General features: G+C 51.8%; 2 protein-coding genes across 21 annotated transcripts; one reads left to right on the top strand and one right to left on the bottom strand.

The window, feature by feature from the left end:
- The first annotated feature begins 22,431 nt into the window (after window positions 1–22,431).
- On the top strand, window positions 22,432–72,821 carry ATP6V1C2 (ATPase H+ transporting V1 subunit C2). 19 transcript variants are annotated; one of them, XM_085019970.1, is made up of 15 exons: window positions 22,444–22,517; window positions 23,207–23,304; window positions 24,125–24,279; window positions 27,087–27,154; window positions 50,799–50,884; window positions 57,018–57,112; window positions 61,516–61,607; window positions 62,932–63,030; window positions 63,890–63,958; window positions 66,186–66,278; window positions 66,390–66,483; window positions 68,818–68,955; window positions 69,762–69,859; window positions 72,177–72,309; window positions 72,549–72,821. In XM_085019970.1, exons 3-15 carry the CDS (start codon window positions 24,151–24,153, stop codon window positions 72,636–72,638), a joined length of 1,284 nt encoding a protein of 427 aa, XP_084876096.1. In that variant the 5' UTR covers window positions 22,444–22,517; window positions 23,207–23,304; window positions 24,125–24,150; the 3' UTR covers window positions 72,639–72,821. The 19 variants fall into 19 exon arrangements, with proteins under 19 accessions (XP_084876097.1, XP_084876096.1, XP_020943504.1 ...); XM_021087845.2 differs by lacking the exon at window positions 23,207–23,304 and adding an exon at window positions 52,112–52,141 and having other exon boundaries at window positions 22,450–22,517; XM_085019968.1 differs by having other exon boundaries at window positions 22,464–22,517; window positions 23,169–23,304.
- A 472-nt stretch (window positions 72,822–73,293) lies between these two features.
- PDIA6 (protein disulfide isomerase family A member 6) lies at window positions 73,294–95,872 on the bottom strand. Of its 2 annotated transcripts, none has more exons than XM_085015461.1 (13): window positions 95,789–95,872; window positions 90,986–91,127; window positions 87,236–87,293; window positions 86,670–86,796; window positions 83,719–83,965; window positions 81,029–81,746; window positions 80,519–80,633; window positions 79,995–80,135; window positions 78,819–78,903; window positions 78,619–78,691; window positions 77,590–77,748; window positions 74,443–74,539; window positions 73,294–73,763 (listed from the first exon to the last, which is right to left on the bottom strand). In XM_085015461.1, the coding sequence occupies exons 6-13, from the start codon at window positions 81,067–81,069 to the stop codon at window positions 73,695–73,697; spliced, it is 780 nt and encodes a 259-aa protein (XP_084871587.1). In that variant the 5' UTR covers window positions 81,070–81,746; window positions 83,719–83,965; window positions 86,670–86,796; window positions 87,236–87,293; window positions 90,986–91,127; window positions 95,789–95,872; the 3' UTR covers window positions 73,294–73,694.
- Window positions 95,873–121,896: the final 26,024 nt, after the last annotated feature.

The following is a 121,896-nucleotide window of genomic DNA, read 5'->3' as shown; positions in this document are numbered from 1 at the left end:
CAGCGGGTTAAGAACATGATTAGTATCCATGAGGAGATGGGTTCAATCCCCGGCCTTGCTCAGTGGGTTAAGGATCCGGCATTGCTGTGAGCCGTTGTGCAGGTCACAAATGTGGCTCAGATCTGGCGTTGCTGTGGCTGTGGTGTATCCTGGCAGGTGCAGCTCCAATTCAACCCCTAGCCTAAGAACTTCCATATGCAGCAGATATAGTCCTAAAAAGCAAAAAAAAAAAAAAAAAAAAATTAAAGCTATTTGTATGTTATTAAGAAAATAGCATTGCATCACTGTTACTGTGTTATTGATAGAAATTTATTATTGTTTTCATTAGTATTATTAATACGGGCATTTAACTGTTTTAAACAAACCAGAATGAGTTATCTATATTAGGGACAAAGTTAAGCTGAACTCCAGAAGAAGTAAGACTGGTTTGGTTTGCTTGCCTGTTCTAGGCTGCGGGGGGCGGGAGATGATATGAGTTATCTTAATTCCACAAAATAATATCATCCAACCCGGAAATTTCCCTTTGTTTCCCTCCCTCTTTTTTTCTCCCTTTGTCTTCCGTTCATCAGCCAAACATTTATAGGACCTATCGCCAGACCTTGCCCATCTCAGGAATAAGGGCTACGGGGGAAGAATCCACACCACCCAAGGGCTCCGGGGGCAGCGATCAAGCCAGGAGAGCTGACGGGAAGGCAGACTGCAAGGCTTCTTAGGCTTGACCGTGAAGGTCCCCAGCAGACCTGGGTCCCAAGCCAGATCACATTCAAGACCCCACACCTTCTCCAGGCAGTGCGACCCTGCACTATTCCCCCTGTAATCACATACCTACGTACACACCGTATAAATAACACCGAAGACACCTGGGCATGCATTTCTGGTCTATTCGAAGGAGCTATTCTGGAGCGTTTAATGCGTGGAATCATTTGAATAAGAACAGCAGTTCACCGAGAATGACCACAGGCTAATTATACCCCCCAGAAACTGGGGACTCCCTTGCTGGGAAGCTTATCACCACCTCCATCTTTGCGATGGGATTGCGGGCTGACCTGCGCACCCCAAGCAAGTTCATTCCATCAGAGCTTGTCACACTCTGATCACCGTGAGCCTCCCTGAATGTCAGCGTTTAGTGACTCCGTTTTCAGAACTGAGCAGCTGGACTGTAGCAGGAGTCAATGTGCTACCTTCTAAGAGCTTTCAGAAGGATCAGGTTATAACAAAAGACAAAAGCCATCGATTTTGGAAGAAAGCAACTCACTTCATGGATGACTGGCGTGGGCCCTTCAAAACGCCGGGGCTTCCTGCTCCGTGGAAACAGGGACAGTGACAAGTGCGGGGTGTGCAAAGGCAGCCACACAGGGTCTTGTGCACAGAAGACCCACACACCTGCTTCACGAATCTGCGGGTACCACCCTGACATTCTTTTTTTTGTGGGGGGGCAGCTGGACCTGAGGCAGGTGGAAGTTCCCAGGCCAGGGATCCAACCTGTGCCACAGGAGCGACCAGAGCCACAGCAGGGACAAGGCTGGACCCTTAACCTGCTGGGCCACAAGGGAGCTCCACTAGCTTGACATTCTTAATCATTTTTGAGCAAAGGCCCCTGCGTTAGGTACCCAGTCCTGTGTACAGGGCCTGATGGGTGCGTCTAGGTGGGGCTTCAACTCATGGAGGAAGGAGGGAGGCTTTCAGAAAGAAGAAGGGATAGCAAATGACAGGAAGCCCAGCTGAAAAGGCGAGAAGGACAGATCATGCACTGGCGCATTTCAGGTTCAGGCCTCTGGACTTCATCCTGGAGCTCACAGGGTTCAAGCCAGGGTGGCAGAGTCAGATTTGCAAAAGCGTTCTTTCTTAGGCTGATCTATATTTTCAGGGTCCAGCTGGTGAAGTAGCAATGGCCATTTTCCAGGTGATGGCTGAGGACGGCCTGCACTAGCATGGTAGGACTAGAGACAAGGAGGAGAAAATTCAGCAGGCCTTAATGATTGCTCTGAGGGCTAAGGGAGAGGGCAGAGGGAAGGGCGCCCCCCAGCTTCGGGGTCGGGCATGACAGCAGATAGCCTAGGAGCAGGTCTTGGAGGGGAAGGGGGAGGGGAAGAATGGGGCGATAAAGACATAATGCAACGAGTTCCCGTTGTGGCTCAGGGGAAACGCAGCTGACTAGGATCCATGAGGACGCAGGTCCATCCCTGGCCTCGCTCAGTGGGTTAAGGATCTGGTGTTGCCGTGAGCTGTGGTGTAGGTCACAGATGTGGCTTGGATCCGTGTTGCCGTGGCTGTGGCGTAGGCCGGCTGCTGTAGCTCTGATTGGACCCCTAGCCTGGGAACCTGCATATGCTGCAGGTGCAGCCCTAAAAAGACAAAAAAAAAAAAAGAAAAGAAAACCCCCAAAACCAAAAAACAAAGCACCATGAGCTGTCCTTACGCAAATCTACGTGGCAAAACTTAAAAATTCTGACAACAGCAAGTGTTGAGGAGGATGGGGAAAGGCAGGAACGTTGGCACATTGCTGGTGGGGGTGTGACTCATGCCACCTCTTTGGAAAACTACAATTATCTACATAAGGTAAATATATGAAAGTCCCAGGCCCCAGCAATTTCCCTCCTAGATACAGAGTCAACAGCAGTGTGTACCACAGGTTCACCCAAAGACACATGCCAGGATGTTCGCAGCAGCGTTATCCCTAAAAACGCCCAAATTGAAACCGAAGTCCACCAAACTACCCTAGGGTATGCACACCCATTAGAATGAACGAATCATCGCTACGGCCCAGAATCTGGACGCTCACGAGCATAATGCAGGACCTGAGACGCCAGACCTGAAGCGTAGGTAGCGTGATTCTATTTACAACAGGAAAAGCTAGTCACTGGTGCTGGAGGCGAGGCTGGTAGTTTCATTTGGGAAGGGGAGGGATCCCGAATGGAGAGGGCAAAGGGGGCTTCTGGTACAGTTCTTTCCTTTCCTTTCCTTTTTTCTTTTTCTTTCTTTTTTTAGGGCCGCACCTGCGGCATGTGGAGGTTCCCAGACTAGGGGTCGAATCAGAGCTACAGCTGCCGGCCTCCACCAAAGCCACAGCATCGCAGGATCCGAGCCACGTCTGCGACCTACAGCACAGCTCACAGCAACTCCAGATCCCCAACCCAGGGATCAAACCTGCATCCTCATGGATACTCGTCGGATTCGTTTCTGCTGCGCCACAACAGGAACTCCCGTTTGGCACCTTCTAATAATCCCTTGGAATCACCCAGCGTCTTTCTCCAACGGCCCAAAGTACTTTGACCATAAGGACAGTGTCCTGATAATGGTCATTTTTTGCTTTTTTTGTTTGTTTGTTTGTTTGTTTTTTGAGAAAATAAGGCCAGGGAATTCTCAAAATTCATTCGCTCAAGTTTACAGAGATGAGAAGTCTTCTCTGTTCATTTCATGTAACAAGTTCGTGTGTGAGGGGGGTGAGTTCCCAGGTGGTCTAATGGTTAGGACTTCGCACTTTCACCACTGAGGCCTGGGGTCAATCCCTGGTCTGGGAACTGACATTCCATGTCACAGATCAGAAAAAAAAAAAAAAAGCTGGTGTTTGTTTTTTTGTTTTTTTCCAGTATCTGCAAGCCACTATGAGGTTTGCAAAAATAAATCAGTTTTCAGACCCGTGGTAGAGCCAAGCAAGCACTGTAAACAGAATTTTGAGAAGGCCTAATGCCCTAAGGTACCAATACAAAACAATGAGCAGGAAGTGATTCCTGCATAAAAATGAGCTATGAACATTCAAGAAATGCCATGATCCTCATTTCACAGATGAGGAAACAGGCCCGAGGAGATTAAGGGAGCTGATCAAGAGCAAAGTGAATGGTAGGCCTGGGGTTTGAACTTTATTCTTCTGCATATTGCACAACAATATCTAACCCACTCTTCTGCCACCAGGTCCAAAGAACCAGCTACCAGCCCATGATCTGCTGAAATTCCTGGCTCTTCCACCCATTAGCAGAACTCACCCAGTTACTTCTTGAGTTCAGCAGGTTTTAACATGGGGAAGATAACAGTTCCTGTCTTAGAAGGTTTTTCTGGACATTTAATGATATGACCCGGCGACTGGTCCCTGTAAGTCATCAGTCAAGGTCTGCTCTGAGTATCAGCACCTTAGAAACGCTCCATTCCTCTCTTGTTTTTCTCCTTTGGTCCCTCATGTCCAAGTTCATTTCCCCTCCCAGGATTCTTCTGGAAGATACTGATTCTGCCCTGTTATAAAACATGACCTGTCCGTCACTCATGCGTTCAGTCTCTTCAAACTTGTCTTCGACGTAGCTCACCTGGGAGGAAGGAGAGGGCAATGACACTTGGAGGAGAGTCTTTGGGCTCCAGCAAGACCCCCACAGGGAGGTCCCATCGTGGCTCAGCACTAAGAAACCCGACTAGGATCCATGAGGATGCAGGTTCAATTTCTGGCCTCGCTCAGTGGGTTAAGGATCCAGCCTTGCCCTGAGCTGTGCTGTAGGTCACAGATGTGCCTCAGATCCCATGTTGCTGTGGCTGTGGTGTAGACCCGTTGTGGCTCAGCTCTGATTTCACCCCTCGCCTGGGAACCTCCCTGGACTCTGGATGTGACCCTAAAAAGCAAAAAAAAAAAAAAAAAAAAAAAACAAAACCCACAAAAATTTAGATATTGAGTTAAGCAAATATTTGCTGCAATCAAAAAGGGCTCTCGTAGCTTTATCACACTCCGTCAAGAGCGTGGAGTAGAAGGTTCCCTGTGTCCCTCCTGTTCTTCAGTCCTTCGTCGCAGTAGCTTCCTGGTAGCCCATCCGGAGTATATGCCCCACAGATTCTTCCCACAGAGGGTATTTTGAACCTGCCCCCTCTTCCTTTTTTTGTTTTATGACCACCTTGCTACCAGTGATTAGATCCGGGCTGCAGTTGCCGAGTGCTGGATCCTTGAACCCACGGAGCCAGGCCCGGGGCTGGAGTCTGTGAACCGACCCTGCAGAGATGCTGCGCAGCCCCTCGCGCCACAGCAGGGACTCCGCTTCTTTCTTTTGACTCTTCTAAGCTATTATCTTCGTTCCTCTCATCTCCTGTGGTGAATGGAATAGTATTTTCCTGGGGTCGATCCAGGACCCCAGAACAGACCTTATTTGGAAGAAGGGTCTTTGCAGCTATAGTTAGCTAAGGGTGCTGAGGTCTTGTCACACTGGATTTATCAGGAGAGGAGAAGTGACAGAGACACACGTGACGATCAGGTGGAGACAGGCAGAGACGGAGCCATGCAGCTGCAAGACGAGACACGTGGAGGATGCTGGGAGCCATGGCAAGCGAGGAGGAGGCCAGGAAGGATTCCTTGCTAGAACTTTCTGGGGCACGTGGCCCCGCTGATACCTTGCTTTTGAACTTCTAGGTTCCAGAGCTGTGAGAGAGCAGACCCAGGTGGAAGCCTCCCAGTCTGTGCAGCTGACGAACGCAGCCCTTGATGTAACACGGAGGTCGCTGCTCCACCTCAGATCCTGCAGGCCCTTCCCACTGCTCTTAACAGAAGCCCCAAAGCCCACATCCTGGCCTGCAGATGGCTGCGACGGGTCCTAACTTCAGTCAGCTCAGGCACACCCCCCACTGCCCTGCTCTTTAGAGTGACCTACAGACCCCGAGCCACACCCTCTCATTCCTCAAAGGGGTTTTTTGGTGTGTTTTTGTTTGTTTCAGAGCTGCCCCTGTGGCATACGGAAGTTCCCAGGTTAGGGGTTAAATCAGAGCCATGGCTGCCAGCCAGAGCCACAGCCACAGCAGTGCCAGATCCCTAACCCAATGAAGCGGGGCTAGGGATTGAACCCACATCCTCATGGGTCCTAGTCGGGTTCATCACCACCGAGCCACAACGGGAGCTCGATCGCAGAGGTTTTAGTTCCTCACTCACTCACTGTCACTCTCTCCATCCCTACTCACGACTTTTTTCTTGTTTTGGCTGCACCTGCAGCATATGGAAGTTCTGAAGCCAGGGACTGAACCCGAGCTACAGCTGATACCCAAGACGATGCAGTGACAACATCAGATCTTTAACCCACAGCACTGCAAGACAACTCCCTATTCGTGTCCTAATGCTTGGCGACACTGCCATCTACCAAAATGATTCTGGCCACCCACTGGGCTCTCGTTTCCTGGAACCCTTCTTCTCTGGTGATGGTGTCCATCTGCCCTTTACTCCCCGGTCTCACCTGGACCCTGTCGTGACCACTGACTGTGACCTCTCGCTGGTCCCAACGCCCTGCAGCCCACCCTTGGACCACTGTAAGGGTAAATGATAAAAAGATTTGGAGTTCCCGTTGTGGCTTGGAGTTATGAATGCAACTGGTATCCATGTGGACACAGGTTCAGTCCCTGGCCTTGCTCAGTGTGGGTTAAGGATCCGGTGTTGCCGTGAGCTGTGGTGTAGGTTGCAGATGCAGCTCAGATCCTGCATTGCTGTGGCTGGGGGGTAGGCCAGCACTGCAGCTCCAAATCAACCCCTAGCCTGGGAACTTCCATATGCCACAGGTGTGGCCCTAAAAAGACAAATAATAATAAAAAGATTGAACTTTCCCTGTTGCCCAAAGAGAAAGAGACCTTTCTCTCCTTCCTTTTCTTTTGTATTTTTGTTTGTTTGTTTGTTTTCATTTGGAGGTTCTCAGGCTAGGGGGCTAATTGAAGCTACAGCTGCCGGCCTACACCACAGCCATAGCCACTCGGGATCTGAGCTGCATCTGCAGGCTACATCACAGCTTGTGGCAACGCCAGATCCTTAAGCCACTGAGCGAGGCCAGGGATCAAACCCGCGTTCTCATGGATACTAGTCGGTTCATTAAGCACTGAGCCATGGCGGGAACTCTGCTCCCTTCCCTTTTATTAGAGCATTTGCTAGAGAGAAGAATACGTGTAAACCCTGCTTCTGTCCCTCTGATATGCAAGTAAATCTTTTAAAGAGCTCTGGCCAACATTACAAGCTGGAAATGTTTTTCTTAAAGGCCTAGGAGCCTTTGAAATGTAAACTTCGAGGAAGGTGCCTTCCTGTTACTACTCGTCATAGATATTTGAGCGGTTTTCTTTTTTCCTCTCGATAAAGGCAGGTTACCAACACAGGAGGCTACCCCAATGTCTAGGTGAATTATTTTTCCCCAACATGGCCACTCCCATTTTTCCATCTTATTTCCCTGGTCCCCACCTGTCTACACCACCAGGACCAAAATCCACTGATCCTGCCAGTGTCTGTCTGGCCGTCACCCTGCCGTGCCCTCACTTCTCTCCTTAAACACCATGGCCCGTCATTCTGTCCACTTCTTTGCCCGGTTTGGACTGCTGGTCCTTTCCTTGCTTCCTTTCATTTATTTTTTATTTTATTTTTTATTTTTTGTCTTTTTGCCATTTCTAGGGCCGCTCCCGCAGCATATGGAGGTTCCCAGGCTAGAGGTTCAATTGGAGCTGTAGCCACCAGCCTATGCCAGAGCCACAGCAACTCGGGATCCGAGCCGCGTCTGCAACCTACACCACAGCTCACGGCAACGCCGGATCCTTCACCCACTGAGCAAGGGCAGGGACCGAACCCGCAACCTCATGGTTCCTAGTCGGATTCATTAACCACTGTGCCACGACGGGAACTCCTATACTGATTATTTTGGGCTTGTTTTCATTTTTTAAAATCTGATGGAAGGATAGCTGACTTACAGTATCGTGATCACTGCTGCTGTGCAACAGAGGGATGCAGTGATACGTGTGCACACATCCGTCCTCTTTCAGATGCTTTGCCCACATAGGTTTATCAGAGAACTTTGGGCAGAGTCCCCTGTGCTCTACAGCAGGTCCCCGTGGACCATCCATTCCGTGTACAAGAGTGTGCCTTTGCAATCCCCAACCCCCAATCCATCTCTCCCTGCCAGCTTTGTTGTTTGCTTGGGGTTTTTATGTCTTTGCCTTTTTTTTTTTTTTTTTAAGGGCCACACCCACGGCATATGGAGGTTCCCAGGCTTGGGTTCAAATTGGAGCCATAGCCGCCGGCCTACATACACCACAGCCACTGCAACTCAGGATCCAAGTCGCCTCTGCAACCTACATGGCGGCTCAGCAATGCTGGATCCTTAACCCACTGAGTGGGGCCAGGGATGGAACCTGAATCCTCATGGATACTAGTCAGGTTCATTACCACCAAGCCACAACGGGAACTCCCACCAGTATCATTTTTTCGGATTCCACCTATAAGAGATATCACATGATGTTTGTCTTTATCTGACTTCCTTCACCTAGTATGAGGCTCTCCAGGCCCATGCATGCCGCGGCAGAAGGCATTCATTCATCCTTCTTTAAGGCTGAGGGACATGGGTTATTTGAATGACAGACACTCAAGGAAGATCAGCAGCAAAAAGGACACTGACTCCGTTTTCCTTCCTGAAAGCAGATGAAGCTGCCCTGTGAAAGCCGCCCTCCCTGTACCGGGAGGAAGGAAGACCCTTCCTCACCAGCGATTGGGGCAGGGGGCTGAGAAATCTGAACCCACAGCCTCATTAAACTAACCCCTGTCTTCCCAGTTATTTTGTCACCATTTACTACCCTTCTTCCAAACCCCTTTGTCTTGTCAATTTATCACACATTTACTGTGCATCTTTATCTGGAAGATATAAAGCCTTCCTTCTCTGGTCAAAAAACCATATGCTTTTCTCCTGTCCTTTGTCACTTTATTATCTTTTTTCTTTTTAGGGCCACACCTGCGTCATATGGAGGTTCCCAGGCTAGGGGATGAATTGGAGCTGCAGCTGCCGGCCTCCACCACAGCCACAGCAACATGGGATCCGAGCCACAACTTTGACCTACACCATAGGTCATGGCAGTACTGGATCCTTGACCCACTGAGAGAGGCCAGGGATGGAACCTGTATCCTCATGGATACTAGACGGGTTTGTTACCACTGAGCCACCACAGGAACTCCTGTCGGTTTAACTCTTAAGCCCAGCTAGACACAGAAATAGCGTGGGACTTCCCGTCGAGGGTGTGGCTCAGTGGTTAACGAATCCGACTAGAAACCATGAGGCTGCAGGTTCTGTCCCTGGCCTTGCTCAGTGAGTTAAGGATCCAGTGTTGCCGTGAGCTGTGGTGTAGGTCACAAACTCGGCTCGGACCCTGTGTTGCTGTGACTGTGGTGTAGGCCGGCGGCTACAGCTCCGATTAGACCCCTAGCCTGGGAACCTCCATAGGCTTCGGGTGCTGCCCTAGAAAAGGCAAAAAGACAAAAAAAGAAAAAAGAAAAAGAAATAGTGCGAAGGAGAGCAGTTCCTCTGTTATGATTTCACTTTAAATTTATGACCAGGAACCTAAGCCGAGCCCCGATACAATACAGTAATTTACTCTCTTTCCCGAATCCGTTCTCTGTTCTGCTCTCCCAGACAATGGTTTCAAATGCTCGGCTCTCCTTGAATGTCTCTTTCTTCTTGTTCCATCTCCATCCTCAGCAAAAGACTTACTAATTGTCTGAGAAAATTAAAACAAACGAAACCCACTCTAAGCCCCCATCATCATATACAAAAAATAACTTAAAATGGATTATAGACTTCAATAAAAGAGGCCCAACTATAAAATCCTTAGAAGAAAACAGGAGTTCCCATTGTGGTGCAGTGGAAACGAATCCGGCTAGTACCATGAGGACGTGGGTTCAATCCCTGGCCCTGCTCAGTGGGTTAAAGACACAGCGTTATCTTAAGCTGTAGCATAGGTCACAGATTCGGCTTGGATCCTGAGTTGCTATTGCTGTGGCTGGGTAGGCTGGCAGCTGCAGCTCCGATTCAACCCCTAGCCTGGGAACTTCCACATGCTGCAAGTGCAGCTGCGAAAAAGCAAAAATAAATAAATAAATAAATTTTTAGAAAGAGTCCATGGGTTACTATGGAGGCACAGGTTTGATCCCCTGATCCTCACGGTGGGTTAAAGGATCTGGCATTACTGCAGCTGCAGCTCAGATTCGATCCCTGGCCTGGGAATTAGTGCAAGTGCCGCCATTAGGCCATTAAAAAAAAAAAAAAAAAAAAGAGCTATTGATACATACAATGTTGATGAATCTCAAGAAAGAAAGAGATAAATACCATATGATATCACTTATATGTGGACTCCAAAATATGGCACAGGAGTTCCCTTGTGGCTCAGTAGGTTAAGGATCTGGGATTATCACTGCTACGGCTCAGGTCGATGCTGGGCCAGGAACTTCGTTCTGCTAAATAAATAAATAAAATATGGCACAAATGAACATGTATCTACAAAACAGAAACAGACTCACAGACAGACAGAGAACTGGCTTGTGGTTGCCGAGGGGCAGTGGGGTGTGGGGTTTGGGGTGGACGGGGAGTTTGGGGTTAGCAGATGCAAATGATTGTACTTAGAATGGACTCGCCGTGAGCTCCTCCTGTACAGCACAGGGGCCCATATCCAGCCCCTCAGGATAGACCATGAGGGAAGATAATATAAGAAAAAGAAAGTAAATGTATGTATGACTGAGTCACTTTGCTGGACAGCTGAAATTGACACAATATTGTAAATCAACTAGACTAATTAAAAAATGAAAAAAAAGTCATAAAAAGTCACGTTGTCAAGAAAGGAAGGAAGAAAGGGAGGGAGGAAGAAAAAAGGAAGGAAGAACAAAAATATACGCTACCTTAGAAACAGACCACGTTACTACCAAGCTTGTCACTCTAGGGGAATCAGCTGAACAAGCCTCCGATTTTTTGGTATGTGTTGGCAGCCACTTGGACTTTGTATCAAAGTGCCATAAGAGTCATGAGATAAAGTTAAGAAATGGTTCATTTGCAAACAGAGATGAAAGGAAATACAGCTCTAATAATGGAGAGTCTTGCTGCCCTTGACCTGTCCTTTCATGGATTAAAATGCCATTAATTTGGGACTCTACAGGGTTGGAAAAGTCACCTGCTGCTATTCCACAAAGAGCATGAGATAGAATTTTCATCAGAGCCAGCCAACGGGAAAAGATTGGTTTCAGCCTATTAGCTTCGCAATCAACTTGCCAAGACCCTGGTTTCAGATGCCGTCAGCGTGGCTGACAGTAAGCGGGGCAGAGCTGAGAGAGCGGCGGAGACAGCAAATTAAAGAGAAGTATCTACAGGCTCTACGCAACTTGGTCCAAGAGGTGTCTTTGGGTGTGGCTGTTCCACCTGGAACTGCCTAGAAACAAACAGACAAAAACCCTGCTAACGTTTCTGGGTTTTTGGTTCCAGTTTTCTTGAGATACGACTGACATACATGACTGTATAAGTTTAAGGTGCACAGCTGCATGGGTTCACTGACAGATACTGGGAAATCTTTACTGCAGTGCTTAGCACCCATCACCTCATGTAGTTTCAATAAAAAGAGAGAGCAGGTGTTCCCATTGTGGTGCAGCGGTAGAGAACCCGACTTAGTATCCATGAGGGTGAGGGTTCGATCCCTGGCCTCGCTCAGTGGGTTAAGGGTCTGGCATTGCCCTGAGCTGTGGTGTAGGTTGCAGATGTGACTGGGATCCCCAGTTGCTGTGGCTGTGGTGTAGACTGGCAGCTGTAGCTCTGATTCGACGCCTAGCCTGGGAACCTCCATATGCCTTGGGTGTGACCCTCAAAAACCAAAATCAAAAACAAAACAGAGCGAGAGCAAGAGAGAGAGAGAGAGCGCGCAAAAAGAAGAAAGAAAGAAAGAAAAGAAAAGCCCTCCATCACAGCTCTCAGTGGGAGGCTGCGGTCGGCCTGTCCTCACACAGGTCCGGGAGCCACGAGAGGGCAAGAGTCCTACCTCACTCCTCCCTGCACTGCCAGCGCCCAGCACGCACCTGGCACAAAGTAGGCTGCCAGTAAATGTTGGTTTAATAAGTAAATTATTGTAATTACCTTGACGAACATGGTGACATTTAATAAACATATCAATCAGACATGGAATTATTCAATAAGTAAATACTGTTCATGGCCACAAACCCTTGATTCATCAACATCTGATACGACAGCCGAAACTAAGATTCTGAGAACCACGCTGTGCTCAGTAACCTCAGCGGTATTAAGTTAGAATCTGACATCAAGAATGCCAGCTTCTCCGAATGCTTGACCTCCATTCTGATCCCAGCACTGCGCAGCCAGCATTTTGGGGACCAGGCCCCTCTGTGGGTGGCTGGAGTGGCCAGGCTTTACCCTGAACCCCCCAGCTCAGGTGCGCACCCACCCCACACCAGCTAAGCCTGCAGTCGGCTCTGGAGATGATCCGGGTCCCTAGAACCTGTGCCTTTTCTTTTTCTTTTTTCTTTTTCTTTTTTTTTTAAGGGCCGCACCTGTGGCATACAGAAGTACCCAGGCTAGGGGCCGAATGGGAGCTGGAGCTGCCGGCCTACACCACAGCCACAGGAACCCCAGATCCGAGCTGCACCTGTGACCTACGCCACAGCTCATGGCAACGCCGGATCCTGAACCCACTGAAGCTGCATCCTCATGGATGCTAGTCAGATTCATTATGGAGCCGCAACGGGAACTCCCTCGAGACCTTGTTTCTGAGCCATCTCTGTGGGTCCGCAGGCAAGCGTGTGCTCTGGAATGTTCCTTCCTCAGCCTGATCCTGAGGGCCTGCAAATAGCTGGCAGCCCTAGGGGAGACATTTGCAGGCAGAGGCAGAAAAGCGCAGGTGACAGTGTGGAGGAAGTGGCTGGTCATGTCATCCTGTCCTTTCACTCCACTGAGAGCCTGCAGCCAGCGGAGGGAGCATCCACGCCCCTTGGCCACTGCACACAGCGGGAGGGACAGAGGTGTCTCCCTACACTGCAAATGAGGCTCCTGCACAGCATTTTCTTAAGGAGGTTTTTAAGGTCCTTTTTGTTTTATTTTATTTTATTTTATTTTATTTTATTTTATTTTAATTTTGGCTGCTCCTGTGGCATGCGAAGTTTCCTGGGCCAGGGATCGAACCTACGCCACCAGCAGCCACCCCAGCCGCTGGATGGACCATGCTGGATCCTTAACCCACTACACCTCAAGGGGACTCCTAAAGGTCCCTTTTAGAAGGGCAGGTAGGTAGCACGGTAGCAAATGGACTGATCTGTTCAAGCTGCTTCTCTCTCTCGGTGGATTCCTTTGGCAAGAGGGACGCAGTGATGGTGCCCACGTGGAGGCTGGGCATGCCATCCGAGATCCTAGGGAATTTCAAGGAATGTTATAGGAGTGCCCGTGGTGGCTCAGGGCTTACAAACCCAACTAGTATCCATGAGGATTCGGGTTCCATCCCTGGCCCCGCTCAGTGAGTTAAGGAGCTGGTGTGGCTGTGGCTGTGGCTGTGGTGTAGGCCAGCAGCTGCAGCTCGGATTCAACCCCTAGCCTGGGAACCTCCGTGTGCCGCAGGTGTGGCCCTAAAAAGACAAAAACGAACAAGCAAACAAAAAAACAAAGTGGGGCTTTCCAGCCAGCACAGCCCAGCCCAGCCCACACGGCGCTCTCCCTCCTCTTCTGGGCCCCGGTCTCCCTCACGCCTCTTCTTCCAGGGAGCTCTGGTTCTCCCCACCCCCGACCCCAGAGCCTCAGGGCTCCCTGGAGCCAACATCGAGGGCAAACTTGCTCCCTGGGGTCACCTTCCTTCTTCCTGCCCAGCCCTCCACTGAGAACATCCGAGGGGAACCCTGGGTACCAGACCAGATGCTTCCATGTAGTGGTGAAGCCCCTGCCCCCGAGGCTCCAGCAGACCCCTGCCCAAGCCCCTCCTGGGCAGAGACACCGGAAAGCAGAGACCGACAGGCGTGGTGACAGGTCCTTAGGGGTGTCAGAGCCCCTCAGGGAAAGACCCCCATGGCCAGTTCACGGGGAAGGCGGAGCAAATCAGTGATAGGTATTCCCGGGATGAATGGAGATGCGAGAGGGAAATTCCTCATCTGGTCCCTCCCCTTCCTGCTGAGGACTCCGGCGTCCGGCTTCACTGCAGTGTTTCTCCCCAGCCCGAACGGGGTGGCCCGAGTGTCCCCATGGGCAGCGTCCATCCCTGGCCACAAGGCTCCTCCGCTCCAAGGACCTTCCCTTCTGTCCTTGCAGCCGCCCACTCCTGTGGCCGCACCCTGCACCTTGTCATCACCTGAAACCGCCCCACCTCTGACAGCTTAACTGCCAGTATCCCATGCCCAACTCCCACGGCACAGCACGCGTGGACACACACACACACACACACACACACACACACACACACACACACCCTCTGCTTTCCCAGCTATTGCCTCCCCCCACCTGGCCTCTTCACCTGCAGGCCCGACTGCCTGAACTTCTGTCCGTCAGCACCTTGGCTTCTCCTGCCCGACTCTTTCCTTAAATTGTCCCCGCCTCGTTCCTGCGCAGCCCTGGCTGCCCCGAGCTTGATGCTGAGTCGTCCCCACCTACCTCTGGTTCTCGGCAGGGCTGAGAGGGCCCCGCAGTGCCGCCCACTGGCTGCCCCCTTCCCTCCTGCCCCTCACCCGCTCGGGCGCGTGCTTTCAACACCCATGCACTGAGCCCCAAGCCTGGGCCAGGACTGCTCCCAGCACTGGGGACAGAGGGGTCGAAGCCAGCCCCGGTCCCTGCTCTCAGAGGCCTTCCTCGCTAGCGGGGGATGCAGTACATACGGATAAACAGTCACCGCGGTGGGTTTGCACCTGCTCTTCTGTTGGAGCTTCCTCCTGGGCCTGGCAGTCTTCAGTCTGAACATGCATGACCTTGCCTCCGACCTCAAGGAAAGCTACCTTCGGATGTCATGTGGCTTCTAATTCTGCCAGTCGGTGAATTGACCCCCCTACGCACCCCTCACCCCTCTACCTCCTTGTTCTTCTTGGTCGGAGGAGAAGGAGGTGAAGTGTCCTGTTTGAGGCCAGCCCACCCCCTGTGCTCACCCGAGACCTCCCTATGTCCCCCACGCGTTATCTCCAGGCTTTTTGTCTTGGTAAAAATTTTTAAAATAATAATAAAATTAAACTTTAAAAAATTTTAAGAAGACATATATATATACATATATATATATATGTATATATATATGTATATATATATGCTGGAATTTGTGTGTGCTCGCATCAAGAAGCCCCAGAAATTTATCCAAGCAACTCTTACAAGTAGCTTCCTAAGTGGGGTTGGGGAGGGGGTTGGCTGGGGGAGCAAAAGGGGAGACTTCTCCATGTACAGCCTTTGATGTTGTTTTTATCTGTGATGCATGGGAATATATTACCTGCCCAGGAAAAAAAAAAAAATTTGTTATACGCTTTTTTTTTATCAGATCCGAACCTGCGGCATATGGGAGTTTCCAGGCTAGCAGTTGAATCAGAGCTACAGCTGGCAGCGTACGCCATGGCCACAGCAACACCAGATCAGAGCTGCACCTGTGACCTAAGCCACAGCTCACGGCAACGCCGGATCCTTAACCCACTGAGGGATGGAACCCATGTCCTCTTGAACGCTAGTAGGATTCTTTTTGTTGTTGTTGTTCTTTTATCTTTATTTGCAAAACGAAATAAGCAGTCTTCTCAGCCATCTTAAAGGAATATAGAAATTCACAGTACAAGTATTATAAGCCAATGACAGGCACAAATGCTATTCTATGGTGTTCTTTGGTGTGCGTCTCCCAAGAACAGAGCTGATAGACACAATCTTTGTACTACATTTGCTTTTTTTATTTTATAATGATTTTTATTTTTTCCATCATAGCTGGTTTACAGTGTTCTGTCAGTTTTGTACTGTACAGCCAGGTGACCCAGTCACACATGCATATATGCCTTCTTTTTCTCACATGATCAGGCTCCATCATAGGTGACTAGACATAGCTCCCAAGGCTACACAGCAGGATCTCTTTGCTTACCCACTCCAAAGACAATAGTTGGCATTTATTAGCCCCAAATCCCCAGTCCATCCCACTCCCTCCCCGCCCCTTGGCAATCACACGTCTGCTCTCCATGTCCATGAGTTTCTGTTCTGTGGAAAAGTTCCTCCGTGCTGTATGTTAGATTCCAGATCGAAGTGAAATCATATGGTATTTGTCTTTCTCTTTCTGACATTTATTTTTTACTTTTTTGTCTTTTTGCCTTTTTCTAGGGCCACAACTGTGGCATATGGACATTCCCAGGCTAGGGGTCGAATCGGAGCTGTAGCCGCCAGCCTACACCACAGCCACAGCAATGGGGGATCCGAGCCACGTCTGTGACCCACACCACAGCTCATGGCAATGCCAGATCCTTAACCCACTGAACGAGGCCAGGGATGGAACCCGCAACCTCGTGGTTCCTAGTCGGATTCGTTAATACTGAGCCACAACAGGAACTCCTCTTTCTGACTTATGTAACCCACAGAGCCACAAGGGGAATGCCTCTTCAGGCTTTTCCTTATCTTCGCACTGGCGCTCTGGGTCCTTCTCCTCAGCAGGCCAACAAGCCCCCATCACCTTCTATCCTTGCTTCTGAACCCAGCTCCGCCCCCCACCTCCCCGCCCCTCCCCTTCCTTCCAAACCCCCTGCGCTGTGTTCCCATCCTGACCGGGTACACACGAGCTCCCCTGACCGTGGGGCACCCACCGTGTGCTTGAGCCTTGCTCATCTCAGGGGGTCACCACGGGGACACAACAGGCAAGGCCCCGGCCTCAGGCAGCTCTCCTTCTGGTGGGGAGGGCAGGTCATAGGCAAGGAAGTTGGTAAATAAAAATGAGAAATCCACTTTTTTTTTTTTTTTTTGTCTTTTTGCCTTTTCTAGGGCTGCTCCCCCAGCGTATGGAGATTCCCAGGCTAGGGGTTCAATCAGAGCTGTAGCCGCTGGCCTACACCACAGCCGCAGCAACATGGGATACGAGCCGCGTCTGCAACCTACACCACAGTTCACGGCAACGCCGGATCCTTAACCCACTGAGCAAGGCCAGGGATCGAACGCGCAACGTCATGGTTCCTAGTCAGATTCATTTCCACTGAGCCACCACAGGAACTCTGAAATTCACATATGTTTAAAGTTCCATGAAGAAGGTAAGAAGGGGTCATGAGATTGAGAGTAACTGGGAAAACCCACTACAAATAGGGTTCTCCCAGAGAAATGAGGGGCCTGAAATTTTAGCATCGCCCAGATTCCAGAGGACAGGAGAGAAGAGCTGGGGCGGGGGGGGGGGACTCCGGCTTCGTCGGGCCCCGTGTGTGCAGGTGGGAGCAGTTGCTGCCTGAACCCACGGCCACCCGGCTGGTCCCTCACCTCTTCCTCCCAAATGGTCCCCCCCCCCATAAGCCCAGGGGCTGCCTGCCCCAGGTAACCTCCCTCAACGCTCTCCTCTGGAATCACCCCTTCTCGGGGCTTGCAGGACCCTCAATTCCTGGCTCCTTCCACGGGTCCTTTCTCAGACCTCCCTTCTTTTTTGTTGTCTGCAAGACTCCATTCTGGGCCCGATCCTTCCTCGCCCTACACCGGAGGTTTATGACCTGGGACGGGGCTGGGGGAGCTGTCACAGGTCCCTTGGTTCTCTGTTGATTTCTCCTCCCAGAAAAAATACATGCACCTTACACGTAGGCAGGATTCTTTCTTTGCAAATAATACTATCAAGGGGCTTCTGAGTCCCCCCTGCTGCCAGAGACTCCAGATTAAGAAGCCTCATCTGGGAGTTCCCCTCGTGGCTCAGCAGAATCGAATCCGACCACCATCCATGAGGACATGGATTCGATCCCTGGCCTTGCTCGGTGGGTTAAGAATCCAGTGATACCGTGAGCTGTGGTGTAGGTTGAAGACACACCTCGGATGGGGTGTTGCTGTGGTGTTGGCTGGTAGCTGCAGCTCCGATTCTTTCAACCCCTAGCCTGGGAACCTCCATATGCCCCAGGCCCTAAAAAGGGCAAGAAAAGAAAAAAAAAAAAAAGAAGGCTCATCTTTTTCTTTCTTTCCTTTTCTTTTTTTCTTTTCTTTTCTTTTTTTTTCTCGCAGCTGCGCCCATGGCATATGGAAGTACCCAGGCCAGGGACCCAACAACCCACACCGCACCAGTGATCCGAGCCACAGTCAGTGACAGTGCAGATTGGTAACCTGCTGAGCCACAAAGGAATTCAGGAATCGGTATAACACAATTATAATAATAGATACACATCAGTATATATTTCATCCATCCCTGTACTTAGGATACGCAATACCAAGGATGAGCCCCTAATGTAAACTGCGACCTCGGGTGACAATGATGTGTCAGTGCAGGTTCAGGGACAGTAACAAATACGGCCTCCTGGTGGGGGATGGGGATAATGGGGGGGCATGCACATGTGGAGGCAGGAGATATATGGGAATCCTGCACTTTCCTTTCAGTTTCGTTGTGAATCTAAAACTGCTCTAGGGAGTTCCCGTTGCGGCACAGTAGAAACAAATCCGACTAGGAACCATGAGGTTGCGGGTTCCATCCCTGGCCTCGCTCTGTGGGTTAAGGATCCACCGTGTCAGTGAGCTGTGGTATAGGTCACAGATGCGACTCAGATTCTGCGTTGCTGGGGCTGTGGTGTAGGCTGGCAACCGTAGCTCCAATTAGACCCCTAGCCTGGGAACCTCCACATGCTGCGGGTGTGGCCCTAAAAAGCAAATAAATAAATAAATGAAATAAAATGCAAAAAAAAAAAAAAAAAAAGAGGTGCAGAACATAACACATGAAACCCCAAAGACCAGCTAAGAAAGGGGGGTGGGGGCTGAAAGGAAGGCTGGCTGAGCAGTTCCTGGGTGTCTTTGGTGCCTCAGCTGCTATTCTCTCATCCTCAGAACACGCCTGAAAGGCACACAATTGCCCTCTTTTCTCCGGTGGGAACCCTGCAGCTCAGCGAGGCTAAGCAGCTTACCTGATTAATCGGATTCCAGAGCCTAATCCGTTTCTACAACACCACACTGACACTCAAGGGGCAATTCGGTTTACATTTTTCTCCGCCTGAGAGCTGTCCCTCTCACAAAACTTCCCTGGGTGTTTCTCAGCCGCGCCTAGAAAAATCCACCTGAGCCAACTGGAGGCGGAATTATGCGTCTTCTGGAAAGAGCATCTTTGGAAAGAGCTGTCTCCATGCAGGAAGAAAGAGACCCCAAAAGGGCACCGTCTGGGAGAGGCGGGGAGACAACAGACCAAAGAGGCCAGCCTTACCCTTCTGGTTCCCGAACCTGACGGGACTGTTCCGTTTTGCACAGACTTTGGCCCTGTGTATAACCAGTGCCGCTGCAGAAATATTTCTGGAATACTTAGCCAAAGCCAAATTCATAATCAGCTAGAGATGATTCAAGCCTGATGGCATTTCCTCCCCTGCCTCGATTCCCAGGAAGAGATTTGCATTATTCAGGCGCTAGGTTCTTTCAGGATTGTAGCTCTGAGCCCTTTTTCATTACCTGGGGGTATTTTAAAAGTGGTGGTGGTCAAGGCACTTAAACTTTCGGTCCTTCAGCTGCAGCTTTCAGAGAATTTGCAAATGGGGTGGGGGGTGGGGGGGGCGGGGGTGGAGAAATGGAATATGGGTGTTAAATGCTTTTTCAGGTTGATGATTGGTTTTCCTCTGAGATAGAGCAGGAATGCTGTTCTACATTCTCCTAGTACCCCAAGGATCGGGCTCCACAACTTTTAAAAAGTCTATATTTTCTTTTGCATTATTTTATTTTTGGCCACGCCTGGGCAGGCGGAAGTTCCCAGGCCAGGGCTTCAACGGCTCTACTGCAGGAACCCAAGACACAGCAGTGACAACGCTGGGTCCTTAACCCGCTGAGCCACCAGGGAACTCCATCCACAACTTTTGGTTGATGTTGCCCTGTTTCTCTGTGTTAAGAACTGATCTCCCTTTACAGGGAAACTTAGGAAATGACACGCGTTCATTCAAAACTGACAAGTATGCTCTCTTTGAAAACTGCAAATTAAAAAGCCCTTGGGCAAGACAGTGTTGTTTTTGCCTCTCCCTCCCTCCCTCTCTTTTTTTTTCAAGATGTAAGTTGTCCAACAAGATCTCTTTATTTGCCTTTGAAATCAAATGCAAAATCTGACTCAAGTTCTGAGCTGCAGTAAACTGGTAATGACATTTGGTTATCCTTTACTGGTAAGACAGAATGATCTTTTTTTTTTTAATCTTTAAAAAAACAATCTATGGAGTTCCCGTCGTGGCGCAGTGGGTAACGAATCCGACTAGGAACCATGAGGTTGCGGGTTTGATCCCTGCCCTTGCTCAGTGGGTTAACGATCTGGCGTGGCCGTGAGCTGTGGTGTAGCTTGCAGACGCAGCTCAGATCCCGCGTTGCTGTGGCTCTGGCGTAGGGCGTTGGCCACAGCTCCGATTCCACCCCTAGCCTGGGAACCTCCATATGCCACGGGAGCGGCCCAAGAAATAGCAAAAAGACAAAATAAATAAATAAATAAATAAATAAAAATAAAAAAACAATCCATGGAAGGATGCCAGACTTTAGGCATAACACGAAGTCTCAATCATGCCTTAGAGTCCAGATTTGTGTATATGAATATACATTTAGAAAAGGCAAAGAGAATTTGAATATTAACAGTGGTTATTTTCAGATCATGGAAATGCATGTGATTTTTTTTTACTTTTCTTTATACTTTTATCTGTTCCCCAAATTCTTTTTTTTTTTTTTCTTTTTCTTTTTATGGCCGCACCCACGGCATATGGAGGTTCCCAGGCTAGGGGTCTAATCGGAGCTGTAGCTGCCGGCCTACACCACAGCCATAGCAACGTCAGATCCAAGCCGTGTCTGCGATCTACACCACAGCTCACCACAACGCCAGATCGTTAACCCACTGAGTGAGGCCAGGGATTGAACCCACAACCTCATGGTTCCTAGTTGGGTTCGTTTCCACGGCGCCACGATGGGAACACCCCCAAATTCTTTATAAAAAATATAGTATTGCCTTTATAAGTGGGGAAAAAAATTTCTTTGAAAAAAAAGTCAAGCAACCCCTGAAGCAGTAGATACCAACTATTGTAAATTCCAGTCCTTAACGAGAAACTTAAGATGTGAAAAACCAGAAAGATTGTAGATTTCAAGTCAGACAAGGAACACGGAGTCCTCGTTCTTTTCTTCATCAGATGTTCAGGAGTTTTTTGGTGTTGGACTCTTATTTCATGAAATAAGCTTATCAGAGGAAACTAAAGAAAGAGGAAGGTCATAAGAGAAGTTGGGGGCATTCCCGTTGTGGCTCAAGGGAAATAATTCGACTAGGAACCTTGAGGTTATGGGTTCGTCCCTGGCCTTGCTCAGTGGGTTAAGGATCCAGCATTACCGTGAGCTGTGGTGTAGGTCGCAGACACGGCTTGGATCTGGTGTGGCTGTGGCTGTGGCTGTGATGTTGGCCGGCAGCTTTAGCTCCAATTTACTCGCCCCCAAGCCTGGGAACCTCCATATACCATGGGTGCAGCCCTAAAAAAGGCAAAAAAAAAAAAAAAAAAAAAAAAAAAAAAAAAGGAAGAAAAAGAAATGAAAAGCCAATCTCTGAAAAGCCAGGTCACCACATGTGAATTCAGGTTCTGAATGTGGAAGGCTGGAAAAATGCGCACTGAAGCAGAAAGCATGGGCTCTCTCTCTAGAGGTAGGACCCAGGCCTGCAGGCTTGCTGGGAGCGGTGGGAAGGACATGGGGCTGGGATCAGAGGCCTGAGTTCCAAACATAGCTCTGCCTTTTATCACTTGCGTGTCGCCTGGCAATTCAGCCACATCCGAGGTCACGGCCATGCTGGTGCCTACGTGAGGTCCACTCCCAGCTCTAGGAGTCTATTTTTCCTGGCTGGGCAGAATGGCATTCCCAAGTAAAGTCCAACATCGGAGACCCTGCGTCAATGCCTGACCAGGCCACTCCTTCCCTGGAATTGCCACTTCATCTTCCTGGACACACCGGGTTTCCTCATGCCTGGGTTTCAGGTGTCCTCCCCCAGGAAGATGTTGCAAGGACTGACTAATGCACCCGAGTGTCCCAATCTCCATGATGTGCAGCGCAGGTGCGGGAAGTTCCAATCTGCCAACCCCAAATCCACAACTGGATTGCAGCGCCATCCTGCCGAGACCTTAAAAGTCACCTTTCCGGCCTGCATCTGGGGCTTTCCATCCCAGCACCTCACTCCTCTTCCGGAGGATTCTAAAGCCTTTCTCAACAGCAGGTGGCCAGTCTCGTTGGTTTCATAAAGGGGGAGACCAACTTCTTCTTCAATAACCCCCCCCCCAAGAATAATTCTGAGAGTTTGATCTTTCCAGATAGTGCTGAAGCTATGTCCACGGAGAAGGCTGCATGGCAGTTTCCTCTTTGACTCCAGAGAGAAGGAATTTTTAGAGCTATCATTTTTAAAAAACACTCACACATCCGTGTCTGGGGTTTCCCTCTCTCTTTCAAACAGCAAGAATCCTGACCTCCCAGTGGTGCTGCTTAAATCCCTCCTGTACACAGGGCGTTTCGGCCCGGGGGTGGGAGGGGAGATGGGCGTGTCGGGCAGTGGGGCGTTTCCTTGGCAACCAAGGGCAAGCTCACGCCCACGTCGAAGATTTGTTCCTTTGCCCAGGTGTGTGTTCCAAAACATACGTGAACCTGTAGCGTCGCTTGCCAAAGGTTAGTTCTGTCGCTCGCTGATTCTCTGCGAGACCCTGTCCCCTGTCACTCTCTGGGATGGGGTGGGGGTGGAGAGACACGGGACGGCAGCCGCGGAGGGCGGATGCCCCAGTCCCCAGTGCTTCGCCGCACCTACGCCGGCACCTCTCTGATGTCCGCTCTGCTACCCGGTGAGGTTGGGGACCCCAGTCCGATGCTCCCCAGAACCCTGCCGGTACCCAGCCCGGCGGGTCGGGGCTCGGGGATCTTGGCGAGGACCCGAAGCGCTGGATCCGCCGCCCGCTCGCGCCGCGCGGTGGCCGCAGCGGCCCCGGGTCCCCGGCCCGGGGGCAGCAGGAGGCGGGGGGCCGGGCATGCAAATGTCCCGCGGGGCGGGGACGCCTCTCGCCGGGATAAAAGCTCGGAGCGGGGCGCCCCGCCGAAGCCGCTGCCTCCCGGGAGCCGGCCTGTGCGCTCCGGCCCCGAGCCCGCCCGCTCCTCGCGGGCTCCCGGTAAGGACGCGCGGCGGGTCGGGGACCCGAGGAGGCGGGGGGAGAGGGCGCGCGTCGCGATTCCGGGGCCAGTGCGAGCCGCCCGCGTCCCCTTGGTCCCCGCGTCGCCTCGGCCCACGGACGCCGTCCAGAGCCCACCACCTTTCTCCGTGGGAACCAGGGAACCAGAGCACCAGAGCCTCTGCTGTGCCCTCCCAGGGACCGGGCAGGTGGCATCTCCCCAGGTTGTGCCAGTTTGTCCCCAGGCCATCAGCCGACCAGAGCGAAAGGAAGTGCGTTCGTTCGGTGTGCCGGAGGTTAGGAGGGACTTAGATTGTCTTGGGGGTGGGGTCGACGGGGGTTAACAAGAAACGCTTGCACGAGGGTCTCTGGCTGTTATCCTAGTTTTTTCATAGCCTTCTGGAGACGCTTTGGGAGGGGGTGAAAGGGAGAAACAGGCCGAGGGGGAAAGGTGTGGGTGTGTACACGTTTGGATGAGCAGAACTAATCGATTTTAGAGGCGCAGGCGCTGGGCAGAAACTCCCAGCCAGACCCAGCGAGGGACCCACCTCTGCAGAGTAGACACTTAGTCGCCTGGAAAGACGACTTTACCAGCCTCCCTCTGCCCCACCCCCGCCTCCGACCTCCTCTCCTCTGAAGTCCTTTTTAAAGCTAGCACCAACCTCAGGGATGGCCCCTTAAGGTCTGGGTTTGCCAAGGACGCCTCGTATGGACGTGCCTGGTTCTGCCCTCCCTTCCTGCATCCCAGCAGGTGCAGCAGGGAAGACGATCCAGAAGACTCCCAGGTCCAGCTTACCGTCCCCCCGTTTTATGGTGTCCTCGGTGGGGTTTGTGCTGGTGGAGAATAGGTCCTCCGCTGTGCAAAACCCGGCAGAACCGCCCCAGGGAAGGAGGATCCCTTGGGAATCACTTTGAAGACCCGAGGGCTTTCCAAGTGGAGATAAGGCAGATTGCCGTCCTTGGACCTACAGATCCTGAGCTGGACGGTGGAATGAGAAATGGGAAAAAAGGAGAGGATTCCTTCTGAGGGAAGGGAGTGGTGAAGAGATAAGAGACATTTGACACTTGTCTCCTCCTGTTTCTGTTGGGGTGTGTTGCTGGGGCTCTTCTGGTCAGTAACAGGATAAAAGAAGACTGGAAACATGTCGGAGTTTTGGTTAATTTCTGCCCCTGGCGATAAGGAAAATTTACAAGCGCTGGAGAGGATGCACACGGTCACCTCCAAGTCCAACCTGTCTTATAACACCAAATTCACCATTCCCGAATTCAAGGTAAAATTCCCGGGAAGGAGAAAGGAGGGGATGAGCTGGGGTGGGGCCAGTGTCATCTGGGAGGCCAAGGGGAAGAGCAGGTAGAGCTGCCGAGCATCAGCCCGGGAGTAAGCCTTCACCCATAGCCTCGCATTAACTGGGGTGCCTGTGACCTAGAGCCACAGGACAGAATGAGTGGGAGAGGAGGGTCTATCTGGCTAGCATTGTCTTCCAAAGGTGGAGGATTGGAGTGCCCGCTGTGGCTCAGTGGGTTAAGAACCAGACTAGTATCCATAAGGATGCTGTTCAGATCCCTGGCCTCGCTCAGTGGGTTAAGGATCCAGCATTACCGTGCGCTGTGGTGTAGGTCGCAGAGGCGGCTCGGATCTGGTGTGGCTGTGGCTGTGGCAGAGGCCAGCAGCTGCAGCTCTGATTTGACTCCTAGCCTGGCAACTTCCATTCGCAGCAGGTGCAGCCCTAAAAAGACCAGGAAAAAAAAAAAAAAAAAAGTAGGATCATCACACTTGGATCCTCGTAAATTGTTCTCCCAGATCCTCAGATTCTTCCTGTTTTGTCTTCAACATCTAAGAAGACTACAGCAATGGTTTGAATGTGTAGGCTTGGCGTTTCAAGCAGAGTGGAGAATTCAGCTGTAGCGGCGGGGGTCACTGTGGAGGCTCAGGTTCAATCCCCGTCCCAGGGCAGTGGGTTAAAGGATCCAGCGTTGCCTCAACTGCTCGGATTCAGTCTCTGACTGGAGAATTTCCATATGCTGCAGGTGTGGCCATAATATATATATATATATATATATATATATATATAAAGAAAAATGAAGAAGTAAATGTTCAGGCGTGGAGAGGTACAGACTTGATCGTGCTCTCGAGTGAGGAGCAGGGCAGGAAATCTGGCATCCCCCTGGTTCTGATAGAAAGGGGGGGGAGTGATAACTGGGCAGATGGCAGAGAGATTTTAAAATGAAACAAACATGAAAGAGGAGCAAGAGACCTACAGTCTTCTTATGTCAAAAAGAGTGGACTTTTTGCCGCGCTTCCCAGGGGAGGAAGCCTAAGGCAGTCTTTGTGCCCTACGGATACCCCATGGGTTCTGGAGGGTGCTGCTAGCTGCCCAGAGGTGGCTCTTGTCGTAAATGTATGTATAATAGAATCCTCTTTCAAACCCGTCTGGCAAACTGTCACTGCAAACTGCACCTGTCACTATCATAACTGTTGATTGAAGCGTCTACGATTGCTAGCATTTATGGAGCCCTATGCAGGGCCAGGCCCTTTAAGTGTGTTTTCTCGAATCTTCACAACTCCCACTCATAGATCAGGACAGACCGAGAAAGGAGACCAGGGTGGTAGAGCTGCTAAGTGGCCGTGCGGGGTTCTGAAGCCATATCTTGCTGGCTTTTCAAACGGCCGCTATTTTTCCAGGGTCAGATAATGTGGAGCTCAGTAAATTAAGCATCCATTTCTTACTTAGTATGTTTGAGGCGCTGTGCTGGATCCTCAGGTACAAAGATTAAAGTAAGACAGGACTCCTGCCAAAAGTCGCTTAAAATCAGGAGTTCCTGCTGTGGCGCAGTGGGATCAGAGTCTTCTTGGAAGTGCTGGGATGCAGATTCACTTCCTGGCCCAGCACAGTGGGTTAAGGATCCGATGTTGCCACAGCTATGGCTTAGGTTGCACCTGCAGCTTGGATCTGATCCCTGGCCTGGGAACTGCATATGCCGCCGGGTGGCCGAGAAGGGGGCAAAAAAGAAAGTTGCTTAAAATCAAGTTGCTCGAGAAAAAGAAACTACTTCACTTCCTAGAGATATCCAGTCTTCATAGTTTCCTAATTACTTTTCAACATCTGATGGGTGGTTGATCACGTGGTAACAAAACTTTCCCCTTCTGACTCTGCGAGGAGATCTTAAATACAGTTTTGCACACCAAGTAACTCGCACACCAAGAAACAGATTGTGATAGTAATTTGAAAAGAAAAAGACTTCCATGAATGGGAAGCGGAGGAAAAGCCCTACCAAGGTCATTGTTAATGACGGCGAAAGGTATCAGAGCAAGAATTGGTCGGCCCTTCTTGGAGAAGAAAGGCTTTCAGGAATGATCATTCCTTTAACTTGCTTTGTCACATCCTTCCTTGGTTGTGGAATGAATCCCCTGAAGAACAGACGGTCCTTTATTTTTTTCCTTCTTTTTAAGGCCTTACCTATTGCGTATGGACATTCCCAGTCTAGGGGTCGAATTGGAGCTGCCTCTGAGGCCTACACCACAGCCACGGCAACACGGGATCTGAGCTGCACATGTGACCTACACCACAGCTCATGGCAACACCGGATCCTTAACCCACTGAGCGAGGCCAGGGATCGAACCCATGTCCTCACAGGACACTATGTTGGGTTCTTAACCCATGGAGCCACAGATCCGAGCTATGCATGTGACCTACACCACAGCTCATGGCAACACCAAATCCTTAACCCACTGAGCGAGGCCGGGGATCGAACCCATGTCCTCACAGGACACTGTGGAGCCACAGTGGGAACTGCCATTTTTAGAGGAGGATGCACTGAGGGCAGACGGCAACACGTAGCCACACCTTCCTCTGGCAGAAATGACAGTGTGTCCTGTTCGCCAAAATAATAATAAGTAACAGTAATCCGACATCCACTGATTTCCCTTGAGAGCTCTTCCCAGTTTCCAGTGTGACCACTGAGCAGAGACCACGAAGTCAAGGTGAAAGTTACAGAATCCCCTGCACCGTCTTTGAAGTCCCCCGCCCCCTTCTCTGCTGCAAAGCACGAGCTTCTAACTTCTCTCTGATCTTTCTAGGTGGGGACCTTGGATTCCCTTGTTGGTCTCTCTGATGAGTTGGGGAAACTCGATGCCTTTGCTGAAAGGTAAAATATTCCTTATTTACTACACACAAGGGAGAATGTGACATTGTCGTCAGAGGACACAGGGCCCTGGCTTTGGCTGAGGCCATACTTGACTAAACGCAGTCCTCATGGGTCCCAGGATTCGCAGAAGAGCCAGGGCAGGTGTGCGCAAGGGTGCGGGGTCCACGGCAGCACCGGAGGTCCCTCGCCAGGTTTTGTTTGCTGAGCAGCCTTTGTTTAGGGGGTGCCTTCCAGGTGAAGACGACGAGGGCATAAGGTACTAAACACTTAGAAAAATAGTTGGTACAGCTTCTCCCCCGAGGCTTTTTCAGTGTTTTTTGTTTTGTTTTGTTTGTTTTGGTTTGGTTTGGTTTTTGTAATAACATATGCATGTAGTGAAAAATTCAGAGTACAAAGGAAGCCTGTCCAGTGGAAACTGTTTGCTTCTCACCTGTTTTCCAATTTCCTGTTCCCTCATGTCTCCTCTTTTAAGGCCATGCTATTATACTTTTTAGGAGAACCTTCCAGAGACAGCCTATGCATGTACGTACCCATAAGTATGAACACATTCTTAAGAATAATTTCATGCAAATGATAGCGTGTATTCTGCACCTTGCTTTTTTCACTTAATCACATTTCCTAGAGATACTTTCATGTCAGTCCATAATTGCATTTTAAAAAAACATACTGGCTGCATTACCTTGAATAAATATAACCTAATTCATTTGACTTTCCCTCCTGGGGGACATTTAAGCTTTCTAGTGGTTCACTGTCACAAACAAAACTGTACTTCTTTGTGTCCTTATAAGAGTGGGATAATTAAAAGTTGAAATGCTGGCTCAAGTTATACAGCTTGGCCCCTATCACCCCGCCAGGAAGTTGTTCCTACGCATACTCCCACCAAAGTGTATGAAGATATTTTAGAATATTAAAATCATTATTATTATTATTATTTTGGTCTTTTTGCCTTTTCTAGGGCCTCTCCCACGGCATATGGAGGTTCCCAGGCTAGGGGTCTAATTGGAGCTGTAGCCGCTGGCCTACGCCAGAGCCACAGCCACACGGGATCTTAGCCGCGTCTGCAACCTACACCACAGCTCATGGCAACGCCGGATCCTTCACCCACTGAGCAAGGCCAGGGATCGAACCTGCAACCTCATGGTTCCTAGTCGGATTCGTTAACCACTGAGCCATGACGGGAACTCTGTAAAATCATTAATTTTTTAAAAAAATTATTACGAACCTGGTACATAATCACTGGAAAAATATTTACACATCATAGAAAAGCATAAAAAAGGAATATATGGGGGTTCCCTGGCGGCTTAGCAGTTAAGAATTCAGCGTTGTCACTTCTGTGGCTCAGGTTCGATCCTTGGCAGAGGAGCTTCTGCATGCCATGGGCATGGCCAAAAAACCTCAAAACTGCAGAGCACTTATAAATATGCCAGAGATAAGCACTGTTATATTTGCATATGTACATCCAATTTTTTCTACATGTAAGTATTATTTATGCATGCATATATTAATACAGATAAACATATTACATATTTTGTAATTTGCTTTTTCCTTCATATCTTGTTCTTTTGTTCTCATCATTAACTAGTCCACTGTAATGTTATGTCATATGGATTTGCCGTAATTTACCTTTTACGTAGGCTTTCTTTTCTTTTCTTTTTTGCATTTACTTTTTGGCTGTGGTGTGCAGCAGCTTGATGTGGGAGCTCAGTTCCCCGACCAGGGATTGAACCCGGCTACAGCAGTGAAAGCACCAAATCCTAATTACTAGACCACCAGGGAGCTCCCCTGGGTAGATTTTATTTATTTATTTATTTTTTTTTGTCTTTTTGCCTTTTCTAGGGCCACCCCCGAGGCATATGGAGGTTCCCAGGCTAGGGGTCGAATCGGAGCTGTAGCCACCGGCCTACACAACGCGGGATCCAACATACACCAGCTCACAGCAACGCCGGATCTTTAACACACTGAGCAAGGCCAGGGGTCGAACCCGCAACCTCATGGTTCCTAGTCAGATTCGTTAACCACTGAGCCACGATGGGAACTCCCATCCCCGAGGTAGATTTTAAATAATAATCATTCCTTGTCATGGTGAAGATGAAAGGCTATTGTTTAACAAGTGTTTTCACTTGGTTTTAAGAAACGTATAGATGAGCTAGATGAGGAAAGAGTCTTTCAGGGCCAGGGCATACATGGCCAGGAGAGACCAGGGTTTGATCCTCTGGAGAGGGTTTCAGATTTTCAGGGCTGTGGACAAGTGCTTTTGACCATCTCAGTGGAATGGTGCCCTTTCTGGAGTTCCCTTCGTGGTGTAGTAGAAACGAACCTGACTAGGAACCGTGAGGTTGTGGGTTTGATCCCTGGCCTCACTCAGTGGGTTAAGGATCCGGCGTTGCCGTGAGCTGCAGTGTAAGTTGCAGCCGTGACTTGGATCCTGAGTTGCTGTGGCTGTGGTGTAGGCCGGCAGCTGTAGCTCTGATTCGACTCCTAGCCCAGGAACCTCCATGTGCCATGGATGCGGCCCTAAAAATCAAAAAAAAAAAAAAAAAAAGAATGATCAAATGCCAGGACATTGTCTGCGATAACCTAACATGCAAGAAAAAGTGGGTTGATTCCTAAATATCAGCTTCTTTCTTAGGCTGTACTGCCCCATGGGAAGGTGGGTCAGACAGGTGCAATGGAGGTCAGCCTACTGCCCTGGGCAGGCAATTGCCTTGTTTTCTTAGCAGCCCTGACAAACCACAGCACGAGGCTGGGCAGTGAGGTGCAGCAATGTTGGCTTAAGAAGTGTGACTTGTTTAAAAAAAGAGAGTGCGAATTGTTCTCAGGCCTGCTGTAGAAATGACAGCTAGTCAATATTTTTAACTTTCTAGAACTTTCTTTGCTATCGGTTCTTTCCTAGTGCAAGTCCTTAACCTCTTTCTTAGTTACCAAAGCCCCCTCTAGCTCTCAAATTCTGTGACTCTGAATTATTGCTTCAATTTAACTTGTTTGTTTGTTTGTTTCAGTAAGCATTAGTGTTTTGTCCTGCTCTTATTGGTTGTACGAGGTGCTTGTTTTTAAGAAATAACGTGAAAATGCGTGAGCAAGCTCAGGCTGTCACTCTGACACAGATACCCCCTGTATGAATTGAAGAGCTGTGTTTGTTTTGTTTTGTTTTTTAAGCAGGGCGCGGCGTGGTAAGAATGAAAACCACTGTGCATTGTTTTATTTTGTTCCTTGTGGATTTATATTCTCAAGAGCCTCCCAGTGGTGGGGAGGGGGGGGCGCAGGGGAAGAAAAGTGATGCGGTCTGAATATGCTCTGGAATTCTTTTTTCTAGCATTTATCTAGCTCAGCGGTCAGATAGCTTTTGTCTGTGGGTTAATACGGGAGCTTGCGATAAACTGGTGGGATATACTCATAAAATAGGGAGATCGGCTTTGGTCAAAAGTTCGCAAGTGTTATTAGATAAATAAATGCTAGCTGGGTACATCACCCAGGCAGCCTGAACCTGTCGGCTCTGCTTCTGGCCAGGAGAACAGAGACGGCACAGGAGTTTTCAAGGTGTATTGTTTCCACATCCTTTTATTATTTATTTACCCGGGGCACCAGAGTGTTTTTCCATGTAACTGGAAGGCAGCTTTTGCTCACTGGAGCCTCCTCTTTATTTTTGATTTCTTTTCCGCATGCTGCCTTGTTAGTTTACTCCTTCTTGGCACCATAATTCATGAACATTTGAGAAACCCAATGATTTTATCTTTAGAAGACTCCCCTCCTTCCTTTTTTCCACCAGCGTTCATGTGCCCTTTGCAGGAGCTGAGCCTGTCTTGCGGTGCTGGTAGAAATACTGCGTTTCACTGGCGTTTGGGCCTTCAGAGGCGCCTCCAGGGTTTCTCTGATGCTTGGGTGACTGCCACCTGCCCCTCTCCCCGCACCCCCCCTCCCCAGGACATTACCTGGCTTGTGGACTAGCTGGTGGCTTTTCTTCATCCACGTGGCTCGGTGAGGTTGACTGCGGCTTGGCTGATCAAAGGTTCCATATCCGAGTGTGGCTGTCTGCTTAGGGATGCAGATCTCAGGTGCCTCTAAGGGCTTTCTAAAGAGAAACGAGCTATAATTGTAGAAAAATTAGCCGAGCTTCTCTTCTCTTTGAGAAAATTGGGTTGGGGTGATCTGCAGGACACGGCTTGGATTCCCTGGATGTTTAGGCTGTGCGCTTTCTAGAGTCCTCAGACCTGCGTGGCCGTCCTACTGTGTGGATTCGAGCTCCTGCTCTCTGCAGCGACTGTTTCAGTGTCTGCTTCCCCACACCCACTCTCCCCCGTTATCACCTGCTCATTCTTGCATTTATTCATTTTTTGTATTTTTTTTTTTTTTGGAGCCACACCTGTGGCATATGGAAGTTCCCAGGCTAGGGTTCGAGTCAGACCTGCAGCTGCCAGCCCACGCTACAGCCAGAGCAGCACCGGAGCCCAGATGCATCTGTGACCTACGTCGCAGCTTGTGGCAACGCCGGATCCTTAACCCACTGAGTGAGGCTAGGGATTGAACCTGTGTCTGCACCGATGCTAGTCAGGTTTGTTACTGCTGAATGGGTTCCTGTTCAGCAGCGGGCACTCCCTCGCCTGCTCCTGCTGTTCAGCTCCCCCAGACTCTCCTCCCTCGCCCCTGCCTTCAGATTTGCTGATTGACCCTCTCCCAGTACACACCCCGCTCCGCTCCGCCCTCATAGCATCCTTCAAAGTGGCCTTGTACCGTTTCTTGTGGGATCCTTGGCTGACTGTCTTCTCACCTGGACCATAAGCTCCAGAAGACCCGCAGAATGAATGAACGGAAGAAAGAATCCTCAAAGAGTAGAGCTGAGCGCGTCCTTGGGGATCTAATCTGACTCCTGTACGTTCCAGATGAGGACACATGCCCAGGCAGAAGCCCCTAGAAAGAGCTGGGTGGGCTGGGGTGGCGGATTTACCAACTCACCCATTAGTGGTCTGTCTGCCTGTGCCTGTCCTGGCCCTAAGTGGTTCCCACCGGCCCCAGCAGGACTCGGTGCCCTGGGCGTTCGGTAGACTAACCCCAAAGGGCTACCTACCACCAACCATTGTTGTGTTTTATGACAACATTTAGTAGTAGTTTTTTTGTCTTTTTGGGGTCGCCCTGCAGCATATGGAAGCTCTCAGGCTAGGGGTCAAATTGGAGCTGCCGCTGCCGGCCTATATCATAGTTGTAGCAATGCAGGATCTGAGCTGCATCCTACACCACAGTTTGCAGAAATGCTGGATCCTAAACCCACCGAGTGAGGCCCGATATCGAACCCGAATCCTCATGGATACTAGTCAGGATTCTTTGTTGTTGTTGTTGTTGTTGTTGTTGTTGTTGTTGCTATTTCTTGGGCCGCTGTTGTTGTTGTTGTTGTTGTTGTTGTTGCTATTTCTTGGGCCGCTCCCGCGGCATATGGAGGTTCCCAGGCTAGGGGTTGAATCGGAGCTGTAGCCACCGGCCTACGCCAGAGCCACAGCAACGCGGGATCCGAGCCGCGTCTGCAACCTACACCACAGCCCACGGCAACGCTGGATGGTTAACCCACTGAGCAAGGGCAGGGACCGAACCCGCAACCTCATGGTTCCTAGTCGGATTCGTTAACCACGGCGCCACGACGGGAACTCCTAGTCAGGATTCTTAACCCACTGAGCCACAGTGAGAACTCCTAGCAGTATTTTTTTTAACACAGACATTGAGAAATGACTTACTTATGTCTTATTCATTGCTCGGATAATTATTGTTGACATTTTTTAAAAGTAATATATTTACACGTTTGAAAAAAATCAAATGGATTTGAGGCATTGTGGCTCAGCGGGTTAAGAAGCTGACTAGTATCCATGAGGATGGGGGCTCCATCCCTGGCCTCGCTCAGTGGGTTAAGGATCCTGCATTGCCGTGAGCTGTGTTGCAGGTTGTAGATGCGGCTCAGATCTGGCGTTGCTGTGGCTGTGGTGTAGGCCGGCAGCTGCAGCTCTGATACTACTCCTGGCCCAGGAACTCCCATATGCCACAGGTGCAGGCATAGCAAGAAAAATAAATACACAAATAAAAAATAAGAATCAAGGGAGTTCCCACTGTGGCTCAGCAGTGAGAAACCCAACTAGTATCCGTGAGGATGCAGGTTCAATCCCTGGCCTCGCTCAGTGGGTTAAGCATCCTGCATTGTGGCGAGCTGCCATGTAGGTCGTAGACGTGGCTCAGATCCTGTGTTGCTGTGGCTGTGGTGTAGGCCAGCAGCTGAGCTCCGATTCGACCCTTATCCTGGGAACTTCCATATTCTGAGGCTGCAGCCCTAAAAAAGCAAAAAAAAAAAAAAAAAAAAAAAAAATTTTTTTAATAAAATAAAAATTAAGATGGAGTCTATGCCAAACTCCACCTTAAAAAAAAAAAAAAGAAATGATATAAAAAGCTGCAAAAAGACAATCAACAGTTCCACTTTAATTCCAGTCTGTCTCCCTATAGGTAACCATTGTTGGGGTTTTCTATGGTTCCTTCCCCGGTGAAACAACACGAAATGAAACACACTCGCACACACACACACACACACACACACACACACACACACACACACACATACATACTCATTCATGATCCAGGCCAAATATTTACAAATCTACTTTAGCACAAACAGATGTGCAAATATGGGAGTTCCTGTTACGGTGCAGGGGAAACGAACCTGACTCGTACCGATGAGGATGTGGGTTTGATCCCTGGCCTCCCTCAGTGGGTTAAGGATCTGATGTTGCCATGAGCTGTGGTATAGATTGCAGACGAGGCTCGGATCTGGTGTTGCTGTGGCTGTGACGTAGGCTGGCAGCTGTAGCTCCAATTTGACCCCTAGCCTGGGAACCTCCATGTCACGAGTGCAGCCCTTAAAAAAAAAAAAAAAAAAAAAAAAACAAATTTACAAATACGCTGTTGATCGTTCATTTGGGATTACACTGAAATTGGTGGAGATTAACATTCTTAAAACTTGTGTGTTTCCATGGGCACAGTCATCTTTCAATTGACTTAATTCTTTTCTTTGTTCCTCTGGTAAAGCTTTAATGTTTTATTCAAAAGCTCCTGTAAATTATTTTCCCCTGAGTGTTACAGCTTTTATTTTGTTGCTGTTGTAAGTAAGCTCTTTTCTCTAAATAGTTGTTTGCAAACAGAGATGTTCATGTATTAACTTAATGACCTGACAACTTACTGAATTCGTTGCTGTTTCTAATGATTTTTCAGCTTCTTTTCTTTCTTCTTCTTCTTTTTTTTTTTTGCTTTTTAGGGCCACACCCACAGCATATGGAGGTTCCCAGGCTAGGGGTCCAGTCAGAGCTGTAGCTGCCGGCCTACACCACAGCCACAGCAACTCAGGATCTGATCCACATCGGTGAGTTACGCCATAGTTCATTGCAACACCAGATCCTTAACCCACTGAGTGAGACCAGGGATCAAACCTGCGTCCTCAAGGATGCTAGTCAGATTCGTTAACCGCTGAGCCATGATGGGAACTCCTCTTTCTTTCTCTTTTTTTTTTAGTCTCTTAGGGCCACCCCCTTGGCACATGGAAGTTCCCAGGCTAGGGGTCAAATCGGAGCTACAGCTGCCAGCCTACACCACAGCCACAGCAATGTAGGATTCAAGCCATGTCTGCAACCTGCATCATAGCTCATGGCAGTGCCAGATCCTTAACCCACCGAGCGAGGCCAGGGTTCAAACCCACCTCCTCATGGATGGTAGTAGTGGTTGCTACCTCTGAGCCACGATGAGAGCTCCTCAGCTTATTTTCTAAAGCGCTTAGTCATGTAATCACATTGTCTGCTGGTATTTTTGTCCCCTGTTCTCTCCTTTCATTCTCTTGCTTAACTGAACAAAACTAGTACTAGTGGCTAGTATTCCAGAAAAATGTTTGTTGGTGCTGGTAAGGTAATCTTATTCTTGTTTCTGCCTTTAATTTGGGTAATTTTAGGGTCTCGCCATTAAGTATCATTGAGCTCTTGTTTTGAAACATGTTGTCATGCTACGGAAGTATCTTTCCGTTTCATTCAGAGTTTATCTGGAATGCGTATTGTAATTTTTGTCACATTCCTTGGAGAAACCCTCCTCGGAATATGGAATTCTGTTTGCTAATATCGTAAGATTTTTGCATCAGAGTGTTGTATGCATGGATGCCTAGGATGGGTGGGGTCTCTTGTTTTCTTGGTATGAGTTGATGTATGTCTCCTGGCGCGACGGCATCCGTGAATTTCACATCGGCTCTGTCCGTGTTTCCGTACGAGATGGACTTTTCTGCTCTTACGGCTGGATCCTAAAGGTCTATAGTGGGAGTTCCCATTGCGGCTCTGTGGGTTAAGAACCTGACTTGTATCCCTGAGGATGCAGGTTCGATCCCTGGCCTCCCTCCGTGGGTTAAGGATCCAGCATTGATGCAAGGTTGCAGATGTGGCTTGGATCCAGTGTTGCTGTAGCTGTGGTGCAGGCTGGCAGCTGCATCTCTGATTCCGCCCCTAGCCTAGGAACTCCCATATGCCGTAGGTGCGGCCCTAACATTTTTTTTTTTTTAAATCCTAAAGCTCTGTGACAGTTATCACTGCACTGAAGGAGGCCCTTTGATGGTCCCTATTGTCTCTGGTATATTGTTCCCTGTCTTGTTTTTCGTTTGTTTGTTTGCTCGTTTTCTTTTTTGGCTACCCTGTGGCACACGGCGGTGCAATTTCGACCTTTGGCACAGCTGCAGCAATGCCGGATCCTTAAGCCACTTAAGCCCAGGCTGGGGATCGAACCAGCATCCCAATGCTCCAGAAATGCTGCCCGTTCCTTTGCACCACAGCAGGAACCCCTAGTGCTCCCTGTCTTGAGTCCACACCACCTGCTGGTTGTCCCTTGCGAGCATCAGTGCTCTACTCCAGCCCCGCGAACTGGGTGAAAATCCCCACATTCTAGGCGAGAGCATCCGTGTCCTCCGAGTTAAGTTGCTGTGCAAAGCCACGTCGCTGCTGAGTGTCTTCACCTGGTCTACCCGCTTCTCTCCCTTCCTGGCAGGTGGCAGGTAGCTTCTCCCCCGCCTACCCTGTCTTTGTGACTTTCTTCAGGTCCTGCTGGGATCGGCTCTGCTTTGCCTTAGTTGACTCCATACCTGACCGGCCTCCTAATTAGCTCTCCCCAAACCAGAAGTGCATCCAGCAGGGAAGGTGGAAGATGCTGGGTGCCGTGCAGAATGTGCGGGGCAGGGGCCCGCCTGCGGCAACGTGGTGAAACTCACAATGTGATTCTTTGGAGGTTGTTCAGTATCCGGTGCTTCCTTTTTAGACCTGAGCCAGCTCCTGGGAGCCAGAGCTCCACCGTGCTCCCGATCTCAGCCCAGTCGTGTCTACACAGCAGTTTTCATGCCTTCCAGAGATTGCAGCCACTTAGACATTTTCAGGAGCTTAAAGGGCAGCGTTAAATGGTGCTTGTTTGGAGGTGGCTTTATGTCCGAAGCTAGTATCATTCCCAATGGACAACTTACGTGTATGCTCCTCTTCTGGGCTCTTTTGCATCTCAGTCAAAGTCTCCCAGGGCCCAGGCACCTCCTTCCTGATCACCCATTTGAGACTCCAGGGAGGACTGAGCCCCGGGGCCTCCACCTCCTAAACCTGCCCCAGAGCTGTCCACTCCTCTGCCTTCATCCAGGCCACCGTCACCTTGTTCTGTATTCCCCCAACCAACTCCCTTCCCTCCTCCTGCTCCCCTCTCATCACGCTCCACACAGCAGCTCCAGTTATCATTTAAAAACACATGATCACATGACTTTTCTTGCTAGAAGCCCTTCCGTGATTTTCCAGGGCTCTCAGTAGAAAATGCATAAACTTTGGGAGTTCCTGTTGTGGTTCAGCAGGTTAAGAACCTGACTAGTCTCCATGAGAACGCGGGTACAATCCCTGGCCTCGCTCGGTGGGTTAAGGCTCCGGTGTTGCCATGAGCTGTGGTGCGTAGCTCGCAGACTTGACTTGGGTCTGGCATGACTCTGGCTGTGGCATGGGCCAGCTGGAGCTCCCATTCGATGCCTAGGCTGGGGACCTCCATGTGCCACAGGTGCGGCCCTAAAGAGCAAAAAAAGCAAAAAGGAAGACAATGCGTACACTTGACTCTGGCTCCCAGGTCCCTAACCAGGGGCCCCAGGGGTCCCCTTAGGGCCCACTGGCCCAATCACCTCCCACTGCACTGGAGCCATCCAGGTCCTGCATCCAGGTCCTCCTCCCCCAGCCGGGAGGCCCCCACCCCGCCCCGCTACCTTCGCAGGGTGGGCCAGGAGTCACGCCATCTCAGTTTTGTGCGTCTCCTCCTCCAGAGCCCTTCTCCAGACCAGCAGCCAGCCTGGTTCCTCTAGGTCAGCCTGTTTTAATGCTCTGCATTCCACACACGGCTGTTTAACACTTGCCTTGTTTGTCTTCGTGTGTCTCTTATGGGGTATAAGCCCCAGAAAGCAGGGGCAGTCTTTCTGAGCTCAGCTCCTAGAGCAGTGCCTGGCTCGGAGTGGGTGCTGAACAAATATTTTCTCAGTACATGTCCGTCCTCTCTGAGTTGTGGGCCTTCTCTCTAGCACCTGTGCCATCTCCTGGGGAACCAAAAAAAAAACCAAAAAACAAAAAAAACATGCAGGTCCTGGGGCACCACCTCTAGGGATGCTGATTGGGTATGTTGGGGCAGGGCCTCGGCATCTTCATTTTTCAGTATTCATTCATTCATTCATCAACATTCTTTTTATGGCCGTACCTGCAGCATGTGGAAGTTCCTAGGCCAGAGGTTGAGTCAGAGCTGCAGCTGTGGCATATGCCACAGCCACAGCAACACTGGATCCTTAACCCACTGAGCGAGGCCAGGGATCAAACCCTCAGCCTCATGGATGCGAGTCGGGTTCGTTTCCTCCGAGCCACAATGGGAACTTCCAGAACATGCATTTTAAGGTCTTTTTTTTTTTCTTTTTGTCTTTTTAGCGCTTCACCTGTGGCATATAGAGTTTCCCAGGCTAGGGGTCACATCAGAACTGCAGCCTCCGGCCTACACCACAGCCACAGCAATGCCAGATCCAAGCCATGTCTGTGACCTACACCACAGCTCACGGCAACACCAGATCCTTAACTCACTGAGCGAGGCCAAGGATCAAACCCAAGTCCTCATGGATACTAGTCGGGTTTGTTACTGCTGAGCCACGATGGGCACTCCAGAATTTGTATTTTAAACCAAGGCAGGTGAGCTTCAGACTTTGAGGACTTTGCTATAATTCAGTAACTCTTACACAGCCAATATCCTATTGGATCCTAGCATACTTCTGGGAAGGGATTCTAAATTTATTTTACAAAGTTTAGAACAATTTTTTTTTCCGGAACAGGTAACACATTCCCATGCATCACAGATAAAAAACAGCATCAAAGGCTGTATGTGGAGAAGTCTCCCCTTTTGCTCCCCCAGCCAACCCCCTCCCCAACCCTACTTAGGAAGCTACTTGTATGAGTTGCTTGGATAAATTTCTGGGGCTTCTTGATGCGAGCACACGCAAATTCCAGCATCTATTTTTATTTCTTCACTTTTCAAATACAAAGTAGTCAGCCACATGTGTCGAATCTGGCTTCTTTCTTCACCCAGCAATATATCCTGGGAGATTTCTGCCATCAGTAAATACATAGAGAGCTTTCTCACTTCGAAGCGACCTTGTACTCCACGTGGGGCAGGGGCCGTCTTTTATTAACCAGCCCCAGAGATAGATCCTTAGCTTATTTGCTTTTATGGGGAAGCGGGCTGTTGCTGGTAGTGCCACAGGGTGGACTCTTGCTTCTGCATCTCTCCTTTGCCCATATCAATGAGCCGGTGTATCCGCAGGTTGAATCTTGGAAGCAAATTCCTGGGCCCTTGGGTTCTATGCCTTTTGTAATTTTGATGAATGTCGTCACATGTCTCTGATCGCTTTGCATTTTTACCAGCAATGAAATGAAAGAGTCTCCATTCTCCTGTTCTCTTTCTGGTGTGCTGCGAAATTTGGGGATATTTGTGAACTTGCTAGGTAAGAGATACGACCTCAATGTAGTGTCGGCTTTTTTTTTACGGCTTTATTTAGACATAAATGATGTGCCACAAGTGACGAGTTTTTACAGTGTACAATTGGAATAATGGGTTTGACACAGGTGCGTTAGTGAAACCATCACCATTGTCAAGATAGCAAACACCTGCTACTCCCAGAAGTTTCCGCATAGCATCTTCTTCAACGCTAATCTTCTGTCACTGTAAGATTGTGTGCGTGTTTCCAAATCTTTACAGACATGGAATGGTAGAATATGTACTCTTTTTTGCTCACTTTTGGTTTGTTTTCACATTCTGTATCATTGAGAGTCATCCATATTGTGGTGTGTATATTAATAGCCGCTTTTTCTTTTACTGCTGCGTATTCCCTTTTATGGGTCAGCCACAATTTGTTTACCCGTTCACCCATCAGAGGACAGTTAGATGGCTTCCAGTTGCAGACTATTAAAAATAAAGCTATTGGAGGAGTTCCCGTCGTGGCTCAGTGGTTAGCGAATCCGACTAGGAACCATGAGGTTGCGGGTTCGGTCCCTGGCCTCGGTCAGTGGGTTGAGGATCCGGCGTTGCCGTGAGCTGTGGGGTAGGTCGGTGGCTACAGCTCCGATTTGACCCCTAGCCTGGGAACCTCCATATGCCACAGGAGCGGCTCAAGAAAAGGCAAAAAGAAAAAAAAAAAAAAGGCTATTGGAGTTCCTGTTGTGGTGCAGCAGAAGTAAATCCAACGTGTATCCATGAGGATTCGGGTTCCATCCCTGGCCTCGCTCAGTGGGTTAAGGATCCAGTGGTGTAGCTTGCAGTCGTGGCTCAGATCCTGCATTGCTGCGGCTGGGGTGTAGGCCAGCAGCTGCACTTCAGATTCGACCCCTAGCCTGGGAACTTCCATATGCTGCACCTGCAGCCTTGAAAAGCAAAAAAAAAAAAAAAATTGTTACAGTCTTTGTATTGACATGGTTTCATTTCTCTTGGGTAAATACCTACCCCTTGAGGTAGCTAGGATCCTGGTACCCGAAGTGTGAGTGTGTACATCCCTTTTGACCTTCAAACCTTTGCATTGCTTCCTGACTCTGTGGGGTGGGATATGGCTTAGAGAAAGGCCAGGTCAGGACCTTCTAAAGCACAGGGTCCCAGGCCCTGGTGTCCTTGGCATGGACTGAGCTTGATATTGCAGCTGCACTGAGTGTTGCTCTTTTGTAGACATAAGGAGTGGCTTTTTTTTTCTTTCTTTCTTTTTAGGACCTCTCCTGGGGCATATAAGTTCCTGGGTTAGGGGTCCAGTCGGAGCTGCAGCTGCTGGCCTATGCCACCGCCACAGCAACGCGGGACCTGAGCTGCCTCTTCAACCTATACCACAGCTCATGGCAACATCAGATCTTTAACCCAGTGATGGGGCCCCGGGGACAAACCCACATCCTCATGAATAGTTGTTGGGTTCTTACCTCCGCTGAGCCGCAGCAGGAACTCCCCTCCCCACCTTTTTTAATGCAATGCCTATTCTTAGAACAGTTCACGGTCTGGGAGATTAGGTCGAAGAATAAAGGGAACATCTGGAACCTGGGTAGCACGTGAGTGATGCAGGAATGGCCGGGGACCGCAGTGACTCTGCGGAGCATGGGCTGACGTCCTGCTTCACGTCCTAAGGTCTTATCCAGCCCGCTGGCCAGGATTTGCTGAGTGTCCGTGTGTTTTCTAGGAGCCATTGTATGTTTGCAAGAACTGATGATCGTACAATGGATGTGTCACCAGCCATCTGTTTGTCGAGTGGGGTATCAGATGAGGAAACCGGTGCTTATGCGGCGGGATCATTTATATGGCGGAGGGAGGTGCCTGGTGTGGGCCCCATGAGGGCAGCAGCTGTTCCTTTTATTCATTGCTGTTTCCCGTAAGGGGGCCTGGTACAAAATGGACCCAGTATATTTTGGCTGAGTTGGGTGGGGGGATCTTCCAACATGGTGTTGTATTTGTTAGGGGTGACTTGCCTTGAGGAGGGGGCCCTTGGGCTGTTGGGCTGTTACAAAGCTTGCGTAGCATCCAGGTGGCTCAAGATATTCCAGGTGGCTCCAGAAGGCTGGCTTGGGAAGGGCAAGGGTGGGGAAGGGTGTGGAGAAAGAGGAGGCGGGACAGGGAGGGACAGGGAGGGACGTGTCCTTCTCTGCTAAGGAGTTCGAACGTCAATATTTGAACTTCTTGGGAAACCACTGATAGCGATGAAGCAATGCAGAGGCAGGCTAAGGTGTGTATTTTTAGAGATCCCTCTGCCTGCCCAGGGAGGGATGGGCAGGAGGAGGCTGGAGGGGCAGGAAGAGCAGAGAGGAAGCTGCTGGAGGAAAGCTGGGCAAAAGTGGCACAGTGACCCAGGGCAGGGCTTGGACAGGTTTGCGGTAACTGGGGGAAAGAAGGAGCTGGAGCCAAGGAACTTTAAAGAAGGTGATGGCATCCGGTGTGAAGGATCAGACCAGACCTTGACATTCACCAGGCTGGTCTCCACCCTCAAAGCCAAGAAAAGGGTCGACCCTTTCTCTTTTTTTGTCTTTTCTAGGGCCACACCCATGGTATATGGAGGTTCCCAGGTTAGGGGTCTAATCGGAGCTGTAGCTGCCAGCCTACGCCAGAGCCACAGCAACGCAGGATCTGAGCCACGTCTGCGACCTACACCACAGCTCACGGCAACGCCGGATCCTTAACCCACTGAGTAAGGCCACGGATCGAACCCGCAACCTCATGGTTCCTAGGCGGATTCGTGAACCACTTCGCCACAACGGGAATGCCTAGACTTTTTTTTTAATTGACATACAGTTCGCACACTAATATTCACAGTTCCTTGTCTCTAGTCTGTTTTCACGGTAGTGTAGCAGTTGCCACCATCAAATATTGTCATCGTCCACAAAGGAAACCCTGTGCCCATTAGCAGTCCCCTCCCAGGGAGCAGCGAGCTGTTCCCGAGGCCTTGTGTTTGTCCTGGTCAGCTACCGAGGAGCTGTGGGACCTCAAGCACGTCCCCACCTCCCCTTAATCCCTAAAGGCCCTTCCAGCTGTGACCCCATGCGATAATTCTGAGTGGGCAAGTTATGTTATGGTCACATTTCCATAATCCCAGAGTAAAGTTAAGCGTTTTTTTTTTTTTTTTTTTTTTTTTTTTTAGGACTGCACCTGTGGCATCTGTAAGTCCCCGGGCTAGGGGTCCAATTGGAGCTACAGCTGCCGGCCTACAACACAGCCACAGTAACATAGGATCTGAGCCGTATCTGCAACCCACACCACAGCTTAAGGCAATGCCGGATCCTTAACCCACTGCACAGGGCCAGGGATTGAACCCGCATCCCCTTGGATACTAGTCGGCTTCATTACCGCTCAGCCACAGTGGGAACTCCAAGTTAAGGATTTTTTAAGGGGGGCAGAGCTTGTTTCATTTTATTTCTTTTTTTCTTTTTACCACTGTACCTGGCATATGGAAGTTCCCAGGCTTGGGGTTGAATCGGAGCTGCAGCTGCCGGCCTACCCCACAGCCCCAGCAACACAGGATCCCAGCCGCATCTGCAACCTATGCTGCAGTTGGTGGCAACACGGGATCCTTAACCCACTGAGCGAGGTCAGGGGTCAAAGCTGCATCCTCACAGACACTATGTTGGGTTCTTAACCTGCTGAGCCACGATGATAATAAAACAGACAAGTCATTCTGCAGTAATTAACGCCCTGATTTGCGTCTTTATGTAAATCATTCGTTTTGGGTTTCCTCCTCAAGGTACACTTCCCAAAGTGGAATTACTGGTTCACAGACATATTTAAAGTTGTTCATACCTATTGCTAAATTGTTTTCCAATGAGGTTGCAGGCACGTGGTGTTTCATCAGACCCTTGCCAATTTAGTGCCTTTAAATAACTTGGTTCAGGAGTTCCCGTCGTGGCGCAGTGGTTAACGAATCCAACTAGGAACCATGAGGTTGTGGGTTCAATCCCTGGCCTCGCTCAGTGGGTTAAGGATCCGGTGTTGCCGTGAGCTGTGGTGTGGGTCGCAGACGTGGCTCGGATCCCGTGTGGCTGTGGCTGTGGCTGTGGTGTAGGCCGGCGGCTACAGCTCCAATTAGATCTCTAGCCTGGGATCCTACATGTGCCGCAGGAGCGGCTCAAGACAAAGGCAAAAAGACAAAAACAAAAACCAAACTTGGTTCATTTCCCTGGCAACATGAACATGATGGGTGATCATTTGAATGTGGATTTCTCAGATCACCAGCATGAGTAAGCCCATTTCCAGGTGTGTCTCGGTCACCTGTCTTCCCATTTTGTGGTCTGCCACCTCTGGCCTCGGCCCTTCCCTCTCCTGGGAGGGCGGAGGTTGCCAGACTCTGGTCTGCTCTTCAGCCAGGAGCACCGAGGCCCAGCTCCAGGGCGTGGGGCCCCGCAGCCGGGCGGGGTGCCCAGGCTGCGTGGTGGATTGACTTCTGGCACATCCTTCAGAACTCAGATAAGTGTGTGCTGATGCTTAGGGGAAGGTCTGGTTGTGCCTGAAAGACCCCAGAGCATTTCGGCCTCGTTTCAGAACAAGGAGCCTGCTTCGTCCGTGGCCCGCTAGGGGGCAGATTTTCTCTTAGGGCAGGTCGGCTTCTGGAAGAGGACCAGGAGTTGCTCTATTCGGTGATGTGGGGGAGTCCAGCCGCGCGAAGATGTCTCTCCTGAGGGACTCTGCCGAGTGGAATTCCTCTAAAGCTGGAAATATTTGTCCGTTATGGAAACTCCGAGGTTCTGAGAATCCAGGACAGAATTCCATGGACAGGTGTACATGGGGCCAGAGTCCCCAGAGCCAGGACCTCCCAGAGGCCTCGCGGGATCTTGTTTGCATAAAAAGAACGTCACTCTGTTACTCTCCTCACATTTGCCTGATGACATGCTCCAGGGCATGTCCTCGGTGGAGGAGGAAGCAGGGAGTCAAAGGAGGAGTAAGGCGCCCAGGGGCTCATAAGTCACCAGGGACCATGCTCCCCACCGGTGAGGATGCTTCTGGGACTCACCTGTCAGGGCCGCTGTGTGGCTGGGGAGGGAGGCTGGGCCTGTGATGGTCCCTTTGTCTTGACACTGAGGCCAGTTAACACTGTGGGGGGGTAGTCAGGGTATGGGGGTTGGGGTCCCCAGAGAGGGACACATCAGCTCCTGTGTCCTGCAAGCAGCTGGTGTGGGGGATAGAGGCTTGCTTTAAGGCAGGGCTACAGCATTGGTACCGGCCACCAGCAAAGGCATCGGGGCAAGTTTCTTGGCCCCTGAGCCTGTTTCCTTGGCTCCTGGGGCCTTTGCCTCATTGGTCCTGTGGATTCTATGTCTATGCTAGTACCACAGAGTTTGTTTGTTTGTTAGTTTTTGTTTGTTTTATGGCTGCACCAATGATATAGAGAAGTTCCTGGGGCAGGGATTGAGTCCAAGCCACAGCTGTGGCAACACTGGATCCTTTAACCCAGTCTACTGGGGCAGGGGTTGAACCTGTGCCTCTCGAGCTGGTGCAGTCAGATTCTTAACCCACTGCACCACAGTGGGAACTCCAGTACCACACTGTTTTGATTATTGTAGATTTGTAGTAAGTTTTGAAATCAAGAAGTGTGAGTCCCTCAGCTTTGTCTTTTTTCTTCAAATATTCTATCTGCTCTTTTCTCTCCCTTCTTTTTCTGGGATTGCCACCTGCATATGTTGGTCCACATGACGGTGTCCTTCAGGATCCTTAGGCTCTGTTGACACTTCTATTTTTTCTTTCTGTTCCCCAGACTCAATACCTCCTAATGTCCTGTCTTCAAGTTCTCTGAGTCTTTCTTCTTCCTGCTCAGCTCTGCCTTTGAAATTCCCTCCAGTGTATTTTTCACTTCATGTATTGTATTTTCCAGCTCTTCCAGTTTCTCTTTAGGTTTTCTCTCTCTTTATTGATATTTCCATTTTGTTCATACTTTGTTTTCTTAAATTCACATTTTCTTTTAGTTCTTTGGGCATCCCTAAGGCAATTGTTTCAAAGTCTTTGTCTAGTAGATCTTCATCTTTTTCAGGGACAGTTTATGTTGATTTATATTTTTCCTTTGAATGGACCTAATTTTCCTGTTTCTTTCTTTGTTTTGTGATTATTTTATTGAGCACTGAACATTCAAATCTAATAATGTGGTAACTCTGGAAATCATATCCTCCTAGGATTTGCTGTGGGTTTGGGTTATTTTTTGCTTATTTATTTATTATTTTTTTTTTTTTTAGGGCTGCACTCACAGCATATATAGGTTCCCGGGCTAGGGGTCGAATTGGAGCTGTAGCTGCCAGCCTGCATCACAGCCACAGCAATGCAGGTTCTGAGCCGGGTCTGTGACCTACACCACAGCTCATGGCAACACCAGATCCTTAACCCACTGAGTAAGGCCAGGGATCAAACCTGCATCTTCATGGATGCTAGTCAGATTTGTTAACTGCTGAGCCACAATGGGAATTCCTTGCTTATTATTTAAAAAAAAATTATTGTTATGGGCTGTCTCTGTGCCAAGGACTGGCCTGAGGTGTAAACCTAAAGTCCCTTAGGTCTTTTCTGAGGCTTTCCTTGCACATGCACAGTCATTTTCTAATTTTCTACTCATTCACAGTTGTTTTTAAATGTCTTAGTCCTAATGTCTGGCTCCAAAAGTGGGGAAAAGAGAGAAATGAAGGGAGGGTAAAAGGGCACTGATCTTTTAAATCTTTTGGGAGTCACTTTAGCTGAGGGAGGAGAGGCTTGAAACAACGTGGGGAGAAATGGCTGCTCACCTCTTCATCTGCACCTCTGGGATCAGAAGCAGCAGTCAGAACACAGACTCTCTAATATATGAAGGACAGAGTCCTTTGCCCATGCTGGCTCCTTAAAACTGCAAGCTCCTCCAGGAAGACACAGCTGCCTGCCAGTGAGGTGGGGAGGGGTTGCTGCTACTGTGCTAAGAGCTGAAATTGACCCAAATTAACTGCATTTTGTGGTTCAAGCCTTCCCCTGAAACTTGCAAGTCTTCAATAGACTCCAAAGTTCCAAAATAGTTAGATAAGAGAGACTCCATTAGGAGTTCCCGTTGTGGCTCAGTGGTTAACGAATCCCACTGGGAACCCTGAAGTTGTGGATTCAACACCTGGCCTTGCTCAGTGGGTTAAGGATCCAGCATTGCCGTGAGCTGTGGTGCAGGATGCAGATGTGGTTTGGATCCCACGCTGCTGTGGCTGTGGTGTAGGCCAGCAGCTACAGCTCCAATTAGACCCCTAGCCTGGAAACCTCCATATGCCATGGGTGCAGCCCTAGAAAAAGACAGAAAAAGAAGAAGAAAAAAAGATGAACTCTGCTAATGCCATTATTTGTCTAGATGGGGAGACAGATTCTTGGTGTTTCTGACTCCACCATCTTGCTAGAATTCTCTTCTATTTATCACCATTTTAACCATTTTTAAAGTAGTTTGCTGGCATTGAGTACATTCACATTGGTGCCTAATCATCATTTAATTGGGATAAATGGTTACTTCTGTAAGTATAAGATAAAAGAAACAAAGTAAATAATAAAATACAATAAATAATAATTAAATAATGAATAAAAGTAGGAGTTCCCTTTGTGGCTCAGCGGGTTGAGAACCCAGCGTAGTGTCTGTGAGGATGTGGGTGTGATCCCTGTGATGCTGAGTGTAGTTCCCAGTGCCATAGGGTAGGCCCTTGTTTTTCCATGTACATAGAGCAGAGTGTGCATGTTAATCCCAAACTCCTAATTTCTCTCTCTTCTTCTTCCTCTACCTGTTATCCCCTTTGGTAACCAAAACTTTGTTTTTCACATCTATGAATCTGTTTTGTAAATAATTTCATTTTATTTATTTTTTTTCAAAATTTAAACTTTAAAGTTCTTTTGGCTGCACCCATGGCATGTGGAAGTTTCCAGGCCAGGGATCAAACCCCCACTGCCGTTTCGACCTGTGCCACAGCTATGTCAGTGCTGGATCCTTAAGCCGCTGTGCCACATGGGAACTTCCTAAGTTCATTTTTTTTTTTTCAGATTCCACATGTAAGTGACATCCTATGGTACTTGTCTTTCTCTTTTTGGTTTACTTCACTTAGTATGATCATCTCAAGGTCCATCCATGTTGGTGCAAATGGCTTTATTTCATTCTGGTTTTGGTGTAGGTACCACATCTTCTTTATCCATTCCTCTATAATGGACATTTAGGTTGCTTGCATGTCTTGGCTGTTATACGTAGTGCTGCTATATGAACATTGGGGTACATGTATCTTTGTTTGTCTTTTGTCTTTTGAGGGCTGCACCCACGGCATACGGAGGTTCCCAGGCTAGGGGTCAAATCATAGCTGCAGCTTCCAGCCTACATCACAGCCACAACCATGCCAGATCCAAGCAGTGTCTGCAACCTACACCACAGCTCACGGCAACGCCAGATCCTTAACCCACTGAGCAAGGCCAGGGATTGGACCCGCAACCTCATGGTTCCTAGTTGGATTCGTTTCTGCTGAGCCGTGACGGGAACTCCTGGGGTACATGTATCTTTATGAATTAGAGTTTTCTCCAGATATATGCCCCAGAGTGGGATCACAGGATCATATGGTAATTCTGTTTTTAGGATTTTCTTGGCCGCCCTGCGGCAGATGGAGTTCCCAGGTCAGCGATGAGATTTGAGCTGCAGTTGTGACCTAGCTGCGGCAACACTGGATTCTTTAACCCACTGTGCCCGGCTGATGGTGGAACCTGCATCTTGATGCAGCAGAGACACTGCTGATCCTGTTGCACCATTAGTGGGAACTCCTAATTTTAGGTTTTTTTAAGGACCCTCCATGCTGTTTTTCACCCACAATGTAGGAGGGTTCCTTTTTCTCTGCATCCTCTTCAGCGTTTGTTATCTGTGATTTTTTTTTTTTTGTCTTTTGTCTTTTTTGTTGTTGTTTTGTTGTTGTTGTTGTTGCTATTTCTTGGGCCGCTCCCGCGGCATATGGAGGTTCCCAGGCTAGGGGTTGAATCGGAGCTGTAGCTGCCAGCCTACACCACAGTCATGGCAAGTGGATCCGAGTTGCCAAATCTATGACCTACACTGCCGCGTGCGGCAATGCTGGATCCTTAACCCACTGTTTGCTCAGTGTTTTAGAGGAAGGAGCCAGGGTTTAGTTTAGACTCGAATTGAAGAGCATGGCTTTGGAGTCCTGTGGATTTGAGATCAGTTTCTACTCTGATACTTATTAGCCAGTGTAGAGTGACTTTTAGCTCTCTTAAATCTTAATTTTTCATCTTTAAAATAGTGACGTTACTTAGCTCAAAACAGAGTCTGAAGAATTGAGTCCTCCAAACACCTAAGAACCCTTAAAAATAATTTTTTAAGGTTTGTTTATTTGTTTGTTTGTTTGTTTTTGCCACATTCATGATATGTGGAGGTTTCCAGGCAAGGGATCGACCCCACACCACAGCAGTGACCCAGGCTGCTGCAGTGACACACCAGATCCTTAACCCTCTCGGCCATAAGAGAACTCCAAAAATCATTTTTTTTTTTTTAAATGAAGAAGCCAGTAGTGAAGCCAACAAAAGACTGGAACATGCTAATTTCCAGAAGAAAATAGCTATTTGTAGAGTCAATAAATCGATCAAAAGATGTCCAGCTTCCCTGATGATCAAAGAGATGCAAGTCAGAGCGACAGTGGGATAGAATTTTTCAGCTATCAGATCGGCAGGGATTACAAAGATCCATGATCCCTCCTGTTGGCGAGGGCTTAAGCACGCAGGCACTCTCATCCATTGCTGGTGGGAGGTGCATTGGCTCTAGATGTTGGAGGCTAGTTGGACGTTATTTGTTAATTGTGTAAATGCCCACACCCTGTATTCCAGGAGACGTTTAGCAATTTATTCTACATATGCGCCTACACAAACGGACAATGTATGTGTTTTGTTGCAAACTCCATCAACTGTTCAATACAGATAATTAGTTATGATACAACCTTGCAAGGAAATGCTATGCAGTCGGTGAAAGGAATGAGGAAGCTCTCCTGTGACCCGTAGAGGTTTTCACAATGAACCATGGAGTGAAAAAAGTGAAACAGCGTATAGACTCTTAGATTCCTGTCAATGAGAAAAAGTTTCTGATTTAGTAATGTCACAGTTCACTCATGACTATAATTAATGATCGCAGCTAAATAGGGGACGTTTTTGTTATGTGCAATGGTGAATTTTTCCAGCAGGTAAGCTTTGTCAGACCATGTTATTCTGAGCTGTTCCGTGGTGGTGTGCACGCCTAGGAGCAGGTGTGTGCCCATACTTGCTACAGTTAAGAACTTCATGGAAGCTAGAATTGGAAACAGCAGGGAGTCATTGACAAAATAACAAGCGAGTTTTCCTTTTCCGTCTGTTAAGAAGGAAAGGTGTTATTTAGTGCTGTGAATTGCAAGAGTTTGTTTATTTATTCAGCAAACAGGTGAAGAGGTGGTGTCATTCTCCTAGGCTGCAGGCGATGAGAGGACATAGGTCTGGAACTGGAAAGGAACCAGATGTCCTCTCTCCCCCTCCACTTTTCCTATGGAATCTACTGGGGAGCCAGAGGGAAGAGAGCCTGCATGCCTCCATCAGGCTGCTCAGAACACATCTTGAGTTACCTGCCACCAACTCCCAGGAAGCTTTTTTTTTTTTTTTTAAGGGCCGCACCTGCAGCATATGGAAGTTCCTAGGCTAGGGGTCAAATCCGAGCTGCAACCGCCACAGCCACAGCAACGCCCGATCCCAGCCATGTCTGCGACCTACCCTGAAGCTCATGGCAATGCTGGATCCTTAGCACACTGAGCGGGGCCAGCGATCAAACTGGCATCCTCATGGATACGAGTTGAGTTCCTTACTGCTAAGCCACAACGGGAACTCCCTTGCTATATTAATATTTATAATAATCCTACCAAATGAGTATCATCCACATTTTACAGAGCAAAGAACTGAGGCTCAAAGAGATTAAACGAGTTTGGCCAAAAACATACATTTGAGCCCACAGCCAAGGTGAACCCTTTTGCCTCCAGCTCTCATACTCTCCTTTCCTTTCTCAGACTTTCTGAAGCCTCCAGTGTGTTTTCTGAAGACTTCAAAAGTTTTAATTTTTTAATTATCAAAGCAATACTGGAATAACATAGGAAATAAGGAAAAGAGGAAGAATGCTGTCCCATAGCTGCAGCCACACTGCCTGTTCACGTTTTTATCTTGGTTTTTTCCCATATATTATAACACACGCCTTGTCCCACGGTATTAGAAATTCCTTGTAAGCCTGATTTTCAGCGGCTGCCTAATCATTCCTCAGCTTGGTTTACCATCATTTACTTAAACAATCCTCTATTGTCCAGCCTTCCAGTGGCTTCCAGTTTTTCCACTGTCAACAACATTGCTGGGAAGAAACCCTTTTCTTCAGAAAGCTTCTTCTGTTTGTCCTATTTCCTTAAGAGAGTTTCCCAGAAGTGGAATTACTGGTGTGCATTTGAAGTCTCTTCATACGTATTGCCAGATTCTTCTCCCAAAGTGTGGCTCCTCCATTCATTCCTTTGCCCCCCCCCCCAGCGTTCGAGGGTATTCCGAAGGCAGTTTCCTACGCTATAACCAGCTGTTTGTTCTTTCCCCCAAGCCTCATAAAGAGAATGGCCCAGAGCGTGGTGGAAGTGATGGAAGATGCGAAGGGGAAGGTCCAGGAGAACCTTCTGGCCAACGGAGGTAGGTCCCTGGAGTGTCCCTACCCGTGTTTTCCCAGCTCATTCATCATCATCCATCAATGGCCCCAGCCGTGGCCGAGCAGTGTCGGCAGATGTGAAACTGCGCCACTTAGAGCTTGGTGGCACCACTGCTTGGAAGACAGGGCCCTTTACAAGTTTATAATCCCGCTGTCTCATTTCTGAAGCCTCTGGCCATTCTTACCTGTAGCTGAACTCCGCAGTGAAATCCGAAATGAAAGTGGGTTCGAGGGGGTTTCATGGCTGGTTGGCCCACCCACCTTCTCTCTCAGCCTCTGGTCTCTACCACATGGAATATTCCATCTCTGCCCACAAATGAGGTTAAAAAAAAATGCCTTCATTGCTGGGAATGCCTCAAAATGAACTCTTTAGTTGTTTCCAGTAAGTTAGACCCAAACCACTTGGTGTAGCGTGTTTGCCTTCGGAAGTTCTGTCTCCCCTATGCGGGTGGGATAAATCTTTAGATTCGAAGGATGTTGAGGTGCCTTAATAAAGTACATACAATCTGAGTGCACTTAAAATGTGCAGAACAGGAGTTCCCATCGTGGCTCAGCAGTTATTGAACCCGACCCGTATCCATGAGGACGCAGGTTCAATCCCCTCCCTCAGTGGGTTAAGGATCCGGCATTGCTGTGAGCTGCAGTGTAGGTTGCAGATTCGGCTCAGATCCCAAGTTGCTGTGGCTGTGGTGTAGGCCAGCAGCTGCAGCTCTGATTAGACCCCTAGCCTGGGAACCTCCATATCCTAAAAAGACAAAACAAACAAACAAACCAAAACACCGAAACAACTTTGAGTCTTTGGAAACCTTCGAATTTAGGTGTTTAAATATCTGTAGAGATAATTAAACCTGTGACTATCCTTCAGCACGAGTATACTGAAAATGAAGGCATATATTCCATATTTAGTATTTATATCACTGGGAGTTCCCTGGTGGTCTAGGCGTCAGGATTTGGTGCTCTCACTGCTGTGGCCTGGGTTCAGTCCCTGGTCTGGGAACTGAGATTCCCACATCAAGCTGCTGCACACTGCGGCCAAAAAAAAAAAAGAGTATCGTTTACTATATATAAACTCATGTTCTTTCCCTCCTGGGAACATTTGAAAGGCTTTTATTTGCTTGTTTAAATTATCAATGGAAATGTTCATTTTCCTAAACCTGAACTTGGCTTTGGATGTCCATGCGGTCTAATAACGCCACCTTATTACATTGCAGGTTTGAAGGAAAAAATGAAATATTTAAAGAGTACGTTGTGCATTGTTTGCCGTGTGTGTGGTCAGTGTGGCGCCCGCATGTCCCCGGGAAGGTGGAATCTCAGTCTGGTTGTAGGGATCCAGTGATCAGGTTACGATGGATTTCTCAAGTGGCAACCTCGTAGCTTGCTCACCAAATCCCTATAACACGGAGAGCGGCTCTTTCTCCCTGCCCCTTTCTTGCATCTCCCTTGCCTCCCCCAGCCGCGCTGCACGCCTCCTGGCGTGGGGGATGCTTTGACCCGGAGAGCAAGATGGACTTTGCATCTTTGGGCTTGCGGTTTGCTCACCTTGATGGCTGTCCCAGTGTCCTTCTGCCTGTGCCTGGAGGTTAGCTGTTTGGTAGACCAGGCTTTGCGTGGCTCTGTGGGTTCATTCATTCAGGGAGTCCCAGGAAGGTCCCTCTGCCCAAACAAGCCACTCCTGGGTTCTGCTTCAGAAAAGTACCATTTGCTTTGGTTTTTCTCCTGCCTGCTCGGACTGGTGGAACCAAAGCCAGCAGCACATCCTTTTAGGATGGAGTACAAATCTTACGGATTAGGAGTCAATGAAATGACTTCCCAAATGCAATCTGTTAGTTACACTGAGATTTCCTGCCGGTGCTAATCAAAAAAAAAAAAAAAAAAAATTATTTGGGGAGTTCTTGTTGGGGCTCAGCGGGTGAAGAACCCAATGTACTGTCTGTGAGGATACAGGTTCGATCCCAGGCCTCGCTGAGCAGGGTTAAGGATCCAGCGTTGCCACAGCTGTGGCAGAGGTCGCAGATGTGGCTTGGATCTGGTGTTGGCGGTGGCTGTGGCTGTGGTGTTGGCTGGCAGCTTCAGCTCTGATTTGACCCTGGTCAGGGAACTTCCGAATGCCACACGTGTGGCTAGAAAAAGAAAAATGTAAAAAAGAAAAGAAAAAAAATGGAGTTCCCTTCATGGCTCAGTGGAAAGGAATCTGACGAGCAGCCGTGAGGATGCAGGTTCGATCCCTGGCCTCACTCAGTGGGTTAAGGTTCTGGCATTGCTGTGGCTGTGACGTAGGCCAACAGCTACAGCTCTAATTCGACCTGTAGCCTGGGAACCTCCATGTGTCGTGGGTGTGGCCCTAAAAGGAGAAAAAAATAATTTTAAAAAGAAAAGAAAATTGATAGATTTGCTCATAAAAAGAGAACAGCTTTACCTCCCAAACTATTCATCAATATAGCCAAAGCCAATCAACAGCTTTGGAAAATACGGTTATCAGGTTTATGGCAAATAAGAGTTTCAATAGGAGTTCCCGCTGTGGTGCACCGGCTTGAGAATCTGGCATTGTCGCAGCTGTGGTATTGGTCACAGCTGTGGCATAGGTCATAGCCGTGGCTTGGATTTGATCCCTGGCCTGGGAAATTCCATCTGCTGAAGATGTGGCCAAATGAAAAAAGAGAGAGAGAGACAGAAAGCTTTTCAAAAACGAAAAAGAAATTATTTTGTTCAATAGATCAGCAGATCTTACTTCCCAGCACGTAACCCACAGGGCCCTAAACAGAAGAGCCTACTTAGCATTAGAGAGCTACTGTTCTGCATAAAAACGCAGTCTTGAGGATTTGAGCTTACATTAAAATAATGATCAAAATGCTTGCATTCTACTTAAAATTCATGAGAATTAAAATTCAATGTTCTGGAGTTCCCATTGTGGCACAGCGGAAACGAATCCGTGTAGGAACCATGAGGTTGGGGTTCGATCCTTGGCCTCACTCAGTGGGTTAAGGATCTGACGTTGCTGTGAGCTGTGGTGTAGGTCGCAGACGTGGCTGGGATCCCGTGTTGCTGTGGCTGTGGTGTCGGCCAGCAGCTGTAGCTCTGATTTGACCCCTAGCCTGGGAACCTCCATATGCCGCAGGTGCGGCCTTAAAAAGAAAAAAAAAGAAGAAGAAATTCAGTGTTACTATCACATAGTATCCATCCCCAGCCCAAATGCCTCTAAGAGCCAGAGTTGCCTCTTTTCTCAGGAGGAGGAAATTCAGCTTTATTTGTTTGTCTGTGTTTCCTTATCTCAAAGGCCTCCAGGGAGTTGGGGCCCCATGACCTTCAAGGTCAGAGCTTCCCGGGCTTGTTCTGCACACCAGCCCTGTGCAAAAAAGGATGCTAGGGCAGGGCTCATGGCCGGCTCCTGAGCATTCGTGATGTATCTTTGCCTAGTAAAGGCTCTGAAAAGTACTGCAGTGAAGAGACCGCTCAGGGGGTCCTGACACGATTGGGGGCGACGGGAAACCTCTGCCTTGTGCAGAGCACCTGCGCCGCTAGGGACCGAGGGCATTAACTGGAGGGGCTCACTGTTGCCCCCAGCAGGTGGGATTTTAATCTGACCTCCCCCAAGCTACACCCAGGAGCACTGGCCTCAGAGCAGTCAGGCCTGGTCCTTGGTCACCTTGGCAGGTCACCTCCCAGGGTCAGTTTTCTCCCCCATCAATGGACTTAATCCCTTTACGGACTCTTTGCTTCAGCGCCTTTTGTTTTTGTGGGTCGTGGGCCTCTTGCTGCGCTTTGCTTCGTGCAGGGAAGGGCACTTTCACGTTTGATCGCAGCAGAGTCTGAGCCAACAGGCCGAGGTCTGGCCGGGGCCCTAGAACGTGCACCGAGCCGTGACCTCCCAAAGGCCCGGCTGCTCACGCTGCCGCCGGGAAGGCCTTGTTTGGGTTCTTGGGTGAGGTCAATTGTTGCTCCAGGGCAGCCGCCTGTGTACAGTGTGTTTTGATTCGGGGTGAGCCTGCCTGGGACAGGCCTTCGCTCCAAGCCCCTGGAGACTAGGCCTGACCCCGGCCAGGGGAGGGGAGCAGATAGGGCTGGGAGCGCAGGAAGGCCCGGGGGCTGCCGCTCTCTTAGGTGGACCACTGTCCTCAGACCACATGGTCACCAAGGGGGGGGTGTGCACTCGGCCGCCTTGGAGCTGGTGTTCCCGATGACCCGGGAGCGGAGGGGTCAGAGGAGGAGGGAGCCAGAGTCCTTGCCAGAGGCTCTGCAAGGAGCCTCCTCCTCCATCAGCCCCTGTGCCAGTCCCGGGCGCTGTGCGGGGTGCTGGCCGTTCAGAGCTGCTTCACCTCCACGGGCTAGAGGCCTGGGGGACAGACCCACAGCCTTCCAGGCTGTGACAGGAGTGCAAACCACGGGCGTGCTGTGCTCTGACTGCCCAAAGGCCTTGGATTTGGCAAAAATGCCTGGAGATAAGAGCTCATCTGAAATGTAGCTGCTCCAAGCAGCCCCACAAGAGCCAAAGTTACTAGGAAGATGCTTCTGTGAAGCACCTGCTCCCCGTGGGCACTGTCCCTGGCTCTGAGGACACAGAGAGAGTCATCAGCCCTCAAGGAGGCTGAAAGAATGAGAGAATCAAAGGTGGCTTGATTAGTGTGAGGGGCCCAGGCCAGCGAGAAGTGGGGGACAAGGCTTCCAGGAGCAGCTCAGCTTCAGCCTGATGTTTTGCACAAGCGCAGTCGAGAGAGAGGGAGAGAAGGGCTGAGAGGTTGTGCTGGCAGGGTCTGGAGGTTGGGGGGGGAGTGGGAGGAGTCTCCCACACCTGCCGGGCATCTGCCTGAGGCAGGCTGGTCCCGGGCCTGTGGGGTGGGCAGCCTGTGGCTGGCATGGGACGTGGGTGCCCGCCGTGCTTGCCCAGGGCCTGGCCCACGGTGTAGGGTTCAGTAGGGGGATGGGGGAGCCAACGGCCACGGAGAGCCTTTTGTGACCTTCAGGGCCTCTGAGGCCACACCTGCTCTCACCTAGGCCTTCCTTCAGTTCCTCCCAGGCCTGGATCCTTCCCAGGACGTGACTTCCCTGCACTAGTGTGGCAGTCCCCAAACCCACATTCAAACCAAACGAATACAAACACCTGTAGGAGTCAGCTGGGCTGACACATCAACATACCACGGACGGGAGGCTTAAACCCTGGACCTTTATCTCACAGCTCTGGAGGCTGCAGGTCCGAGGCCAAGGCTGGGTGCCTGGTGGGCACCTGCTTCCTTTGCTGTGCGCCCACAGGGCCTCTCCTTGCTGTGAGCATGGGGCGGGGGTGGGGTGGGGTGGGGGGCTGTGGTGTCTCCTTAAAGGACCCGGGTCCACCTGCGTCGGGGGGGCCCCCCCCTTGGCGTCTCAGAGGCGCTCTCGTCAATCCCGACACCGCTGGAATCTGAAGGACCCCTCTGGGGTCTTGGAGTTGGCTCCTTGTGAAGGGCCGAGGGACCGTGGCTTCCCTGTCCCCCTGCAGCAGGGCTGTGCATGAGGACGTGGCAGGGAAGGAGCGGGTGCTGCCGGCTCCCCGCGTTCCTTGTCTCCTTTTCTGGTGGAGGTTATGTGACTTACCCTGTGCCAGCGTTTCTTCCTCTGACGTGGCGATAATGATGATGACAATACCCAACAGGGCTGGAGTGTAAATTAGATGAAACACTGCGGTGACCTGCCCAGTCTAAACCGCGGTTAGACGTCGGCTGAATCGGTCGTCATTAGTCGTCATCATTAGCATTTCAAAGACACCTCTGGCCTCCCGCAGGCGGGTTCCCCACCCTGAGCCCCAAGGCATTTCCAGCTTGTCTACGTGAATATCAAACTCGGCCCGAGCTGTCTGAGTTGGAGTGTGGGCACGGGGGAGCACCTGTTAGGGCGCCCCTGCACGGTGGCCGGCTTTTCCGAGGGTCTTGGGGACTGGCCGGGGTGCTGGCTGGTGGCTGGCTCAGCCCTCTGCTCCCACGGGACATGCCTGTGCTCCCAGGAGCCCCGGGTCGGGGAGTCCGTCCTTCTGTTGCTCTGAGTGCTTCCTTGCTTGAAGTGGGGATGCTTGGCCAAGGTGTGGCCGCCTGGGTCTCGGGACACGTGGGAAGACCGCTCGTCCGCTGAGACGTGCCCCTCTTCTTCCAGCTGACTTAACATCCTTCGTGACCCACTTCGAGTGGGACATGGCCAAGTATCCTGTCAAGCAGCCGCTGGTGAGCGTGGTGGACACTCTGGCAAAGGTAAGAGAGAGGCCCTTGCTCGGGGGACAAACTTCTGAGACTGGGGACATAAACAATCGACACGTGTTTGGACCCTGGAGAGGCAGGGAGGGTCTTTCCAGGAGATGGGACGCTGGGTGGGGTGCTTGCCTCATGACCTTGGGCGCGGTCCCTCCCCATTGGCCTCCGGCCAGCCCTGCCCGGCCCAGTGGGTCTGAGGTGTAGCCGTGCATGCCCCGGGCAAGGTCAGAGACCCCCAGGTCTCAGGGCAGCCCTGGGACCGGGCTGGTGACCACCTGCCCTCACTACACCTCTTCCAAGCCTGTTACTCGGCAGGACGGCTGCGTCTTCCAGGACCCTCTCCCCTGGCTGCTCTGAGCCCCCAGGGTTCTGACTCCAGACCCAGTCCCTGTTCACTCCCCGCCCCCCCTTTTTAGGGCCTCACCTGCGGCATATGGAGGTTCCCAGGCTAGGAGTCGAATTGGAGCTGTAGCCGCCAGCCTACACCACAGCCACAGCAATGCCAGAGCTGAGCTGTGTCTGTGACCTACATCACTGCTCACAGCAACACCGGATCCTTAACCCACTGAGCGAGGCCAGGGATCGAACCTACCACCTCACAGTTCCTAGTGGGATTCGTTTCCGATGTGCCACGATGGGAACTCCACAGTCGGGTCCTTAACCTGCTGAGCCACAGCGGGAACTCCACTGTGGTTCCCTTTGAAAGAAGCAGCCCCACCCTGATACCTCACCCCTCCCCGAAAGGTGATTGTTTACTTAGCCAAAACTGCTTGGGGGGGAGGGAAAGTTTGGCTTAGGAGCCCTAACTCCTGGGAGGTGTCCCACTACTGGTGGCAATAGCAGGGCCAGCGCCTGCTGCCCGTGGGGGTGCCATTTCTGAGCTGCGGCCTCCAGCTCCTGCTTCCGGAATAAAAGCTCCGAGGCAGATCCCTCTGGGGACATTGTGGGCGTCTTGCCACTTGTGGAGTCCTGCTGCTTTCCCCAAGGGTGGGCGCTGATGGGGATTCTGAAGTTGAGGCTGATGGTTTGTGAACACTGTCCCCTCTCCCTTCAAGATACGCCGGGCCCCTGAAATGCCAGCTCTCCTGGCTGGGTGGCTGGGCGCACATCTCGGCCAGCCCAGGAACAGAGCCTTTCTGTTGTCCCAGGGCAGCCGAGTCACCCAGGTGTGGCCAGGCGGGTTGGGCCAAGGAGAAGGGCCGCTGCGACCCAGCCCGTGCAGTCCCTCGGGTCCCCTGCCGGCAGGGCCCTGGGAATGCGGGGGAGCCCAGGTACGGCTCACTGGGCACCCCTTGCATCACAGAGGTCCCAGCTCCTCCTGGGACAATTGGGCAGTGATTCCAGAAGGCCCCGAGAGGAGGGACTCCCAGAGCACCTGTGCCAGGTGTGGCATCCAGGAGGGCGTTGCTCACCTCCACCCCCAACCTGGAGCACGTGGTGGCATGTGGGCCGGCTGCACCTGCCTGCACGTGCCAGGCCAGGCCGAGCCAGGCCAGGTGGTCAGGGCTGTGCTCTGCGTCCCCTGGGGACACCCGTGCCCCCCACGCCCCCGGCATGGCTGTTCTGAGGATGCAGGCAGTGATGAGGGCTCTGGAGCAGAGGGGGGAGCCGAGCAGTGGGAGAGGACAGAACCTGGTTTCTCTCCAGTCCGGGGACCCGGAGAGTGGCTTTGGCAGAAAGCAGGGTGGGAGAGGCGGGCAGTGGTTTGGAAGGCGGTGTCCGTGTGCCTGGAATGACCCCCATGGGACGGGAGGCTGCTGAGAGGTTGGGCGGCATCCTGCAGGCGATGAAGCATGACACTGCCATGGGATGCGGGTCCTGGTTGTCCTGTGTGGCTGGCACCGCTTCTGAGGAAGCCCAGGCCTGGCTCCAGCACCAGGAACCAGCTCTCTGAGGCCAGTGGGGCAGGGTATTGACCCCTCGCCCTGTCCCGCAGCAGGAGCGCTCAGTGACGCCCACGGCACTGGCTCAGGCCTGTTCCCCCAATGCGACGTCTGAGTCTGTTAACTAGAGACTTAACTAGTCTGAGGACTGCCCTTCACCAAATGTGACCTTAGCAGGTGTCCCCACCTGGGAGGTGCCCCTTGCTGATACGGCAGGGCTGGGCCTGGACCCTCGCAACAGCTGGGAATCAAGCCCACCTGCCTCCCTTAAGGCAGAGGTGCGAGGATGGGGGGGCGCTGTCTCCACGGGTGGGTCACGCTGTAGTTTCTAGAAGGCCCCCAAATCTCCTGGTGTAACATAGCAAGCGGTGTCTTGTCTCCACCACACGCATGTCCACGGTGGCCGCTGGGGGCCTGCTCCGTGCCGACCCCCTCGGGGCCCCGGCTGCTGGTGTCTGCACCTCCTGAAGCATCTCCGGGTGCTGTGCAGGGGGTGCGTGGGGTCTCAGGACTCAGGGATGGGACTGCCTGCCGGCCACGTGCCAGAAGGAGCAGGGCTGGGGGGTTTGGTTCTGGACACGTTCTCAAAGCACTGCCTGGGGCCGGCCGCTCTGCCGGGAATTGCAGCGATGGCCCGGACCCAGGCGGCCTTTGAGGGGCTCCATCTGGTGGAGGAAAGGACTTGCCTTTCTGGATGACCTGCTTCGTGGACTGTATTAGCTCCTGGTACTTCTGGGGCACTCGGCTCAGAGAGGTTCAGGAGCTGACACTACGTCACACAGCCAGAGTTGGGACCGGCTTTCGAATTCAGCCGAGTGGCTCCAAAGCCCTAGCTTCTTTCACTGTTTTTTCGGTTTCTAAACACCCCCTCTGTAGTTGTTCATTGGCTTGTGGTAAAATCAGAATAAGGACATGGTGGAATTTTTTACTTGTTGGATTTTTTTTTTTTGAAAAAATAGAAATTTTATTTTAAAAATCACGACCTGTGGCTTGTTCCCATGTCGATTTCCTAGGTACGGTATTATCCTGTTAGATGAGACGCTGGCAGTGGGTGGAGCGGGGTTGTGGGCCCTCTGTGCACTGCTTTTGTAATTTCCTCCAAATTTAAAGCAAGAGGGTTCTAAACATTAAAAAAAGTTATAAATCTTATTTTAAAAATCAAACATAATCAGGGAGTTCCCGCTGTGGTGCAGTGGTCTATGAACCTGACTTCAGCAGCTCGGATTGAGGCAGAGGCGCAGGTTCAATCCCCCGCCGGGTGCAGTGGGTTTGAAGGATCCAGTGTTGCTGCAGCTGAGGCTTGGATTCAATCCCTGGCCAGGCTGCACCCGTGGCCATTTAAAAAAAAAAAAAAAAAAGCATAATCAAAATGGAAAGATTAAAAACATTAAAGGCCTCCCCAGGCATCACCTACCACCCCCACTTCTGTTCCTTTTAATCTCCCTAAAGGTAGCCAGGGTTTAAACGTCCAAAGTGGCTCCTCCCAGCTATAGAAAGGACCAAGTGCAAGCCAGCAGGGAGGTGCCCCTGAACTTGGGGTTGAGGAGGGCACAGGGAGGAGATGAGCACGTCTCCCAGGAGTCCCAAGGACCAGCTTGCGGCCACTGTGTGTCATGGCACAGTGTTCCATGGCGTGGGTGCCGGGCGTTGAACCAGCTCTGTGGCTGTGGCCTCTGCTGTTGAAGAGTGAGCCCTGGGGACGGGGCCGGTGGGTCTGTAAAGCTTTCCCACAGCTCCATGTGTAAGAAGGACTCTGTGCCGAGCTGCTGGCTTCAGGGACCTCGAGACCGTCGTTGGCCGTGATGGTCGTAACCGCTGCTGGGTTTTGAGGGCATCCCTTGGGCTGGGCCTGGTGGGCATTTTCCTTTCACTGTTATCGCCCCTGGCAGGGCAGGTGGGGCCCCTGGGGCCAGGCGTCCGGAGAGACGGCCCTGCCTCTGGTTGTCTCGTTTCCCTGCCCACTGCAGGAGGGCATTGGAGACAGGCTCCTGAAACTTCCAGAATGTGGGAGGATTCTTCATGGCAGGTCGGGGACCTGCTTCCACACTGAAAAGAGCCTTCTTACCTTCTCAGGACAGGAAGGGGTTGCTGCGGGCGCAGCTGAGCCAGGACGCTGGGCCGTGGCCGGTGCCCGGGGAGGCCAGAGGCGGTCAGCACGAGCTGGCTTCCGGCAGAGCCTGCGAGCGGGTGGAAGGGGGGGCCGTGGGGGCCCTGACAGTTTGAGATGGGCTTGAGAGCAGGACAGGATTCAGCGGGCCGAGCCAACCTGGAAAAAGGCATTTATGTCTCGAGCCTCACATCTGCAAAAGGGGGGTATCGATCCCTTCCTGCCTCCCGGGAGCTCACTGTGGGCTCGCTGGGGACCAAAGGCTGGAAGACCTGGGAGAGCAGAGGAAACAAACCTAAGCCATCCTGGCAACGAGGCAGGAGGCAGGGCTCTTTCTTAAGTGCACCAGGAGCAAATTGGCAGCAATTTTTAAAAGTTTAACCACATCTTTAAATGCTTGCTTTTCCAAACAGCAACTGGCACAGATTGAGACGGACCTCAAGTCCCGAACCGCCGCCTACAACACTCTGAAGACAAACCTGGAGAATCTGGAGAAGAAATCCATGTGAGTGGGGGTGTTCCGCGCTCCTCCGGGCCTCGAGCCTGGCGGGGCAGGGCGGCGGCCCGGCTCGTGCTTTCAGATCACTGGGTGAGCCGGCGTCTGTGCCAGCCAGCCAGACACAGAGCAGCTGCCTGCTGGCCTGGGAGGAATGGGCGCATGAGAGGGAGGGAAGACGGGGGCCGCTCCCTGCCTGTGCCCAGAGAGGAACGCGATGCCAGAAGGTGTCTCCCTGTGTCTCCCAGCCTCTCTCAGCTCCTTGAGGTCCCCTGGGGTGTCCCCCACACTGGGCAGGAAGAGGCTGTGAGGGGGCGTGGACACAACAGTCCCCGAGATGGGGGGTTGGTATCCAGAGAAAAAGCCTAAACCCAGGGTCACGCTAGGACTGGCGTGAGCGGTAGTGAGCGCCATGTTGTGGGAGGTATGTAAGGAGAAGCCAGGTGAGCTCCTGCTAGGGAGGCTGGAGCGTGCTCCTGAACAGGGCTGCAGTGGCGTGCAGGGTCCTCCCCGTCTCCCCAGACTCTGGATCTGATTCTGCTGGCAGGGAAGGGAGCTTTGGGCAGAAAGCCTTCGTCGCGGCAGGCTGCAGAGCCTCTGTGGGACGGCTTTGTTTTTCCTCTCGGCTGCGGGGTGCAGTGGCCGGATGGGGGATCTCAGCTCCCAGACCCAGCTGAGGCCAAGGGCATGCGAGCTCTCTCCTGGGGACGCGACGAGCACTGATGGGTTCGTTTACCTCGTGGTCCGCGTGCTGACGCTGTGGGCCGTGTTTTGGCCCATTTGCTGATGCAACAGCCTGGATCGCTGTACTAAAAATACCATGACCTGGGCAAGCCCGGGTTCCACTGGACACCTACACAGCGACTTCAGGTGAATGTCCCCTGGCTGCTGGACCCGTAAGGCGTGTAAAGTGAGACGGAGCCTTCTCTGGGCCTGTCTCTGCCCAGCCTGGCCCAGGCGGCGTTGGGAGCTGGCCGCCGCGTTGCCACTTGAGTAACCAAAGCTGCCTGCCACCAGCGAGCCCCTCCCAACAGCGGGCCGCTTGTGTCGGGGCAGCACCGGTGACCGAGGTGTCAGATTCAGCGCCGGTGGCTGGTGGTAGCATCTGAGGCCGCCCAGACGCAGAGCTGGGGGCTGGGGAGGGGAGCCCTTGGCTCAGGGCCCCCGCCCCTCCCTGGGGAGCATCCTGAACCTTCCCGTCTCCTGCTGCCCCCGCGGTCCCAGCACCTGCGTGCCGTGGGTGTGCCAGGGGTCCGCGCCTCCCGTGGGCCCAGGCCCCGCGGCCCCCGTGTGCCTTTCTGCTGATCACACCCTTTGTCCCACGTGGATTCAGGGGAAACCTCTTCACTCGGACGCTGAGCGACATTGTGAGCAAAGACGACTTCGTGTTGGATTCGGAGTATCTGATCACACTGCTGGTCATTGTCCCCAAGTAAGCGGGCCAGGAAGGGTGGCGGTTTGGGTTCTCAGCCTGGGTTGGTGATCGCAGGAGGAAACTCACCCTGCCCAGCCCAGAGGAAGCAGGGGGATCAGGGCCGTGAATGGTAGCTACGGGGGTAATGGAGGCAGGTGACAGTGCTGGTGGCAGTCATAGGGACAGAAGCAGCCATTTTTGAGCATCCGCGGTGTGCCAGATGCCAGAGCTCAACAAGCCTGGGGTCGGGGGGCTGTTATTATTCCCTTGTCCAGAGTCCAGAGAGGCCCGTGGGCGTGCCCATGGTCACCCAGGTATCTCTGGCTGCGTCCTCCCTGCAGGCCCCTCGTGGTGCCTGGGGTCTCATGGGGAGGCTGGGCCTGGGATGGGGGTGGGGGAGGCCCCAGGGTCCTTGCAGAGCCTCGGGGGATGCTTGGGACTCTCTGGTCCCCAGTCCTGCTCCCCTCCGTCCCTCAGGAAAAGATACGTGCCACTTATGCCCCCCCCCCTTTTTTTCCTTTTACAGCCACACCCAAGGCACATGGAAGTTGCCAGGGTAAGGGTCCAATCGGAGCCACATCTGCGACTTACACTGCAGCCACAGCAACACTGGATCCTTAACCCACTGATTAAGGCCAGGGATCGAACTCGCATCCTCATGGACACTATGTCGGGTTCTTAACCATATGAGCCACAATGGGAACTCTGCTGCTTCCCCTTTTTTGGCTGCAACATGTAGAAGTTCCTGGGCCAGGGATCAAACCCATGCCACAGCAGCAACCCAGGCTGTTGCAGTGACAGTGTCAGATCCCTAACCCACCGTGCCACAGGAAACTCTCTCATGGATGCCCACAACCTTGATTCTCTACTCTTGCAGACCGAGCTACTCACAATGGCAAAAAACCTACGAATCCCTCTCGGACATGGTGGTCCCTCGGTCAACCAAGTAAGTAAGACCCCAGGGCCTGGGGTTGAGGTGCACATGTGTGGGTGCTTCAGGGCGCCTGACCGCTAAACATGCCTCCAGAGTCCTCAGCCCTCCTCCCTTGTGCCTCGGCCTGGAGTTCCTTCACTGCCACACCTTCAGGCACGTGCCAGCCTCCTTCCAGCTTTAAGAAATCTGCTCCCCTGCCCCCTCCTCCAGGAAGCCCCCGCAGACTACCTTCTGGCTCTCGGTGCGTGCAGGGCCTGTGCTGAGCTCTGCTGTCCATTCTCAGCCTTGACCCCCGTGAGGGTCAAGTAAAGGCTGGGCTGTGATGGTCGCAGAGCTCCAGCAGGGGACGAAAAGAGTCCTAGCATGTGGCCTGCTGGGGCCAGAGCAGGAGCGGCCAGTGACGGTTGGGAGAGTGACAGCAGAAGAGATAAAGGAGCCAGTTGAAGCCTTGCTGGGGAACCCAACGATTTCGAGGTGCAGGCAGGGGGAACCCTCAGCCTGTGATGTTACATGTAAGACAAGTTGCAGCTAGGAACACACAGCACGAAGCCATTTCCTTAAGATCTAAAAGTGGGAAACGAGAGTTCCCGCTGTGGCTCAGCAGGTTAGGAACTTGACCAATATCCATGAGGATGCAGGTTTAATCCCTGGCCTCGCTCCATGGCTTAAGGATCCTGTGTTGCCACGAGCTGCGGTGTAGGTCGCAGACACGGCTCAGATCTGGCCTTGCGGTGGCTGTGGTGTAGGCCGGCAGCTCTAGTTCTCATTGGACCGCTAGCCTGGGAACCTCCATATGCAGCACCTGTGGCCCTAAAAAGAAGAAAAAAGAAGAGTGCGAAGCTAAGCTGCATGTGACTTGAGAAAGGCAGGCGCACAGAATTACGGGGTGTTTGAGATTGAGAAACTGCCAAACTTAGCACGGCAGTGCCCTCAGGGCGGAAGCAGCTGGGGAGGGCAGTTGAGGCATCTACCGTATGAAAATTGTTTTACGTCTCACCCAGGCTGGGGGGGGGCACATGGGCATTGGTGATTCTCTAGGCCTTTTCCTGAGTCTCAAAGATCTTGGCACTTTAAATGATCTCACAGTGAGTCTCGGGCCACCGTGCTGTTTGTCCGCCTCCAGCACGTGGAGCTCAGCCTGAGGGCAACCCTGCCCACTCCCAGCCCAGCTTGAAGGTGTCTGGCCTGGGGCACCTGCCGCAAGGCTGTGTCTCCCAGGGTCACAGCCTCAGAGATAGCAATCAGGGCTGAAGTGAGGGGTGCCGGGAGCAGGACAGTCACAGCCTGTGACTGGGGAGCTGGAGCAGTGAGCCAGCGGGGGCAGCCGAATCTGCGGAGGAGAAGGGCACACCAGCAGAGGAGCTGGCCCTCAAAGCTGGCCTGCTTGGCAGGTGCGTTCCCGGCTCTCCGGTGCTGGCTCTCCACAGCCAAGTGCTGGAAACCCCTGTCCAGAGAGGCTTGTGCAGGAAGTGGCTTGGCTTCTCAGACTAGAACCCCCTGGCCCTTCATGATTAGAGGGCATCTGAGAGTCTGCAGAGATTATTCTGGAAAGGTGTCTGGAGCCTGGGCTCAGCAGCCCCTATAGGTGTGGGCTCTGAGAAGCAGGAAAGGTGACCTGGCCGCCATGCCCACGAGCCCCTGGCCGGCAGGACCCAAAGACGCTTAGACGGGTGGCCCCATATCAGGATGGCAGCCAGGGTGGTCCTGCATCAAGGTGGTCCCGGGAGGACGTGGCTAGTTAAACATGGTGACCTTGAACGTGAGTTGCCCATCGTGGGAGGGCTTCCACCAGCGGGACCCCTGCCCGGCCTCATCACGAGCTCAGCATATCAGAGGCGGGGCGCCCTGCTCCGCCCACGACGCAATGAAGATCCGGGAGCTGCTTGCTCTGGGCCTTTCCCGACCGGGAGCCAGACCCCAGATCTGGGCACGTCTTCAGTTTTTCCTCACCTCGGGGGTCTGCGCTTAGATCCCCTGCAGGCCCCTGAGCCCAGAGGGTGCGTGGGAGGAACAGGAGACGGGAAAGGGGGACGCAGGCCGCCAACACCACACAGCCGGGAGTTAGGAAATGGGAAGAAGGGCGGATGCCCGGCCTCGGCCCTGCTGGGGCCCCAGCACCCGGGCCACCAGGCGGATGGGACGCGGGCTCCCCGCTGCAGCCCCGGGTGAAAACAGGCTCCTCCTGGCCCCGCTCCGGGGCCTGGTGGTGCATCCGCTGGACAAACGCTTCTCCCCGCAGACTGATTGCGGAGGACAACGAGGGCGGCCTCTTCACCGTGACTCTGTTTCGAAAAGTGATTGATGATTTCAAAACCAAAGCCAAAGAGAACAAGTAAGGGCCGGCCTGGCTGGGTCTCTCCGGGCTGGGCTGGTCTCCACCCCAGGGGGTCTCTGCTCCGACTGGAAGCTTCTGAGCCAAAGCCTCCCCTTTGTGTCTCTTAAGATTCACTGTCCGTGAATTTTACTATGACGAAAACGAAGTTAAAAGGGAGAGAGAAGAGATGACGAGATTGCTGTCGGATAAGAAGCAACAATATGTGAGTATCGGGTTCGGGCTGGGAGGATTTGCACACAAGGTGTGTGTGTGGGGGTCTCCCACCTGCACCAACGGGCCCTTCCTGCCTGGTCCCCACCTCCCCGCCCCCGCTGTCCCCACCTCCAGGAATACGTGTGCTCCTGGGGCTGCCAGAGCAGGGTCTGGGGGAGGGTGACAAGCACCGGTAACGGAGAGGCAACACCTGAGCCAAGAGCCAGCGCCAGGCACCTGCTGGATGGGCGAGATGCCCCTGAGCCCGGCTCTGCCCTCCAGCGGGGCACTGAGCTCACTCTGGGGGTGAGGAGGTGAGGCTCTGAGAGGGGAAGGAGCCCTGGCCCCGGGAGAGGACCTCGCCTGTCCCCTGAGGTGGCAGGAGTACCTGCTGCGAGTAGGCAGGGCGGCCACCTTGGAGAGAGCGGCCAGGAGTCGCCTCATCGGTGTGATTCCCAGGCGTGATGTGACATCCCCTGTCACCAGCGCCTGTGTTGACCTCCCCTAGGCTTTCAGCCGAGAGCGGGGGCTTTTCCTAGAGTCTCCCGACCACAGCCGCTCACAGCCTCTCGCAGGCGTGGGGGCAGCGGGGCTCAAGAGGGAGCCAAGCAGGACTTCCTTTTTGGAACGTGAGCCGTGTAGCCCTGACTCTGTGAAATGGGCACGTTCCGGACCTGGCGTCCTCCAGCTCGGAGCGGGGCTCGGCCACGTGGTCCCGTCTGGGCGGGATGTTTTCAGGTCCCCTCCCTGCCAGCCGCACTGGAAAGGGGTTTCAGAGCTTCCAGTTCGACCTCCGGGGTGTAGCAAGGCAGGGCAGGCGGAGGAAGCCGGCGTGTGAGCACGAGGCTGGGAGCGGGGGTTTGGATGAAAAGCAAGGGTTCCCGGGGGGCCGAGGGTTTGCCACGGGTCTGGTGCGACCTCGGGCGGGGGGATTCTGCACGTCCCGCCTGACCTCTCTGGGTCGGGGGCCTTTGCACAGGACTCCAGAGAAGTCACCCCCTCAGGCGTGGGAACCAGCGGGGCGCGGGGGGAGCTGAAATGGGGTCCTCGGAGGCGCGCCCCCCTTTGAGGAGGCAGCGGGAACTGATCATATAAAGGTGCCTGTGGGGGATTTCAGCCCTCCTTCTCGCCAGCAGAAAGGCACACGTGTACACACACACACACACACACACACACACGTGTGGACACGCATGTGCACAGCAAGGGAACATATACTTAGATCCACAACCTGTGGGGCTCAGGCTGAGGCTCCGGGGCCTGGCACCCCCCCTCCTGAGTTTACCAAGGGCGGGAGCCCCTCGCCTGAGGCTGGCTGGACGCCCCTGGCCAGGAGGGATGCTCAACAAGAGCGGAGACCCGGAGGCTCTCCTCCCTCACCTCTGTTCACCCCGCACCAACAGCCCAGGAATGTTCCAGCCTCCTCTTCCGCTGCGCTTTCCCCCCCATGCTTGGTCCCAGCCCGCGCTGCCCTCATGTCTCTGGAGGGGGCCAGAGAGTGGCCGCTTCCACAAGCGTCCAGGGCGGGCCTTTGGCACCACCTCCGAGCTGGCCGCCGGCACAGACCCCCTGGGGATCGAGGTGACAGACCTGAGCCTGCCGCCCGCGCCTGGGTCTCAGGTTGCCCACTGGCGCTCTTTCCCTGTGGTGTAGACTTCCACACTGCTGGCTGCCCTGGGGACCCTGCCCGGCCTCCGTGGAGGGGCAGTGGGGCTCTGAAGGAGACACTAACTCGGAAACCGGTCTTTGCAAGGCTCCTGTGGTGCACGGGCGAGCAGGGCCCAGCTGGGACAGCGAAGACTCTCTTTCCCCTTTGCCCTTGTGGAGGTGGTAGGACCAGTGCCCTGCGTCCCTTTGTTACTTGGCAACCAGAGCAGACGAGCTAGGTCCCGGCTTTCAGTTGCCTTTGAGAATCCCAGGATGGGATTCTCCCGTGCTTTGCAGGGACAGATGATGAAGGCGGCATGTCCCCACGGCACAGCTGACCGGTGCACTGTGGGCCGGGCGTGGGGGTGACACGGCCGACAGTCTGGCTGGTGGGGCTGGGTCCACGGATGCCTCCCGGCCTACGTCTGCCAAGGCGGGGGCGCTCCTGGCCGAGGCCAGGCCAGGCCAGGCCAGGGAGGGGCTGTGGGCTCTGCCCTGGAACCCGGAACCCGAGGACTTTAACACCTGTCTCCCCTGGGGCCACTGGCTTCATCACACCTCCGGCCCGTGTGGCACCCAAGTCCCGAGGGCCGGTGGTCCCGAGCCAGCCCTCACGGGCTTTGCAGGCTGTGAACTCAATTTCTGTTTGTTTGTGCTGCGCGTTTGCTGAAAGATTAATAAATCATTTCTGTGCCTTTAGCAAACTTCCTGTGTTGCTCTTAAAAAGGGATCCTCCACCTTCCCGGACCACAGGGTCAAGGTAACCCCGCTAGGTAACCCCGATAGGCCCGCTGCGGGGCAGACGGACAGAGAGAGAGAGAGTGAGGGCGAGGGTGAGGTAAGCAACCCCCCCGGGAGCCCCGGGTCCCTGGCTGCATGTCCTCGCCCGCACAGGCAGCTTTGGAGAAAGCCAATCTCGCATTTCCTGTTATCTCGTGTGGCTTTTGAGGTCTTAAATTTCAGGACCCCAGAATCACGCCTTCCTCCTTCTAAGCCGCAGGGGCCTCTTTGGAGCGGGCCTCCCCTCCTCCCCCAGCAATGATTGGTGCTTGCTGGTCAGGCTGCCTTTGTCCTGGCTGGAGGTGGCTGGGGCTGGTGATGGGGCAGGTCCTGGCTTGGGGGGCGGTGGTGGGTGCCCTGGCTGGACCCACCCCTGACCTTTGTGGGCAGTTGGAGGCCACGAGGGGGCAGCTCAGAGCCTCTGCTCCAAGACTCTGAGCATCCCCAGAGGACCAGCCACACCAGCAGTAGTGACAGCTGCTGTGACCCTGAGGGGCTGTGGCCACATGAAGGGGGGCTGTGACAATCCCCCTGGCAACTGGTGGATGACGGCAGGACTTGGGGTGGAGCCTTCCAGAAGGGGGCTCCTTGGCAGCGCAGTGCCCCACAGCCTGCTAGCTGCCTGCTGAAAGCCCGGAGGTCAGGGGCTGCCTAGCCCCTCAGCCCGGTCGGTGGTGGCCCCATGCGTGTGAGAACTCGGGTCTGGGCCCCTGCCCTGGCCTTGCCCAGCCAACTCGCTGCTTCTGCTGGTCCCTGGGCGTTTCTTCTCGGCTCAGGGCTCCCTCTGTCAAAACCCGCATCCTTTGGTGGCCTGGCCTGGGGCAGAATGGCCAGAAAGGGTCACCTGCTCTCCTGTCCCTGCAGGGCCCTCTGCTCCGGTGGCTCAAGGTGAATTTCAGCGAAGCCTTTATCGCCTGGATCCACATCAAGGGCCTGAGAGTGTTTGTGGAGTCTGTGCTCAGGTGTGTGGAGGAGATGCCCTCCCCGGGCTCTCCTGCTGTTGGGGGGTGGGAGGACCCCGCGCTGGGCCACCCTGGCTCTGTCCCCACCTTCCCACCCCTCCAGCCTCTTCTAGGACACCTCTGGCTCTCCTGCCCTCTTCTTCTGCAGCTCCTGGCTCTTGGCAACAGGCTTAGGGGTTTCTGAGTCAAATGCCCCTTCCTCGGCCCTGAGGCCCCCGCTGTCCAGTGCTGTCCCTTTCCTGCCATGGGGCTGGTGTCCTGCTCCCCTCACCCCTCTGTGCAGCCAGCCAGGGCCCAGGGGCCCCTGGAAGAAACACCAGCACCGTCTCTGTCCTTGACCTTTAAGGCCCAATCGCCAAGGCCGCAGGAAAAACTAAAACCCCAACCAAACAGAACCATCATCACCAAACTTATTCTACCTTTTCTTTCCTCCTTCTCTTCCTTCCTTCCTTCCTTCTACAAACGCAAAATAGGTTCACTATATTTGGAAATTTTAGAAACTATGGATAAGCATAAAGAATGAAAAAAATCACCTGCAGTTTTAACACCAAGAGAAAAGGCTACTAACTTGCTGGTGTTTAGCATCCTTCCTAGGCTTTGTTGTTTTTGTTTTTGTTTTTTTTTTTTTAATTTTTAGAATTTATTCTCTTTTTACGGCTGCACCTGAGGTAGATAGAATTTCCTACGCCACAGCCACAGCAATGCAGGATCCAAGTCACATCTGTGGCCTACACTGCAGCAACACCAGCTTCTTAATCCACTGAATGAAGAGGCCAGGGATTGAATCCCCAAGGATGCTATGTTGGATTCTTAACTCCTTGAGCCACAACGGGAACTCCTGGTTTGGTTTTGTTAATTTGTAGATATGCATAATTTTGACAAAAACAGACTCGGAATATTTGTTGAAGCCTGCTTTCTGTGTTTGAACACGTCCTGTGTTTTGAACTCGGGGGCTCTTGGCAGCACCGCACACTGGCTGCCCCCTTCTGCCAGAGCTTGGCCTGCTCTGGCCTGCGAGCCCCAGCGCCCCTCGGCTCTAGGCACCTCACCCTTCCCCCCCAGCCCCGGGGGTGTCCTCAGGCCCCCTCCCACCACCCACCCGCCCGACCGCCCTGCTCTCCTGCCCCAGCTTCCGTGTCTCCCTACCATAGTCACACACAGGGAGGTCTCCGGCTAGGGGTCGAGTTGGAGGTGCAGCTGCCTGTCTATACCACAGCCACAGCAACGCTAGATCTGAGCCTCGTCTGTGACCTACACCACAGTGGGTCCTTAACCCACTTAGCGGAGCCAGGGATCAAACCTGCATCTTCATGGATACCAGCTGGCTTTGTTACCGATGGGCCACAGTGGGAGCTCCGCCCCTGCCCTTCATTCCCGACAGGCCTCACCTGGCTCCCTGGCCCCCCTCTCCTCGCAGTCCCCTGCTCCCTATCTGCCTCCTGCCAGCGGCCTCTGGTCCCTCCTCAAACCTCAGGGCTGCCTGGACGCCCCTGCGCCCTCATGCTCACGTCCCTTCCCTCCCCCCACCCCGCGCCTGCATCCCGCCCCCCCACCCCACTTGTTGCCAAGGGCAACACCCCCTTCCTTGGTCCTCACCTCCAGCTCATCCTCCATGTGGCTGCCAGTGTGCTTTTGTGCAAACACAGACCAGGTCTGCCTGAGGCGCCCATCCTCTCGCCATCATCGCAGACACCTGCGATGGCGAGGACTGTGCCACTGGGCTGGAAGGCACGGGTCAGGTAACCCGGAGTGGGGTTCCCCTGTGGCACAGCGCAGATGAACCCAACTAGTATCCACGAGGATGCGGGTTCGATCCCTGGCCTCGATCAGCGGGTTAAGGATCCGGCAGTGCCATGAGCTGTGGTGTAGGCTGGCAGCTGTGGCTCCAATTTGACCCCTAGCCCGGGAACCTCCCTATGCCACGGGTGCGGCCCAAAAAAAGCAGAAATAAAAAAACAAAAAATCTTGATCCACCAGATTTGTGTGGTGTTTGCATTGTCCTTTTAATGGAGAAAAATGACTCGCTTTGGAGGCAGACTCTTAGTCCCACGGCCTCCCTCTGAGCCCCACACACACCTGGGAAGACCTCTTGGCCTCGTGGTCAAAAGGTGGCACTATGAGCAGTGGGTTGGCACGTTCTAAAGACTTGTCCACACAGGGAGATCCAGTCATTTGTCTCGCTTCTGATATTCCTCTCAACTAAGTTTTCCTTTCCTAGGCTATGACTGCTCGGGAAATGCTTTGTCATTCTTCCTAGAATTTACTCCTAGGTTACTTTGCCCGTATTTGCGGTAACTCCTCCGCACACTTTGAACAGGTATGGACTGCCGGTGAACTTCCAGGCAGTTCTCCTGCAGCCTCATAAGAAGTCATCCACCAAACGTCTAAGAGAGGTTCTGAACTCCGTCTTCAGACACCTGGATCAGGTCGCAGCTGCGAGTATACTGGATGTGAGTATCTCATTCAGAAAAAGCTGCCTTTTGCGGCAGGGCCGAGCTCTCCACGTGGGAGCTGCTTTCCAAAAATGGTACCGGCCAGGCTGTTAGGAGAACCTACGCGTCACGAGTGCTGCACGTTTCAGCAAGGGGGTGTGTCTGAATGGGGGGTGGAGGGGAGCAGAAAGTACCAGAAAGGTTAAGCCGGGAAACGGGCTTAGGCAGGTGGCTCAGGCCCGTGCCCTCTGTCGCAGGCGTCCGTGGAGATCCCTGGCTTGCAGCTCAGCAACCAAGACTACTTTCCTTACGTCTATTTCCACATCGACCTGAGCCTCTTCGACTAGGACTGCGACGAGCTGGCACCGCTACCCCCGCACCTTCCCGCGGTCCCCGGGCGCCTCCTTCCTTCTGCCAGAGAACAGTCTAAGCAGCCTACAGAACTGAGATGTGGAGAGAAACTGCTCACGAAAATCAGTTACAGTCGTATTTATTTTTTTTAAGTTAACAATAAAGAGGTGTTCTCAGTCCTTTGAGTTGTCTCGTCACTTAAGAGTCTAACGTAATTCAAACCTTCGAGTTCCTGAATGTTTTGCACAAATGGGGACTTCCTAGAAATCGGTTACGTGCTGCTGAATCTCACACCTTCGTGGACATGTCACGAGGGTCTAGGAGCAACGTGAAAAGCCTCGGGCTGACCGTGTGACCTGCTACCTTCCTACGGGTCACCGGTGATGCCCTGAGACCCCGCGCTGGGCGACGAAGGCAGTTCTCACTCGACAATCCACCGATTTTCATCCTTCGCTAACCCCCCTCCGCGTTTCCCGCTCACGGCTGGAACGCAGCCTCTCGGGACCCGGGTGAGATGCGTGTGGGGCAGGCATCCAGCTAGTGTCCTGAGACCACAGGCCGATCCACGGGAGGAGAGACGGCCAGCTCGTCCCTTCCTAACTGGCGACACACTGGACTCCGCGTTTAGGATGTGGACACTAATTTCATACGTTTATTGGCATTGTCCAAAATACCGTTTTATTCTTTAATGGAAAAAAGCCATTAATATTCAAATGAAAGGATCACATTAAAAAACTTGGATGTAGGAAACAGCCTCCGCGAACACTCAAGCAGCAGTCAGAGGAGGGAGGGAAAGGTTTCAACAGCCCATCCGCTTTCTTCAAAATAGTGACAGAATACAACCCAATTCACTGGCTACGACAATTCATAGAATGTCGCATCATTTTCTTGAGACGCACACGTTCCCTGCCGCAGTGTTTTCAAATGACGGATCGAGTGCTACTTCTTGGTTAAAAAGGCCACTGGTAGAGTCATCTGTTTGTGAAGCGTGTTCCTTCACTGCTGGAAAATCTGCTCCCAAGAAAAGAGAACTGAAGTCTGGGCCGAGCGCCTCACAACTCATCCTTCTCCAGGTCGTCCAGCTCCACGTCGCTCAGGTCGATGTCGTCTTCCACGGGAAGCTGAAAAGCAGAGAGAGCCCCGTGAGGCCCTGCAGGGAGGGTGAGCGCGGACGCAGGGGCGGGCGACCCTGAACGCGGGCCCTGGTCTCGGTTCACGGCGGGCGGCCCGGGGGAGCTGGATCCCAGCAGCTTCTCCCCGACCCAGCTCCTGCTCCTGCTTCTAACTTCGCCCATCATCACGGGGACAAACCCCCGGAGCTACTGAAGTCGGCCTTTCGAGCCCGCTGGGAAGGGTTCTGGAATCCAGGCTGACTTCGAAGTGGCCCCGCTGCGCTTCTCTCCAGGTTGAGAAGCGCTCAGCTTGGGGCGAATGGCCCGGCGAGCACGACCCAGGCGTCTTGGCCTGCGGCGTCGCAGGAGGCAGCGGGGCCGAGGAACTTGAGAGGAGGAGCCCCCGAGGCCCGGGAGGGGCGACGGCAGGTCCTGCTCGAGGCGCAGCTCTGATGGAAAGGCCCGGTTCGCAGCCAGCCTCGGGGCCGAGCGAGGCTAAGAAGCTGAGCCAGAGCCGGGAGGCGTCCTGCCCGCGCGGCTCGGCCGGACTTGCCTCACCATCCTTGCCGTCCCCAGGCTCCCTGGTGGCCGGACTCGCCTGGCCATCCTTGCCGTCCCCAGGCTCCCTGGTGGCCGGACTCGCCTGGCCATCCTTGCCGTCCCCAGGCTCCCTGGTGGCTGGACTCACCTCGCCATCCTTGCCGTCCCAAGGCTCCCTGGTGCTGATGGCCGGGAACGCCCCGCCTCCCACGGGCGCCGTGGACCCGCGCCCGAAAGACAGCTCCCTGCGGAAGGAGCAGCGGGCACGTCAGCAGAGGGCGGAAAGGACTTTTTAAAAACAACCATGAGTCTCCGTGTTTGCATGAAAGCAGGTCCCACCTCCCGCCTGAAACATACTTCAGGGAATGGCATTATCTTTTCTTTCTTTGGTCTTCTTAGGGCTGTGCCTGCGGCATATGGAGGTTCCCAGGCCAGGGGTCGAATCAGAGCAGTAGCCACTGGCCTACACCCCAGCCGCAGCCACGCCAGATCCGAGCCACATCTGCGACCCACACCACAGCTCACGGCAACGCCGGATCCTTAACCCATGGAGAGAGGCCAGGGATGGAACCCACATCCTCATGCATGCTGGTCAGGTTGGTTAACCGCTGAGCCACAAAGGAAACTCCCAGGATTATCTTTTCAATCAGGGGCAACAATAAAACCCTATGACAACGTAATAAAACTCCTGACTACAGCCTTGGCAGCAAATAAAGCCAGCTACTACCAATAATTTAAGGAAACAGCAGACCTATTTTGCGAGTATTAGCAAAGTATCCAAGCTGATCCAGAACATGGGGCAAGGCCCACACTAACACCCGGTTAACCAAGGTGCACACTAACTCAAGCCCCCAGAAAGGCTTTTTCAAAGAGCGTATCCTAAAACGGAAACCTCTTCCTCGGATCTCTGACAGTAAAGCAGAAGCACCTGGAACCGGCCCACGGGTCCCAGAGGCCCCCTCAAGGATCTACAGGGGGCAATTCCTCACAGGTCAGGCTCTAAGATCCACACGCACTGGAAGGCTATAGAGAAAATGACTAGACTGTGCACAAGGCTTCTTTACAAAGGTGCCTGCAGATCCCCTGCTGCAGGGCGCTTAGAATATGGGTGAACATCGGGGGCTTGGGACTCGCACACTCACTCACACACACACACACACAACAGGGAGGCAGCGAGGACCTGCTGCACAGCACAGGGCACACTCCACTCACCATCTCCTGATAACCTCCAATGGACAGAAGCTGTAAAAGCGCACACGCGCGCACACACACACACACACACAACTAGTCATGTGAAACTCACGTAACACTGTCAACTAACGAAAAGAATATGGGTAAAAGAACAAACAAAAACAGGGTATCAAGTTTCTTGTATGTTATCTGACAACGGTCACGTTGCATGGAGGGAAAACTGGGCAGTTTTATCCACTGCTTTTGGCGACGCTGCAAATTTTCAATGTGTATCCGTGGTTCTTAAACCTCCATGTCTAGTGACATTTTTGATTGTTCCAACTGTGCATGTGCACGCACACACACTGCTGGCATCCAGGGGGTAGAGGCCGGGCACTGCTGAACATCTCATAACGAACAGGAGGAAGAACTACCCGGCCCACAGCGGGGAGTGTGCCACCGTGGAGAAACCCTGCTACACACACAGCAGTTACACTCAGAAAACAGGATTACAAATGTGCAGAAAGCCAGTTCAGGGAGTTCCCGTCATGGCTCAGAGGTAAAGAACCCGACTAGCACCATGAGGACTCGGTTCGCTCCCTGGCCTCGCTCAGTGGGTTAAGGATCTGGCATGGCTGTGGCTGTGGCAGAGGCTGGCAGCTGCAGCTCCGATTCGACCCCTAGCCTGGGAACTTCCATATGCCGAAGGGGCAGCTCTAAAAAGACAAACAAACAAACAAAGACAAACCCAGTTTACCACCATTCCCTGAACTGCGGCCCGGGCAGAAGAGAGGCCCGAAGTGCCGTGAGGCAGACCTGCATCTCCACCGGCACAGCTCAGGGAAGGAGGTGAAGGCCCAGGCCAACCCGGCTGCGTCTTAGGTGGGAAACACAACTGCGCCCGAGGCATAGAAATCCAGCCGTTCTACTTCTTACTAGTTTTGCGTCCTTAATCAGGCTATTTGTCCTCTCTGGACACTGGCCTCTGAATTGATAAAAGGCCAAGATCTATCTGCTACTGGACATCTAGAAGCCGAGGCTGGCACTCAATAAGGGGGGGAACCCCCCTTGCTTCCCTCTTAATGGCAGCAACACAAGCAAACAGAAAGACTACAGGCAAGATGTGAAACCTTTAAAAAGGTGCATCATCCTGAGGGCAGAGTTCCACCAGTTTTCTTTTTTTAAAAAGGGTTTTTTTTTTTTTTTTTTTTTTTTTTTTTTAAATCGCTTGTTTATGCGCCTGCCCTCTGCCACTCTCTTCTTTCTGGGCTAAATGCTGACAGAGCTGGCTTCTGCGCACGCCTGCAGAAACAGGGCCCCTGCTCTCAAACAAGCGAACAGCCACGAAGGCACATACGGCTCGAGCCTTTTCCTCACTTCTGGGGGTACAGGGCACAGTTACACACTTCTCTGGCTGCTTTTCCAAGCCAACGTAACATGACTCTTTTTTGACTGGGGTGCGGGGCGGCTTTTGATGCGGGATCTCCGTTCCCAGACCTAGGACTGAACCTGAGTGGCCGCGGTGAAAGCGCCAAGTCCCCCCCAGGGAGCTCCCCGTAACATCTTTCTCAGGAAAAGATGCAGGCATCACAACCATCATTTCGGGGTGACCGCCGTGCTCAGTGGCTGCTCCCACGTTTAGAAAGTGTCAGTTCAGCCTCCTTATGACGGTCAGCTTCATGGGTTGTTTGACGACCGGCGTGTTCACAGGGGTCGCATCGTCTTTGGTTTTCCAAGTACCCCTCGCCCCCAAGTCACTAAGTACATACACCTAACCGCCTTCTAGAGCCCATGCCCAGAACGGGAAACCCTCTCACCTGAAGTCGGCGGTACAAAGGCTGCCAGGGTGGGTGAGGTGGGGCGCCTCTAGCCCACATGGGACCTTTATGAGAACGAGGACAAACCCAGGGCCACGTGCCCAGAATGGCAAGGTGGCCGAGAGGAAGAGGGCGCCCGCATCGTTCACCACATGGACCACTTCCTGGGCACAGGAAGAGCATCTATCGGCCTGACTCCTCCAACACGCCACATACGAGACCACCTCATCCACGCCCGGTCTACAGAAACCGAGTCTGGAACCCATTACCGCAGGAGAACCAAGCAAAGGGACAAAACAACGCGTCACCTGAGAAACTCGTTAATGCCTTGCTCACTGAAAGATCCTTTTAGCAGAGCAAACTTCATCTTGCGGGCGTTGATGGCAGCCATGGCAGGGTAGCCAAAGCCTCCGATGCCCAGCGCGTGCTCCAGTTCGGTCTGGGCTCCGGCCTCTGTCCACAGCCACCTAGAAAAGCAGGCCGGCTTTGAGGGCAAAGATCCCTTCGGAATTCGTCAGAACCCAGCCAGGGGATCTTAAAGAACAAAAGATGGCACATCACACATTTTATGGAATGGAATGGGTGTAGAAACGAAAGAAGAACTAAAGGTAAGTTTTAAAACAACGTCTTCTATACATGTTTCTAAGCAGCTTCTCTTACGCCCTAAACCCTCACTCCTCCAGCCCCCGGGTCTGTCTCTAGGACAGCTGCCCGCCCCCCACTGATGAATCAATAAACCTGAAGAATCTTCTGTTGCCTGAAATCCTACCAATATCATTCGGGTTATCATGCGTTTTCTTCAGAAGCCTAACAGCTTCTTTCTAAAAGGCACAGCGATGCCTGCCATTACTTCATACACACAAAAATGTGTGACCAGTCCCTGCCCTCGACAAGGTACCTGGGACAGCGGCAGACAGAGCCAAAGAGAAAGAGAAACGAAGCACAGGCAGGCGTGCTCACATCCAGCCTCACGCAGAAGAGGCAGGAAACACACCTCTACTGCCGTTTTTCTCGAGCCTTCGAGGCTGTGCTAGAATCCAGCTTTGCGACTAAGTCAGTTTTTGTCTGTTAGCCCAGGACCCCAACCCCCGTTAACATTGACTCCAGGAAGAAAAAGCACGCTGCATACAACTGAGGTGTTATAAATGAGAGGCGGCGGCCTTTGCTTCCTCCTCGGAGGTAATTACTTTACGCTGGAAATCAAACAAACAAACAAACAAACATGCGAAGTCGGCGGAGGAACACATCCTACAGAAAACAGAGGGAACCAGACCCTTCCAGGAGCCCCATGTGCTCCCACGCAACCGGAGACTCAGACCATCGGGCCAATGACTTACCCCCACATTTTCTTTTTGTACTTGTCTGCCAGCTTCAGAAGAACTTCCAAGTAAGAATTTCTGCCTGCAGCTCCTGATTTAAAGAGACACAATGTTTTAAAGGTGAGGACAGTGGAGGTGGCACAGGCAGTCCATTTACCAGGTGTTCGCGGAGCAGGGAGCACAGACGGCGAACAGAAGCCAGGCCCTGCTCCTCGTACCCGTGTCGAGAATATGCGGCAGCACGGCCACCACGCAGAGCTGGTGCTCCTCGCACGACTTCTTGGCGACGTCCTCGCTGATGATCTGTGGAACCCAGACGACAAGGGCTGTTGAGAGGTCTCATGACGCAAACCCAAACTCAAAGGCTAAGTCTGAAAACAAAGACTCGTCACTCTCATTCAAGAACAGAGTACTTCAAGAGCCACAGAGGGCTCTTCCCAAACGATACCTCCCGCGTTTGGGGCAGAAACACCAACGAGATACTTGGTGAAGATTCCCGTTTGTATCCCTTGGCCATCTGTCTTTCAGGAGCAGTGGTAAGGCACCTGTTTATACACACACGGTCTCTGAGACCAGAAGGCTTGGGCTTAGCCTGGCTCTGCCATTAAGTGGTTTAGAAAGATAAGAAAGACACTACGTGTATGTTTACATAAATGTGAGGCTCTCTGCACCTGTTTCCCCATGTGTAAAATTGAGATAGAGGAGTTTCCATTGTGGCTGAGCAGGTTAGGGACCTGACACAGTATCCATGAGGATGGGGGTGTGATCCCTGGCCTCGCTCAGTGGGTTAAGGATCTGGCATTGCCTCGAGGTGCTGTCTAGGTCACAGATGCAGCTTTGATCCTACACTGCTGTGACGTAGGCCTCAGCTACAACTCCGATTTGACCCCTAGCCTGGGAATTTTCATGTCACAGGTGCGGCAGTAAAAAGAAAAAAAAGAAAAAAGAGAGAGAGATAAAAACAGTATCTACCTCTAAGCGGATTCACGTGAGAATTAAATGAGACAAATCTATGTAAAAGCACCAGAGCAGTGCTTGTCACATGGTTAGATGCTCAATAAATGTTAGCTGTTCTTCTGAGAATGCTAAATGAAAGACAGATGCATTCTAAAGAACGAATAAAGCTTTTGCTCACGGTGCAACCACTCTAGTACTGCAAATTACAAAAAGCAGCAGTTTATCAGCCAAGTTTTCCCCTTCGAAAGTCCCAAAACACTCGAAAGAGAGCATTTTAAAAGAGGAGAAAGCTAATTTGAAAAGACGGTGTCATTACTCTTTTTTTTTTAAGGCACCCGTCGTATATGGACATCTCCAGAACTGCTCATTCCTGCTCTCATATCCACCACTGTCAGACTGGGGAACATTCCTCATTACAGGCGATGGACGAGGTTTACCTCGAGCAGCTCAGGGGGCGGGGCGTTATCCGAAAACAGATCAAGAGCCCGGGTAACGATGTCGGACCGCGTCCGGCCCCCGTCGTAATCCACGGGGGACTCGCCTTTCTGAAAGATCTTGATGGTAGGAAATCCTCTGATCTATTCACAGCAAAAGATGAGAGTAAGCACCCAGCCGACCTTTCAGGACACGACAATCCGTGTGCTTTCTAAAGCCTTACAGGTAATTAAATTTCATGCAACCAAAGCGTCCCTGACCCCTCCCCAGCGTCCAAGGGGGCTCCACCCGTCTCACCACCAGGCTCGGCCCCATCTCGCTCAAACCCCAGAAGAGACCCTTGAGAAACCCCCACGGTACCGGGACCCAGATGTCCCAGGGACGACAGTAAAATGACTGCCTTTCTTCTTGACGAAACGGCTGACCTTCTCCTACCTCCTGGGGAGGCTGAGCGCCCGGGACGAAGTCACGGCTGAACACAGCGTGTGTCACCCAGGAAACCGCCCTGCAGGGAAAGCTTGCTCACCCCGTACCGGCTGGCGAGGACCTGGTTCACGGTGGCGTCCACGGCCGCGAGCTTCACCTTGCCCTTGGTCTGCTCCTTCACCTCCGTGGCTGCCGCGGCCCACTCTGGCTCTAGACTGCGGGCAGAAGGCTGCACTTTACAAGCCGATTCTGACCCCGAGCACAGATGCTCTGACTCCTGCGTGCACGGCGGCCCGACCCAGCTCAGTCGCCCTGGGGTGGCGTCCTGCCCGCGGCTTTAGGAAGGGAACGAGGCCGCCCCGTCCTGGTCACTCCTGGTCCTTCATCAGTCACCCCCAGCCCCGCCCCGCCCCAGGTCCCATCTGGACGCCAGGTCCCCGTTCATCTCTGAAAAGGTGACAGAGGTGACCCATGTGGATCCTTCACACAGAGCTGGGGCGTCTGCGGGGAGACACGGGCTCATCTGCGCCCCGGCCGGCACTTCAAAGCCAGCAGGTGAACGCTCACTCGCGGCACGTCGCCCAGAAAGCACACGCTCCAAAGCACTTACTTTTTGCAGTGTCCACACCAAGGAGCATAGAACTCAACCATCCAAACATCTTCGCTGTCGAGAACGTTCTTATCAAAGGTGTCATCCGTCAGCTCAATCACGTCCTTCTTACCCGAACCTTCGCTTCTACCCTGTCATTTGCGACATTAAACGTTAATTATGACCGGGTCCAAAAGAACCCTGGGCCCATTCCAAACACACAGAAAGCGAAAATCATGTCTACTTCTTAAAGTTTTGAGTTTTTCCTTCAAGTGAACACTGTTTTACTCAGATGGGGGATGCTCTTGAATATACTATTTTTACTTGGCAAACAGTATTTACTCTCCAACAATCACCAGCACGTTCAGAATTAACATGTGACGTGTATCTGAGCACACTTGCTGTTTTCATTAAGCGAAGCCTTACATTCTTCTAATTCAGCCTCAAGCTTGGTGCTCATTCACCCCAGGAATTATTTTATTTTATTTAATTTTTTTATGGCTGCACCCGAGGAATATGGAAATTCCCAGGCTGGGGATTGAACCTGCACCTCCACAGCCACCTGAGCCACTGAAGTTAGGTTCTGAACCCACCGTGCCCCAGTGGGAACTCCACTCCACAACCTTAAAACTTAACTACAGTTACTACCTTGTTTTTTTGTTTGTTTTTTGTCTTTTTGCCTTTTCTGGGGCTGCTCCTGCAGCATATGGAGGTTCCCAGGCTAGGGGTCTAATTGGAGCTGTAGCGACCGGCCTACGCCAGAGCCACAGCTATGCAGGATCCGAGCCGAGTCTGCGACCTACACCACAGCTCACGGCAACACTGGATCCTTAACCCACTAAGCAAGGCCAGGGATCGAACCCGCAACCTCATGCATGGTTCCTAGTCAGATTTGCTAACCATTGCACCATGACGGGAACTCCTATAGTTACGACCTTGTTAATAAAGTCCCTACCATTCAAGAAAGCTGAAAACATTTAATCCTTTTATCTTCGCAAAGAATTTTCTTCAGTACTAAACCTTCGAAGCAGCGTGGCTATAATGCTGTCTGCTGCCTGGGCCAAAAGCCACGGGAGCGGTGGAGACCACTGTGCTCCCTGAATGTCAAAGTCTCAATTCCCAGGCAGGAGCACAGCTCTGATGAGCCCCGAGTCTGTATCAGGAAGCTAGTTTGGCTGGTCTCCGAAGAGAGGGAAGGGCCGTCTTTACCTACCCGGGCGGACCTTGACGCCACGGTGGGTTCGGTTCCAGAGCACCGCAATAAAGCAAGCCTGGCAGTAAAGCCACTCGCACAAAGCGTTTGGTTTCCTGGCGCATGTGCAAGTCATGTGCACGCTGTACGGCCGTCTAGTGCGTGTGCCCCAGCGCCGTATCGAAAGGGCAACACGCGTCTCTTCATTAACACACTGTGGCGCTGAAACACGCGGGCCCTCCTCGGAGCCTTTGGCTAGTCGTCGTCTTCTCCCAGTGGTAACATCACAGATCACTGCTTGCACACGCATAGGGGAACCCGTGAAACACCACGCGGATTACCAACATGCATTGGGAGCAGACGCTGCTGGAGAAATGGCGCTGACAGGCTGGCTTGAGGCAGGGTTGCCACAAGGCCTCAATTTGTGAAAAATGCATCATCTGCAAAGTGCAGCAGAATGAGCTGTGCCCGTACGAACAGGCAAGAATTCAACGTCTCCTCACAGGAACACAGTACATAAAGGCCGAATTTCACTTCTTTTGATTTTTTTTGGTGCTGCAGCTTATGGCCTACACCGAAGCCACGGCAATGTGGGATCCGAGCCGCGTCTGCAACCTACACCACAGCTCACAGCAACTCTGGATCCTTAACCTACTGAGTGAGGCCAGGGATTGAACCTGCATCCTCATGGATCCTAGTCGGGGGTTCTTAACCCACTGAGCCACAGCGGGAACTCCCCATACAAGGGAATCTAAACACCCAATCCACAAACAGGAATCTTCCTCCCTACCCATTGCAAAATGTCCAGGGATTTCAGCCTGACTGCCATGGATACAGGCCAAGAGATGAGCCAAATTCCACCTGTGTCTGCCCAGAGCTGACCTGGAGGGAGCTGGTCTCCCCGCTCCACCCTAGAACCACCAAGGCCATGGAGGCCAGAGTCCAGGGCCCGTGGCCAGGAGCTCTTTCCCCCGCCACCGTCGTTCAAGCTCTTTTACCTCTGCCCTGGGCCAGGGAAGCCTATCTCAGGGTCTAGTTCTTGGCAGGGAGACCGGCTATATCGACAGTGACTCTGAGGAGGCCGAACAAGCAGGCTGAGTGGCTGACTCAATCTGCAGTCACTTGACTCAACGTCCTAGGATTTTTTTTTTTTTAAGTGAAAGTACACTAATTAAAAAAAAAATTTTTTTTGGCCATGCCTGCAGCATGTAGTAGTAGTTCCTGGGCCAGGGGTTGAACTTGGGCTGAGCAGTGACCACACCAGATCCTTAACCCCCCTGCTGCATTACAAGGGAATTCCAAATTTAAAATATTTTTTTTTTAAAAATTATCTTCTGGAGTTCCCATCGTGGTGCAGTGGAAACAAATCTGACTAGGAACCATGAGGTTGCGGGTTCAACCCTTGGCCTCATTCAGTTGGTCAAGGACCCAATGTTGCCATGAGCTATGGTGTAGGTCGCAGATATGGCTTGGATCCTGCGCTGCTGGCGTAGGCTGGCCGCTGCAGCTCCGATTCGACCCCTAGCCTGGGACCCTCCATGTGCCGCGGGTGTGGCCCTAAAAAGACCAAAAAAAAAAAAAAAATCTTCTACATGGTGTTTACATTCAGGCCTCAAAATCATGACACATGTTAAAAACGGACATTATACACAGCCTTACTTGTTTTCCAGAACTATAGCCACCCCCGCGGCCCCCCAGGCGATCCTTCACGAGCTGGCGCAGAGCGCTGAGAGCGGCGTCCACGATGGCTTCACCCGTCCTGCCACCTACGGGAAGACAAGGCCAGCAGGTGAACGGGGTGGCTGGGCTGCATGTGACACCAATAATCTGTCAGCTTCACCTGAAATTCAAACAGGCCTAACAAGCCACATGCCTCTCGGATAGAGCCAATTTCTCTCCAGAGCGCACGTCCTGCTAGCCTTTAAAACGCATTTCTCTTCTCTGGTTCCAGGTGATTCGTGTGAATGAGAACATTCTGGCCGCCCCCAAACACCATCCACCCCTGAGGACAGCTCACTGATGTTTACTGAATGTATAACATGCACACAGACAAAAAAAAAAAAAAAAAAGAGTATCTAGTTAAGAAAGCAGGGAAGATTTGTAAAGAGAGGGGACCAAAGGAGCAAAATGGAAAGACCATCTCTGCGAGATAACGGACGGAAGGACTGTGCACAAAGTAGGAGACAAGTGTCTGAAGCTAAGTGACCGGAGGCCAGGCCAGGCCTGGCTTCAAACACGGTCATGAGGTTCTCTCGCTGACCCTACTCCTGAGAGAAGAAGTAAGAAGCCCTGCAGTAAAACTCAAGTGGCGACAGACTTGGGGAGTTTACCAACAAGCGCGTGCTGCACAAAGACTCAGGAGATGGGGGCCTGACCCGGAAGCAGAGGGGTAACATGTGCCTTGACACCAGCTTCAGAGTTCAAAGGCAAAACTAACAAAACCTCTTTAGAAAGGGTCTTAAAAGGAAAAAAAAAAACTTTCTAATTGAACTGCCCAGGGAGAAAACCTTCTGAGAAGCCTTCAGACCTGACACCAAAAAGAAAACACTGCACAGGAGGCCCCAGAGGGTGCTCCCACCACCCCGTCCTGCGCCCTAGCGGCCACCAATGCGTCCCTTCCCGAGAAAGGCAAGACCCGGCCCAGAAGCGGACCCGATCCGCATCCACAGCAGCCCCCTCGACCGACCTTCCGAGCCCGCGCCTCTGCCCCAGGCTCGACCTGGAAAGACTCCCGATCGAGACTCTCCCGGGGGAAAAGACGGGGCCTTCCCACGCGGGACCAGGGCGGAACAGACGGTTCCTGCACAAGACCGAGCAGGGATCACTTCCGGGCCCGCAGGCCCCGCTGCCGCAGCTCCTCGGTGCTGCTCTTTCAGCGGGAAAGCAGCCACAGACGACGCGGATGAACGCGGAGGGCTGTGTTCGGAAAAACCGTTTTCCAGTTTGGCCGTGCCCGTGGCACCAGAGGATCCTGGGCCAGGGACGGACCCGACACCACACCAATGACCGGAGCCACAGCAGTGACAGGGCCCCATCCTTAGCTGCTAGGCCACCAGCGAGCTCCTTGAAAATTATTTGCAAAAACAGGAGCCAGCCCAACTCCTGCTCTCGGCATTCAATTTTTCTTCCCGAGCAGATGTTTATGCAGAAAAATGCAAGTGCTCATCTTACGGGACTTTCGAGCAGGGCGTCTCACCGAGAGCACGTGGCTGAGGCCTCATCTCCAAGGATTCGGACCCGTTTGGTGAGGCACCAACTCCACGGACATTGACGGAGTCACACGCTCTCCACGCGCCCTTTCCGGGAACCGTGCAGGAGCCAGAGAAAGGCTTTCATGCCTGCTGTGCAGCCGCCAGGCAGGCTGGGCAGCCCGCCAGGCGTCCAACCGGGCCGGGCTCTCCGGGCTCCCTCTGCCGATGCCCCGCGCCTCCTCTCCGTCTGCCGGACACGAGGCCAGACGCCGAGTGGTGAGAACACCCCCTCCGTCTCCACCGCGGGGTGGGCGCACCTCCCCCTCCAGCCCTGAACACGGGTGCGTCTCACAGAAAGCCAAACCTGCGATGCGACGCCGCGCTCGGTCCCTTACCTGCCCCCGTCACAAAACCCTCTGAAAAAGGACCGCATGAGCCGCAATTCACACTTTAAATACATCACGCCCTATGGGGCGTCTGCGTGGGGCTCAACTTAGTGGTTGTGACTGCCTCAGAGAGGATGGCCTCTTGCGACGCCTTACGTAGCAGGCGACGCTACAGGGGAACAAGGTGACTCGAGGAAGACTCAGTCCTGCAAGGCCGGAGCCAGAGCTCCCCCTGCAGCTGCCTGGGGGACGCACAGCCGATCCTCCGTTTACGCCGCTACGAAACGGACAACCTGCAGGGCTGGCTGCCCTACCACCCACAGGCAAAGAGGCCACACGACAGCGTCGCCATGCAAACAGGATACGTGTTTACGAAGCACCAAGATTCACGGGCAAAACTCTCCATCTCATTTACAGGACTGTCTCTCCCACTCTGATGTGGTAGGTCCTCTTCCGGCGACGGGACGAACGACCAGAGCAAGAAAACCTTGCGCATCTTTTCACACAGACAATAATTACAGAACCTTCCTAAGCATTAAGTGAATATAAAGTAGTAGTATTAATACAAATAAAAATAAAACACTGTATTTTAAAAAGACAGTAAGGAGAAAGACAGAAGCACAAAACATGACTATCGTTGCCAAGGCCGTGCGGGTATAGAGCATAATAAAGAGTCCACACGGCCGACACATTTAATCTTTGGAACGACTCGGAAGAGGCAGGACTCACTGTGCAGCATTTTACGGATAAGGAAATTCAGGCCGGAAGAGGGTGAGACACTCGCGGGGAGCGGGGCGCACAGGTTACAGAACCCCAGGCTCTTTCCTCTCTTGGAGGCACCTGCTGAAACGAAAAGCCCCGCCAGGGCAGTGAGGCCCCGGGGGCAGCCTTACCCTGATAATCTTCGGGTCTGTTTTTGTTGGAGCCGAAGATCTTGATGGTGGGAAAGCCCTGCACGCCGTACTGCCCGCCCAGGGACTGATGCTTGTCTGCGTCGACCGCGCCAACCTTCACCACATCCTGCGGGAACGGGAGAGAAATTACTCTTTCCCCTTCGACTGGAACAGATTCTGCAAGCACCGGCTGGGTGAGGACGCGGCCGTGGGCGAGGGGGGCGCAGGGGCGGTGGGGTCCATTCACCAACAGAATGACCGAGCCTCTGGCCTGGGGGTCCACTCGGCCAGTCCAGAGTGCAAGGCTGGGGGGCGGCAGGTGCCGCTCCCAAAGCAGCAGAGCGAAGCATAACCATCCCATTTAACTGGGAAAGAGAATTAACCCAGAGAGACAAGAAAAAAATCCCAAGGTCCATGCTCCCTTTCCTCTCTACCTAATTTTCGCCCCAGACCAAGAATGTCTGGGCTTCAACAGACGAATCGACTGCCAGTTGCACATGCAGCCCATGTGCCTGAACCCACTGACTCTGCCACACACGGCTGCGTGCGGCCTCTCGGATACTCACTTTTAATGCAGTTGCTACCTTCTTCCACTCCGGTGTCAACCTTTGGCAGTGGCCACACCTTTTAGGGGAGGAAAACACAAACAAGGCAGCCGTGAAATCTTTGATTCCCGCTTCAAGAAACCACCACCAGGGCTCCCCGCGCGACGGGCCCTGGGGGTGGGGGGCCGCGGGGAGCAGAGCGCTGCGGCAACACCGCCAGGGGCCCGCAGGAGCTCGCTGGTCCCATTTCTCTACGATCTTCTTTCCTATCACTGTAAAAAAGCTTCCAAATGACCGCTCAATTAAACTGCCTTTAAAAAGTTTACACCACGTCCCCAGCGGGAACTGCAGTGTTTCTCTGGTCAAACGTGGCTCAAGTGTGGTCCGAGTTGTTTTTCGTAAGTTCTCCTAGGGATTCTTCAACCCATTAAGGTTTGCTAGTCCCTGATCCAGCCCGACCTTTCCGTTTCTAGAACTGTTCTAGAGCCAGGTCTCCTGTGCCTAAAGCTCCACGTCCGCTGGCTCCCACGAGCGGAGTTAAGCGTGCCCATCTAAGCCCAATGCAGCGAGGGCAGCACGAGCAAAGCACTTGGTGCCACGTGGTGGTGACCCAGAGCAAGAAAGAGGGAGAGAAACCCAGACCCAGGAAAAAGTCTTCCAGGTGCCAGCACTTGAAAAAAGCTGTGACATACAACACGTAGAAAAAGGTGCTTTTAAAAATTATCTGTACAGGAACCTACTGTTTACAGCAGTCATCGAGGCTGTAGGGAGCTGTTATTTTCATTGTGTTTAACACCTACTGTATGAAGACAGCAGAGCTGGCTCATCTACAGGTGATTTGGATTGGTTTTTGTTTTTTATTTGCTCTTTGAAAATAACTTTATTTTGGGAGTTCTATAAGTACTGGGAACAGACATAAAATGACACACCACCGGTGACAATGAAAAACAACAACAACAACAGCATTTGATCATTTTGTTTGTTTTTTAAACAAAGTAAATTTTCTTCTACTCAGGTCTCTAGGGACTTAAAGAACAAACGCCTGGTGCCAGCACCGTGATGCTCGCTCCTTTCCTGGAAGACTTCACTTACCCAGCACGACAGCCCTGCGGGCAGGCTTTGCTGTCATTTTCATTTTACAGATGATGAACCAGAGCCTGAGACGTTAAGAAACCCGCCCAGCTTCACCCAGTGGCAGAGCTGCCCACCGGGGCGTCCTGGTCCAGAACCACGTTCTTATTCACTAGGTGACATCACCTTCCAGGGGTCCTCAGCTTAATCCACTATTTTATAAGGCAGGAGCTTTCAGCAAATGTCTTGAAATGGTGTTTCTACATACTTACATATAGTAAGTATGTCCAGGTGAGCTACTCCCAAGTCCTGGAGTCAAAATTTACAGAATTTCGTGCCTCCTTAATTTCGAATTATTCTAACGAAAGGAGGACTCGGAGACTGTCAAGGGTATATACCTCCTTCAGTTTCAATGGGAAGCGATGTAAAACAGATGGAGAGGTCACATGAATGTAAACCCAGCAGCGGACCCTCAACCCAGGGGTTCTTCACCTGGTGTCCACAGAGCCCCAAAGGACTGGGGACAAAAATGTAGGGGCTCTGGAAACTCTGCTGGGGGAGAAACCCTCTATTTTCATTAACCCGTAACTGAAATTTAGGCGTTCCCTCGATTATAAACATTAACAGCACACCCTGGGGACTCTGTCCCAAATAAAAGAATCACCGCCAATTTCTTGTCACCACCACAGCTGCTGCAGGTGTGTTTAAACATCATCTGTGTTCATCGCGGCTGCAGCGCTACGGGAGCCAGCGGTCAGACCCCAGCAAGGGAGTCCTATAGAAATCCTATCAAGAGCTGATATTTTAATACTATTATCCCAATAATTTAGGTTTTCTTTGTGAGCCTACAGCTCTTACTTTATACACATAAAACCTTTACTCTAAGGAGGAATTCAAAGCCGTCGCTAAGCCACCAAAGTCCCAGCACAACAAAGAGGTAAAAACACCCTCTCTGATTAGACACTCACCCGGGCTGCTATGAAGCAAGACCCCGCCGGCAGCGCAGAATTAACTACCAGATCCAGATCCCACCTTCTCAATTACGGGGGTGCTGTAGTTTTGGAATGAGGTGTTATCACACACTGTAGGTGCCCCAAACAAGCTAAATTACTCACATGCCGTAAGGGACCGAAACGGTCACATGTGCACAAGCTGCCCACAAAGGCACTCAACACGCCCGTATCCTCACCCCTGCACGTTTCCTAATGCGCACGGAGGAACCCAGACAGAACTCTGCCGTGGATTTAACAAACACAGCGCAAATAGGAGTGTGTCTGTTTATATTTTCATAATAAAAGTATTAGGATGAATAGGACTCACAATGAGACAGCATAAACTTTCCTTTTTTTTTTTGGTCTTTTTTCCATTTCTAGGGCCGCTCCCGCGGCATACGGAAGTTCCCAGGCTAGGGGTCCAATCCGAGCCACGTCTGCGACCTACACCACAGCTCACGGCAACACTGGATCCTTCATCCACTGAGCAAGGCCAGGGATCGAACCCGAAACCTCACGATTCCTAGTTGGATTCGTTAACCACTGCGCCACGATGGGAACTCCGAGACAGCAGAAACTTTTCAAGTAGAGGGTTTTACCTTAATTTGCTGCACTAAACTGGCAGTGAGTTTCCAAAACTCGGTTTTCTTCTTCCAAAGAAACAATTACAAAGCAATAAAGGACAACCTTTCATCAGGCACACCCTGAAAAGTACTGACTCAGGGAATCTTTTGTGTTTAAGAATTTCCTCTACTACCCCCTGGATGGACTTACAGGGCCCAGGGCCCTCTGGACCTCAGATGGCCACGCAGCTCACCTGCAGCAACAGCTGGCAGACCCTCCTCTGCAGGTGCTCGTCGCCTGCACACGTTGCACCGATTCCATTCACCTGTTTCTACGGGCCTATCTGCTGTTGCTGTTGTTGTTCTCAATTAAATGTTTTCACTACCTAAACGACTGGTGCAATACCGTATTCTGACTGCACCAGTGACCCCTGAACAACACGGAGCTTGGGGATGCTGACCCTCTGCAGTCAAAAACCCGCACAGAACACGTCACGGTCAGCCCCTCTCTCCCCGAGGACCCAACTGCCACGGGTGATGGGATACCGCAGCACGAATTTCTTGGGGAAAAACAAACCCATGTAAGTGGACACAGGGCAGTTCGCACCTGTGCTGCTCAAGAGTCAACTGTATATAACTGTGCACCATTAACTTCCATGGCAGTTACAGCTTCACGTCCCCCAGAAACAGATGTAAGGCAAGAGAAGAATTCTGAAATCGAACCAGATATTTATTTATCTTTTCCACTTTTTAGGGCTGCACCTGCAGCATACGGAGGTTCCCAGGCCAGGGGTTGAATCAGAGCTACAGCGGCCGGCCTACTCCACAGCCACGGCAAGGCAGGATCTGAGCCACGTCTGCCACCTACACCACAGCTCATGGCAACGCCGGAGCCTTAACCCACCGAGCGAGGCCAGGGATGGAACCCGCAACCTCATGGTTCCCAGTCGGATTCGTTTCCGCTGCGCCATGATGGGAACTCCAGGAGACCCATTTTTATCAGGATGACATGGATGTGTCCTCTACCTCTTTTAGAAGATGAGTAAAATAAACGAGATGGCTGAATAAAATCACATTTTTATATAGTGTTTTTCCTAGGTTTATAAAGTATCATAAATACTTGACAATCATTTTATAGTACTTACCAAGGAGCATAGAATTCTACGAGCCACAAACTATCACTTTGGATGACTTCTCGGTTGAAATTTGACGGCGTTAATTCGATGACATCGTCACTAGATGAATAGAGACCATTAACTGCTACGAAGAGGGTACAGCTCATCAGACCTGGAGCAGCAACAAAGAGCACACCGTCAACAGCCGGGTCAGGCTCAGACAGGACAGGTGGCAAGCAGCGTCTCCAAGGGACCATGGCCTGGGTCAGCTCTCTCCTAACCCCCGTGCCCCGTCCCTGGCCTGGGTGCTGCTGGAAGCCCCTGGAATTCTTCCCCCCCAGTGCAGTGCCGAGCAAGGAGGGGACGGCCCCCACTCTCGTTTCTCGAGCTGCACTGGAACAGATTTAAATCCTGATCTTAGCCCTTGTCCTACACCAACACCGCCACCCGGAACCACCACCCTCTGAGGCAGTACTAGTGTCGCCATTTGATGGTCAAGGGCAGTGAAAAATAGGGAGGTTACAGCTCGTGGACGCTACGACCTCAGATAATCCACACGGTATTTCTGGCGTTATTCAGTTCCATTGTTCGCATGCTGTCTTTATTAGAGCTTTTGTGATGGGAAACATAATTATTGGCCTCCCCTACCAGACTGTGACTCTCTCAAGGTTTTATAAAAACTTTTATTCCTGCCAACACGCCCCATGGCCTAGGAGCAGGCTCGGAGTTGCTGGTTGAGCTCCAAGGAATGTTCACATATACAGTGTTACAAAGGGGAGGCGAGAGAAGCTACTATTCATAGGAGAATCGAGCCACTCTGTGGACCAAGTGTAATTTTGTTGGCTACTCTGGGAACGTAAAAGTAGTTTATAATAATTACATAGAAAAATAAGTTCTGAACTAATATGTAAAAAACCTAAGTTTTTTGAATTGGTAATATTATCAAAATTTCACCCCCTCACATATACCTACACACACACACAGAAATTATATGTTATATCTATGTACACACATAAAATTTCTTGGTATTTTCTAATCGCATTGGCTTATACCTCTAAAATAATACCAAAAAGCAAAATGTTTTGACTTCAGCAGGTATGGTTCCCCATTTCCCAGCTTCTGGGTTGAAATAAACTTTACGTTAAAGAAATTTCTATTACTTTCGTTTCAGCCTCTATGAAGAGAATCATGTGTCCTTCCTTTCATCTCTTGAGGTTACAAATTTTAAGTTAACACGGTAACTTTTCAAACAGGATTGCTACTCGGCAGGAGATAGCAAAAGCACACGCAGGGGAGGGGAAGGTTTCTTTTTCAGGATGGGCGTGTGTGTGGGTGTGCATGTGGGCGTGCACGTGGGCGTGCGCAGAGGGAATCGGTGCGATGGGAGGGGCTGGGGGACAGGGACTAGGGGAACAAAACGCCTGCATCGGGGAGAAGAGGGAACCCCGAATCAGGGAGGGGGGCCTGCAGCTGCGTGACCTCCTCTTCCGTTTCAAGAGGTGGGACACAGTGAACGTGGCCGGAGGTCAAGCCGACCACCGCCAGGCTCCCTCGAGGCTCCCTCAACGCCGGCTGTCGGAGGAGCAGCCGCCAGCTGCCCGGGCCCCAAAAGGCGGCGAGCTCTGGGCGTAAAACACACACTGACCCTCAGAGAGGAAAACCGGGCACGATCTCATCGATATTTCTGATATACCGGATACATAGATGTCTACAAAATGAATCTCACCTATTTCTTTCTGCCTTTTTAAATGTGAAAACTTTAGAAAACTTTAAATCACGTATCAGCTGGAATTACACGTCCATCGGCTGGTGCTGCTCAAGCATCCTTCCGTTGCCACAGGTACGATTAAGTAGAGCCGGACATCATTTAACCAAGCGAGTCAATCAAGACTCTGAGCAAAGACAGGCCTAATTCTGAGAAGCTTGGAAGGCTGGTCTTAGAAAATCCTCTATGGAGTTTCTACCACTACTTGTAAAGACATTTATCTTAAACAAAACAAAACCAAAAACTCTATGAATTGATACTTGTTCAATATACTGCACTCCTTGGGAAATTTTCAAAAACTAGGGGGAAAAAAGGCCAAGCTATCAACAGTCCCACTAGAATGAACGACTGGTACGCTGGTGGGTCTTCTTACTGACCTCTCTCTGTACCACGCGGAGCTCTAAACTCTGTGTAAATAAACGGGACCTCACTGGACATCCTGACACTCGCTTCCGAATCCTTTCTTCACTCATAAGAAGTTACGGATTCTACCTAAGTAACTACGGTATCGAGTCCCCCCACGTAACCATTTGCAATGGCGGTATCACGTTGCCAATCCGCTCCTGACATAATTTGATGGTTTCCAATTCTGCATTATTACCAGGCCAATGCTAAAAATTCCAATACTTTTCCCCTCCTCAAATAAATATGATTTCCTTAAGAGAAACTCTCGCAAGGGGGACTGGGGTACGGCTGACATTTTGCTATCTGTCTGTGTATCCAACGACCCTCCCGAAACTGCCACCCTAGCTCAGCCTAACACTTAGATGACTAGGTACCACTTAGTCACTCACGCTAAGGGGTCTGCGTCCCCTTGCCCACCTTAGCCCGGGAAACGGAGACAGTGAACGGGTCATTGGCCTAAGGCCACACAGTCAGAAAGTACATGGTTATTCAACCCCACATTTTAACCAAAGGACCGGAGCTCGCAGGAGTGCACCCCAAGGACAGGCACCCGCAGACGGCGGCGTGTCCTCTCCCCTTCAGACTTTCAAGCAGGCTGGAGTCATCAAAGGACAGGGCGGGACTTTCTACCTCAGGAACGTACTTCCTTCCCATTCAGATGGTCCTGACTGCTGACACTCAGTATAACACGGACAGGAGCCCCCGGGAGCCCCCCCGCAATGGCGCTGGACTTTTGTTACTCATCTTTAAAGTGGCCTGCTTCCCACAAGCACCTCCCCTGCTTAGGAATGGCTATCCATGGAAATATCTTGATAATAAAGGTTCAAGACCTAATTCCCTTAAAGGGCAGTAAGATGTGGCAGGGTTAGAAGGAAATCAAATATGATGCTCAGAAAAGCACTAAAAGGTGTACAAACTCCAGCGTTCCCGTTGTGGCGCAGCAGAAACGAATCTGACTAGTAACCACAAGATTTCAAGCTCGATCCCTGGCCTTGCTCGGTGGGTTAAGGATCCGCCGTTGCTGTGGCTGTGGCGTAGGTCAGCAGCTGTAGCTCTGATTGGACCCCTAGCCTGGGAACCTCCAATATGCCGCAAGTGCGGCCCTAAAAACCAAAAAAAAGAAAAAAAAGGATGTACAAATTCTGACTGCATAATAGTCGGTAATTACCCTCTTCAAAAACCCCTCAAGAAAACAAAAAACCCTGAGCCCACTTAAGATGCTAAAGTAGGTTAATGCTGACCAGTAATGTTCTCTTTCTAAATTTCACATGGTCCTTCCACTCACTGATAATGAGCACAAATGGAACATTCGAGTGTCTGGAGTCTATGCGAGCAGATGGTTTTGCCATCTGTGGCCTCCCGTTATTCCTCCACTGCGGATAAGGATGCTATAAATCCGCGTCAGTAACATTTCTGTCCCACACCTGTTAGCAAGACTACATGTCTCAAAGCAGGAATCTAGAAACCAAGAGGACTCCCCCAAAGGCTGATTACATGTATTAAAATAATGAGCTAACTGAATGAATCACAGAGTCATTTGGAGACTTGTCTGAATTCACTTGCAGGCAACCAAAGAGAAGTAAGTTCCTTCTCCCTCCTCTATTCTTTCTGCACTAATACAGCAAATATTTCCATCTTTTTTTAACTCTCTTTGGACATATACAATCTCACTGATCCTGAGAACAACTCTGTGGAGTACTAGCCCGGAGCAGTTAAGTAACTGGCTCCCACTCACACAACTCGTAGATTCGGGGACGGAGGCCTGGGACTCAAACCTTGCTCAAACCGTGGGTCCAGAGTATTCACACAACCACCGTCAGAGCGCCTTGCCTGAGCCCAGGGAGAGCCCTGAGACGGGACGGATCCACAACCCCACTCACTGCGGTCTCTAAGACATTTACTAAGTCAGGAAAGTCGGCCTTGAATTTAGTTTTTAAAAGTTCAATCACATTTCAAGTGCTCTTGCATCCTAAGACCCGCTTTAGGGAGGTACTAGTCCCTTTTTAATGAAACTATCCGGACAAGGTTTATGATGGTTCAATTTTTGGGGGGAGAGGGGAGTGAGAATTCCATAAAACAGGTGGTGAGGACAAGACCCTCCCGGTACACGCTCGAGGCCCAGAACCCGCCCAAACTCAATATCCGCCAGGGATCAGCCAGAGCTGGTCCCAGCGGCTCAAACGCAGCTCCGGGCCTTAGCTCACGCCCCGGCCTCCAGTCGCCGCCCCTTCACCGGAGCCCGGCACCGGGCACTCGTACCCGGGCGCGGGGCTGTCCCGGCGCCCTGGGTTCGAGCCCAGCCCCAGGGCTCCTCCTCCCCGCCGCGCTCGCGCACACGCTCCCGCCGGGTGGGATACGGCCGCCCCCAAGGGCGCCCTCACCTCCGCACGCGCCCTGCTCGTCTGCCCTAGATCCCGCTCGGGGGGGCTCCGGCCCAGGGCAGCCGGCGCCCCCGCTCCCCCACCCCCCACCCCAAGGCCGCGGAGCTCCCTTACCGCCCCGCGGCTTCCCCTACTGCGTCCCCCGCGTGGGCCGGGCCCGCGATCCCCCACTTCTGCGCGGGCCGGATCGAGGCCACGCGCCCGCCCGCTCCCCGGGTCACGGCCCGCCGTGGGGGTTCCGAGCTCTCCCGCTGCCCCCTGGACGGGGGAGCCCGCGCTTACCGAGGACCAGGCGAGCCATGCCGAGCACCTCCGCCGTCGTGCAGTCCAGCCACCACCTCACTTCTGCCGCGCCGCGCCCCCGCCGCCCCGCGTCCCGCCCTCGGCCCTCAAGGCAGCCGCTGGGCGGTGCGGCGGGGGCGGGCCGGAAGACGCTCGCCAAGCCGTGGCCGCGGCTTATTGGTCCCGGCAGACTTCGCTCATTTGCATGGCCAATGAGAGGCGGCCGGGTAGAGGTTACGCGTTTGGGTTTGGCGGGGGCGGGGCGAGCGGCGGAAGGAGGGACTTGCTTGGGGGCGGGGTTGGCCAGCCGCTCCTTCTCCCTCTCGCTCGCCGCTCCTGGGCTTGCTGTACTTTTCTGACTACAGTGATTGTTTTCTCTCTCCGATCCTTGGGACTCTCTCTTTCCTCGCTTGACTCTAACGAGCCCTTTTCCAGCCCTCACTCGCCCCTTGCTTCCCTCCACTCCCCACCCCTTACCGTCTTTGTCCACAGGGAGGATAAGTTTCTTGGGGCCCGCGATGCATCTACGACCTTATTAAAATGACATATTAATTTTCCTCGTGCCCGGACAAGTATTCAGTCATAAGGCACCTACAAAGCACATACTGTATATAACACAATTCAACAAGTATTTTGGCGAATTACTTTAAAAGTTCCGCTAACCAAGGCCCAGGACTGCTTAGCTTTTCAGAGGGGCCCTCATTCTCAGTAGAAACCCCGTGGGGCTTAAGCTTCAGGACTTCTCTCTTGTGCGGTTTACTTCTCCTCCCCAAGGGGCCCTAGCAGTGAGTTCAAATGGCCATGTGTTTTGTAAAATTTGCAAAAGTGAAATATTTTAAGCGTAACAGGCTCAGATGGCAGTATCTTTCCGCTCTGATTTCCTCTTTTCTGTTTAGAATGGACTCAAGCATTTTGGGTTTTGTATTACCAATGGTTTATTTCTCCGTAGTGCTTAATGCACAGAGTAGCTCAGATTCCCGCCCAAGCGTTTATGGGCACCCCGAGGTCCGGGAATGGTGAAGGCATATAGGGCTTCCTGGAAGAAGGGGCGCTAGAGCTGAGTCTGGAAGATGTGCCAGGCAAACAGGAGAAAGTCCATTCTGGACACAGGGAGCAAGGGGAGTGAGGAGGGCACAGGAGAGGGAACTGAGGCCATGAAGAGGAAGCTGGCAGCAGGTGCTAGATGATGGGGTGGTGCTGAGGGCTGTGTGACATGGTGGGACATTAAGATCAGACGTAGACTGAGCCATGTAGATGTCTGATTTTTGATTCTGTAAGATTTCTTGGGGTTTATTGATGCTGTTGTAAACTCTTGATGATCAGGGTAAATTTTTAGGGACAACCCTAAAATCTCAGTGGCTTATTCTGTAATCGCTTTGTTCCCACTCTCATTGGGGAGCAGCTTTCCATGTGGTGACACAGGGACCCTGGGGCCTCCCATCTTACAAAGCCACCATCCTCTAAAACATGCACTTTCAACATGGGAAATATTGCTTCCAAGGTTCTTGGGGCAGAAAAATGCAAAAATCTTAGATGTTACAAGGGCCTAACTACATAAACAGATATACACTGTATCTGTGTTTTTCAAATTTCAGGGAGAGAAGAAACGTCTAAAAGTCTCCTTAGAGGGGTGATAATAAAAAACAAATCTGACAAGCATTGTCCTAGAACAGAGCTGTCCAGTGGAAATATAACCTGAGCTGTGACCACACATGGAATTTAAAAATTTCCAGTAGCCACATTAAAAAAGTAAAGAGATTAATTTTAATAATATAGTTTACTCCCAGATACCCAAACATTATCACTTCCTCATGTAATCATGTTAAAAATGATTAATGATGGAGTTCCCGTTGTGGCTCAGCGGTAACAAACCCCACTAGTATCCATGAGAATGTGGGTCTGATCCCTAGCCTCGCTCAGTGGGTTATAGATCTGGCATTGTGGTGGGCTGCAGTGTAGGTCACAGACAGAGCTCCAATCCTGTGTGGCTGTGGTGTAGGCGGGCAGCTGTAGCTCTGATTGAACCCCTAGCCTGGGAACTTCCATATGCCGCAGGTGGGGCCCTAAAATAAAAATAAAATTAAAAAAAAGAACCAAAAAAAAGATTAATGAGCTATTTATATTCCTTTTTTTCATACCAAGTCTTTGAAACTCAGCATACATTTTATGCTTACAGCATGGCTAAAATTAGGTTGGCCATATATCTATTTTTTCTTTTTGGCTGCCCCACTGCATATGGGGTTCCTGGGCCGGGGATCAGATCTGAGCTGCACGTGTGACCTATACCGCAGCTGTGGCAACGCCGGATTATTTAACCCACTGTTTCGGGCCAGGGATCAAACCTGCGTCCAGGTGTTGCAGAGATGCTGAAGCTCCTATTGTGTCACAGCGGAACGCCACACTGGCCACATTTCAAGTGACATGTACCTTGCGCAATGCGGGAGGCAGGTCAGTAAAAAGCGACCGGGAAGGCATATATTGAAAGTGCTCTGGGATCACCGAATAAACCAGCAGTTTGCTCTGCCTGAGGGAGTCTGATGCGGAAGAAGGTTCCCAGTGGGGCAAGGAGATGCGCCTGGCGAGGACGGGGCTCATGCGCATGCGCCATGCGTGCAGAGTCCTGACCAGCCCTCCTAGCAGGTGGACAAGGACCTGTCTCCACAGCGACACCTTTTTTTTTTTTTTTTTTCTTGTCTTTTTGCTATTTCTTGGGCCGCTCCCGTGGCATATGGAGGTTCCCAGGCTAGGGGTTGAATCCGAGCTGTAGCCAGCGGCCTACACCACAGCCACAGCAATGCCGGATCCTTAATCCTCTGAGCGAGGCCAGGGATCGAACTCGCACCCTCATGGTTCCTAGTCGGATTCGTTAACCACTGTGCCACGACGGGAACTCCGCTACACCTGTCTTTTATCAACACTGTGAGTTTTAAGAATAAATGATTAAAACATTTTTACATAACTAAATTTCCATTGGGCCCTCTTTCAGCATGGCTCTTTGGGAGCTCAGTAAATAAGAATGCAGTGTTCCAGCATTGGGCGACCGAGATTGGAGACAATTTTAAAAAGTCCTGCTGGCTTTGGCTGGAAGCTGAGATGATCAAACGCCAGCTCTGGGCCATTGTTCTCAGAAAAGGCAGAAAGGACAGCGCTAATATTTTCTGACGTACAGCAGGCTCCTCATCTTGTTCTGCCCTCAAAGGCTTGATCGCCAACCAGAAAAGAATAAAACAAATGCTTTAAAGGGCAAGAAAGGACTGTTCAGAATGCCTGATTTTCTTCTAGGACAGGGAGCAGAGTTAGTAACTCAAATTCCCACCACCCTTCCTATGGTTCGTAATAATTACTATAATAATAAATAAGTAATAGATGCTAGCTTTGAATGCGCTTTCTCCAGAAATTGTTGTTTGTTTGTTTGTTGTCTTTTTTAGGGCCACACCTGAGGTGTATGGAAGTTCCCAGGCTAGGGGTTCAATCGGAGCTGCCGCTGCCGGCCTGCACCACAGCCACAGCAACACCAGATCTGAGCCGTGTCTGCAGCCTACACTGCAGCGGGAGGCAGCACCAGATCTCTTAACCCGCTGAGAAAGGCCAGGAATCTAACCTGCATCCTCATGGATACTAGTTGGATTCTTAACCCATTGAGCCACAATGGGAACTCCCTCCCCAGAAATTTTTAAAGTGGAGGTGGGGATGGTGATGAATAAACTTTCCTTCGCTTATCATTTCCGGCCCCCACCCCCACAAGGCTCTTCCTGGGATTTGCTGCTTGTCCGCCCTTGTCTGTCATCCCCAAGTTCCTGTAAGCACTTCTTCCATCCTAAAAGGAGAGGAAAGGAAGGCTATGGCTGGGAGAGAATAAGTACCTCCAGGGAAGAGTCTCCTGTGTGTTACACCTGCTTAGAAGTGGATGATATGAAAGCCAGAGGGAGGAACTGACTTTGGCAAAGTCAGCTGACTTTGCCTCCTCCCACACAGGGGAGGGTTTTTTCCTTCCTTTCTTTCTTCTTCCTTCCTTCCTTTCTTTCTCCATCCACTTACAATGCTGTGCTAGTTTCTGATTTCAGTTATACACATATATACCAGTGGGGGGGCTTACCAGTCAGGGAAAAGGGAGAAATGTGTTCCAGGCAGAGGGCATGGCATGTGCAAAGGCACCGGGGTAGGAATCAGCCGTTGCTGATTTTTTTCTGAAAACTGTACACACATGTCCTATAATCACAGTCACTGCACTTTGGCTGCTTCCCAGGGATCACACGTGAGGCTAAGCTCACCAACATCATTCACTTATGCAGTCAGTGCTCTACCCCTGAGCTATAGCTCGACCTCTATTAACTTATGAAAACTGTCCCAAACCCCTCTTCCTCCCTTTGCATCCTTTGTGGATCTGCTTCCATTTAAGTCTTCGGAGGCCTTTCCTGAGCACACCTTCTAAAGCTGGCATCCTCTTCCATCTGCAAAGCCAGTGTCAGGCTGAGTCTTGCTCACGTCACCTTCTCTGTTCTCTTCTGTCCCCATCATCCACTTTCAGGGAGCCTGGTGATTACAAGGCCATCCAGGTTACCCAGGACAACCTCCCTATTTGAAGGTCAGCTGATCAGCAATGCTCAGTTCCAGCAGCAAACTGAATGTCCCTTTGCCGGGTAGCACATTCGCCGGTTCTGAAGGTTGGGACGTAGACATCCTAGGGTAATAGTGTTGATCACAATGGGTAATTATTTATTTGGTCCCTTCCTTTTGTCTTATGTGTGAAGTCCATGAGGGCAGGCTCTGCATCTTTGCTGTTTCCGCTGACCTGGACCATGCGCTGGACCAGGGCTGGCCCAGTGCGGACACTCAGCAGGTCCTCAGTGACCACGTGCTGAGAGAGGGGATGACGCTCCTGCGAGGCGGGCATTCTCCTGCCTCTTTTAGACACATGAAGATGGTCAGGGAGGTGAAAAAGTGCACCCAGGCTCTCGAGCCCTGTATCTTAGAGTCTACAATAGTCAGGTTGAGTTAGGTGATGCCGCAGTAACAAACTACCCTCATGAAAGGAGTAGAGATTTGCTCACACATCCTACCTGTCTATCATGGGTTGTCTACACCTCTGCTCTGCATCAGTTTCACTCTGGGGCCCAGGTGATGGAGCGGCCTCTTCCAGGTAGCTGAGGTCAAAGGAGCCCCTGGCACAACCACACACGGGCTCTTTAATCTTCTGTTGGGAAGTGACACACCTTACCGACTCCCACACACATCGATTGGACCAAGCAGGACACATGAGTCTAACCAGTGGGGACTGCATTGGTTTGCTAGGGCTGCCATGACAAAATACTATGGGTCGGGATGGCTTAGACAACAGAAATTCATGGTGTCACAGTTCTGGAGGCTGGAAGGTCAAGATCAAGGTGCTACTGAGTTGGTTCTCATGAGGCCTCTCTCCTTGGCTTGTAGACAGGCCACCTTCTCACTGTGCCCTCACGTGGCCCTTCCTCGTGTGTCACTCCCTCTCATAAGGACACCGGTCCTAGAGGATTAGGACTCCACCCTTATAACCTCATTGACCCTTAAGGGCCTCCTTAAGGGCCCCGTCTCCAAAGACAGTCGCCCTGGGGGGTAGGGCTTCAACGTAGGAAATGTGAGGGGACACCGACCAGTGGGTGACAAAGAGGTATCATTTTTCCCATAGAGAATAACATCCTGGGGAGGGTAAGTGAAACATTTGGCAGAAAATTTACATAATCCGTCTGGATTGGCCTGGCTTCTGGCTCAGAGCCTCCCGCAAGGGGTCATGAGCCAACCGAGGAGGGAGGCTTCATCTTCCTCCCTCCTCCGTGTGGCCTGGCTCCTGGCTGACACCGTGTCATGCTCAGTGTCTTCTTCAAGGGCATGTCCCACCCTCGTTTTTCCCTGGGGGATGATAAGCATCCTTGACAACGATGCCTGATACCCACGGAGTGCGCCTCCCGGGGCCGATGCATTGTGCAGGGTTTTACACGGATGGCCTCAGTTCAGCTTGGTGGCCATTCTGTGACGAAGCCCCTTTGTGTTTCTGTTTTCCAGGGGGAGACGGAAGTCGGGGAGGTCGCCTAAGGCACCTGAGGACCCACAGGGGAGGAGAGGCGGGAGGGTCGGGCCAAGCTCAGCTGTCCCCAGGCCACACCCTCCTCTCCACGTCATCCTGGGGCCCCTGCTGCTCCAGGGAGCCTCTCATCACCTGGACCAGGCCCTCAAGCCCTCTGCCTCTGCAATTTTTCTTTCTCTTTTTTCTTTCTTTCTTTCTTTCTTTCTTTCTTTCTTTCTTTCTTTCTTTCTTTCTTTCTTTCTTTCTTTCTTTCTTTCTTTCTTTCTTTCTTTTTTGTCGTCTTAGGGCCACACCAGCGGCACATAGAGGTTCCCAGGCTAGGGGTCAGGTGGGAGCTACAGCTGCCAGTCTATACCACAGCTACAGCAACACAGGATCCAAGCTGCGTCTTTGACCTACACCACAGCTCACGGCAACGCTGGATCCTTAACCCACTGAGCAAGGCCAGGGATCAAACCTGAAACCTCATGGTTCCTAGTTGGATTCCTTTCCGCTGTGCTGCAATGGGAACTCCTGCCTCTGCTTTGTCTCTGGAGCCCCCCATGCCTGGTTTCCCCAGCCATGGGCTCTACTTTCAGCTCCCGGAAGCCGCACGCTGTCCTGACCTGGAAGGTGCTGCTGGCCCTGCAGGGGGCGCCCTCCCCCTCCCTGTTGCTTGACTTGTTCCAAACTCAGCCCAGACCTATTCTTCACTTCACACTCATATGTGTGGCTACGGTTATGTTCTGTTTTCTTTTCTTTTCAGGGCCACGCCCTCGGCACATGGAAGTTCCCAGGCTAGGAGTCGAATTGGATCTGCAGCTGCCGGCCTACACCACAGTCACAGCAACACGGGACCCCATCAGGGTTTTCAACCTGCACCACAGCTCACTGCAACGCTGGGTCCTTAACCCACTGAGTGAGGCCAGGGATCGAACCCACATCCTCACAGACGCTATGTCTGGTTCTTAACCCGCTGAGCCACAAAGGGAACTCCAGGACGGCTATTGTGGAGAAAAAAAAACAAGGAAAATAACATGTTGGCAAAACTCTGGAGAAATTGGAATCCTTTTGCCCTTCTGGCGAGGACATAAAATGGTGAAGCTGTTGTGGAAAACTATACAATTTCCTCAAAAAGTTAAACGTGGAGTTTCCATATGATCCAGCAATTCCACTCCTCGGTATATACCCCACAGAGCTGAAAACAGAGACGTAGATACACCACTGCTCCCAAACCGTGTCTGCCAGTGTTCACTACAGCATTATTCTCAGTTATCAAAAGGCTGAAATAGGAGTTCCCGTCGTGGCTCAGTGGTTAACAAATCTGACTAGGAAACATGAGGTTGCAGGTTCGATCCCTGGCCTTGCTCAGGGGGTGAAGGATTCGGCGTTGCCGTGAGCTGTGGTGTAGGTTGCTGCCGTGGCTCAGATCCCACGTGGCTGTGGCTCTGGCGTAGGCTGGCAGCTGTAGCTCCAATTGGACCCCTAGCCTGGGAACCTCCACATGCCGCGGGAGCGGCCCTAGAAAAGGCAAAAAGACAAAAAAAAAAGGCTGAAATGACCCAAGTGTCCACGAATGGTTGAATGAAGACCTTGCATGGTATACCCATGCAATGGAGTATTATTCAGACTTGTAAATGAATAAAATGTAGTTCCCATTGTAGCACAGTGGGTTAGGAATCCGACTAGTATCCATGAGAATGTGGGTTCGATCCTTGGCCTCGCTCGGTTGATTAAGGAACCAGCAGTGGTGTAGGTTGCAGACATGGCTTGAATCCCATGTTGCTGTGGCTCTGGTGTAGGCCAGAACCTGCATTTCTGATTTGACTCCTAGGCCTGGGAACTCTCATACACTGGGGGAGCAGTCCTTAAAAAAAGGGGGGGGGATAAAATTCTGATACACACCACGATATGTATGACTCTTGAATGTGTATATGCTAACATCCTTATAATAAGTTATGTGTATTAAATAAGCCAGACACAAAAAAACAAATGCTATGACTCCATGTATATGAAGTACCTAAATTAGTCAAATCCATAAAGATAAAAAGTAGACAGGAGTTCCCTGGTGGCCTAGTGGTTAAGGACTTGGTGTTGTCACTGCTGTGGTTCAATTCAGTCCCTGGCCCAGGGACTTCTGCATGCTGCAGGTGCAGCAAAAAAGTAAAAGAGAGGTTCCCAGAGGCTGGAGGAGGGAGTAAAGGGGGTGCGGAGTTTCCGTCTGGGGAGGTGATGAAGTCCTGGAGACGATGGTGGTGTTGGCGGCACAACGTGAATGTCCTTAATGCCGCTGAACTGTGTACTTAAAACGCTGACTTTTATCTTCAGTGTATTTCACCACCTTAATCAAACAAACACCCAGAGGGCCATCCTGCTGGGCTCCCGCTGTGTCAGAGGCGTCTCTGCGTCAGAACAGTGTCCTGTGCCATTTTCTTTGCTGGCCAAGTCCTCCTGGGGGCCACTGACTGCACCTGGGACGATACCTGGCGTAATTAGGTCTCTAATATATATTTTATTTTAATAAGGAAAGAAACAAGTGCCCCTTATCCCCAGGGCATTTGGATGGGGGTGGGGGGATGTCTGTGGGGAGCCGTGCACTCGTTCCACAGCTCCGGGGAACAGCCCGTGTCCTGCAGTATTTAGCAGGGAGTGATGATCTTGCCTCTGTTTCCCCCGGAGGAACAGGCAAACTGGGGCAGAGACCACGTGGATCATGGCGGGGGGGGGGGGGGGTGGCGCTTTCTTAAAAGGCCCGTCTCGGCAGGATTGCCACCAGGACACATGGGGCCTGGAGAGGCCCTGCCATCATCCTTTCCTTGTGGAAGCTGTGATGTGCAGGTGCTCCCAGGGGGCAAGAAGGGCAGTGCCCTTGAACTTGGAGAGGAGGGAAATGAGCGCGCCCTCTGCAGGTGAGAGTAATGAATTTCCTAGGTCTTGGGAGGAAAAGAATGACTTTCTAGGCCTGGAGGAAAAGGACCTCAAGCTAATTCGTTTGGTCATGGCAGCATATTTAAGGGGAAAATGTGTAAAGAAAAAAAATTTTTTTTTGTCTTTTTAGGACTGTGCCTGCAGCATGTGGAGGTTCCCAGCTAGGGGTCAAATCGGAGCTCCAGCTGCTGGCCTACACCACAGCCACAGCAAAGCCAGATCCTTAACCTACTGAGCAAGGCCAGGGATCGAACCCGCGTCCTCACGGATACTAGTTGGATTTGTTAACCACTGAGCCATGACAGGAACTCTGAGAAAAAATGTTTAAAGAAAAATGTGTATGGGAGTTCCTATTGTGGCTCAGTAGGTTTAGGAGGCCACGTGGTCTGTGAGGATGGGGTTTGATCCCTGGCCTCCCTCAGCATGTAAAGGCTCTGGCATTGTCACAAGCTGCCGTGTAGGTGGCAGATATGGCTGGGATCCGGAGCTGCTGTGGCTGCGGCTTAGGCTGCAGCTCCAGCTCCAATTCCACCCCTGGCCCAGGAACTTCTCTATGCCACAGATGCGACTGTGAAAAAAAAAAAAAAAAGTGTATAAAGTCCAGGAGTATACGTGCTTCAATAACACAATTTTTTTTTTTTTTTTTTTTTTTTGCCGCAGCCTCAGCATGGAGAAGTTCCTGAACAGAGATGGAACCCGCATCACAGCCGCAATCAGCGCCTCTGCAGTGAAGTGACTGTGTCCTTAACCTGCTGGCCCACAAGGGAACTCCACTGACGTCATTTTTGGTGGTCTGCCTAATAGCCTTTCTTACAAAAGTACCCCCATTTATCCAGCTGGTTCTCTGTCGCCAGCCGTTCCGTTGCCCACCCCCTTACCTTTCCGCTTTGCTATTATAATTTGGACTGCAGTGACCTACTCGCTCGTACAACTTGGTTACAAGCAACATGGGATCCAGCAGCTTAAATAGAGTCAGGACACTGTAAGCGGAGGGTCTCGCAGAGGCCGGGGCAGGACGTAGCTGGTCCTCGGGAAGAGACAGGAGGAGATGCTGGCTGACTCCTCCCCCATCTCCTAGTGTCTCTGTTTCCTTCTTCTGTTTGGTTCACGTGGCGGAAGACGGCCACCGCGCTCGTCTCCGAGGGCTGCTGGGGAACACATACCCCAAAGTTCAGGCAAGAGCCATTTATCCTTGCATCGGTCCGAGGCTCCAAGTCCAAGATCAAGGGAGTCAGCAGGGCAGTGAGACCCGCAGGGAAACCCCTCTTCACCTTGTCTCGTTCTGACAGTTTTCTGGCAATCCTTGCTGTCCGCAGGCTGGGAGAGGCATTGCTCGCATCTCTGCCTCCATCATCACGTGACCTTCCCCCAGTGTGTCTGTTCTTCTTCTTCTTTTTTTTTTTTTTTGCCATGTCCGCTGCATGCAGAAGTTCCCCTGGGCCAGGGATCAAACCCCTGCCCCGCCACAGCAGCAACCCAAGCCACTGCAGTGACAACATCAAATCCTTAACCCACTGAGCCACCAGGGAACTCTTCTCTTCTTTAAAGGACGCCAGTCATGTTGGATTAAGAGTCCACTGGACCCCAGTATGACCTTACTTTAACTAATTACATCTGCGAAGACCCTATTTCCAAATAAAAGCACTTTCTGAGGCACTCGGTTTGAGGTTCGATGTGTTTTGGAAGGATATGATTCAACCCATAGCAACCACAGCGCGGCTCTTAAGTATTGACGTTTTTCCCATTTAATGGATCAGCCAAGAATGAACACAAATTTATAAGCCAAATGCCAACTTCCTGGAGACAGAATCGTGATGGGCATGGGGTATACGCAGTGCCCAGGGGATGGAGCGTGGCCCGCTCTCCTGACTGAGAAAGGAGGGGGATCCAGCGAGAGAGAGATCCCTGGTGTTGATCCCGAAGATTCTGGAATATAAGCATTTACACTGCATTTCTTTTTTCATTTTTCTTTTTAGGGCCATGTGCTCAGCATAAGGAAGTTCCCAGGCTAGGGGGTCGAATAGAATCTGCAGCTGCCGGCTTACGCCACAGCCACAGCAACACCAGATCCGAGCCGTGTCTGCAACCTACACCACAGCTCACGGCAACGCCAGATCCTTAACCCGCTGAGTGAGACCAGGGATCAAACTCGTGTCCTCATGGATACTAGACAGGTTCGTTACTGCTGAGCCATGATGGGAACTCCTAAATTACGCTTCCTATTTCCTCAGACACTACTCTTTTTTAAAATTTTATTTCATTTTTTTACTTAATAGTTTGAGTTTTTAAAATGAGAGTTCACTTACAATGATGTGCCATATATTTTTATTTTAAAGTTTTATGGAAGTCTAGTTGATTTACAATGTTGTGATAATTTCTAGACTTCACTCTGAATGAACCCTGGCCCTTCCATTGTCCCATGTTTTATTCTTGACAATTTCAAACATATAGAAATGTCAAAAGAATTTTCCAGAGAGCACTCACATAGCCACCCAAGTTCTGCAGTACTATTCTACTGTGTTTGCTCCATCTCACAGCTCTTCGCCCATCCAGGATCATTTTTAAGGCTCTTGATTTATATTGGCCAATTACCTTCTAGATGTAGCATTTCGCAGTTCTGTTCGCAGTATTTGAAAGAGCTTGCAACAGCTCATTTCGAAGTTGGCAAAGGAATGTATTTCCAAGTGTGGGAGTTTATCACACTGAGCAGGATTGGGGCAGACCTTCAGGACTGAGAAAGAAATTGTAAAATAACTTCTTATTTGGAAACAAAGTCAAACTCAAGGACAAGTTGCAAGAATAAAAATGATACAAGGAGCTCCCATGTACCCCTTTCCCAGAGTCACTTGTTATTAACCTTTCATCCAATGTGCTTCATAGTTGCTCTCTTCCTGTGTGTGTGTGTCTGTGTGTGTGTGTGTGTGTGTTTATTCTCTTACATAGGCGAACTACAGATACCAACTTCAGACAATGTAACACTGATACAATACTGCTTTTAAACTTCCTCTGCATACCATTTTGTTGGTTGGCCCATGAATGACGCTCTCTCTCTCTCTTTTTAAAGCATCCTGCTCCCCTTCCATGGGATCCAGTCCAGAGTCAGGTGTTTAATTACGGTGTGATGTCTCTTGAACAGCTTTATTTATTTATTTATTTTAGTCTTTTTGTCTTTTTTAGGGCCACATCTGTGGCATATGGAGGTTGCCAGGCTAGGGGTCCAATCGGAGCCGTAAATGCCAGCCTATGCCAGAGCCACAGCAATGCCAGATCCGAGCTGTGTCTGTGACCTATACTGCAGCTCATGGCAATGCTGGATCCTTAACCCACTGAGCGAGGCCAGGGATCGAACCTGCATCCTCATGGATGCTAGTTGGGTTCGTTAACTGCTGAGCCACGATGGGAATTCTTGAACAGCTTTATTTTTATTTTTACTTTATTTTTTTGCTTTTTAGGGCCTAACCTGTGGCATATGGAAGCTCCCAGGCCAGGGGTCCAATTGGAGCCACAGCTGCCGGCCTACACCACAGCCACAGCAATGCAGGATCCAAGCCACGTCTGCAACCTACACCACAGCTCACGGCAGCACTGGATCCTTAACCCACTGAATGAGGCCAGGAATTGAACCCACGTCCTCACGGATCCTGATGGGGTTTGTTAAACACTGAGCCATGACGGGAGCTCCCTCTTGAACATCTTTTCACCTGGAATATGGCCATGGTTTTGCTTTGCCTTTTATGGCATCGACATTTTGAAAGAATACAATCCCTCTGACCCACTTTGCTTCGATGGAGCCGTCCCCATTTGTGCTTATCTGTTTTTTCTTGTGATTAGATTCAAGCGGCATTCTTGGCAGGACAACTGTGTCAGTGACAGAGGCTTTTTCTCTGTGAATTCTTCTTCTTGTCCCATTTATTTTGCTCCCCAAGATCACAGAGGGCCAGGTTTTACCTCCCAGAATCAGATACCATGGAGCTAAGCAAGCCTTCTGGGGATATTGAGTCCAACCTTCTATTTCATGGGGGCGGGGCTGGAAGGGACCCAGGGGAGAGATGTCATGTGATCTGCCCAAGGACACTCCTGGGCATGCGTTCTGCCCATTCCAGGCTTTCGGGAGCCGTGCTCATTCAACTCGTAGAACCCACGGTCCTTGAGTCTCCAGTTTGTGGTCTTTCCTCTCTAACTTGCTGTCTATTCTTGGACTTCTTTGCCTTTCCAGCCCCTCAGGCTGGGAGTTCCCTGCTGAGGTTCATGGGAGTAAAACTCACCTGTGCAAACGCACGTCAGGCAGCTTCAGGATGCTGGCATCACTCTGCTTTTTCCTCCCACTCAGGAAGCCCAAGTGACAATGATGCCACTAGAAGGCTAACCTCTTATTCTCTCGACAAAATCGTAAATGGTTCAAAGACTTGAGCACTTTATCGTTAGCAACTAGTCCCTTGTCTCATCCTTAACAGCAGACTGCGACACTGCTGTGACAGAGTGGATAGAGTTCTGGCTGCCAACCTCCTTCATCTGGGGACCTGGGTCTCCAGGCACCAATTCTGAGTTCTAGCCATTCTTGTCATCCTTCTGGGTTGGAGCAAAGAGCTCTCGTCAAGTACCCATGTTGGGGGTGACTCTTGTTTGAGAGTCACTGTAGGCAGAGGTGCTAGTTGAGCCCCCAGATCTGTACGCATCACAGAACGGAAGCCAGGTACGTGGCTGCCCAGCCACACAGCACTCCCCAGCTGCCCTGCACCTGCCCGAGACCTTGCCAAAGGGACGAGAGAGCCGGGGATGTCTCAGCAACTGAGCCTGAGCCTGCCTTCCCTCTTCTCCAGCTGCCACTTAGACATGGGAACCTCCCCTTCCACCAGGCAGACCCACGGGACCCCGGGGGTGTGGACAGTGACTGGAAGAAACTGAGTCCAGTATGACCATGAAGGTCATTGCTGTCCCAGCTGTTACTTTATTTACTTTTTTATTTTTTTATTAAAAAAATTTTTTTGGCTTTATTAGAGCCATACCTGCCGCATATGGATGTTCCCAGGCTACATGTTGAATCAGAGCTGCAGCTGCCAGCCTACGCCACAGCCACAGCAACGCAGGATCCGAGCCGCATCTGTGACCTACACCGCAGCTCACACCAATGCCAGATCTGAGCTGCGTCTGTGACCTACACCACAGCTCATGGCAACGCTGGATCTTTAACCCACTGAGTGAGTTCAGGGATCGAATCCTTGTCTTCATGGATACTAGTCAGGCTGATAACCCACTGAACCACAACGGGAACTCCCCAGGTGTTACTTTAGAGACAAAGACAGTCTTATAGCTTTAAGCCGTTGTGTTTTGAAATAATTTGTCACAACAGTTCAGCTCTGCTTTGACTAAGCCAGGGCTTAATGTTCTCGTTGCGGAGACATGGGGCTGATGCAGGAACAGAGGGGAGCAAGCAGACCCCCCCAGGGGACCCTACCTCTTCCTCGGGCTGCTCCTCTCTGGATTTCCTGTTCATCCTGAGGCTTGAGATGCAGCTGAGCAGGGTCTTGCTCTCAGTAAGGATGACCGTGGCGGGGGGGGGGAGCTTTTTAAAAATTGTAGTAAAATACACACAACAGAAATTTACCATGTTAAGCATTTTTACCTGTATGGTTCAGTTGTGAAAAAACATCCATATGGTTCTACTGTCACCACCATCCATCTCCAGAACGTTGTCCTCTTCCCAAACTGAAATGCTGTGCCCTTTAAATACTAAATCGCATCCTTCCTCCCCCAGCGCCTGGGTGGTTACCCTTCTACTTTCTGTCCTCTGAGTCTGATTACTCTGGGTACCTCATGGAAGGGGAATCATATCGTATTTCTGTTTTCACATCTGGCTGATTTCACTGAACATCACGTCCTCAAGTTCCATCCATGCCGTAGCCTGTGTTGGGATTTCTGTCCTTTTCAAGGCTGAGTAGTATTCCATTGCACATATAGACCACAGTTTGTCCATTCATCCATCTGTGGCACTGGAACTACTTCCAACTTCGGGCTATTGTGAATCAGCTAGAGGCTCTCCCCCTGGGGTTGGGGCTGGGAACTCAGCATTCGTACCCAGAGGCCCTCGGACCAAGATGGTGGAGGTTTGCACCCAGAGGCTGGGGCCTCCGAGCACCTGCAGGCTCGCTCCCTGAGTGTTGGGACCTTGATGCTGGCTGCTGGCTGGGGCCTCAGCTGGGTTCTTGGTGAGAACACCTGACCAGGCTCTCACCCTGGGGGGTTCCTCTGCTTATCTGGATGCTCTGGCTGTGGTGGGGGACGAGAACCTACGAGACTCTTCCTTGCCAGGGACTGGGCCCGAGAAGCAGCGTAGCCTGCAAGTGAGAGAGCAGAGGAGGTAAGTGAGGTGGGGAAACGGGGAAACTCTTACTGAACATTTACTAGAGGTGAGCGCCGTGCCCGGTGTTCACACACGGGACCCGGTAAAAATGGGTTAATCAACAGAAGGACACGGTGCCGGAAAACCTCGTTCCCTAAAGACACCGACTAGCAGCAGCTTGGCTGTTTGGGATCACGGCAGCAAATGGGGACTGTCCCTGTCTGGCCTGGAGGGCCTGAGTCACTTTGACACTGAGAAGCAGCCTTGATGTCCAACCCAGCACTTTCTGGGCCCAAGTGGATACATTTATCTCAACTTCGTAGTTTCCAGGGAAATAGAACTTTGCGCTCACTCTGTAGCCCTCATCTGCCGATTTGCTCTGAGCCCATTGAATCAGGCTCGCTTACATTTTACCTAAACTCTATGCTTCTCCAAAATCCTATAGGAGTCCCATTCACCCTTTGTGTTTTTCTTTTTAGGGCCGCATCCGTGACCTACGGAGGTTCCCAGGCTATGGGTTGAATCAGAGCTGCAGCGGCCAGCCTATACCACAGCCACGCCAGATCCAAGCCGCATCTGTGACCTGCACCACAGCTCGAGGCAAGGCCAGATCCTTAACCCACTGAGCAAGGCCAGGGAACAAACCCGCATCCTCATGGATACGAGTCAGATTCTCAACCTGCTGGACCACAATGGGAACTCCTCATTTTTTCCTCGGACGAGAGTTTTTCCGGAGTCTCTGAGGTGCCCCCACCCCATCAGTGCAGGAAGCCACTGAGCTTATCTTTGTTGACCCGTGGGTCTGTCCCTGATGCTCTTTATCAGAGGGCACACGCCACCTATTTTGTTCCATCTAATCCTCACACAACCCCTGCGCACTGGGTATCACTGTGCTTCCTCTACAGAAGATGCTGGAGGCCAATTCTTTGCACGGTGGCAGCCGGGGTGCCTCGGGGGCTGGGGGCCGGGAGCACCCGCAGGTCCATTCACTCAGTGCTGGGATCTTGATGCTGGCTGTTGGCTGGGACCTTCTAGGTCAGAACACCTACAAGTGCCGTCCCCATGTCTCTTCACCTGGGCTTGTTGGGGGTTCCTTTCCACTCTGGAAGCTGGGTTCAACAGCAAAGCATCTTAAGAGTTAGGAAGAGGAAGCTGCCAGTTTAAGGCCTGGCCGGGGAAACTGACAAGAGTTGAACAGTCTTAGCCGAGATTCAAGGGGAGGGGACCAGACCCACCTCTCAACGAGAGACCTGTCCAAGAATTTTATGGCCATGTTTTAAAAGACCTTTTAACCCACCACACCACAGTGGAAACTCCTCCAGATTTATCGTATTGAGAGTCGGAAATTTTTTCGCAGATCGGAATTCTTTTTCTTCACCTTTCTGCAGGTAAAAATCTTGCGCATCCTTTGCAGTCCTGCAAAATCTGCCTACCTTCCCGGTTGCCTCTCCCTTGGAGGTAATCATGGCCTCATCAGCCTGCCCGAAGCTCCCCTCATCTTGCTTCCTCCATCTCTTCTGTTCCCCCGAAAGAAGTGAGGGGCAAGATTTAGTCAATCAATTGTCATTCCTGGTGGGGCCAGAGTACCCCCTTCCAAGCAGGTACCCAGTGGATGACTGTCGAATAAGCGGGTGAGAACTGGGAAGCCAAAGGGGCCCAGAGAAGAGAAAGAGGGAAGCCCAGGTCCCCAGCACATGCCCCCCCCCCCCTCCAACCCGGCAATATCTAAATTGCTGTTAAGTGAACATCCAGAAAGCGGAAGCATTGCGGGAGGACACAGCGCTCTTCCCTCTGCTGCCTTGGAACTGTTTCTGTGGCTGTGACCCCAGCCAAGGGCAGTCATAAAGGATTTTCAAGGCGATTCAGCAAACAGAGATCCCTGGGTGTCCGGAGTCTTACCTATAAGGACGCCTTTCCCCAAACAATAGCTCTACCCTCTGTGGCCCCTGGCAAGTCAAACAGGAGGCTTAGCTATCCATCCAGGGGCATTTGGCTGATATTCTGGCTTGTCTTTACCTTCCCAAACAATTTGCAAGGCTTCTGGGCAAAGCGAAAACCAAAAAGGATGGCGGCGACTCCAGCGTTTGCCTCTGTTATCAGACACCGCTGCTCTGCAAGGCTCAGGAGAGCAGCAGAGGACAAAGCTTCTTGACGTTGGGCCAGGCCACCCGTGGAATCTCCTCGATGGCCAGTCTCCAGCCGGATCTTTGGTACTGGCTGTGGAAAGGCTTTATACGCTGGGTCTCCAGGGCTCGCGTGGGGCTTTGCAGAGCCAGGATCTTGGCTTCATCTGTACCGATGGAGGCTGGGACTCAGCTGCGATGGATAATATGCCGTGACTCATTTCTCCAGAAGTAGGCATGGTCTGGGCAAAGCACCTTGCTCATTGTTGTGTGTGGTTCAGAGGTTAATGGGCTGGTCCCGAAGAATCCCAGGGGCCAAACCCAACAGTTTAGTCCAATCAGCCAAATAACCAGTCACCAAATGATCACTCCCCTTCTTCACCTCCACCGCCTTTGTTAGCTTTGCTATGGACCACCTGGGCTACAGCAGTGCCTTCCTGATTCTTCCTTTTTTTTGGCTTTTTAGGGCCGCACCTGTGGCATATGGAGATTCCCAGGCTAGGGGTCCAATCGGAGCTGTAGCTGCCGGCCTACACCACGGCCACAGCCATGCCAGATCCCAGCTGTGTCTGCAACCTACACCACAGCTCACGGCAATGCCAGATCCTTCACCTACCGAGTGAGGCCAGGGATCAAATCCTTGTCCTCATGGATACTAGTCAGATTTGTTACTGCTGAGCCAAAATGGAAACCCTGGTTGCCTTCCTAATTTTTCTCATGCTTCTAGTCTCTCACTGCCTCTAGTTCATGGTCTTCAAGGACGTTATTTTTATTTTTATTTTTTTTTAAGGCTGCACCTGTGGCGTATGGATGTTCCAGGGCCAAAGCTCAAACTGGAGCTGCAGCTGGGACCCAGGCTATAGCGACAGAAATGCCAGATCCTTAACCCACTGAGCGAAGCCAGGGATTGAACCCACATCCTCAGGGAGACTGTGTCGGGTTCTTAACCCACTGAGCCACAATGGGAACTCCCAGGATATTACTGCTAAAGCTCGTGTTGTATCCTTCCTTTCAACCCTGTTAACTTATCAAACCCTGCATGATCTTCAGAATAAAGCGGGAAAAGGTTCAGAAGAAGGAAACAAACCTTTGTTCATTACTGACGTGCCCATCAGATAGTTCCCGCCCGTGCAAATGGTACCACTATCCAACCCGCTGCTCAAGTCAAAAATCGACTGGGCCCCTCTTTACATCACCGACTGCCACTGTCCATCTGCAAATTCTGATAACTCGAGCACCAAAGTATATTAAAAATATGTGGCCATTTCCCCCGTTTTCACACAACTACCACCTCCCAGGTTCTAGTGCATACCTGGACCTGTGCAGTAGCCTCTTAGAGGAGACACTGTGGCTTCCAGCTGTGGTGGCTGCTGTGCTGTGCGACCCAGGTCCCCCCGATGGACCGGAGACTCATCCCTCTGGTTGCTGGGAGTGTTGCCACCCAGCTGTGTCCCTCCCTTGGCTGAAGAGAGCCGCCTTGCCCGAGGTACAGGCTACAGCACAGATCAGCCTTGAAAACAAAATGCTAGGAAAGAAACCAAAGATGACGCAGTCTGTGACTACCTCATGTCCAAGTCCAGCGTAAGGAAATACAGAGACAGAAAGTCCATTAAGGGTTACTCAGGGCAGGGGAGCTGGGAGGGTGGAGAAAATACCTAAGGGGGAAGGGGTTTCCTTTGAGGTGAGGAAAGCATTCCGAAATTGCCGCGGTGATGGCTGCACATTTCCGTGAAAAGACTAACAACCATAGAATTGTACCCTTCCCCTGGGTGAGCTGCAGGACATACTGAATGATATTTGGATCAAGCTGTTTAAAAAAAAAAAAACCTCAACAACTCTGCAGAGTCTTCGCATAAAACAGAAGAAAAATCCACCCTGTGGCCAGAGCTGCGAGGTCCCACCTCGGACACTGTCGGAAGCGTCTCTCCTTCCCCAAGTCCTCAGCCGCCCTGACCGTCTTTGCTTCCCGGAGTAGTGCAGGCTGGTCCGTGCCTCAGGGCCTTTGCACCACCTGCTCCTGCGTCTCACTCCAGCCTCAGCTTGTGTGTCGTGTCTTCAGGCTCTTCTTGGATCACCTAATCGAAAGCGAAAATGGCTCCAGCCCTTGATCAAATCCTGTGTTTATTTTCTCCATAGAAATTATCACAATTTGGAATTACCTCAATTATTTACATATTTATGTGTATATTTTCTGTCCACTAAGCTTCCCAGGGAAGGAGCCAGGCCTTTGAACTCAGTCTGGGACAAGGCCATGCACACACTAAGTGCATTTTTTTGTTTTGTTTTGTTTTGTTTTTGTCTTTTTGCCTTTTCTAGGGCCACACTCGCGGCATATGGAGGTTCCCAGGCTAGGGGTCTAATCGGAGCTGTAGCCGCCAACCCACACCAGAGCCACAGCAACGCAGGATCCGAGCTGTGTCTTCGACCTATACTACAGCTCATGGCAACGCTGGATCTTTAACCCACTGAGCAATGGCAGGGATCGAACCCGCAACCTCATGGTTCCTAGTAGGATTCATTAACCACTGAGCCACGACGGGAACTCCGCTAAGTGCGTTTTTGTTATTGGCTGAATTTTTTATGAAAGGATAGACTTTAAAGCATTACAGAAAAATTTTATTTTTTGGAATTCATTTTCTTGTAATTTTTAATTTTTTAATTTTTTTTTTTTTTGGTCTTTTTGCCATTTCTTGGGCCGCACCCACGGCATATGGAGTTTCCCAGGCTAGGGGTCGAATTGGAGTTGTAGCCACCGGCCTATGCCACAGCCACAGCAACGCAGGATCCGAGCCATGTCTGCAACCTACACCACAGCTCATGGCAACGCCGGATAGTCAACCCACTGAGCAATGGCAGGGATCGAACCCGAAACCTCATGGTTCCTAGTCGGATTCGTTAACCACTGTGCCATGACGGAAACTCCTTCTTGTAATTTTTTAGATCCAGAGTAAAAAAGAATGTTTCTGAAAATCCAATCTTTTTACTTTATTTTTAAATTTTTCCTGCAATTAAGAAGAATTACTAGGCGCTGATGTGGCTCGGGTTCGATCCCTGCCCTGGGCGCGGCTGAAGAAGGACGAAAAGAATGAACAGACCTAGTTTGTCTTTGGATCCGTTCTAGGTTCACGGCAAAGTCGGGTGTAAGGCACAGAGCGTTCCCACACCCCCGGCTCCCCACACCCTCAGCCTCCCCCACCATCAACTCCCTGCCATCAAAATGGTACATTTGTTACAAGCAGGCCTACATCAAGGCATCGCCGTCAGAATTCCCTGGTGACTCAGTGGGTTGAGGATCCGGCATTGTCACTGCTGTGGCTCGGGTTCGATTCCCCAGCCCAGGAAGTTTCACGGACATAGCCCCCAAATGAAAAAATACCCAAACCCTCCCAAATCATCGTTACCCAAAACCCATCGTGATATCTGGATTCATTCTTGACCTTGGACTTTCTGTAGCTTTGGACAAATGCGTCAGGACGTGGGTCCACCCTTGGGGTGTCAGACAGAGAACTTTCACCGCCTGGGAATCCTCTGTGCACTGCCTATTCATCCCCTTTCTCTGCCTAATTTGTTTTTATGTTAATTTTCTATGAACAAGAGTATCAGAAATCTACTGGACCAGGAAGCGTCGTGGAGGAGGAGGGGGCGGGAACAAGCCAGCTCCGGTTTGTCAGGGCCGGAGACTCAAGGCCACAGCCAGGCGCTTGAAGACCCAGTTCCAGCAGGTGCCCCCCCCCACCCCTCCACCCCCAGCCGATAACACTGTGGCTCTGTCTCCCTCCTCCCCAAGTGTACAGAATACAGGAGGCTCCCGTACATCCAGATGGCACGCGGGGAGGAGAGGGCACAGGCCAAAGGCCACGTCCACGCTTGGTCACTCCTGGGTAGGGAGATGACCCAGCATGGCCCAGGCTTTTGTCTGTGTCTCCCCTGGTCTGAGTTCTTCAAGGACAAGGACCACTGAGAACTGGGGTCACAGCAAAGCTCCTAGGAAACCCCTCCTCGGGGGAGGAGCAAAGGCAGAAGGACCTCTGGCTCGGGCTCCCTGGGGAAGTTCTCAGCTCTGCTCTGGGCCCCCGGTGCCCTGATCTGGGAGATGGAGCTCAGTCCTCTACGCCTGTTAGCAGGGTAACTCCATTCATAATGGGGAGTTTCCATTATGGCTCAGCCGGTTAAGAACCTGACTGCTATCCACGAGGATGTGGGTTCGATCCCTGGCTTTATTCAGTGGGTTAAGGCTCCAGTGTTGCCATGAGCTGTGGTGTAGGTCGCAGATGCTGCTTGGATCTGGCATTGCTGTGCCTGTGGCGTAGGCCAGCAGCTGTAGCTCTGATTCGACCGCTAACCTGGGAAGCTCCATATGCTGCAGGCGCGGCCCTAAAAAAAAAGCAAAAAACACCCCTCAAAACCCCACAGCTTGCAGCCATCTGGGACGTTTGATTGTATCACCTCCTCTTCCAGAATTTGGCCTTCAGGGGCCAGGGTATCAGAGGCAGAAACTGGGGGTTCACTGTGGTTGCCTCCCTCCCCTCCCTGGGCCTGGGTCCCCGAGCCATTTCCGGTGCGGTGCTGAGCTCAGCAGGCCTGCACATGCTCTTGGCTCCTCAACTGACTGAGCCGCATCTCTGCAGGGGTCTCCTGGGCCATCCGGTACCCCGAGCCCTGTCCCATGGAGACCCTCCCTGGGAGACCCCAGGACCGCCGGCTCCTGCGGCCTCTGCAGCGCTGTGTTTCAGGTTCCCGCCGCCCTTCATGGTGAGCAGTTTGGCTCCGTCCTGTTCCTTCAGGCTCTCATTCAGCACTTCCCCTGCCTGAGAGCGCCGGTAACTTTGCCAAAAGCCATGTTGCCAGGGATGTGGACTTTCTGCTCTCCAAACAGAAGGTCCTGTGCTTACCAGCAGGATCCACCCTCCTTAGCAGGCCTAGAAACGAACTTTTTCCTTTTACAGACCCCATCACCAAACCCTAAGCCGCATTTCTCCTCTCCATCGGCATGGCCCCTGGCCTCACTCTGGTTCCAGCATCTCAGGCCTCAACTATTACAAGTGCCTCCTTGCTTCACTTCTGGTTCTCTTCTATTCTGCCTTTTCCAGAACTTTCCAGAGCTCCCCAGAGCTCCAGAGGTTGACAGAGGCCCAGGCCCTTCATTTATTTTATTTTTTCTTTTACGCGCTGAACACAAAAGACATGTCAAAGTTGGATTACAAGGCGGAGATGGATTTTACATCTTTACTTTTAAAGAATTAGTGCTTTATTATCTTTATTTTTATTTTTTCTTTTTGTCTCTTTTAGGGCTGCACCTGTAGCATATGGAGGTTCTCGGGCTAGGGGTCCAATCAGAGCTACAGCCGCTGGCCTACACCACAGCCCCAGCAATGCCAGATCCTTAACCCACTGAGTGAGGCCAAGGATCAAACCTGCATCCTCATGGACCCTCGTCAGGTTCGTTAACCCCTGAGCCATGAAGGAAACTCAGAATTCATGCTTGAAATTTTGAGTGTAATGCTACCCAGTTGTGCTAGTCACGAGATACTTGCAGAGATAAAAAAAATAATAATAATACTCCGTAGTGCCTCCCAAGGAATGTGACAGGGTCACAGGACCTTAGTCCAAAATGAATTTAATGAACGCTTCCTTTTTTTCGACCCTGTCCGTACATCCTTGTACCTAAATGTTGGATCTCATTTGGAGAGAACCTCGAAGGTCTGACTGCGGATTCGTTTGAGAATTAGAGGCCAGCAAAAGGGTCCCTCCGGCCACCTAGGGCGGCACAAATCGCACTTCAGGGGCCAGGTGGCTCCCCGGTCTGGTCCCGACGCCGCCCCCGAATGGCCACCAGGTGGCGCTACGTCCCCGCGCGGTTCCGTGCGATCCCTTTTTCTTCTTTGCAGACCCAGGGAGCACATTCTGAGACTGTAGATTATTCCAGAGTGTTTTCTGGAAGGAGTTTCCAGGAGTTCCCACTGAAATCTCAAGTCCAGCCCATGGAGGCAAGGAAATTTTGTGAACGTCAGTTAAATGAAGAAAACAGTCCAGGTGAAAACACAGGCTGTCGCCTCACCTTAGACCTCACAGAACAGACCAGAGCTCGGGTCCACTGCCCAGGGTCACCTCCGTGGCTGGTTGTCCGAGAGGCACAGGGGGTGCTGGTGTGGCCTCCTCTGGGCACCGACCTCTCAGAGCAGCTCTTCTGGCAACTGTCTCATTCCACCTCCAGCGAACTTCTCAGCCCCCTCCGCCCGGTCACTAAGGCCTCTCGCTGTCCCTGAGCCATGAAGTGGCCCCTGCCACCTGTCCCACTTCCCCTTGGGGGAGTGTGGGAACCACCACTCTGCTCCAAGCTGCTGCTGAAACAATCCTACCACCAACTTCTTTCTTTCTGGATTCCTTTCGCTTGCAGTTCGCTTGGGTTAGTTTCTTTTTTTCTTTCTTTCTTTTCGGCTTTTTAAGGCTGCACCCATGTCATATGGAGGTTCCAGCCTACACCACAGCCACAGCCATGCAGGGTTTGAGCCACATCTCTGACCTACACCACAGCTCACGGCAACGCCAGATCCTTAACCCACTGAGTGACGCCAGGGATTGAACCTGCGTCCTCATGGATCCTAGTTGGGTTTGTTAACCGTTGAGCCACGATGGGAACTCCCACTTGGGTCAGTTTCGACTTAGCCCTTGGAAGCCTAGGTGAATTCACTGCTATAAAGAGCCACGAGGAGCTCACACAGAGGCCTCAAGTCGATCGGCTCACCCCCACGCCCCCCTTGGCTTCCCTCGCCCCCCGTGGCTGGGGCCTTGGGTCTGCCCAGTTCCAGGGACCCCCTTTATATTGTAGTCGATGAAGGGGGTGGCAGCTTATGGAACCCCTGGCCTGGCTGATCCACAAAGGCTCTCCCAGGGTGCCAGGAACACATGGCACCGGTCACAGCGCCTGGGGAGAAGGGTCACCTTTGGGTCACTGAAAGCCTCTTCTGGCAGGGTGGCCACAGCCTCTCGGCTCCCAGCTGCAAGTACTGTGTACCATGTGACAGCCCCGTACACAGGGCAGGGTGGATCCTTGCCAGCCCTCTCCGTACCCCAGACAGAATGTGTCACCAGCCACTGATCCAGGTTCACTAAAGAGCCTTCCCATCACACCCGAGGCTGCCACCCAGCCAGCCCCAGTGTCAGGCCAGCTTTGCAGCAGGGTGGGTGGCCGTTTGGCGTCCAGACCCAGTGTGGCCCAGGCTGCTTCCTGCCTGAGGGACCTTCGGGGTCTCCCCCCTTTACCACGCAGGCTCTCCCCCCCTCACCCTGTCCATGCAGCTGCCACCTCCTCCTGCTGTGCAATTCCTGGGATCAGGGTGGCCGGAAGCAGGTTCTTGGGCTTCTTGCTGCTATTTCTCCAAGCTTGCATGTGCACCCTTGCACTGAGAGTTTTCAATCAGTCCTACGGGTGTGTAATAAATGCCATCAGTCCTATAGGTGTGCAATAAATGCCAAGCTTGCATGTGCACCCTTGCCCTGGGAGTTTTCAATCAGTCCTACGGGTGTGTAATAAATGCCATCAGTCCTATAGGTGTGCAATAAATGCCAAGCTTGCATGTGCACCCTTGCACTGGGAGTTTTCAGTCAGTCCCGGGACCTCACAAGCCTTCAGAGGACTCATTCCCTGACTTGTGCCAGGTAAATGGGGGCTTCAGTCTGCTCAGAACATTCCTGAGCCCCTTCTCAGAAGTTTCCTGAATGCCTGTGGATTGGGCGTAGATCCCTGGATAGTGATGCATCCTTCTCATGGTGACAGTGGTTTGGAGCCACTGCAGGGTAGGGCAGGCATTTAGGCTGAAGCATATTCTTGGGGTAAATACCAGCGCACAGCAGGCTCTCCAGTATAATAAGTGGATGTGGAAATTGAGGCTGGAAAGCTTAAATGATGTTCTCCTGGGCTAGAAGCTACACAGTGTCTTCTTTATTCTGGTTGTGCCCACCGCATGTGGAAGTTCCCCCGCCAGAGATCGAACCCGAGCCACAGCTGGGACCTGAGCCACAGCCGAGGGCTTAACCACTAGGTCATCAGGGAACTCGCGGCTACAAAGTGTCTTGAAGGGGAACTCTGGGTCCTGGGCGGACTCCCGGTTCTCAGAAGCCGCAGGCATTCATGGGAGTTTCCTTTCTCCCAGCCTGAGCCAGTGCTTCTCTGTATTTTGCTTATCTTTTGATGATGCCACAGAGAAATGGAATTCAAAAATACATTCTTCTTCCTCCCCCAACCCCTGAACTTCTGAAGAAGATTTCAACCTGACAAACTTGGCATTGTGAGTTTTCTAAATACTGTTGCAAAATCCCAAAGGCTTATACAGTAAGCACCATGCAGATCTGAAGAAAAATCCCCAGTGCATTTTTATCTTTTCTCTGGCAGTGGCAGCTGCATAATTTTAAAAGGAGGCAGCAATTCAGTCTCCTTTCTGGCTCCACTTCTGAGCAAAGATTAAAAAGCTGAAAATCTCGAACTGGATCAAAGAGAAGCTCTAGTTCTATGTGGGCTGTGGAGGCTGCCTGCAGCAGTGGGCTTTGGAGAGAAAAAGCCTCTCAGTGGAAAGAGAACATTCTGGAAACTTCTAGATTTGTTTGCCTCCTTCTCTGAAAGGCCACTCTATGGTACTGCCCCACACAGCCGCTGGCCCTTGGCCCCTTCAGACTGACT

Source organism: Sus scrofa, chromosome 3, assembly GCF_054392235.1.
Source record: "Sus scrofa isolate SSC_HxYL_T2T_F1_AM1 chromosome 3, Sscrofa_HxYL_maternal_Yorkshire_Landrace_v2.0, whole genome shotgun sequence".
NCBI lineage: Eukaryota > Metazoa > Chordata > Mammalia > Artiodactyla > Suidae > Sus > Sus scrofa.
The sequence above is the reverse complement of the archived record's forward strand: the minus strand, read 5'-3'. Positions and strand labels throughout refer to the sequence as shown.

Bases quoted from the DNA above. Each gene is read 5' to 3' on its own strand.
- ATP6V1C2 (XM_021087845.2), top strand. From the start codon at position 24,151: ATGTCGGAGTTTTGGTTAATTTCTGCCCCTGGCGATAAGGAAAATTTA. The intron at 24,280-27,086 runs GTAAAATTCCCG...TGATCTTTCTAG, and splicing joins TCACCATTCCCGAATTCAAG to GTGGGGACCTTGGATTCCCT. The intron at 57,113-61,515 runs GTAAGAGAGAGG...TTTTCCAAACAG, and splicing joins TGGTGGACACTCTGGCAAAG to CAACTGGCACAGATTGAGAC.
- PDIA6 (XM_085015461.1), bottom strand. From the start codon at position 81,069: ATGGTTGAGTTCTATGCTCCTTGGTGTGGACACTGCAAAAA. The intron at 78,692-78,818 runs GTACGAGGAGCA...TCTTTAAATCAG, and splicing joins GCCGCATATTCTCGACACGG to GAGCTGCAGGCAGAAATTCT. The intron at 77,749-78,618 runs GTAAGTCATTGG...CTGCTTTTCTAG, and splicing joins TACAAAAAGAAAATGTGGGG to GTGGCTGTGGACAGAGGCCG.